The sequence below is a fragment of the Bos mutus genome, chromosome 8, assembly GCF_027580195.1.
Source record: "Bos mutus isolate GX-2022 chromosome 8, NWIPB_WYAK_1.1, whole genome shotgun sequence".
In the NCBI taxonomy this organism is placed as follows: domain Eukaryota; kingdom Metazoa; phylum Chordata; class Mammalia; order Artiodactyla; family Bovidae; genus Bos; species Bos mutus.
In genome coordinates, this window is record NC_091624.1 from 15,649,055 (window position 1) to 15,793,233 (window position 144,179).

The window sequence follows — 144,179 nt, forward strand, 5'->3', positions numbered from 1 at the left end:
CTGCAATAAAGAATCCTCCTGCAATGCTGGTTTGATCCTTAGGTCAGGAAGATGCCTTGGAGGAAGGCATGGCCACCCATTCCAGTATTCCTGCCTGGAGAATCCCATGAACAGAGGAGCCTGATGGGCTACCGTCCATGGGTTTCAAAGAGTTGGACGTGACTGAAGCGACTGAGCACATAGGCATGGTTGATTTCCAGTGTTGTGTTAGCTTCAGGTGTACAGCAGAGTGAATCAGTTATACAGAAACACGTATCCATTCTTTTTCAGATTCTTTTCCCACATAGGTCACTGCAGAGTGTTGGGTAGAGTTCGCTGTGCTACACGTGTAGGTTCCCCACCTACACATGTAGGTCCTTATTAGTTATCTATTCCATGAGGCTCATTTTAATGTGCATCCTTCCCAGCCCTTGTCTATTTATTTACTGGGTCTTCATTGCTGCGTGGGCTTTTTCTCTAGTTGCGGCAAGAGGGGGCTACTCTATGTTGCAGTGTGAGGCATCTCACTGACATGGCTTATCTTGTTGCTGCTTAAGGACTGGCGAGCACAGGCTCAATAGTTGTGGCTCACAGGCTTAGTTGCTCTGCAGCATATGGGAATCTTCCCAGATCAAGGATTGAACTCAAGTCTTTTGCATCGGCAGGCCAATTCTTTACCACTGAGCCACCAGAAATGCCCCATCTGTGAGTTTATACCCATATATGTTCATGGGGAAATATGCGACTGTGTGTGCAGTTTTGTATTCATGAAATCAACCTTACACACTATCCTGAATCTCACTATTTGCACTGAGATCACTGTGCACACACGCATGTGCACACACACACACACATACACGGCAGAGCCATCACATTCCTTGTAAACCACCACATGTATCCGCACAGTCTGGAGGAGTGTCAAAATTATCTGCTCCAACCCCCCCGTTAATGCACACATTAGACTGTTCCTAGTTTCCATTATTGAGCAACGTGCTAATGAACATCCTTTCACAAGCTTGTCACCAGGAAGCAAAGGAAATTGCATTTCACATATAGTATTTTTTATTTCATATTTTCTATTGCATATAATCAGATATATAAGGGTAAAACTTATTTTCAGTGCTGAGTGAGAAAATATGCACCTCAACCCACCCATCCCCCTCCCCCCCACACACACACACACTCCCTGATTTTAAATCATTCTAGATGAATAAGTCAAAAAGCTCCTCCACCATCAGGAGCTGTGGCTGCGTGAACCCAAGACAGCACCGAGAATCATAATAAGTCGTTTCCGTCTCCACTTGCAAGGGCTCTGTACATTTTGTGTCCCCTTAGTCATCATTTGGGTGAGTTCTACATATTTATGCCTGTTCTTTTTTTCATCTGTCCTCATAAATCAATCCCTGCAGTCTCCTAATGAAAGCCAGCTTTTCAAACGAAACCATAGCCGGGTGTTTAACTAACTAAATATTGTTTTTCCCCCAGCACTGACAGAGAGGGGTGGGATGCGGCCTTGATAATTGTCCTCCCTTCCTCCAGCGACTCCAGGAAGCCACGTGCCGCCCCGGCACTGACTGATGGGGGCCCCAGGTGGGCGGCAGCCGTGGGTTTGGAGGGAGCGGCCATTGGGAGGTTTTCCCTTGCTCGCTGGACTTCGCCCTCTGCATCCCTGGGGATCCCCAGGATGTCCGTAAGTCACCCTTCCCTGGGCTACCCTTAATAAAAGAAGAAAAAGTGTGAAGCTGCCCGGAGTGGCACCTAGCTGGCCACACACCCTCGAGGCAGCCTGCTCAGCTCTCCTTCCCTGGAGCCTGTCAACCTCCAGGCCCAGCTGTCACTGGAGAACAGAGGATGTCAGCTCTTGCCACTCTGCTTCCAGCAGCCTCCCACGGTGCCCTCAGGTGGCTACCCGTGTGGCCTCAAGGTAACAAGACTGACCTTGAACCTCATCTTGAACTGCCCTCAATCCTTCAACTGCCCTCACCATCTGCAGCGGGGCTTCTCAAAGTGTGGTCCCTGGAAACTTGTCAGAATTTGCAAATTCGCAGCCCCCACCTCAGAATAAAGATCAGAATAAATAGATCAGCCTCTCTGGGGGTGGGGCCCAGCCCCTAAGTGTTTGGAGGAATCCTCCAGACGATTCTGATGAACACTCAGGTTTGAGAAGCGCTGACCTGCATGATGATTTCCAAGCTCCTAACTCAGACTCCCCAGCCCTCCATGCCCTGGCCCTGCCAGCGTCCCCAGCCCCCATCACTTTCTACTTTCCAGACAGAACTCAACGTTGTACGGGACAAACACACCCAGGTGGGTCTCTTCGTATCCCTGGGCTTGCTGTTCCTTCCACCTTCCATGCTCTCGCCCATCTGCCTCCACAAAGCAAATCCCAACACTAATTCTTTACATCCCAGTTCTGTGCTCTAGAAAGCCTTCCTTGACCTCTCCAAGAAGAGAGGAAAACACCTAACATTTACAGGGTGCTCATTATATACTGGGTACTGGTCCAAGAACTTGACTTTCATTTTTTTTTATTTTTTAGAACTTGACTTTCAAAAAAAGTTAAGTTTCTGGACTTCCCTGGTTGTCCACTGGTTAAGAATCCTCCCACCATTGCAGGGGACACAGGTTCAACCCCTGGTCTGGGAAGATGCTACACGCCATGGGGCAACTAAGCCTGAGAGAGGCAACTACTGAAGCCCAAGGCTAGAGACCGTGCTCCGCAACGAGCAGCCACTGCAGTGAGCAAGCCCCTGCTCCCCGCAACTAGAGAGCGCCTGTGAGCAGCAATGAAGACCCAGCACAGCGGAAAAAAAAGAAAAGAGTTAAGCATCTCAACAAATCTACCAGGAAGATATTATGACTCCCATTTTACAGATGAAGAAACAGAGGCCCAGAAAGCTTAAATAATTGGCTCAAGTTAGTTAAGTGGTGAAATAGGCATTTGAACCCTCAGCCCTGTGGCTTTGAACCTTTTGCTCTAGTGCCTCCTGTGATATACCTAGCCTGGTAGTTTCCATGGGTCACCCCAGGCCCCCCAGAACACACCTGTCACCCTGCCTCAAAACAGCCCTTCAGGTGTATGGAGAAAACTCTCAGGTCCCACCCAGAACTGCTCTTCCCCAGGCCAACACCCGCCGTTCCCTCCACTGGCCTCCACGTGACTGGGCTCTGTAATCACAGCTGCCAGTCAGATCGCACAGCTGGCTCCGGGACCGAGGAAGCTTCCACACTCTCCTCTCACTGGCTGCCTTTGATTTCTCTGATTTCCTGTTTCAAATCACAGGACCCAAGCCTTTGCATCAAGAATGATGACATGACATGCATGCTTTCTGAAAAATCTCATTTTCTAAAGGCATTTCCTATTGATTTCCTTCCTTATTGAGGTCCCTCCCAGCCTGACTCGTGTTTAAAAAGGAAAAAAAAAAAAGGAAGAAAGAGGGGAAAAAAAAAGAAATCTATGTTTTTCCAAGCTCAGAACTGGCTGCCTGGGTCACCCTATGGATGAGCTGCTCAACCAGTGTTTCCCAAAACCACACGCCTTGGAACCATCTTTGCAAATCCCACTACCAAAACTCCCTTTAAAAACTCCTCCCTTCACCATCTGAGTGGGCTTTGTGGCAGTCATGTCTCTTGGGGAATTCTCTGGATTGAAAGATCAGCCTTGGAACCGAAAGGACCAATTCTCACCTTTCCTCCACCTAGGAAGCCTAGTTTTCTCATCTTAGGGACCCATTGCCACATCTTTCAAACACCCCCATGTTTCACTTGAAGGGAGTCTTGGCTTTGGGGTCTGATAAGCCTGAGCTTGAACAGCAGTTCCTTGTTATCTGGGCAGCTTGGAAGAAGGCATGCAACCTCTCTGATCCAGTTTTATCATTTGTAAAATGGGGGTAAAGATAATGTTGTAATAGTGTCCTAAAGTGAAGTGAAGTGAAAGTTGCTCAGTCATGTCTGACTCTGCGACCCCATGGACTAGTCCATGGCATTCTCCAGGCCAGCATACTGGATGGAGTAGGTAGCCTTTCCCTTTTCCAGGGGATCTTCCCAACCCAGGGATCGAACCCAGGTCTCCCACATTGCAGGCAGATTCTTTACCCACTGAGCTACAAGCGAAGCCTAATAATGTCCTGCTGCTGCTAAGTCACTTCAGTTGTGTGACCTCATAGATGGCAGCCCACCAGGCTCCCCCATCCCTGGGATTCTCCAGGCAAGAACATTGGAATGGGTTGCCATTTCCTTCTCCAATGCATGAAAGTGAAAAGTGAAAGTGAAGTCGCTAAGCCGTGTCCGATTCTTAGCAACCCCATGGACTGCAGCCTACTAGGCTCCTCTGTCCATGGGATTTTCCAGGCAAGAGTACTGCAGTGGGGTGCCATTGCCTTCTCCGAATAATGTCCTAGGGCTGTGGTAATAAATGAGCACAGACGGGGTGGCTGAAAACAACAGAAATGTACTCTCACGGTTCTGGAGGCCAAGAGTCCAAAAGCAAGGCGTTAGCAGGGCTGCAGTCCCTCTGAAGTCCCCCGGAGGAGGACCCTTGCTTGCCTCTTCCAGCTTCTGGTGATCCAGGTGTTCCCTGGTTTATAGTGGCATCACCCCAACCTCTGCCTCCATCTTCACGTGGTCTTCTCCTTCCCTTCTCCTCTGACTTTATCCCACCTACCCACTCCCTCTCCTGGGAAGCTGGTCTCCTGAGCTGACTGCTTGCAGCTGGCCCAAGGCCACTAACAGTCATATTAACAAACTATATGTAGTCATGCTCCAGGAAGCCCTCTTAACATAGACAGACCCATTCAACTCACATCAATAGTCTGGTTGGTATTTCAAGGCAGGTACTCCATTTATCCCCACATTACAGATGGGTCCATGGAGGCTGGGAGAGGTTATATCACTTGCTAGGCCCACTCAGCTGCTGTTAGTGTGTTAGTTGCTTAGTTGTGTCCGCCCTCTTTGTGACCTCATGGACTGTAGCCCACCAGGCTCCTCTGTCCATGGGATTTCCCAGGCAAGAATACTGGAGAGTGTTGCCATTTCCTCCTCCAGGGGATCTTCCCAACCCAGTGATCGAACTCAGGTCTCCTACATGGCAGGCAGATTACCGTCTGAGCCACTCAGCTGGTAACCGATACCAAGTGAAGCTCTCAAATTTCCCTGAACTCTAATGTATAAGCAAAGGGTGATGCTGAGAATGATGCCCAGCTCTGAGTTGTCTGGAGGTGCCAAGAATGCAGGGAGATGACTGCCCAAGAGATGCCATCCCTGCCAAAGGTCAATATCAGCTTCTGCCTTTGCTGCTTGCCAGAACTTAAGTGTTGACAATGCAGCCATCCGCCCAGGCTGCATTAAGGCACCAGGCCACCTGAACCTTCCATTCATATCTGAATAACTTCATAGTTGAAGTTCTTGTTTCAGAGTCTTGCCATGGTCTAAGGAGTCAGGTGGGAAATAATCTCAAAACCACAAGTGCCTGGCCTAGGATAGGTGTCCTGATAAAGTTTTGCAGGAGGAAAGGAAGAAGGAAGGTCTGCCTGGGTGGTACGCAGTCCAGTTCAGATGCTCATTCACAAGCTGTGTGGTATTAGGCATGTACCAAGCCCTCTCTGTGCCTCAACCTGGCAACATGTGGGCAGAGTAGGGTTTGGATAAGATGATTGCTCAGCCTTTCAATCTCATCCATTCTAGGAATCCCAGATTCTAACTCCTCTGTACCATCTGGCTTGTCTGAAGAAGACAAATGGACATGAAATAAAGCTGAGTCATGGAGTCTCAAACCTCTTGGTTTCTTCTGCTTTCTAAGCTGAGTTTTGTTGCTTTGGGCTTCCCAGGTGACTCAGTGGTAAAGAATCTGCCTGCCAAGCAGGAGACATGGGTTCTATCCCTGGGTCAGGAAGATTCCCCTGGGGAAAGAAATGACAACCCACTCCTGTATTCTTGCCTGGGAAATCCCATGGACAGAGGAGCCTGGCAGGCTACAGTCCATGGGGTTGCAAAGTGTCAGACTTAACTAAGTAACTAAACAACAACAACAACAACAGTATGTTGCTTCCCATATCCATAAGATGGAAGTAAGGATGTGTATTTCCTAGTTAGCTTTCCCTGCTTAGCTGCGTGATCTTGATCAAGTTATCTAACCTCTTCAAGCCTCAGTTTCCTCATCTACACATGGGAAAAACAGCAATATTTATGTTATTGGGTTCAGCTTCCCAGGTGGATCAGTGGTAAAGAATCCACCTGCCAATGCAGAAGATTCAGGAGATGCAAGTTCAATCCCTGGGTCAGGAAGATCCCCTAGAGGAGGAAATGGCAACCCATTCCAGTGTTCTTTCCAGGATAATCCCATGAACAGAGGAGCCTGGCAGGAGGGTTACTGTCCATGGGGTCGCAGAGTCAGACACAACTGAACGACTGAGCATGCACACAGGTTATTGTGTTACTGTGAGTGTTACATATGCAGAGTCATTGATACAGCGTCAGGTACATGGGAAACACCCAAACCATATCATATCACGGGGCCACATAGATTGCAACTCAAATGTAGTTCAGCCACGAAATCTTTCTGCAGACCATGTTGGTCGATTTGATCCCCTTCCTCAGTCTCTAAAGCTGGCCTGGGAGCATCCCTCCTGCTACCTTCCTGGGCCTCCCAGTTTGCAGCTGAGGCCAGGAAGATTCTCGAGGAGCTCGAAGCCCAGAGAAGGAGGTGGACAGGGAGGGCCCTGCACGAACCGACTGCCACAGGGGATATGCCAGCAAGTTCCTTCTAGAAGTGGCTTTGGGCGTTAACCTCGATAATGAGGTAATCGCTAGATCACTTGTGTGTGCATCCACGGGTGCATGTGTGTGTACGTGTGTGCATGTGTGTGTTGTGTGGAATTTGTGGGGAGCTGCGTGTCCAAGTTGACCCGAGCCTGGCGCTTCCTCTTCTGGGCTACATAACCTCTGCTAGTCACTTCCTCTCCCACAGCCTCAACCATCCTCTCATAAGCAGGGAAATGTTAGGATGATTCAGTGATATAAAGGGAAAGGGAGCTTAGAGTTCCATGAATAAGTGCTTTCTGTCCTTAAATCTGGAGAAGGCAATGGCACCCCACTCCAGTACTCTTGCCTGGAAAATCCCATGGATGGAGGAGCCTGGTAGGCTGCAGACCATGGGGTCGCTAAGAGTCAGACATGACTGAGCGACTTCACTTTCACTTTTCTCTTTCATGCACTGGAGAAGGAAATGGCAACCCACTCCAGTGTTCTTGCCTGGAGAATCCCAGGGACGGGGGAGCCTGGTGGGCTGCCGTCTATGGGGTCACACAGAGTCGGACACGACTGAAATGACTTAGCAGTAGCTCCTTAAATCAGGGCAGACTGCGAATCTTTCAGATTGGGGCTGTGGTGGGGGGCGGGGGCGGGGGGCGTGTCCCAAGCTCCAGAGCACCCCCACAATCCTATCAGCTAGGCCGATTTCCCTAGAGGGTACGCTTGCTGGTTCATTCATTCTCTTATTCATTCAACAGTTACCGAATCCCTCCTTGAACTGGAGGCTCTACATACCGTTGTGATTCAGAGACAAACAAGACCTGACCCTCCCTGGAGGAGCCCACTGGCCAGTGGGGAGACGGGCCCATCCATAGATAATGGTTTGGCATCCAGTGACAACCGCCATGGAATCTGAGTGGAGGGCAAAGCATGCAGGAGGGAGAGGCTGGCTCTTGCGGTTGGGGGGAGTAGGAAAGCCTTTGGAGAAGAGGAAGCCTTGCATCTGGGCCTCCAGGTTGGGGGAGCTCACAAAGCAGTGGAGGGAGGGAGAGGATATTCCCAGCAGAGAGGCAGCTCTACCAGCATGGCAGCCTGGAGGGCTGTGGGGTGTCAACTGAGTGATGGGGAATATTAGCAAGCAAGTGAGGTGAGTTGGGTCAGGAGCAAAAGGGGCCACATGGCCATTGCCAAGGAATCTGGACAAAGAAAATCAGAGGCATAGAAGATCTGACTTTGTCCACAGTGCCGTCTGCAGACCTACAGATCAGCATCACCAGGAGCTAGTTAGAAATGCACCTCCGTCAAATCCTCAGGTCGTATACCTGAAACTTCCACAGTGCTGCGTGTCAATTATATCAGTGGACTGAATCAGGAGCTATGGGGGGTAGTACCAAGGAGTCTGGATTTTACCAAGGCCTCCAGGTGATCCTGAGGCAAAGTATAGCCTAAGAACACTAATATCGAGCGTAATAAAGATCTGCCTCTGTTTACAGAGCCCCTACTTCGTGGTAGACACTAGGCTAAGTCCTTTATGTGTTTATCTGATTTAATCCTCGCAACAAGCCTATGAGGTGGGTCTATCATTATCCCCATTTTATAGGAGATAAAACTGAGGCTCACAGAAGTAACTTGCTTGAGGTCATGAAGCCACTAAGTAGCGAATCTGGGATTTTTAACTCAAACTGTGAAGATTCTTAGGCACCACCCAGAAAAAGGTGGTTCACCTTAGGGGTTTCTGATGCTAGGAGGTGAGAAGGAGCATCAGAGAACCTGAGATTTTGGGGGACTAAACAACAGGATCCATTGACCTTGATAGATATGGGGAGAGAGCAAGAATAGACAAGGAAGACCCTTAGCTCCCTAGGCTGAGAAATTGAGGGAGGGGAGATACAGGAGCATCAGGGAAGAGAGGAGGCGTACCACTGATTGTGCAGAGCATAAAGGGAACATCAAAGATGCAAAATGTTCCCATGAAAACTGGAAAACAGGGTTGCTATCTACCTCTTGGTGGGTGGTATCACCATAGGTATATTGGATCAGACTGAGAAGAATACTCGGCTCAACTTACTACAGTTTAGGAGTGTCAAATTTTAGGGGGGCTAAGTTACCGCAAGATTTATGAGTGTATAGGGAAGGGATAGGGACATTGTTCCCACCATGAGCAGCAGTGAGGGAACCCCCCAAGTCTTTGAGACTCGTCCAGTTCCCCAAGGACATACGGACCTCGATGTGACCTTTCACTGGGTCTTGAAAAGAGAGGGTGAAAAGCCTACGCTGCCAGGAGAGGGTGACAGAGCAATTAATAAGGCAGATTCTAAAGCTTCTGAAATGCGAGGATCCAGGTGCTAAATTCATCTGTTCTAAAGATGAGAAAACAGAAACCCCTCTTTTGGTTCCTATTTGGGTAAAGCTGGACATAAATCATTCTTTGAAAAGGTGTCGTTGGTGCCTTTGGTCGGAGGGGCTCAGGCCCTTTCCAAACAGCGCCTCATTAATCCTGGCAAACACCAGGAGAGAAAGTCCGACCGGCGGCATCTTTTGTGTAACTGAACAGATGAGACCTGGCCTCCAACTTAAAGACCCGGCCAGGTTCCAGGTGGATCTGGCACAAGACCTTCCTCAACGATGTTAGTTTAGCTACCCTGCCCTGTGGGGTTGGGGGAGGGGGAGCTGTCAAGGAGTGAATGTATGTTGTGTGTGTGTGTGTGTGTGTGCGCGTGTACTCTCTGTGTGCTTTTAGCCTTCTTAATTATCTCAGTCCAGGAAAAGTAAGTGAGGCCACAGCAGCTGAAGGCTGGGTGACATGTTACTGGGAAGTTCATATTCTCTTTTGAAAATGCCGGATTTTTACCCAAAAATATATATACATATATAATCCCATTTTCTTGGGGAGCTTGTCCTTGATAAATGCCTCTTGTTTATTTTCAGGCCTTCCACATGTGTGGGCTTTATTGCAACGTGTAGTTCTAACCCCTGAAAAGGGGGGAGAGGGAGACAGGGACAGGGAATGAGAGGAAAAGTGCAAGCCCCAACGACAGACACCCAAGGGCAGAGTGTGCGCCGCGGGGTCTGTGTGGGGGCAGAGTACGGTTTGTTGTTTCAAAGTCAGAGAAAATCTAAAAGTACCAGGTGTCTTAGAAACGGAAAACATTTGATGTGATCTGTCCTTTTCTTTTTAATGCAGAAGGAAAAGGAAATAAAAGAGAAAGAGAATGCAAATAAAGAGAAAGGGAGAAACAGAAAGCGAGAAGGAAGGGAAAAAGAAAAAAGAAAAAGAGAGAAAGAGAAAACAGGAGAGAGGAAAGGCCGGCAGAGAGGCGATGGCGAGCGAGCGCCAGCCGCGCGGCGATCCAGGGCTCCCTACCCGGGATCGCCGAGCGCTTTCCGCCGCGGCCGCGGGCTCGGAGCTTTTAAGGGTTTCTAATCCTGGAAGGCTGTCTGACATCACCCCGTTTCTTGTCGGCTGATGTTTCGTACAAGCCTCTCATTTCCTCAGTGTTTTCAGAGCACCAATTACTGCAACAATCTCGTGTTTATGTTTGCCCTCTCTCCTGCCTCGCTGGCCCTCCGCCTGGAGCCTCGGCTGCTCTCCGACGCGGGGAGCCCAAGGGGGCTGAGGGTGGGGGGAGCGGGTGAGGGGGGAGACCTGGATCGGGCATTGCAGAAAAAGGGAGGGGTCCCCCTTAATTTTTTTTCATTGACTTCAGCACCATGTGATCAGGAAGTCTGGCCTCCCTCCATTTCCCCTCCCGACTAAAGGGAAACATTGTGTAGCAGCCGCCGCGGCCACTGGTGGGATGGCCTTCGCCGCCTGACGTAGGGAGATAAAAATAACCGGCATATTTAAGGCAGGAGCAGGAATCCCGGCGCTCACACGCGGCCTGGTCAGTTCCCGAGGCCGGCCGGGCGCAGGGCCTGCGGGGAGGTCCGCGCGCGCTCCTCGCGCAGGGGAGCCACCGCGAGTGCCATCGCCGGTGACCTGCGGGCCCGGGCCCGTCACCCGGGCCTGCCGAGCCTCGCAGGGTCCCCGAGAGAGGCCGGCAAGGCTGGCTGGTCGCCGGCAGCCTGGCTCGGGCCGCTGGCCTGGCTTCTGTGTCCTGTGGCCTGCTTTCCTGCAGATGGGAAGATGCTGTGGCAGACGGAGGGGGACGCGGAGCCTGACGCTGAGCCGGAAGGCACAGACTGAGCTGCCACTAAAACAGCCCCAGTCATACACCCATGGTCCACACACCCGCGAGGCCTCCTCTGCAGTCTCTTAAACGCTGGAACTGCTTGTTGCAAAGCAGGACTGGAAACAAACAAGAACCAGCTCAGCAAAGAAAATGGGGCGGATCCTTGCAGAGTTCAGCAATTTCAGAGGAGAATACAGGCTTCCCAGGAGAGTGCTACCTAACCACCCACCCACCTGAGGCCCCTACAGGTTTCCCCAGAACTCCTCACCACTGCCCTCGTTCTGACCTGTCCAGGGACCTAGAAAATGAAAAAGGAGGAAGTGTTGCTGCCCCCAGATGAGTCCACATCCTGGGTCTCCCCAGGAAAAGCCGCGGGGAACAGGGCTCTACCCTGTATGGCACCTACCACAAACGACCCCGTATGGGAGGTTCCATTATCCCTATTTTACATGAAAGGAAACTGAGACTCGGAGGTGAAATGATTGTCCATGTCCGCTCGTGGGGAACACGCCACCTCAGTCACCTCCCTCAACTGCATGTACATGGCCACATCGATGTATCATTCTGGAAACCACCTTCCATCTTCCTCCTACTCCCTAAAGAAAATTAATACCAAGCAAAACAGTGTTGCTGAGTTTTCCACTGACCTGTGAAATCACAGTTTTGCCCTTGTGCTGGGCCACAAAGAAGTTTTTATTTCTAATTAATAATGGGAAATCTCCCAGCCTTCTGATGTCTAAAGGAGCAAGATATTTCAAAATTTCTGGCAGCTTTTCACCTAACCAAAGATTCTGATGAAAAATGAAATGATACTCACCCTTATTTTTTTTTTTTTTTTTTTGGCATTACAGAGATAACAAATAGCTATTTTCTGGAAGAGGCAAACAAGTTTCATTTAGGGAACTTGAGGAATTTGGCCACCCATGAGGCAAGAAACCCCACCGTCTGCATGGTCATTGCCAGACCGAATGCCCAGCACACTCCCTGACAAAGTATTCAACCAGAATCCTTGGGCCAAGTGAAAAGTGGGTTGTGCAGAAGTGAGGGGAAGCTCCCAGAGACATGTTCGGGTGATATGTGTTGGTCTTACTTGTGGCGACTGTAGAAGCGTGACCACATTTAGTCCTTGCAGTAAACCTAGGAGGAAGACAGGGTTATTTATCCTTGCTTGGCTGTAGAGAAACTAGCACAGAGAGAAATTACCCAAAGTAACACCGTTAGAAAGTACCAGTGCTGAAATTCGAACCTAAGGAGTCTGACTGCAGAAGCCAAGCCCTTAACCACAAGGCTAAAGCCAAAGAGGTGCCATGAGACGTCGGAGAAAGGGGCCCACCAGTTACTAAACAACCCTCTGGCTCAAGTTCCATGCTTGCTCCTGGGTTTATGGGGCTCATACCACATGTTCCAGGCCCTCAGACAGGTGAGTCCGGAAGCAAGGCTTCCATGTAGACAGTCCTACTTCTCATTGTCTCTACATTTCCAGCCTCAACTCTCACAAATGCCTGTTCAACTGTCCCTCCTGAGCGAAGCCTTCTTGGGCCACTGCCAATGCAGCTTGTCAACTTCCCTTCCCATCCTCCACTGGACATTGCTGATGACTGCATTAAATTACCTGTCACCTGTCACAGCTCCTTGCTCACTGGCCAGCTTTCCCACTGGTTGGAGAGCGCTGGGAGAACAGAATTAAGGTCTGGTTCAGCTCTGTATTCAGACTTGTATCCCAACAGAAGTTCAGGGCATGGTGGCCACTCACTAAATGTTGGCTAACTAGTGAATGAGTATGCATTACGCCCCCACTAGTCTTCTAACAATACAGGCTGCCATCATCACCGCTCCCAGTTTTCTCTACCTCAGCAGCCCTCTCTGTTGCACCACGGAATTTGTCACAGTCTGTAATTCAGTCTGTGTCCTTCCCCTCCCCCCAGTAATCCATACATTCAGGAGCCACTTCTGTTTTCCCACCAAGGTACTCCCTACATCTATTAAGAGGCCACACACATGTGGGCACTCAGTAAACACTTGTGAATAAGTGAATGAATCTACACTCTTTAGAGCAATCCTTACCTTTCCAGTATAATAAGTTTATTCCAGTGTCAATCATAATTGAGCAAAGCCACTTGAAATAATGTCACTGCCAGATTGTATTCATAAAGTAAGTGCTTTTTGTTCAGTGACCACTTCAAATCCAAGTCTCATCCATATTGATGATAAGACTTAAAAGGGGGGGTTGTTGAATGAGGTCCTTCTTCTCACACAATGTGGGCTCCAGTGACCACTATAGTTGCAACTACACACAGACTCCTTTTATGCCCCTCTGTTTTCATTAGCTCGGGTAACTTGCCAAAGAGTGATCCTTTTGGGCTGAAATTTTCCATGCTGGGTCTTGGCACAAGGTGAATTTTGGGGGAAAGTTTGAATAAAATCCCTTCAGCCATTTTTTAGTTTGATGAGGATTTAAAAAAAAAAAAATGACATTTTTTTCTTGCCTTTAATTGGAGACATTTTTAGGACACAGGAAACTCCAAACCAGTTGAACTTTGAAAACTTGAAACTCATGTCTAAGCCCATCTAAGGAAACTGTGGGGTGATTTGGGATTCAAAAAAAATTTTTTAATAAAAAAAAAAAACTAAGAAGTAATTGAAAAATCTCTTTACAGCCTTAGAAATCAAGACATTTTTTCCCACTTGGGCTACATAAGTCTTTCTATGATTCTAGCAAATTGTAAAAGCTCAGAGCTGTTCAGAAGGGATCATAAAACTTGGATTTCAGTTCCTCTGCCATGACAGATGATATTAGGCCCCTTTTCTCTTTTGTCTCAAGAAGCTTCTCATAGTGTCATACCAGGAATATAGGATTTAAACAATAGTCTCAGAAAACAAAAAAACTGAGGTTCCTGGAATGAAAGGACCACTCCTTCGAAGCCAAATCTACAACTTGCTTTCCAAAGCTTTCTTAGACAAATGCTAACCAAAATATTCTATCTTACATTGGACTTTCTCACTACTCACGTCAGTACCAGATTCTTGCTTTCTTATTCACTGGAAACTACCTTAGACTAGCCATCTGCTAGTTCTTACCACAGAATTATTTTCAAAGAACAGCAGTAGGCTGGCAAATCAGGAAGATCTGCGTTTGACTCTCTGCTCTGATATTTACCAAGCAAATACCTTAACCTCTTGAAAACTGAGTTTGCTCGCTTGTTGAACCGGGATAATATTTACTCAGTAGTTATCATAAGGATTAATTTAGGTCCAGTCTCCCCACAGTGCATAGTACATAATATGTGCTCAATAAATGGCACGCTTTCTGCCCCTCCCCCATCCGCTGTTGACTCACATTTATCTTGTCGTTATACCACCTAGTTGGCATCTCATGTCTCTGGTTCTCAGTTCATCCGGGTGTCTAGTGCAACCTGAGGCACACGGTCATTTCTTAGCAGAGACGTTGTTGTTGTTCAGTCTTCAGTCGTGTCCTACAGTTTGCAACCCCATAGACTGCAGCACGCCAGGCTTCCCTGTCTTTCACCATCTCCCGTGACTTGCTCCAACTCATGTCCATCAAGTCGGTGATGCCATCCAACCATCTCATCCTCTGTTGTCCCCTTTGCCTCCTGCCCTCAATCTTTCCCAGCATCAGGGTCTATTCTAATAAGTTGGCTCTTAGTGGTCAAAGTATCAGAGCTTCAGCACCAGTCCTTCCAATGAATAGTCAGGACTGATTTCCTTTCAGATTGACTGGTTTGATCTCCTTGCTGTCCAACCGACTCTCAAGAGTATTCTCCAACACTACAGTTCAAAAGCATCAATTCTTCAGCAGAGACACACAGGACGAAATCAGTGAAGTGCCGGCTGTTTCCATCAATGCTGTGTATTTCCAACAACACAAGCAAATTTTCTGTCTTTACCTATTTCCTTGTCTTTCTCTCTTACCAGAAGAATCTCATCCACCTTTGTAAACCCAGGATGTAGCTGGGTAAGTGACTGAGTGGATAAACACACCAGTCAAGGCCTCTTGTTCCTTTACAGGATCTGTATCCTGAATCTTGGCCTCAATTTTCAAGTAATTTTATTTTAGCTCAGGTATTGCCAGACAGCCCAGATTTGTTTGGCCTGCTCACTGACCTTGGTTGTGTATTCCGAATCAGCCGCATCTCAAACGATCCTCTCTCCTTGCAGTTTGATTTAGCAGTGAGCAGGCAGGGAACCTTCCACTGAAGTCCTTTGTTGGGGCTAAAACTGCCCCTGTTTGAATTTCCCTACTCCACAAACATAAAACCACTTCAAAAGAGGAAAGCACTGTAGGAACTCAAAAGGAAACAGGAGGGGGACTTCCCCGGTGGTCCAGTGGTTAAGAGTCCACCTGCCAATGCAGGGTCCATGGGTGTGATCCCTGGTCTGAGAACTAAGATTCCACATACCCTGGGGCAACTAAGCCCATGGGCCACAACTAGTGAGCCCGCGTAGCCTAGAGCCTGTGCCCGTAACAAGAGAAGCCACCCAGAGAGGAGTCCGTGTGACGCAACGAAGGCCCAGCACAGACATAAATAAATACATACGTTTAAAAGGAAGAAGGAGGGAAAGGCGGGGGAAGGGGGAGAACCCAGCTTAAGTCAGCACACCTCCACCACCACCCCTAAAATAATGTCTATCTGATCATTTGTTTATTTTCTTCTGCAAGATTGGGTAGCCTTCTTGCCTCTTCTTTAATAGTTAATTTTTTTTTAATTAAAGATAATTGCGTTCCAACCCTGTGCCATTTCTTTCGGCACATATTGTATTTCGTCCTCATCTCATTTTATAGGTGGGAAGCAAGCTCAGAGAGTTTAGGAACCTTGCCTCCAGTCAGACATCAAGATGCCCTGGTGCATTATAAAAGCCTTTCTGCTTTACAAGGTTTCTCCAGTATTATCCACCACTTCACGTCCTTCCCTTGTAACACCCAATCCTACACATGTGCTCGCACACTTGCACATACTCACAATTAATTGTGTTTCATAGAGTCGAAGAAGCCTTGAAATAAACAGGGGAGATGAGTACCATTAGGCAAAAGATAACCCCAAATCCACTACAGGATTAACTTTGAGGGTGGAGGGGAATGCAATCAGAAAAGAGTGCATAGAAAGCTTCAGCTGTTGTTTGGTCCAATTTTACCTCTTAAGCAGGGTGGTATTTATATGGGTGCTTCTTGTTGGAGTCTATAAATGTTCATTTGTCTTAAATATGTCACAATATGTTTTTTGAAGATTAAGCAGCATCGCCTGGTGCTTACTCTCAGTTCTGGCCATTCACACACACACACACACACACACACACACACACACACACACACAGAGTCATGCTCGGTACACACTCATCCACTGACAAGCACACTCAAGCACCAACACACACTACACATAAACATTCGCACGTTCACCTACACGTGTTCAGTCGTAAGAACCCATGCATTCAAGTAGACACACTCACACACGTACAGTGCCTGCCACCACTTCTCCACTCCCTGAGTCGGGGGCAGCAGGGTCCACACAGGGACCCTGAAACCTGGGCACAGAAATGACACCAGCTGAGGGATGGGCCCACGGGGCAGAGGGCAGGCTGAGGATGCACGAGGCTGCTTTTGGGGGCTGACTCAGCTGATGCGACCAGCGTGCAGTGTTCTCCCTCTGCAGCTCAGCTGGGAAGGGACAGAGTTAAGGAGCACGGGGAAGGCGCTGGTCTTTCGCAGTTCAGGGTGGGAAGCAGTGACTTGTGTGGGAAACAACCTCCTCAGAAACCATAGCAACACCCATTTGGCGGCTGGGATTGGACCCTGACCAGACGTTTATTAAGCAGCCTCATAAGCTGTGGTCTCCAGAAGAACAATACCAAACTGATCAAATGTTAATAGCTTCAATCTGTTCCTCCTCCCAGAACTCCCGCCCCACCCCCCTCTCTCTGGTCTTTGCCTTTCTGCTTCCCCGGCCTCAGCTGAAAACCACCTCTGCCGCTAGCCAGCCCAGAGCTCCAGTTCAAGTCCAGATCATGAGGTGCAGGTGACTTAGGCAGGTCAACCAGGGAGAGACCCTGAGGGTCCAAAGAGGTGAGCCGGCTCCAGGATCGTCTGATCCAGTCGTTCTCAAAGTGGCCGCCCTTGAGAATTACCTGGGGATCATGTTTCTGAAAAAAGGCAATGTGTGGATGCCACCCTAGTCCAGTTAAATCTGAATCTCTAGGGGGTGGTCATTTGGATTCTGTAAAACCCTCTAGAGAATTCTCATATGCAGTCAGGGTTCAGAGTCCCTGAATTACTCTGACCGCGCCCCCCCACCACTGTAGAGGTAGGAGTGGGGGAGCCCAGAGAGAGAGAGGGACTGGCCCAAGGCCCAGGGCTGGGGAGACACCAGTCTTAGAACAGAGCCCAGACATCCTCCTGCCAGCTTAGCTGTCTGTCCACTTGCCTGGGCCACAGCATTCCGTGTGAGTCTGAAAAATGTGTCTCTCCCCTTGACTCACCATGAATCCTGCTCTTTTCTGCCTGGAGCTGGAAAGTTGGGGGGTGGGGTACAGTACAGGGAGGGGAGGGATAAAATATATCCAAGGAGGATGCAAGGAAATGTAATTTTAACAAAAATATGGGGACTGGACATTCCCAACAACCACACTAATTGATTTCCAGTGTCTGCCACCGTCACACAGAATTTATCCACCAAGTGACCTTCACCCAGACACCCAAGTCCCAAGCCCAAACCCTAGGAGACAACTTCAACTCACTTAGTTCTGTCAGTTGGCCTCCTGCAGTTGGCCTCCAAGCCATGAAGAGTTGACCTTGAAAGGCTACAGCCCGCACAGTCCAATTCCCTGGCTGATGCCCAAGTTCATGCCACCTCCAAAGCCCAAAGGCCTCCTAAGCAGTCTCCCTAAATAGGTGTATGTTCTCCAAACCATCTTCACAGAGCCTTTTAAGTCCTGGAAGATGCTCTGTGTTTAACCTTTGGATTTCAGAAGAGTGACCAACCATCCCAGTCCCAGTATACCCAGGACCGAGGGGTTTCCCAGGATGCAGCATTTGCAGGGCTAAGATCTGGGGGATAATGAAGAGGAGTGGCTGAGGATGGTTTCCCAGGTCTCTGACCTGCTCTGCCCGTGTGCTTTGGAGCCACAACTTGGAGGGACTGGGATAGGAGGGAGGGTAACAAATTCAACTGTTGAGCTTGGGAAGTTAGGGCAGTATTCAAGTGGAGATGTTGATAACTAGGCTCCTGGTTCTACGGTCTGAAGCTAGAGGTCTTCACAGAAAGATGGAGATTTGGGAGCTATCAGCATAGAAATAGCCATTGAATTATGGGATTGGATAAGGTGCCCAAGGATAAAATTAAAGACAGCTCACAGGAGGACTGACATTCTAGCCTTGAGGAGTTCCAGTGTTTAAAAACCTGATAGGCATGAGTGAAACCCACCAGAAGAGACAGGAAGAGCAGCCACCATGGCAGGAGGAAAACCAAGAGCCTGTGATGTCTCAAAGCCTGAGAAGTACAGGAGTTCAGAAGGACAGAGTGGTCTGTTGTGGCCAGTGCTGCAGGAAAAGTCAAACCAAATGGCAGGGAAGTGCCTACTGACTCAGGAACATAGAGGAAATGATGATCTTCTCAGAAGTGTTGCAATGAGAGTAGAAGCATCAATAGATCAGGCGTGAGTGGAGGGAAGGAAATGGAGGCCATAGACATAGCATAGGAAACCGATGTGGGGAATTGGCTGGGAAGGAAATTGATGGGGCAGGAGCTAGAGGGAGACATGAGGTGGATGGAGAGTTTGCTCTAAGGTGAGCGATCTGATTGTGGCTAAACACTGATGGAGAGGATGCAGCAGAAGGGCTGTCACCACGTCTCACCTCCGGCTGCACCTGCCCCAGCAAGGACTCCCTGCTGTCGGTCTGTGGGGTACTTTTCTTTTGTCCATATCAAAGGGTGACCCCAAGAGGCCTTCCCCGCTCTGTGTTTACACAGCCCAGTGTGCACACCTCCACCTCTGCACTCAAAGCCGGGTGGTTTCCATGTCGTCGGTTCTCCAAAGACAAGACGCTCATCTCAATTCTTAGCCCACAGCATTGGCTGCCTAGAGGATGTACTCAGAAAACGTTTGTGGAATGAATAAACAAACGAGCGCTGTTAGGAATGAATAATGATGAACTTCAGGGCGCACATGGGTGACCCTGAGGACAGTCTGGGCTGGCACGCTGGGGGGTCTCTGTTCTCCAAGAAGTGCAGCCTTGAGAGAATCCAGTTCCCAAGGTCCCCACTAGGGGCGGGGAGGCTGGGTGGAGTGGACCCCTCACTGGGCCTGCCTTCCTCCCTTCCATTGTTCCTGACAGCTGCTCGTGGAAAGTACAGCATCCACCAGGGCCCATGTGTTCCCCCTCCTCCCCGCTCTCAGCAGGAAGGGAACAGATGGGCGTAATTTATGCCCGAGCCCTTCCCTTGGAGCCCTGGCACTGGGGAGAGGGGCTGCAGGGGCCGAGATCCACCCAGGTTCCACAAACTTCTCTCAGAATCTAGACAAGAGGACCTCAGCGGGGGCCAGATGGGGTGGGGTGCAGGAGAGGGCAGGCAGTGGACGAGGAGGGGAGAAAGAAAGGGGACCTTCATTGTGTGTGACCTTGGCATTCCTGCGCAGGAGCCACCAGGGTGCACGCGTCGCCTCAGAACAATTCTGCAACAAATGGACTCTTGCACCTGCTTCAAAGGTGAGGAAACTGAGGCTCATAGAGGAGCAGAAAGGGCTCCAAGTTCACCCAGCTGGAAACTGGCTTCATTGCCAGGATTCCAAAAAGGTCAGTCAGTTTGCAAACACTGTCCTTGCCACCAGACTCCATGTCTTCAGGCCTCCTTTCACCCTCCCTCTCGTGGGCCATCTGGGGTGACAGGCGAAAGGGACCTGAAGACAGAGGCTCCTGTACCAAGGGGATAACAGACACTGTAGAAATCACACAGATGAGCAGAAGACCAGCCTGGAAACATGAAGGGGCACCTAGAGGGTCAAGTAGCGAGCCCTTTTGGGATGGGCATTCCTTTGGCTGGCCTTTGAGGTCAGTCCGCTGCAGGGGGCTGTCCTGCAGCCAACCCTCATGGCTAGGTTGGGGTAGAGGTGAGACTCTGAGGGCTTTTGAGCTCTGAGTCCCCAAAACATACCTCCCAAGCCGCCCCCCTCTTGCCTCCTCACTCGATTCCACCCGAGTCGTCTGCCATAGAACCCTCAAGTGTGGGAATCAGTAAACATGGGTTCAGACCCCACATGCCAGCCATGTGCCTGGGGACAAACACGTCACGTCCCTGACTCTCAGTTTCTCTTTTCATAGCATTCACTTGTGAGGAGAGGACGGCAGAACCCAACCTCCAATTAGTCCATTTGGCTATTTTGGTGTTATTTGATTCCTTTTGCTCTACTGTATCAGTGGTTACTTGTAAAAAAATGAGAGACTGTCCCTCAAAGTACAAATTTCCAACCTCTTAAACTAATCAGAATGCCTGCAACTTGGGCCTGCATGGCCCATGGCCACAATTTAGAGGGACACGCACGCCTGAGTTTTCCACTGTGCCCACCATCCCATCTCAGGTGCCAGTGGGATGGGGCATTTACCACCCTTGCCGTCAAAACCATTTGCCAGAGCTCTGAAACTCTTAGCACCTGGACGGCTGAGTGTCCCGCCAATTATAGTTCATCCGTATCCCCTGGAGCCCAGCACAAGGCCAGCAGGTCACTCAGCCCTGCATTTGCTTAACAAATACCTATGTGTTGAGTTCCTGCTCTGTGCCAGCACCTCATGCAAGGCTGAACCTTGAGCAACACACAAGCCAGATACAAGTCGCATCTCACAAGAATCCATAAGACCAGCTCTGTCACCACCTCCTCCACACAGATGAGAGAGGGAAACTGAGGCACCGAGAAAGGTAGAAACTCACACAAGATTTCATGAAAAAAATGAGGCAGAGGGAGGATTCAAGCTCGGTTCAGTTGGTTCAGTTTCTGAACCAGGTCTCTGCAAACTACAGCTTCTGAGCGAAATCTTGCACATCACCTGTTTTTTGTTGTTGTGGCCATTATTCTGGTTTATTTTCTGGCTGTGCTGGCAAGTCTTTGCTGTGTGGGGGCTTCCTCTGGTTGCGGTAAGTGGGGGTGACCCTTCCTTGCAGCGTGCGGGCTTCTCACTGCTGCGGCTTCTCTCTTTGCAGAGCCCTGGCTCTGGCACACACGGCTTCAGCAGTTGTGGTGCACGGCTGTAGTTGCCCCGAAGCATGTGAAGTCCTCCTGGACCAGCGATCTAACCCGTGCCCCCTGCACTGGCGGAAGGATTCTTATCCACTGGACCACCAGGGAAGTCCCCACCTGTTTTTATAAACAAAGTTTTGCTGGAGCACAACCAGGCCCTTTGGATTACCTTGTCTGTAGCTGCTTTCCCGGGATAATGGCAGAGTCAAGCAGGGTGATACGGCTCCTCAAAGTCTAAGATATTCACTATCTTTGTTCAGTCACTCAGTCATGTCTGACTCTTTGCAACTCCATGGACTGCAGCACTCCAGGCTTCCCTGTCCTTCACAATCTCCCAGAGTTCACTATCTAGCCCTTCACAAAACAAGTTTGCCAGCCCCTGCTCTGAGACACTATTCTAAGCATCCTGACTTCGTAAGAGGGTTGTTGTTCTCATGAAATCATACTGGGGACGGGAGTGGGGGTGTCAGATAATTTTTTAAAAATATATTTAAACGGCACATGCTCAACAACAAGGTCCTACTGTACAGCACAGGAACTATATTCAATATCCTGGGATAAACCCTAATGCAAAAGAATAGACTAAAGAATGCAGATATATGTACAACTGAGTCATTTGCTGTACGGCAGAAATTAACACGACAGTATAAATCAACTCAACTTGGATAAAAATAAGTAAATAAATGGAAAGGCATGGGCTGTGGTTGAGCAGGGCTCGGCAGCGCCTGTATCGAGTACCCAGGGAAGGCCTTTGAATAAAGGTCGTGGGGCTGGGATCTGAGTGATGGGGAGCCCGTCACACAGAGAAAGGGGAGAAGAGCCTTTCAGGCAGGGATAAGAGCCAAGCAGAGGCTCCAGGGCCTGAACAAGCGTGGAAGGCTCCAGGAACACCAGGAAAGCCAGCACGCCAGAGCCCAGAGGGTGAGGAAGAGGGCACATGGGTAGAAAAGGGTCTGGCCCAAAGGACGTCCTAAAAGTGCGTGAACACATGAGCTAAGCAGGGCCTGGAGGAGCCCAGAAAGCCCCATCTGACATGCGCTGGCTTTTTGCTTCCAGATCCTCCCTTTAAACTGGCAGGACCTCCTCTCCCCGGGCTGTAAAATGAGTTCTCACTCTGAGCCGCCCTTCTGGGACTGGTGTGGGCCAGAGGCAATAAAGACATGACGGAAAAGCCCTCGGCAACCACGCAGGGCTGCCCTGAGACCTGACGGCCGCCCCTGCCCCTGACGTGTGTGCTGAAGCGTGCTGGGACACCCTCTGGACCCCCGAGAGCTGCAGACCCGGAGACCCAGCCTTGTCCCTTCCCAGCCAGGCTGACTCGCAGTATAGCCTTGGCCGACCACCTCCCCTTGACCCCGCCCTCAGCTAAAGAGGAAGGTTTGTAAAAAAGAGAGAGGGCCATTGGAGGGGGCCAAAATGGGGGTGCATGATAATATGTGACCAGAGCAAACCGAGATCTCTGTCATTTACCTAGCTCCTGGGTTTTTGCTGGAAAAGGTACTGCTAAGCACCCATTTCAATGACTGACTTGACAAATCTATGAGTAATTAAACATTGATGAATAACATGAATGATGTCCTGTTAAAGCCAGTTTGCCACTTCTTAGCTGTGTGACTTGCAGAAAAATCACATCCCATAATTATAGCCTCAGTCTCCTCACCTGTCAAATGGGAATACCACCTTCTTAAAAGGGTTGTTTTGAGGGTTAAGTGGAATTGGAGTGATTGTGTGAAGCAGCTGGCACAACGCTGGCTTCACCATAGCTCTCCAAAATGTCAGCAACTGTCCTTCGCCTCTTGGACGCCAGGATCTGGCCACACACCTGGCACAGCTGGGTGGGGAGATCCTGAAGAGTCTGAGACAAGGACTGGGCTTCTGAAGCCCCTGTGTGTCTGATAAACGCAGAATGGGCTGGTTCTCTGGGACACATGGATGAGAGTCCTGAGAAAGTCCAGGGTAACAAATGGCCCTGTGATGTAGCTTCATTCATTCATTCACTCAATAGTAACAATAAAAAAAATTGTATTAAAGTATAGCTGATTTACAGTGCTTACCTGGCAGGGGTGATATCATGATTTGAAGGTGATTTTCCCAAGGCAAGGCTTATCAATTTCACTCAACAAAAATTGACAGGGCATGCCCTATGTGCCCGACCCTGTAGGAAGACCGGGCATACAGAAGAGGAAGAGAAGAGGTGTCAAGAAGCTATTAGACCTCCAAGCTGAAGAAGGATAAATGGCACACAGTGGGCACACGAGTTGAAAGCAATGAGTCATGGCCATTCCCTGTGTTTTCTGGGTGCTGATGTAGCTCAAACAGACAGATTGGTCTTTCCTGCTCGTGGGAAAACATCTCGTCAATCAAAAAGCAGGATAAGGGAACGACTCAGCTTTTATCCTCCAGACAGGTCTAGATTCAAATGCCAGCTCCTCTAACATCCAACTCTGTGACCTGGGCAAGCCATTCACTCTCTGAACCTCTGATTCCTTAAGGAACTCAACTTTAAATAAGACCTTCTCTGGCCCAGAGGCTGGGAAGGGTGGAACAGGAGGAAGGGAAGCTTGCACTTGTGCATCTGACTCTAGGTATCTTCCACTATCGACTCCCTTCTCCTCTCTCAATAACAGAACCCCTTGACGCTGGCTGAGGACATGGATACCCAGAATAAATTTCAGCCTCTCTTGCTGCTATATTTGGCCAACTGACTAAGCTCTGATCAGTGGAATATAATTGGAAATGTTTTCTGCACTTCCAGGAAGTATGCTGTCCTAATCTCTATCTTTCTTCCTCCCTGCTTTCTAGAATGCAGGTATAATGGCTGGAGCTACAGCTGGCATCTGGGATCAGGAGGTGATCTTGAGAACAGCAACGAGACGAGGAGCCTAAGCCCCTAACAGTGTCACTTTGTGAGGGCTTTGGAGGAAGGGCAATGTTTCAAACCTTCCAACTGAATCCAGTTCTTACTAACGAATCACATTCAGGGGGTCAATGCACCCATGTTTTCATGACTAGTGAGCTCTCAAAGGGTCAGTGCTACTCTGTAGGTGGTGGTCTCCATTTCCTCCTGGCTGAGGATCCATCGGCCCTGGCACTTAAGCGCCTGCCATGAGCCCCTCCCTTGCCCCCAGTTCTCCTTCAGTGAGATCATAGGCCTCACAGGATGCCCTTCCCAGCTAACAATGGCTCTACTGCAGAGGTCAAGTGGTTGCAAGATTAAAAATACGGGCACATGTTTATAAATGCACCCAGATGAGAGTATTTCCAAAAGTGGGGTCCAAATTCCTACACAGACCAAGGCCAGCCGGGTGATTCAGCATCAGCAGCCTACAAAGCACTTGTTCAGTGTGTACCAGGGAATGCCTTCTCCAGCCGAGGCACCATGCCAGGCCCTGCAGGCAGAGGGAAGGAGAGGCCCCATCCCCAAGAACCAGGAGCCAATGGCCAAATGAGGACCTAACATGTTCACACAACACAGTTCATTCATCCCATTCAGTCACTCATTTATTCAGGGATTGTTTCTTGAGCACTTACTATGTACCAGGAAAGGGGCCAAGGAGAAAATAGATACAGAAGGGAATCAGGAATCCAGCCTGGGGCTGCCCATTGAACATGAAAACATCCATCCTCACTATCTCTGTCCCACAGAAGCCACATATGCCCCTACACTCCCTCATTTTTGAAGTTCAAATATTTCTAACAATGAAAAGGGCCATGGAGCTTAACAAACAGACTTGAGTTTTCAGGAGCTGACCATGGATAGGCAGGGGTCAGAAGTGCTGGGAAAGGACCAGTGATTTTCCACAAGGCCAGAGTTGATCTGCATCGTGGATCAGCTGCTGCCTCAGGCGGTAAGACCCTCCCTCACCAGCCTCAGTGTGCTCATCTGTAAAATGGGATGGTAATAAAGAGACAGCCCTGTCACTGGGCACAACCAAGATGGAATCTTGGTTTAGCCACCACCCAGCCAGCTAAGCTGTGTCACCCTGGTGGATTTGTTCAGTGTTTCTCGGGACTTCCCTGGCAGTCCAGTAGGTAGGCCTCTGAGCTTCCACTGCAGGAGTCAGAGGTTTGATCCCTGGTTTGGGAACTAAGATCCCACAAGCTGTGAGGCATGATCAAAAAAACCAAAAAAAAAGTTAATGTTTCTATAAAATGGGAACAATATGCTACCCACCTCATTTGGTACTAAGAGGATAAACTGCTCTCTGTTTATGGAAAAAAATGAAGGATCAGGAGCAGGCAGGAGTAGGGAGGGGGTTGGGGGATGGGAAGAGTCTAAGAGCTCCCACCCAGCATAAAGCTGTGTCCTACGTGTTATCTATTCATGTTTTAAATCTTTTTAAAAATTACTTTTGTAAAGTATGTGTCATATGCAAGCTCCCTCCTCTCTGGGCCTCAGTCTCCCCATTCAGAAAGTGAAGGGGCTAGCCTAGAAGGATTCTGCTGTCTGGCCTCTGTTCAGGAGAAGCCGCCTGCAACATTAAACTGTAGGGTTTTCTGGACTTTCCCCTAGTGTAACTTCACAGCAGAGTTTTATATTTGCAGGGCATTTAACAGTCAGTCATCTCGAAGCAACGTCAGGTAAACATTTCAGCAGGAAGTAAAGGGAGGGGTGGGCAGGGGGCACGTGACCCAGCCGGGATGTGACAGGCATGGAGCGCAGTGTGGCAAGCACGCTGGAGGCTGCATTCCAGCCCTGCTCCCCAGACCAGCCAATTGGAGGGCTCCCACTCTATCCAGAAGTCTCGTTAAGTCCATTTTATAAGTCTTTTTTGACAAGTGAGGCCTTTAAAACATGTTCCTCATTGTGCAGAGGGTGAAGTTCAGTCTAAACATTTGTCTGCAGGAGACACTGGGAGGACCCAACTGCCTGGGGACCATCATAAACTCTGCTCACACTCTGGGGCCCCAGGAAGGAGGAGCTTCTTCAAGACATCCTGTCAGGGGCTCTGCAAAGAAGAATTAAATACAAAGAATAAAAAAATTGGTGCCCAAACACCTCCCAGCTAGCTATACTTTCTACGATCTTTAACCTTTAACAGGTATTTTTATCCTAGTTTATCATCCATAGTCACACAGCTGGAGACAGGCTAAGCCAGCATCCAAATTCTGGTACCCTTGGTACCAAAGTCTTCACTCTGTGTTTCCCAGCATCCACTTGCCAGGACACAAGGGCGACACACTGCATGCTGGGAGTGGATTCCCTAACAGCCCAGTCTTTCATAAAGAGTCCTGCGGGAGCCTAAATCATTACACTTTGTGTCGGGCCCCAAAGGAAGACCACTCCCCAACGTGGCCAGTCTGTTGCATATGGAGAGCAAAGCTGAGTCAAAGTCAAATTCAGCATCCATAGGATGGGGCAGCCCTGCTGGAAGGAGATGCACCTTGTAGCAATTGGGAACCAGATTTCAAAGGTCTTGCCTGGGAAGTTTCTTGGGGCAGATCAGGTGAGACGGGCCCCTCGGTGACTCCTGAAAACCGCTAGAGTCACAAACACGCACTTGTTAAGAGAAGGTCAAGGTGGGGAAGTTCGACCCTGAGGGAACCAGGGGACGGGACAGTGGAGGGAAAGCCCACTCTCCAAGAGCCAAGAACTGCCTGGAGAGAGACTTCTCACACCCACCAGGGCAAGTCCCCAGTGCCTGCTTTAGAGGTCAAAGTCCAGCTGCCTAGAGCAAGACACACAAGTCCTTCATGGACTGGCCTCTCCTCCCAGGCAGCTGCCTTCTGCTCACTCCCTGCCATCTGTACAGGGCCATTGCTCAGCCCATTGCTCAGAAAGGTCGAGCACCTCTGATGCTTCAGGCTCTCCTCAGCTTCACACTGAATGTTTCCAAAGTCGACTCCACCCTTGATCGACCTCTGCTCATCCCTTGAGGCCAATCCAACTGGCATCTCCAAGGGAGGTCTTTCTAAGTCCCTGGTTGCTCCTGTTACCCAGTGCTGTCTGCTCCTGTGTAAACTCTTAGGCAAGTTGATGGCTCAGTTCCCACCTTTGTAAATCAGGAATAACAAAATAATAATAACAATGTATCCTTGGGTTGATGTGAAGATTCATGACATGAAATTCATGACATGAAATAAACCCAATGATGAGACACGGCCTGGCCAGCCTCAGTGCTAATCCATCTGGCACTGCCACTCTGGTACCAAGGGAACTGGTAGGGAACTTTCTAACAGGAGCTGCAACCTCAAAAGCAACCCCCTCAGCCTTTGCCTTTGGTGAGGACTCCTTGTTTCTATCAGAGCTCAAATTAAGCTTCTGGACTGCAAAGGCATCCTTAGCCATCCTAGCAGAGAAGCCCTCACCTGTCTGAGGTTCCCGTTCAGCTTGTTTATGCCACTGTGAAGCCCCCAGGCCCCTGTACAGCAACATCTGTTTTCATGCTTCTCTCGCATTACACTGAGATGGGGACCATTTTCCAAATGCTCACTGTCTCCATGATGAAAGAATGCCAACAGGAGGACTGTTTTTTTCACACGCCCCTGGAGAAATTCCCTATAGGCGGAACACAAGTCCAGTTAGAGAGGAGCAGCAGCAGGTAAACATTTTCTCAGGAAGGAAAAGGAGGGATGGGCAGGGGGCACAAATAAAATCTGCAATTTTTGCCATAAGCTGTTGTCTGTGGAAGCGGGAAAGAGGCAAGGATTTTGTACACACATTTACTTCACTTTGATCCCAGACTTTCAGAGATTTGCAGCATCATATTTTAGCAAAAAACTGAAAGACTCCCATTGGAGGTTTAAATACCATTCAAAGAGCATACCTCCAGTGACCGGGTACTCGCTACCTATCAAAATAATCCATTCCACATTTGATATCTCTGACTACTGTAGTTTCCTTTAATGTTGATCTACAGTTTTTTCCATTAGTCATCCATCTGCCCCTTGAGCCCCGTAGAATCCGTCTGCTTCCTCTTCCCAGGACAGACCTTTCAAGGCAGGGCTCTTATACCCCCAGCCCCATCCTTCCTCCAAAGCAACACCCCAGTTTCCTCTGCCAAGGCTTCAGAGCCCTCCCCAACCTGGTCATCTACTTCCACTTCAATGGATCGCTGCCAATTGGTCCCACTCACAATGCAGAACCCAGAGCTGAGGGCAGAACTTGTGGTTGACTCCAAACAGCTCAAAACAACAATTTTGACTCTCAGAACCAGAAGGCCTTAAAGATCATCCCAGAAAGTCCAGCTCCCCTACCTTACAGATGAGACCAAAGGCTATAGACATGCAGGAATTTACCCCAGGGTGCTGATATCCCAGGAGAACAACGGAATCACCTCTGTCAACAATAAACAGTATCATCATTGTTGTTGTTTTCATTGGCAGCCACATCACAGGATGAACTCATATTGGACTTCAGTCTCAGAATTGTGATGTTTTCTTCAATGATGTCAACATTAATCTTGCAATTCCTTCTAGTAAACAAATCAGTAAAAATAATAATAATAATAATAAATAAATCATAGATAGGTAGACAGACAGAGAAAATCCTTAGAAACAGGAAGTAGATTAGTGGTTGCTGGAGAGCTGCAAGGAGAGGATGGGGAGGGATTGCTAATTGGTACAAACTCTCTTTGGGGGGTGATTAAAACGTTCTGAAATCTGATAGGAGACGGTTACACAACTCAGTGAACATACCGAAAGTCTCTGAATTATGCACTTAGAAAGGGCGAATCTTACAATATGTGACTTTTTTCTCACAAAAGCTGTGATCATCTGGGAAAATATAGGAATAGTTGATGTCGACTTTCTTCAGCCTTTCCGTAGAGCCCTTAGTCAACAGATCCTCAAAGGATCCCAGAGATTCAGATGACTGATATCACCAGTCAGAACAAACCTTGGAAATTCCTTCTTGGATGTTTTTTAAACTTCTGGTTCCAAGTCAGCATTCCAAGAAATGGTCTTGATCACAGTCTGTTTGGGTCTCAGATGTGAACTGCCAGCGTTCAAGTTACGAACACTCCCTGTGTGTTAAAAGCCTTAAATAATCATCTTGCTTAGTCTTCCCAGAAGTCTCTATAGGCAGTGGTTCTCAGACTTGCGAGTGCATCAGAAATGCCCAGAGGGCCTGTTGAAATACAGACTGTTGGTCTCCACCTCAGAGTTTCTGATTCAGTAGGTCCAGGGTGGGACTCAAGTTTCCAGGTGATGCCGTTGCTTCTGGTGTGGGAATCACACACGACACTTAATTCTCCTGTTTTACAAATGAGGAAATGGAAGCTCAGGGAGAGTCAGTAAGGTGCCCAGAATCACAGGATGTGGCAGAGACTACGGTGAGCTGCCCCAAGAACGTTTCTCACATCTCTCCCCTCTTGCTGTTCTCAAGAAACAGTTTGAGGACGTCCCTGGTGGTCCAGGGGTCGAGACTCTGCACTCTCAATGCGGCAGACACAGGTTCTGATGCCTGGTTGGAGAACTAAGATCCCACATGCTATAGGGCATGGCCTAAAAAGTAATTAATCCATTAATTTTAAAAAAGAATAGAGGTTGAAAGTGTTCATTATCCTTGTCCAACATTTCTTGCAGCTGGAGTTGACTAGGTGACATGATTCCAACCAGGGTCCCTCCTTCCTGTACCAAATCCTAGCAGGATGCTGGGAGATTTGTTTTCATGTCATGCTAGAGACATTGAGCAGGAGGACAAAATATCCCCAGGTCCTTGAATATTGGCAGCTGGCCCAACAATCCCAACACTACTGTACACTTTTTGCTACGTATGAAAAATAAACCCCAATTGGTTTAAGCCACTATTAGTCATACATTCCATTATTTATAGCTATCATCCCTAAAGATACACGAGAATGATCAATATGGGGCCGAGGATGTAAGCCCATCGAACCGCTGACTTATTCATTCCATTCTCCATTCTGCCACTAGAAATGGAATTTTTTGGCTCTGAAGTACTCAACACACCTAAGAAATATCTTCACTCCCATCTAATAATGTTCATCAAAGGGAAGTGGCTTGAGGAATTTGCCTCAATTCTCAAGCAAAGGAATTGGATGTGGTTTGAATCTAACCAATGTCCCATAACTGACCCGAGTAAGGGTGCCTTTAGAACCTTATACTCAAAGTGTGGTCCACCCACCACCAGCAGCAGCATCACCTTGGTGACAGAAGCCGAATTTCTGCCCCAATCCCAGTCATGGGAATCAGAATCTGTATGTTATCAAGATCCCCAGGAGCTTCATGTGCTTCACTGAAGACTGAGAAGTAGAGTACTGGCTCAATGGTTCCCAAGACTGAGGGTTAGAATCACCCGGAAATCTACAACCAAATATATAAAGCAAAAAAACTGAGTCCCAGACCTCACCCCAGACCTGCTGAATCAAAATTCCACTTCGGTAGGAACCAGAAGCCACATGACTAGTTCTTGATACTATTTTGTTCAGGGACCTTTTTGAGAAATTCATTAAAGCTGTACTCTTTCTTGCAGAGAACTGAACGACTACATATATGCATTCTACTTCCAATTTCAGGAATTCAGTGAAGTCCACCCAGAGTCTTCCTAGGACATGTGAACTGCAAAAAAAAAAAAAAAAAAAAAGGAGCTCTCTTTACATGTCTAGGCAGTTACAGAAGTGCATTCAGGATCCTAATAAGAAGAGGCAGCCTTGCTCCTGTCAGCTGGACCAGCCCGGTTAGTTCTCACCTGAAGATGGTTTATGTAACCAGCGAGAGCCCAAGGTCACCATTCAGTTAGCAGCTTCTGCCGCGAGCACAGCTTTGTGCTGCCCGGGCTTTCCCATCACCACAGATTACAGAGCTTTTCATTTCATTTTCACCCAATTAACCTAATTCACATGGAGGATGACTTCCTGCTCAACCCCGGCCCATGAGGATGCCATAGAGGCAGGTGCCTTGTTCAATTAAGAGGAGATTTTGAAAAACACATGCACAACACACTCTTCAAAACAAGGTCTTCAACAGGCAGGGGCAGAGCGCCTCAGCCTCCCCCAGCCGACTGGCAGCGCCATCTCCCTCCACCCACACATTTCTACTGCCACCCTTATTTCCGCATTTTCTCATGTAATTGATTACTGGTTTTTTCAGACCTCAGGCTCCTGGAGGCAAATGATGACTTTTCATCACTCATCATTTATATAGTATATAGTAGTATAAATCTAGACCGGGTAAAAGTAGGCACTGAAAAGATGATGATTGGGTGGATGGGTAAATAGAGAGATGGAAAGATGGAGGTGCTGATCTTTAAGTATAGTAAAATCAAAAGAACAGGAAGAGTCTGGAAAACTCAAAGACAGGCTGTCCTTTGCTCCAGATAGCCATGAAGTCTCAGTCAATGCATTTAGCCTTGAGTCTTGGTTTAATCGCCCACTTCATGGATCACTGCCTTGTCATGGCAAAGGAGCTTGCTATGAACCATGCAGTGCAGGACCGGATGGGTCATAGTGGAGAGTTCTGACAAAACGTGGCCCACTGGAGGAGGCAATGGCAAACCACTCCAATATTCTTGCCACGAGAACCCCATGAACAGTATACAAAGGCAGAAAGATATGACTCCAGAAGATGAGCTCTCCAGGTCGGAAGGTGTACAGCATGCTACTGGGGAAGAGAGGAGGGCTATTACTAATGGCTCCAGGCTTGGGTGAACTCCGGGAGATGGTGAGGGACAGGGAGGCCTGGGGTACTGCCATCCATGGGGTCGCAAACAGTTGGACACAATAAGCAACTGAACAACAACATCTTGGTTTACCCTCTACAAGATGGATGGCGTCACTAAGAACACACAACTGGATTTCTGTTTACTGTGACAACTGAGTTAGAGAATATATGTAAACACGTTTTTGGAGAGAGCAGCCCTCAGACTAGGATGTAGAAAGGGATGGGTCCCAAACTCTAGCAGAGCTGGGCTCCAGGTCTGGCTTTACCATTGCCGGGTATTTGACCTTGGGCAAGCAGTCTTAAACTCTCTGCGCTTGCTTCCTGTTTTGAGTAATGAGGATGGCAGTGATGCCCTCCCTGGGGCTCTGAAGGAGGCACTAAGACGTGGGCAGAGTGGGCTGCTGGCCAAACACACATCCCCATCACTTAAGCCCCATCACTTTATGCCACGTTGCTGGATGGCATCTATGATCTTGGAGTTGCCAATGAGATGCCAGTGGGATGTGGTTGGATAAGAAAAATTGCCATTTCAATAAATGTGATCAAATTGTGCGGGAAAGCATAATCCAAAAAGCAGATCTTTAATTAGAGGTGGGGAGGGAACAGGCTGTGCTAGAAGAATTCTCACCATGCAGGATTCACAGCTCAGCACTCTACAGAACATAAAGCTTTCAAAGCCAAGTTTCACAATTTTCCACCACATGAGCAAACTTCATTTGCCTCGATGAGGCAATAACTTCACGCTTTTATGTATTTCCCTTTTCGCCCCTTTTCCGGGCCTCCTCACTCACCCACTGCTTTCTTCACAGCCCCCTGCTTCATTCTGTTTCCCTCCCAGCCCCCGAGGTGGCCAAACTGCTCAGCGATTTGGGGCCGGAGTCCTGGGTTCAAATCCACGTGCATGACCTCCCATTTCAGTTCACCTCCCCGGACCTCAGTTCCCTTCATATCCAGGATCATCCACTCAGTCTCAGGGGCGGGAGCTGCTGTCAGCGGTTAGCAAAATATCACAGCTGCTATGGTGGGTGCTGGCAGATCATAGTTTCTCTCCTCTGTGTGTGTGTGTGTGTGTGTGTGTACAGGGGGATCCAGCTAGAAGAAGCTCCAGTGGATCTGATTCATTTGCTCACGAAGAAGGGGAAGTGAGAAATCCCCAGACTCAAACCAGTCTTGGATGGAAGCCCTTTGCTGCAAAAGCCTATAGAAACATCCTGGTATTTTACAAGCCTCTGGCGCCTTCCACCAGGGCTGGGAGGCTGATTCGGCTGGAAGGGCTAGCAGATCTCCTCTTGACTGCCCTGGGGTTCTGCCTCTCTCTCTGCCCAGCTGCTGTCTGTCCACAGGCAGTTAGGCATCAGCCCAGGAAGGGATATTCTTGGCTCAGAATGATCCTTCCCAAACACCCAACTCAAGAACCCAGACCATGGGCAAGCTTGTGTTTAGGAAGAGCTCTCACAGCAGAAGAGCAGCAAGGAGGCTTGTGAAGGGGCAAGCCTCCGAAGCCCTATTCTGTGGGACAGTGGTCAACTGCCCATCCACATTGCCTGAGTGCCCCATCATCCCGGTGTGGCGCACGTCAAGCCCAGGCTCACACACATGTGGCTCTGGGCAGTGCCTGCTATCGTCTCCAGCCCCATCAGTTCTCGCAACAGGGAGAGGAGGAGAAACTGCTAAGTAGCCCTGGGAACCTGAGCTCAGTTCTCTGCCTACTACACGCTGGGTTCTTTCGTAGGCACCTCAAGTCACCTGCAGTGTCCTTTCCACTCCTCAGGACATGTCAGACACCCGCATCCTATTATTTTTCAGACTTTCCACCCAAGTTTCTGGTGGCTTCAAGGCCCAGCTTGAAGGGCAAGCGGAAGAAGGCACAAGGTGCCACATAGCAGAATACACACGCTGGGGGGTGAATCGGGGCTTTCCTTCTGCACAGTCACGGGGCAGGAAGACCCAGCCTTCGCCTGTAGTAGCACTGACCACGGCTCCGGAAGTCACCCCTGAGCAGAATGGGGCACAGAAACCATCTGATCAGTGCCTGGAATACCCCAAAGTTCCGGAGTTCACAAGCTGCCAAAGTCTGTAGCCTCCGGCCTACAAAATACTCTTCACACAGCCAACTTGGGCCAAACTAGCACCTCTCAAAGGCTGCACTTATAGCAGGGCAAAATGACGGATTGAGCAAATGTGGTTTGGGCCTATAGGCTAAGACTCCAGTGGTAAATAACAAGCTGGGGGGGGAGAAAACAATTTATCAGTAGAATGATAGGAAGCCCATGGGTAAAACCAGAACTGCACTTTCTCACCGTGCAGAGTGGATGTGAAATTTCCCCCCATTTCTCTGTAAATAAGGGGCTGGCGCTATCGGTGAAATAATTTATGACCCAGTGTGTTCCACTGTAAATGGCTGCTCTGTTTACGGGCTGTAAAAACATCTCTGAACACACTGACCTTCAGCAGGTGAGCCTTGGAGTTTATAGTGCTGAGGAATTGTTTTACTGCTCTCGCACCGGCCATGGTCATGCTGGACACCTGTTGGGGGTCAGAGGTGGGGGACACGGGCCTCCAGAATTTCAGGAAGACAAAACCCACAGAGGAGTAAGATGCCCTCATGCGAACCAACCCGATAAAACAAACCACCGGTACCCGGCCAGAGCCTGGCCAGGGGCAGACATCCAAGCCCAGCACGAGCCGGTTAAACTGACCCAAGCGGGAATTCCCTGGCGATCCACGGGTTAGGACATGGCATGTTCACTGCCGAGGGCCCAGGTTCAATCCCTGGTCGGGAAACTGAGATCCCGCAGGGCACGTGGCATGGCCAAATAAACAAGTAAATAAATAGACAGACCTAGGCTAAGGAGTGTGGCCTGGTGGGCACGGCTAGAGTTGGAAGATCCTGTCAGAGGTTTCCCAGGTGGTGCTGGTGGTTAAGAACCCACCTACCAATTCAGGAAACGCAAAAGAGATGTGGGTTCAATCCCTGGGTCGCAAAGATCCCCTGGAGGAGAGCATGACCACCCACTCTAGTATTCTTGCTTGGAGGATCCCATGGAAAGAGGAACCTGGTGGGCTGCAGTCCATAGGGTTGCAAAGAATCTGACAGAACTGAAGCAACGTAGCATGCAGGCACGTCAGAGGTCAAGAGAATGGAATCCTAGACAGGTCCTGAGGGAATGCCATGGGATAATCTAAGTAAATTGATAATTATGAGGAGCAGGAGCAAGAGAAAGCTTAAAGGTGGTGTATTAGGATTTCCAGAGAAATAGAGCCAATAGGATGTGAGTGTGTATGTGTGTGTGTGTGTGTGTACACGACCAGGCTCCTCTGTCCATGGGATTTCCTATCGCAGGGGATCTTCCTGACCCAGGGATTGAAGCCACATCTCTTGTGTGTCCTGTATTAGCAGGTGGATTCTTTACCACTGAGCCACTTCAGAAGCCCATATATGTATATAATGATATTTATACAAGGAGATTTATCCTAGGAATTGGGTCATGAAGTTATGGAGGCCGAAAGTTCCACAATCTGCCGCCAGCAAACCAGATAATCTCCGTCAGAGGTGCTGAATGCCTGACACCCGGGAACACTGAGGTCCAAGGGCAGAAGATGGATGCTTTAGCTTAAGTAGAGAAAGAACTTGTCCCTCCCCCTGCCCCCGCCATGGTGTTCTGTTCAGGCCCCAGGGGATTAGGTGATGCTCACCAGCATTGATGAGGATGACCTTTACTCAGGTTACCCATTCAAATGCTCAGCTCTCCTGAAGACACCCTCACAGATACACCCAGAAATCAGGCATTACCAGGCATCTGGGCATCCCTTAGCCTAGTCAAGTTGACACATCAAATTAACCATCACAGATAGGGCAATTCCCTGGTGGTCCAGTGGTTAGGATGCTGCCCTTCCACTGCAGGGGGCACAGGTTCGATCCCTAGTTGGAGGACTAAGATCTCACAAGATGCATGGTGCAGTCAAAAAAAATATAAAAACCATCACAGATGGGAGCTACAGCCTGACAGCGAACAAATCTAGATTAGAGGCCAACTGAGAAATGTTTTAGAAAGTATTCATGAGTCAAAGAAGCAGAAATGATGCATGGGTGAACTGAATTGACAGAAAAGAGCAGGTTCAGGGCAAAGAAAAATACGTTTTCTTCTTGACCTTTCGACTTGCTCTCAGAAGGTTTCCTTTTTGCCTATCAATGCCTCCATATGGAGATTTCAGAGGGGCCTCAATGTGGAGCTCACATCCCCAGAGCCAATCGCCAGACTCTCCGGGAGGGTGACAAGTACCAGCCTCAGCTGGGCGGATATTCTTTAAGTCTTCACCAGAAAGCTAAGGCAACATTTGGCCAAATCTCTAGAGTTTCACACCATGTTGTCAGGCACAGACCCTTTGAGAACAGATAGATTATACCAGAGACTGAAGACGGCCCAGCTAAAAGCACATTGGAGGGTTCCGAGCCCTTAAAGGCGGTGATGCAACCGAGGACTGTGTACGGTTTGTTCACATGAAGAGTCCTGGAAGATGTCTTCCCACTCCACAAGCATCCTGGCCAAATGAGGAAGAGTTGAAAGGGTTGGCTTGCAGTTGCCCAATACTCCAGGCCTCTGGGGAGAAAGAAGGCGGAAGCGGGCCATTGTGTCCAGACCAAGTTACAAAGCTAGTGGCTCCCATTCCTGGTGTTTTTAATACTGTGCCTTTGAAGGGAATTTTCATTTTTTAATTGAAAAACAAAAATTACGGTTGATGACCTGCCAGTTCTTCACACATACAATTATCATCGAAAGCCAGGGGCCTCCAGCTTTCTGTAAATAAACAGGTAGAACAATGTCTGAGAAGACTTGCAGCTTGGGGTTGGTGGGGTTGAGGGGGAGTCCTTCATTCCTGCTCTCCCGGTGTGCATATCACATGTGCACTCATGTGCATGAGCATACACAGACACACACACATGCACACACTTACACACATGTGACTCCTCAAGCAAGGCTTCTGCACCATCATAACCCACACTGGGCACTGGGGCTGGGCTAGTATGGCGACATAACTAATTGGCAAATAAATTATTTAATAAATAAGGGTATAAATGAAAGCTAGAAAACAGACTGTGAGGAAGAGAGAGAGGAGAGGAGACCAAGCAGATGTAGGTTGAAATCTTCCACCCAGAGTGCTCGGCAGTCTATTGGCAAGAGCAAAATTGCATAACACTTTCAAGACTACAAAGCCCCTCCACAGCCTGCATCTCTCGATTCTCATCCCCCTGCAAGAGGTAAGGTCTTTGTGCTGATGTTGTAGAAGAGGAAGCTAAAGTCCAGGAAGGTCTGCCGGTTTGTCCGAGGTGGAAAAGAACAGAGCAAGGAACTGAAACTTCTGAAGTCAAAGCTCTGGTGGCTCCTGGTCTTCAGGCTTGGAACCCCTGGATTAAATCTACACAGTGTTAAGCCTGTGACTCCATCACAGTCTAGGAAGACAGGAGAAACTAACAATGTCCATCTATTCATTCATTCCTTTGCTCAATGCTTTTGTAACCGGCACTTGATATATTCCAGGTTGTTTGAGGAGCTAGAGTCACAATAAATAGGATGGTCCCTGTCCTCCCCAAAGACCAAAGAGTGATAAAGATAAACAAGATAATTAGAGACTGGGAGGAGTGCCATTAAAGACAGAAACAAGGTGATGGAATATAAAGTAATTGTGGGACTTCCCTGGTGGTCCAGTGGTTAAGAATCTGCCTTGCAATGAGGGGACACAGGTTCAATTCCTGGTCAGGGAACTAAGATCACACATGCCAAGGGCCGGCCAAGCCCCTGCATCACAACTACCGAGCCCACACACTCGGTAAGATCCCACATGTCACAACTAAGACCCCGCAGAGCCAAAATAAATAATAAATAAATAATATTTTAAAGCTAAAGAAGGTATATTCTATTTTTTTTTTAAAGAAAAGAAAAAAGTAATTGTAGGAGTCCATTTGGATGGGTAGCTCTAGAAGCTTCGGAGAAATGTTCATATGAACCAAGAGCTAAAGGATGAGAATGAGCCAGTCTTGCTGAGAGCATTCCCGGCAGAGGGAGGGAGCATGTGTCAAGGGCTGGAGGCAGTAAAGAGTCCGTAGAGTCCTAGATGAGGAAGGAGGCCAATGTGACAGGAATATGACTCAGGGAAAAGAGTCTTCCATGGATGTAAATGTCAGTATAGACCTGGATATTGATGGAGACCATTTGGTTTTGCCTGCCCAACTTCCCACTCCCTTATTTTGGCTTCAGAATATCATTTTCCTTTGAATAATTATTCTTCTACTATTCTCATGCCATGAGGTTGTGTGGGTTGACCCTGCTCCCAGCACCAGAAGTGAGCAGGAAAAGCATGCTTGGATCATGATTCCCTGCCTCTATCTACCCCCCATCATCCCACCAACTATCCCACCCATCCACCCCACCAGCCTGGACACCACGTTACTCAACTAGGCCAATAAACAAGACTTCCACCAGAACTTCTGGTAAAGATGTAAGCATGAGTTGTGACTGGGGACCATCACACCACAACAGGAGGACACGCCTTAGAATAAGCCACCCCAGAGCAGAGCAGAGCTGAGAACGAGTCCTGCAGCTATTGTCTGAGCCCCAGGATCCAGCTGTACCTAAATTTTTCGCCTATGTGAGTCATTAGATCCATTTTTTTTCTCAACCAAGTTTGAGACAGAGTTTCTCCAACTTACAATTCATGCACGATCCACCCTTACGCAGCCATACTGACTCCCAGGTGGCAAACTGGCTGAGAAGGGACAGAGTAGACCCCTCGGGAGGCCATCTGGGCGTCAGGAGAGCAGGATCCAAACTTCCACCCAACAGCATCCAGGTTTTTGGAGCAATTGATTACACTGAAACGTTTGGCCATCTGTATACTGCATCCCTCTCACAGGTCAGGTTCACCTGATAGATAGAGGCACCCACACTTCGCGTGTGTTCCCTCCACCAGCCTGGATCACTCCCATATTCTAGGTCTCAGTTCAAAGGACCCTTTCTCAGACTGGCATCTACCCAAGTGGACTCTACCACGTCCTTTTTAAAAAAATAAATATTTATTTATTTATTTTGGCTGTACCAGGTCTTAGTTGTAGCACGGAAACTCTTAGTTTCAGCATGTGGGAGCTAGTTCCCTGACCAGGGATCGAACCTGGGTCCCCTGCATTGGGAGCACAGAGTCTTAGCTGCTGGACCACCCGGGAAGTCCCCTCACTGGTTCTTTTCCATCCCATCAATTGGCTCATGGGTTCACAGCATATCGCCGTGGTCCATAATTATCTTGCTTACTTATTTGTTTGTCCCTTTGGTCTGTCTCTCCCAGGGGAATGAAGGCAAGCTTGAGGAAGACAGGGACATATCTCTTCTATTCAGCTCCCCTAGCTATTGCGTCTCTTGCGCCTAAACACAGTCGGAATACAGCAGGTGCTCAATAAATACAGTCTGTCCACCCTTTGACCCCAGACCTACTCTCCTGACAATTATTCCAAAAAGGCTACTCAAAAGAAAACCATTTAATAGAAACACAGATAGTCCTTGCAAACAAAACTGTTTCAAAATCAAGGTCCTTAGGTGAATAATGCCATCGCCACAAAGTGGTTACTGCAGTCTGAGAGAATTAAAAAGATTAGAAAAATGTCCTCAAATGATATCAAGTGATAAAGGAAGGACTAAAACATTATCTGGATTGTGCTTGTATTTAAAGACAAACACCTACCTGTAATCAAAATCTAAACACATGTGGATAAGTACAGGAAGGGAGGGGAGGCACAAAAATAAACAGGTGATGTGGAGGGTGTGTGGATCCAGGTCTTTTTTTTTTTTAACAGTACTGCTTATCTCCTTCCAAGTGGATTTAACAGTAAATGGGCAACATGGAATTGTGCAAAACGATCAGATTCAGAATAAAATTAGGAATAGTGTCGACCACAGAACTCTTGTGAAGTTTACATGGGATCCTGGATTTAGAAGTAGGTCTGGTATAAATGTTTGTTCCATAAAATTTAGTAATAAAAGAACTAAATAAAAGCATAATGCTGATAAGCATCATTATCTGAAGGTAGGAGGATGGGCTCCACTCCTACCTGTGTGACCTTGGGGAAAATATTTAACATCTAGAAGCCTCCATGTCCCCATGTGTAAAAGGAGATGATGACAGTATCTACCTTGTCCAGTTCTTTTGAAGCTTCCTTGGATCTGGCAAGAACTCAGGAGAGATCACCGTCAGCACTGAGCAGTAAGAGTCGTGGGGAACGAAGTTTCAATCAGGCCTCTATTATTCTGTTCCTTGATCTAGCCGAGGCCCGCAATCCCTTTACTGTTGTTAACTGGGTGCAGAGAAAAAGGCTTCAATGGACACAGATGTGTAGAAAGAAATGAATCACTGACCCTTCAAGAGAGGGGATTTTTTTTTATATTATTCCTATGTCACATCAAAAGGGTACTTGACTCTTGTAAAGTGCTTTGCAATCACTTATTCGCTGCTTGCTGGGAGTCGAGTGGGGGAAGCCTAAGTCATCTGCCCTCTCTTCTGCAGGCCTTCTTTACTCCTGAGCTCTGAGATCAGGCGAAGAAGCAGATGCTGTCCATGCCCAAGAGGAGCTGTCTCCCAAGATACAGAGACGCATCAGGAACCACTAAAGGGGCAGGACCGCTTTGCACACGGTCCATCACTCTCCTGAGAAGCAGACAGAGATCTAATCCATCCCGTGTGCCAACGATTCGTCCTCTTAGCGTTGCTCCTAGCTGTCTCTGGCTTTCCCTGACCTCACCGCAAGCACCTTACAGCAGTCCCTGGGCCTCCCTGACCTCTTTGGAAGAACAGGTTTACAGTCAAACTGCATCTCTATCTAAATTCTTGCTCCACCTCTTCCTAGCTGTGACTCTGGGCAAGTTATTTCAACTCCCCAAGGCCATTCTCTGCTGAGGCTATTACGAGGATTAAATAAGATTTGGGGATGATGCCTAGCACAAGTTCTGGACATAGTATGTGTTCAAAAAGCGACAGTTATTAGTAGCAGCAGTAGCAGTAGTACAAAGACTCGAGAGAGGATATCAGAAGCCAGTTAGGAAGTTATTTAAAATGAGAGGACAAAAGAAAGGAAGGGAGAGAAGGGCGGGGGAGGGGGGAACGTGACCACAAGCTTCCCCAGCATAAATCCTGCTGGTCAACCCCCTTCATTTGCAGGATGAAGTCCATCCTCTTGACACGCCCCACGTGAGGGGCTCCAGGGTCCAACCTGAGCGTCCCTCCCAGGATCCCCTCTTGCTGCTCTCAGCACTTGGACACTCTGCTCCAGCTGCACTGAGCCCCTGGATGCTCTTCCAAAGCATCATGATCTCTCATGGCTGGGCTAGGGGGTCTCATCTCTTGCTCCCTCAGAGCTTGTGTATTGCGCTCAGGAGACACTTAGACACTAAGCTTTCGGGGGATGCCTAGCTGTCAGTCTACCCCATGAGTTCCTTGAGTCCCCTCTTGCAGACTCTGATCTGATTGATTTCCCTCTCCCATGTATCTCTCACTGAGCTCAGCCTGCCTTGGATTGAATGGATATATGAAAAACCGCGCACTGTGCAGCAGAAACAATTCTGGTGGCTTCCCTGGTGGCTCAGAGGTAAAGAATCCATCTCCTGCAATGCAGAAGACACCAGAGATGCAGGTTCAATCTCTGGGTTGGGAAGATCCCTAGAGGAGGAAATGGCAACCCACTCCAGTATTCTTGCCTGGGAAATCCCATGGACAGAGGAGCCTGGCGGGCTACAGTCCATGAGGTCGCAAAGAGTTGGACGTGACTGAGCGACTGAACACACACACAAGGAGAGAGTGAACAATTGTCAAGGAGACCCCGATTCAACTGCTGGGTCAGGAAGACCCCCGGAGGAGGGATAGGCTACCCACTCCAGTATTCTTGGGCTTCCCTGGTGGCTCAGCTGGTAAAGAATCCACCTGCAATGCGGGAAATCTGGGTTCAATCCCTGGGTTGGGAAGATCCTCTGGAGAAGGGAAAGGCTACCCACTCCAGTATTCTGGCCTGGAGAATTCCATGGACTGTATAGTCCCTATGGTAGCAAAGAGTGGGACACGACCGATCGACTTTCACTCACTCACTCGAGCAAAGGCTCTGCATTTACCAAGGAGCCTTGTTCCTTCCAATCGGCCCCAGCTCTGCCCAACAGGGTGAATCAGGTCGTCTGCCTTCCACCCTCGTGGGTGCCCACAAGGAGCCTCAAGCCACCGCTCTACCCTGCTGATTTTCTTCACCCGAGCTTAGAGGAAAGCAGAATGAACAGCATGTCTGCACATGCTAAAGGTCAGAATCACCACTCCCCATGCGCCAGAGGTCCTTCAACCACTTTTTCTTTTTCCCAGCCACTCTTTCTGGGGCTCAGGGATGGAGGAAGAGGATGAAAAAGAAGGAAAGTGAAAGTGAAAGTTGCTCAGTTGTGTCCAACTCTTTGCAACCCAATGGACTATACAGTCCTTGGAATTCTCTAGGCCAGAATAATGGAGTGAGTAGCCTTTCCCTTCTCCAGGGGATCTTCCCAACCCAGGTATCGAACCCAGGTCTCCCGCATTGCAGGTGGATTCTTTACCAGCTGAGCCACCAGGAAAGCCCAAGAATACTGGAGTGGGTAGCCTATCCCTTCTCCAGCGGATCTTCCCGACCCAGGAATCGAACTGGGGTCTCCAGCATTGAAGGCGGATTCTTTACCAACTGAGCTATCAGAGAAAGAAGGACCAGATATTAAAGGGGCACTCCTCTGAGAAGCAAAAACACAAGTTCCAGAGAGTTGGAATCAGAGACCCGTGTCCTGAGAATTACACTATCACAAGAATGCTATTCGCTAGCTCATGAAATAAAAGCAGAGTTATTCCCCCAATTCACATCTTCATTTCTCCCCAGAAATTGATCACAAGCTCAAATCCTTCAGGGCTGGATATGATTATCCCTATCCACCTGCAAAGAAAGATATTTTCCTGAAGATTAGATTTATTGTTATCTTCTATAAATACAGTGCTTTGCAGATAATGAGGTAGGAGCCAGTTAAAGTTCACTAGAACATGTACAGGAGAACTGAAGATTATCACCACTGTTCCTGGGCTGGGTCATAAAGCTGAACAGATGCCCAAATGAACGCCAATAATCACTATGCATAAATGATCATATATGCCTATTTTATACCTCAATGTAAATGTTTGTTTTTTTTTAACTATGTAAAGGACAAGATGTGGCCGTTAACATTTCCCACTGTGACCGACTCAGTGGACATATCTATTGAAAGCAATGCCATATAAACCTAGATTTTCTAATGACAGTTGGAATAAATCTCTCCTTCCCTGACATATCTCAGAAGACTTGAAGATACTGATGTGACACATGTGCGGTTGCTGAGGTATTGAGATTCCCATAAGGGAGTTTGTGCATATACAGCAGCCACAGTGTTTGTCAATTAGAACATGACTCCTCAGAGTCATGCCTCAGAGGCAGCCTCCCCACCACCCATTGTGTTCCCAGGGGCTGGCATATGGGAGGGAGGTGACAGGTTCGGATGAATGAATGAATGAATGAATGAGTAGGTGGAGTAGACCATTTCAAACATGAGCCTGCTTATCTCTAGGATTCACTGTGAAAACGTAAAGTTGAATTTTAAAAACATATCCTTTCCTGTCCCTAATCCTAGGGTTGCCCCTACACCCATTGGTCAAGCATTCACAGTTTAAAGAACATATATTAATTAGGGTGTTTTCAACAGCAAACGATAAGCCACCCAATCTAAAGTGGCTTAAGGAATTGGAACAAGAATGGGCATCCCTGGTGGCTCAGTGGTAAAGAATCCACCCACAGTGCAAGCCACATGGGTTCATTCCCTGGGTTGGGAAGATGCCCTGGAGAAAGAAATGGCAACCCGCTCCAGTACTCTTGCCCGGGAAATCTCATGGATAGAGGAGCCTGGTGGGCTAAAGTCCATAGGATCACAAAGAGTTGGACAAGACTTACTGACTAAACAACAAATGGTCTCAAATACACCAACTACTGGGGCTTCAAAGGTTGTTACAGAAGAGGCCTTTCCCACCCCCACACACTATTAAGCATGAGTGCCCATTAAAGTAAGTTTTCAGTTTCATTATCCAAAGGTAGAGAATCTTATTGAACTCAGAGTAACCACAGTTACTCACAGTAACCACACAAGGCAGGTGTAGATCAGAGCATGTGTCTTAGTGAGGCTCCCCTGAACTTACACGGCTGTGTCACTGACTTTTCTTATTCATGGCTTGTGTCTCTAGACTAGAGGAATTTACATCTACAGCTTCTGTTCCAAGGGCGTATTCAAACCAATCACGAGTGAGTCCATTTCCTCACCTGCAGAAGAAAGCAGAGTGTGCTCAGGAATCCTCAAACATCACTCTGCCTTCAGTATCACAGGACACCAGAAAACCCATTTTCTCATATTTTATTTGGGAATTTTGATACAGAATGCTAGCCCACTGATGACAAACCCATTTTTTCCAATTCAGATAACATGAAGATGAAAGAGGTAGGGTGAGTTTGAGGTTGATTTGACAACTTCATGAAGGATCCAGAATTTTTCCATGTCGAATACATCAACTTTGTTCCCAGACTGACTCCCTTCATGGTCACAAAATGGATGCCAGGCACCACAGGAACAGAGAAATATCCAGAGACAGAACAGAGACTTAATCTTCTAGTTTCCCCTTTTGATGAGTTGAAGAAACCTTTCCAGGGAGCCTCCCAGCAGCTCCCCCTTTATTCTGTCTCTTAGGCCATACTAGATGATACACCTGCCCTAAAATCCATTGCTGAAGAAGCAAAGGGTGATTATGGTAACTAAGTAAATGAATGACAATTCACGTGAGGTAGATGCCTTTCACTACCAAACTGAGATTCTGTTAGAAAGGGGGAGTAGGCAAAGTCCAGGCAAGCAATAGGACCTGTACAAAAGGTTCCCCATGAACTGGGGCCTTTCCGATTTGAAGCTGCCTGGGTTCTAGGCATCTCTTCAGGCAGGGAGGCTATGGCAGGGAAGGGCTTAGGCACTTGGGTCACCCATGTTGTCTGCTTCTGGCTCCTCTAAGGGCCTCAGCCAAGTCTGTGGTGGAGGAGTGGAGGGGAGAGCTGGTGTGACGATTTCTGGCAGTGCGGCCACTACCAGTTGTTCACCTGTTTACACCACTTCTCCAGGCTTCTGCATCTCACATGATATGTTAGGAAAAAATACAGTCAGGGTACAAGAGCAAAAGGAGCCACTTTATTGGTACCTCGGGGACACACGGCACTTTTTTACACACCAAATCATTTAATTCTCACAGTAACTGCCAGCTAAGTTGTCACCAGCACTCTGTCATAAATGAGGAAGCTGAGGCATGATTAAACAGCTGCCAACATCCCACAGCTAGAAAGTGGCAGAGCCAGGCCTCAAGCCGCCTGACTCTAAAACCTGCAGCCTCTGAGTGCAGACGTGTTACCCTCCAGTGGGGGACGGAGTACGAAGCCGCCAGTGATGAGAAAGAGACACACACAGAAATTGTGAAGTCAGTGTAGGAACATTGCCTGAAAAGCTGAAGAAAGAGTTAACAATGTTCAGGAACCCAGAGTTGGCATCACATTATGACCCCATAAACAGATCATACACACACAAGGGCCAAACAAGGCACCCTCCACTCCCAAAGCCGCATCCATGGGTCATCACAAGTGGATTTCATAAGACCCCCTAAACCAGTGTCACTCAAAGAATGGTCCATGGACCCACGATGGGCCATAAACTGTTTGTTTCCAACTCAAGATAAATACAGAAAGGAAAGCGAGTAGAAACCTTTATAATGCTTTGACACAGCTGTGATAATGAAGCCTATAATTAGCAGACTCTCATGGAACAGGGTCTGTTTGAGTATTGAACGCAGGTTGCATCTCCCACAGGCTATGTTCTAGCACTGGCGTGTGATGAATTTTTTAAGTGTTTACCGAAAGTAAATCAATAAATTTTTTTAAACCCCACTTCTTTACCACAGAGCACTGGAAAAGCACCACCCTAATGTTCTCTGCGTAGACATAATTACTCCCATTTTACAGGCAAAAATAATGAGACTCAAAGAGACTGAGTCACTTGCCCAAGGTCAACACCAAGAAGCAGGAAAGACAAACTCTCTCATTCAACCAACAAATGAGAACCGTGAGATCTCTCAGCTCCTAACAACAGAAAGAGTGTTGGCAAGAGGAGCGGTTAAAAGGTAAAAAGGTGGAGGCTTATTTAAAAAAAAAAAAAAATTTCCTCTACCTCTTCCTTTGCCAAAAGTCCAGCTAAGATGCCTCAGGGAAGAACTGTCTATAGAACAAAAGGGAAATGAATGGCTTCATTCCTGACAAAGACCAGTCTTTTGCATCCTGATGTACAGATGGGCTTACTAATTGTTACTGCAATTGCACTTCCACAAATCAGGAAGGACTCCTGAAAATCCTCCCAAGCTGGCTCTAGAACTCACCAGCCCCATCACTGACCCTAGGACCAATCCGACTGACCCACCCAGCTCCCCAGAACTTGGCCCTTCTTGCCTGGAGAATCCCAGGGACGGCGGGGCCTGGTGGCGACCCCTGCCATCTATGGGGTCGCACAGAGTCGGACACGACTGAAGTGACTTAGCAGCAGCAGAATGTTCTACCATGACCTCTTCCTGGTCCCTAATTGGAAAAACTCTGCTCTGCCTGAAAGCATTTTTAGAATAGATTATTGTTAGAGCAACACTCTGGGTTTCAAGAACTAAGAAGCCTTCATTTTCCTTTTTTATATCTTTTAACTATTAATCTTTAGGGATACTATATTTATTAAAAAAAAATTCACGCATCAGGTAAACTTGTGTAGTTCAAACCTGTGTTGTTCAAGGATCAAATGTATTTGTGTGTATATATAACATATATATAATATACTTTTATTTATAGATCAATAAGATAAAATCTCTATTTTTATATATATTTGCTCTTGTTAAAAACTCTCAATTCCTATTTTCTTGAGTATTTTTATCTTCCATGAATGTTGTTTTTATTGAAGGCCTTTTCAGCATCTATCAAATTCTCTTAGATTTTTAAATATTTTTTCTCATGGATTTTTTTATTAAAGTATAGTTGATGTACAGTGTTTCAGGCATACAGCAAAGTGATTCCATACTCCCTGATAGCTCAGTAGGTAAAGATCCGCCTGTAATGCAGGAGACCCTGGTTCGATCCCTGGGTTGGGAAGATCCACTGGAGAAGGGATAGGCTACCGACTCAGTGTTTTGGGGCTTCCCTTGTGGTTCAGCTGGTAAAGAATCCACCTGCAATGCAGGAGACCTGGGTTCTATCCCTGGGTTGGGAAGATCCCCTGGAGAAGGGAAAGGCTACCCACTCCAGTAATCTGGCCAGGAGAATTCCATGGACTGTATATCCCATGGGGTCGCAAAGAGTCAAACATGATTGAGCAACTTTCACTTCATTTCACTTCATAACATATATATATATATCAGGTTGTTTTTCATTATTCAAGTTCATTTTAAAAGAGGGTATATATAGTGGGGCTGCTCAGAGGTCTCCTAAAGATACCCCAAGACAGGGGCAAAAGTAGAGGACCACACTGGGGACTGGAAAACTGCTGCCACCCAGGTACTTCTTGCTCCCTCTCTCGTGGAAACCACCAAGAGAAGGCAGAGTCCCAGGCTTCTCTCCACCTGTCTGCCCCAGTCTCCTTTTTCTCCCATGATCTCTGCTTATCTATTATTTTCCTGCCAATCAGAGTCATCTCCCAATCTCAACTCTACCCTGTAACTTCGTAAATGCAGTACCAGTGCCAACCAGATTCATCTCTATTCCCAAGTCAAACTTCCTGGAGAAGGCAATGGCACCCCACTCCAGTACTCTTGCCTGGAAAATCCCATGGACGGAGGAGACTGGTAGGCTGCAGTCCATGGGGTCACGAAGAGTCAGACATGACTGTGCAACTTCACTTTCACTTTTCACTTTCATGCATTGGAGAAGGAAATGGCAACCCACTCCAGTGTTCTTGCCTGGAGAATCCCAGGGACGGGGGAGCCTGGTGGGCTGCCGTCTATGGGGTCGCACAGAGTCGGACACGACTGAAGCGACTTAGCAGCAGCAGCAGCAGCAACTTCCTGGAAAAGGACTCTGGTTGGCTGAGCACATCTTTGTAAGCTAGGTTGCTAATCAGTGGTCACCGGCCTACCTGAGAATCAGCTGTCCTGGGGTCCAAGGTCAATTTCTGATCTCAACGGCCATTGACAGTAAAGGCCAGGTGTGTGATATGGAGAATGTCTGCTTCTGTGAAGGAAGCTTTAAGAAGGCAAGCCAGCACTGCTAACATGGTCTATGTAGGAATAAATGAGAAACAAATGCATTCCTATTCATCCTTCACTTCCCAACTCTGGTGACACTTTCTCTGGGAGGTCTTCCATGATTTCTCCAGGTTGGCTTTTACTCCTTACATTCTAGCAATTCAGTGTGAATCCCTCTATAGGAACACTCTCCTTGTTAACTAGAAACTGCTTTCCTGGGGCTCTGCCTTCTCCACCAGACAATGAGGACTCTAAAAATTTGGACCATAACCTGTGTTTCCTCAGTGTGTGGCATGGCGTCTGGTGCTGGGTGAAGAAGGAGCTCAATAAATGAGCCGGGAGTAAATGAATAAATGAACACCTGAGTCAGCACCTCACTGAAAGACTGGACAGCAAATCATGATACTCAACTTGACAAATTTAAGTCCCTCTGCATCTACTCTAGATAAGGGGGTGAAGGAAGGTGAGGAGGAATTAAGAGGTCAGAGGATTCTACTAGGACAGGTAAAAAGAAAAGAAGTGATTAAGAAGTAGGTAAACTGCTGGCTGTGTTGCACCATCTTATTTCCAGGCACTTCATTTCAGGGTTGTTAGATTCCTTGAAATAGCACTTGAGAGTAAAGGATTAAGGCTTGGATTCAGCTTTCCCATCTATAAAATGGAGTTAATAGTAGCTGCTTTGATGGGTGGCTGAGAGGGTAAAAATGAGGTAACTGGTGAAAAGTGCCCAGCAGATCACCTGGGGGCAGGTATAAAGTGCTCCTGGGTTCTGGGAAGGGTTTTAGACCTGCTGGGACCATCCGGGCAGTCTCTTAATGGCAGATGCTAGCTTGTACGGGGACTTCCACATGGAAGCACTGAATCCTGATGAAATTGTTCTTCACCACAGGGCTTAGGGCACCAGGGAGCTGACAGCAGGGTGTGCTGCCCAATGACAGCAGGAGGCTGGCGCAGGCCAATAACAGTGTTACGATGTTAATCATTAAAATGCTCTGTCTGTTTTTGTCTGGGGACCAGTCATGTCGATCTTTGTTCTCCCTCTATTAAGATGAAAGGTGAGGTGCTACCAAAGCTGGTGACTCCAAGCTGAGCCAAGAGGGTGGCAGGCCTGCCTGGCCACCTGCAGGGCAAGGCTCTGTCTCCCTCAGTCCCCAGCATTCTTGGGGTCCTTGGGAAGGACAGCTGAGTAGGGAGGAAAGGGAGGGAAGGCAGGTTAGTTCCTCCTCCCAAGAGGCCCGGATCCACTCAATCAAATAAGAGTCCTCCTTGGCTGGCTGGCAGAAGACAGTTAAAAAGCAAGAATCAAAAAATTTTAAATAATGTTAAAAATTAAAATAAATTTTACAATTTTTAATTTTAAAAACAAAAATAAAATTTTTATTAAAAAAAAAATTGAAAGCAGGGTGAAGATCTATACCCAAGAGAAGTGAACCATATCTTCACGCAGAAACTTGTACACAAACTTTCACAGCAACATTATTCACAAGAGCCAAAATGTGGAAACAAGCCAAATGCCCATCAACCAATGCGTGGATGATCAAAATATAGCATACACACATGGTGAATTATTATTCAACAATGAAAGGAATGGAATACTGACACTACAAGGGTGAAGTTTGAAAATATAGTGCCAAGTGCAAGAAGTCAGTCCCCTCTCCCCCCAGAAAACCCCACATATGCCATGATTCCATTTATATGAAATGCCCAGAATCAGCCAATCTATAGAGAAAGAATGGAGATTAGAGTTGCCAGGGCTAGGAGACAGGGGACTGGGGAGCAGACCCTAATGGGTACATTAGGGCCCTTGTCAGGCACCTGTTGACTGATACTCCCTAGAGGCTCTGCTGCAGCCTTCTCCTCTCTTTAAGGGCCTTCCAGCTGGCTCTGAGCTCTGTTTGGCACTGATCTGAGTCAGAAGCTTGGTGAAGGAAGAAAACATGAGCAGAGGCTTTAGACTCAAGCATATCTGGATTCCAGGCAAACTTCTACTTCTTCCTGGCTAAGTGCCCTGGGGATGGGGCTTCTCACCTCTAAACTCCATTGTTACCCTTTCACAGAAGAGTAATCTGAAGCTCAGACAATTAACGTCAAGTGCCCATACTGCTAGTTGATGAAAGAACCACGGGAAGACTTGGCTTCCACTGCGGGGGACACAGGTTCATTTCCTGCTTGGGGAACTAAGATCCCACATCACACAGAATGCAGCCCCAAAATATAAATAAATAAACCCAATAAATCTGGCTTCCAGAGCTTATGATCTTTACCACCACACACTACAACATCTCAAAACTCTGAAATTGGACAATAATGTCTGTGTAGTGCATGTTTTGGGAGAGAACTGACAGAGCCAGTGTACATAAAGCATCTTGGTGCTTGAAATACAGTGTCCAACAAACGGCACCAAGCCTGCCACACTTACTGGCACCCCTGGCATTCAAAGCACGTTCTGCTGTTGGAAGGGGTTTTTTTTTTTTTCAGACTTCCAGGTGAGGTGTGTCTGGGGAGAGATGGACAACACTAACTGTCCGGTATTCCCTGAAGTTCCCGTGGGGTCCTGGGACTCCCCCTACAGAACAGACCCAAGAGAGTTGACTCATGCTTTCAAGGGAAACTGCTGGCATCAACTTCAAGGGACCTGGACCTGACAAGAGCTCTGAGCTAGATGGGGCTTCGTTGGCTAAGAGGAGGAGTGGGGAGGGCTCCCAGGAGGTAAGCTGAGGGTCCAGTCCACTTGGCCCTATCAGCAACAATGGTTCTCAAAGTCAACCTGGAGGCAGAAGGAAACTTTCAGTGAGAAACTTTCAAAGGAGCCTAGAACCCCAGCTTGGAAGTGGATGAGAGAGTATGGCACTTAGTCAAAGGAGAGCTGCATTTCCCCCTTTGGGGAGCAGGAGTCAGGAAAGCAGCAGAGAGACACGGAAGGAGCCTAAAATCATTTCTAGCACTTAGAAGGAAGGAACTTCTAACTGTTCCCAGACTCCATTTCTCCATTTCTGACATGAAGCAAATAACACTAACCTTACAGAGATCAGAGCACCAGATACATACAGCAAGTATCCAGCACGGGGCAGGCACATAATAATAGTAAAATTTATTTGATAATTTATTTACTGTGCTAAACTTTACAGGTACATTTGATATTCTCATTGAATCCCCACAACCACTCTATGAGGGAGATCTCATTATTAGCCCCATCTCACAGACGACGAAACTGATGTTTAAAGAGTTACAAGATTGCATGTTCAAGATCATACAACTAGGGAGCTGTCAAGCTGGGATTTGAAACTGGGCAGTGAGATCTCCGAGCCTCCATCTGAACTGGTTCCACTCTCCCTGCCTCTTCTCAAGCGATCACACAATCAACCCAACGCCAGTTCACAATGACGAGGTCATTCATAGTAACTTAGACAGTGTGGAGGAATGGCCGAGACCATTTATTGACTTCAGACAAGACCAGCTCCTCCTTTATGGAGGTGACGTAGTATTATCTCATCAAATCCTTGCAACAGTTCTGTGCAGTTGTTGTTTGGTTGCTAAGTCATGTCCAACTCTGTGACGCCATGGACTGCAGCACATGAGGCTTCCCTTGTCCTTCCCTATCTCCCAGAGTTTGTTCAAACGCATGTCCATTGCCTTGGTGATACCAGCTCTGTGAGAGATGTAATATATTAACTTCACTGTGCAGATGAGGAAACAGAGGCAGAGCAGTGAAGTGAATCATTCAAGGTTATGGTCAGGCAGTAAGAAGAGAAACGAGAGCCCATCTCAGCCTTAGGTTGGGTTTCAGGGAAAGAGTTGCTAGATAATAAGTTATCTCACCTCTGGGAGGCCAGGCAGCCTTGTGTCTACACAGGAAAACAAAAGTAGATAAATGCAGGAATTCACAGCCCTATAAAAAATGAATTAAGATAAAATACATGTACCCTTACTACTTAATGAGGGAGGTTTATGAACACAAATGCATGACAATGACTCAGAGGAGCATAATTATCTTATCATAAGTTAAAGGCAATCAATTTTCATTTCTAAGTAAACATCATATTTCCTTGATCCTAAAACACACCTTTTTTTTTTTTTTGGTCATTTCTGAAGTTCAGGGATAGGCACGTTGAATTTGTGTCTTTCTTCCATCCCTTAAAAGCTGGTATTGAATGGAGCCTGGGTCCGAGAATGGATGTTGCCTTAGAATTGAAGTTCCTGCTTCTTGCTTCTGTCCTAGGTAAAGACCCCCCTCCCCCGCCTCTCCTCCTGTCTTCCTTTCCTTCTCTCAAGTCCAAAAAGGAAAAGTGGGCATCCTTGTTAGGAATAAGAGGTAGCTAGAGGGATCATGGAAGAATTAAGTGGTTGGGGATAGCATAAATAGAAGTCTTCTCTCCCCCAGCCCGGGACTCCCCCTATACCCTGATCCATAATGCAAAGACATGGGAATAGTTGACTGAGCCTGGTTCCACCCATCCTAGGTCCGAGGAGTGTGGTCAGTGGAGAGAGGGTCTTTGTGAATCCAGATGCTGCAGACCCCTCAGCAATGCCACAGTAGAACTTGGTCATCAACCTGAGGTTCTGGGTTCCCAGAATGGATGCTTCTCATTCTCCTGCTTCTGATTGGTTCTCTCGACATCCCTGTGGGGAAGGACCCTCCCGCTGGCCCAGGAGAGGTGGTGCTGTCCTCCCCGAGGCAGAACAGGCTGTGTGCTCCCTGGGCAAGTCAATTATCTCCTCCCAAATGCCCCCAGCCTCACCCTGCCCCAGGTTCTCTCTCTCTCTGGATTAACAAGGGGCCTCCTTCAAGGGCCTTCAGTCTCAAATGTGGGGTTGACCGTGATCATGGACTCTCAAGGTTCTCCTCTCTCCTGAACTCTTAAAATAAAAGAAAGAAAAGACTCAAAGAAAGTACCCAGTCAGGAATCAGAAGTGCCAAGTTCAGTCCTGACCTTCACCCTTTCTTGTCTGTGAAATGGGCACAGCCCTGGCCTATCTCTGAACCTGATTTCCTACTTCCTTTCCAGCCTGGCATCCAAGGCCTACAGGCTGTGACCCCAGAGCTGCCGGCAGCCTCTGCCTGGGCAGGGACTTCCGATAAAGCCCCTGGGCTGTAAGCTTTGTGGAAGCAGCCTCTGGCCTGCCTTGTTAATGTGTGTTGATGAATCGCTCAGAAGCCACACTCTGGCCTCCTTTTAAATAGCAGACCCCAAAGACAGGCAGATACAACCTCAGTGTAGGCCTCTTAACAAAACTCTGGCCCAAGGAGCTTTGCCTCCACCCTTGGGTGCAGAGCCAAGTCTCAGCCCAAGCTGTGGGGGATGGTGTGGGGGGAGGGCAGGAAAGGGAGAGCAAGGGGGTGGGTGAAGTCCCCAAGAGCCCAAGGATAAGTCTCATCAAGGCGAATGGCTGGTGGCACCCAAATCAGCTAGAAGCCACTGAACCCAGCCAGCGCTCAACAAGCACACAGCTCCCCGGGGCAGTGTGTGCTGGGTGAGAGCCAGGCTACTGGATTCACTCTGCCGCCTACAACCTGTCTGACCTTGGGCCACAACTTCACCTACCTGTAAAATGGGAGTAAGTAGTACCTGCCTTCTAGAACTGTGGAACGATCAAAACAATGCTAGCACAGAGCTAATTCTATGGTATTGTTCGCTGCTATTACCTGCCCGGAGGCTCACATACACTATTATCTCATAGAATCTTCAGGACAAGCCTGGGAAGAAATAATTGTTTTCTAGATGAAAAACCTGAGGCTCAAGTCACACTCCAGCTTTGTAGCAAGGCTGGGATTGAATGGTTCCCTGTTCTTGCTCATTTCAAGTTCCACGGTCCCAGGTCCCCTCCCAGGAGGAGGGAAGAGTAAAGTACAATGTCATGGGAAAAGGGAAAGAAAAATAATGAAGGGAAATTGATGCCACTGAGAAAGGCTCAGGGTGGGAGAAACTGGCTGGTGGGCAGGCAGATGGAGCATCTTTTCCCATCGTAAGCACTGCCTCCCATGGAGGATGCTGGCTGCAGGCTGAGGGTCTCTCAAGAGCTACAGGTCTTTCCCAGCAAGGCTGTAGTCTCTGAGGCTCAGGAAAAATCCTGCTGCCGATGATACCACAGATCAGCATCCACAAGGGAGGAAGGAGAACAGGAGGAATGAGGGCCTGTCCTCAGCCCCTTGGTCTCCAAGGAGATCCAACCAGTCCATCCTAAAGGAAATCAGTCCTGAATATTCATTGGAAGGACTGGTGCTTTGAAGCTGAAGCTCCAATACTTTGGCCACCTGATGCGAAGAGCCAACTCTTTGGGAAAGACCCTAATGCTGGGAAAGGTTGAGGGCAGGAGGAGAAGGGGATGACAAACGACGAGATGGAATCACTGATTCAATGGACATGAATTTGAGCAAACTCTGGGAGATGGTGAAGGACAGGGAAATCTGGCGTGTTGCAGTCCACGGGGTCACAAAGAGTTGGACACAACTGAATAATAGCAACAACAGCAAAAGGACGGGCCCCAGGATGGCCCCAGGCTCCTCGGGCCCCAGACATTTCACTCTGGAGAGGGGAATGGGGTGGGGGTGGCCACATGGGCGGGTGGACAGGCGGCACCCCTTCCCATCCCAGCCAGCAGCAGGCAGGCCTGTGGGGAGGCGAGCCAGAGTCCAGAGGGCGGGCAGCTGTGACCACAAGCCAGGCATCTTTCTGGCCACAAGGTCTGGCAAAGGGCAACCAGACTGCCTTCTCAGACTGCAAAGAGAAGGCGTCTCTTCATCTCAGAGGAATTCCTGCCTAGTGCCACTGGTCTATTCCCAGACTCGCCAAACATTGGAGCAGGAAGGGGTTTCCTGAGGTCAGCCAACGGGACCTTCCATGTGTGGGGAGGAGAGGAAGGTCACCCAAGTCGGGAAGGTGTAAATGAGACCAGAACCTGGGTGCTCCCACACCAACGCCTAGTCCCATGGCCTTTGGGGGAAGTAGCAGAGACTCAGGTCAGGTCTCCATGACTCTGGCTCTGTTCCCAGCTAGCAGTTCTCTAGAAGCGTCCTTCAGCTTGTAGATTCTATAGTTCTGAGACAGAGGGTGACCGGCACGCACCTGGGTGTGCATGTGTATCTATTCATTCAACAGTAAATATTTATCGAGGGCCTTGGGCCAGGCTCCACTTCAGGCCCTGGAGATAAAGCTGTCCACAAAAGAGATGAAGCGCCTCCTCTTGGGGGGCTGACATTCCAGAGAAGAGACTTACAGTCTTCGGGGGTCTATGTAGAAGGACCCTCGTGTATCGCTGGTGCCCAGAGGCTGGTAGTTCGGAAACGTCCCATCCGTACCATTAAGAGCCACACCCTTCTCCCGGCTTCCTTGTGCATCTCAGCAAACTTGGACAAATCTTGTGAAAGCATTTCCTGGGCCCTCACCCCACACCCTGAGCCCCTGCTCCCACAGCACCCCAGACTGCTTCGTCTGACAAGCCTTGCAATCATCAATTCTGTTTGCTGACTGTGTGAACAACCTGAAAAGAGCCTGCATCACTGTCTCCTCTGGTCCCCAGTGCCTGGGAGACAGGAGTTCCCTAGAACCTCTTGTTGAATACAAGTCTGATTGAATGAAATCATTGATTCTGAGCTCTGATCGCTCATCTGGAAAAAAACAGGCGATCACTATCTGGATGACTCCTGACTGTCCCACAGATCAGATGAGACAGGAGATGAAAGGACCTTGGAACTAGCAGGCTGTTCTGCCAGCAACAGTTCTTATTATCCCCCATAAAAACGGCACCAGTTAAGTGCCTCTCTCTGGGAAAGGACTGAGAAGTGGTGCTCCTGGCACTGGCGGGGAGCGTATGCTGGTGCAGGAGCGGCACATGTGCACACAAGGCCCAGGGATGCTATGAGGAGGACAGGCCGCCTGGGCCAGCAGGGCCCTGCGGAGTCAGCCCATGTCAGAGGGCAAAGGGGAGGAAGGGAAAGAGAGCAGGCACCAAGTCCCCATGGCCACCCATCCATCTGTCTGCTGCAGCCAGTAACCTCCAGCAGGACGGAAGCACTGCCCGGCCGTAAATGACTGCTGGCTCCAGGCTGGCCACCCGCCCTGGCTGCCCGCACGGAAGGGCCGGACTTTACCCAGCAAATCGGGAAGGAACTGGAACCTCTGAACTTGGGACTTGGGCTCCGTCGATAAGGCCAGTGGACAAACAGAGGGCAGGGGCTGAGGTTCCCCTTTATACACACAGAAGCCCGGCTCCAGGCTGATACTGCCGAGATCTTTGCCCTTTAGTTCAAACAGGAAATCTTAAAATGGAAAATGAGCTGCGTAAGGAAGGGGCGCGGCCACCAGCTCACAGGGAAGACGGAGCAGGTTGTTCCCAATAGAGCTTTGAAAGGGAAGGGATTCAGCCAGCCAGGGGTGTCTGGGGGACAGAGAAAGTGGCGCTAGGCAGGTGAGAGCAGCCTCAGACTGTCTTCCTTGTGGCATACGAGGCCGCTGGAGGGCCAGGGAGAAGCAGAAGGCTCATTTGAGCCACAGTATACCACCTCTTCCACGTGGGGCTTGTGGGGCTTGAGTTCACCCATAGGAACCTCAGTTTCTCCATCCATAAATTGGGCTAGTAATGCCATCCCCATCAGAGAGCAAACAAAAGGATCCAAATGAAGGCATGAGTGTGTGCTGCAAACTGCAATGGGCTTGACTGGCATCCTGGCAGAGCCCCCCCGGAGCCCAACCACCACCAACACACACACACCCCTGCATCCCACCAGCCCCCAAAGGTATTTCACAATTGAGAGGGGAAATCCCAAATAATATCTCCTGCTCCCCAAGCCACCCCCATCCACCCCCGTGGTAGCAGTTCAAAGAAGAGAAAATTGAGAGAAGATAAATAATTAGAGAACCCCAGCAGTCTCCCTGCTGAAGTTTCCAAGTAATTATTCATCTGTAAATTACCCCCTCTCGCCTTAATTCTATCTCCAGATCCTTTTGACAAGGTAAATTCATTTATTTACATCTCTAACTATCCTGCTTTGGTAAACATTCCAACAAGCTTGGATGGCCCATTAAAGAAACAAAAAGTTGGAAGAAGTAAGGCCGACAGGAGAGAGAGAGAGAAATTAACTCGCGGTCATTACTGGCACTTACAGAATTAACCTTGGAGGGTAATTAATGAAGACTCCAAGCCAAGGCAAACCTCATCCCCTGCCAAAAGGGAGCCCGTCACAGCGGGGTGGGAGCTGCCGGAGGCCCCTGTTCTACTTGGCCCATACCTCCCACCAGCAGTAGGGCTGGAGGGGAGATGACTGGAAGGTTCCAGGCACGGGGGTGGGCTGCACTTTCATTTTCAGGAAGAACACTCCTTATCTGGTGAAGTCACTTCCTTCTCATTCACCGACCCCCAACCCTGCCAGACCACCCCCTGCCAAGGCCTGGCCACTTCCGGACCTGGCACATTTTAGCTGCTGAATGCATGGGTCAATGTACTGTTCATTCTGGTGTCTGAAGGCATGTCAGATGTGTTCAGTTCCACAGCTGCCCCTCTGATGAAGGCCACCATCCTCCTTTGCCTAGACCAGTCCTCTCAGCCTCCACACAGAATTACCTCCTAAAAAGCAAACCAAAAAAAATCCAGCAGGGTAGTACACTTCAGTTCTGATCACCAAGGAGAAAGTCATGGTTAAGACAGGGATCTATCTCTGGGTGATTCTCTAGTGCTTAGGTGGTTAGGGTTTTGCAGGAGGTCCAGTGGTAAAGAATCTGCCTGACACAAGAGACGTGGGTTTGATCTCTGGGTAGGGAAGATCCTCTGGAGAAGGATATGGTGACCCACGCCAGTATTCTTGCCTGGAAAATTCCATGGACAGAGGAGTTTGGTGAGCTACAGTCCATGGGGTCACAAAGAATCGGACACGACTGAGCACGCATGAACCATATCCAGTGCTTAGGGCTCAGAGCTTTCACTGCTGGGGCCCAGGTTCAATCCCTAGACAAGGAAGTAAGATCCCGCAAGCTCTACTGCCAAAAAACAGACAAAGATCCCTGGGCTTGAAGTCTCAGCCTTAACAGACCATCTGTGAGGCCTCGGGTAAGTTACTTGACATCTCTGAACCTTAGCTTCCTCTTCTAAGAAGAAAATAGCAATAGTATCTATTTCTTGTTGTTGTTGTTTGTGTTATAAGTTAGTGAAGGGATGCTGAGCACTTAATAAATATTAGCTATCAGCAGCAGCACGATTATTATTGTCATCAACATCACTGCTTAAAATGCCTTCACTGTTTTCCCATTGTCTTTGGATTAAAAGTCAAGCTCTTTAGCTCAGCACCTGGACCTGCTGGCCTCCCAGCCTCAGTTCTCACTCCTTCCCCATTCTTTCTAGTCCAGCCACAGAAATCCTTGTTGTTCAGTCGCTAAGTCGTGTCTGACTCTTTGTGACCCCTTGAATTGCAGCACGCCAGGCCTCCTTGTCCTTCAAGAAGTCTTTGCAATTTCCCAAATTCTCCTTTCTCTCTCCACCTCAGCTCTCTGCCTTGGCTGCTTTCTCTACCTCCCAGGACCCAGACACGCACACATAACAAACCTAGAGAAAGTAAAAGGCTCCATCCCATAAAGAGGATCCATCCTCAGAGACTTACCCAGATTTGGGCAGAGAGTATGTGCGAAGCGGAGTTGGACCTTGAAACCAGCCTTTACATTTGTTGTCTTCTAAACAGAGCTTTCCAGTTGCTTTGCAATATCCAACAATTCTATGAAAAGAGAAGGTAGATATGACCACCTCCACCTGAAAATGAAGGGACTATGGTCCACAGAAAGCCAGTGCCTTGCCCGCGCTCACTGCTTAGCAGCTGTAGGAATAGTATTTTCAGTCATCCCAAACAGCAGAATGGAGAGAAAGAACACCCACCTGAAGGTAGACCTGAGTTTGCATCCCCAAGAAGACCATGGACAAACTTTCAGCTTCAAGTTTCTTCATCTACAAAGCAGAGATAAGAATGATTTTTTTGCAAGATGCTTTGGAAAGATGATTGAGATACCTGCTGTAAGAGAAAAGGGCTCAGCCTCTTGGAAACAAGAGCAGAGGCATGAGAGGAGAGGGGGGCTGCACGGAGGGATGTGGAAGTGGCCAGAGGAAAACAGGAGAAGCAGCCTCTGCCTTCATCCCTGGGCTCAACGACCTTCACTGTCTTCAGTTCACTCTCAAAGGTCAAGGGTAAATGGCATCCTTGGCAGAGAGGCAGGGGGCAGTTAAGACCAGAAGTAGAGGCAAGATTGGGGTTGGGGACACCAGTCTGGGGGAGCCAGCATCCATGAGGAAGCCACAGTGATGGGACTGGGTGCAACTTCCTAGGAGAATGCTAAAGACGGAGGCCGCAGGCACACCTGGGGCCAGGAGGCAGGAGAGACTTGGAAAGGGCAGGGGCCTAAGACACAGCAATGATTTTGGAATTGTTACCATGACCACCAGCCCAGAAGTAGCAGTTCTATTTAATCCACATTTTCTTTCTTCCAAGTGTTTTCTAAGAGAGTTTTGCTTAAAAGAACAAATGATCCCACCAATGCTATGATTCATGTTAGGGGAAAGTAAGACAAGTTCACTTCACCGTCCAACTAGGACATGGATTTCTCAGAACAAGGTTTAGATCCAGAGCCTGGCCCAATTATCTGGCCCCAGCCTCAATATAGTGAATGAATGAAGAAATTAAAGAAGAGTGAACACTAGGATTAAAAGGGGAAATACCTAGAGAGCCCTTAAGTTCATATTTTCTTCGTATGAATATTATTGTAGTTATATAATAACAATAATAATCTGATTATTATTATTATTTTACCTTATTTTCCAAATTACAGAGTAAGCTATTACATGAATAGAAAAACAGTTTTGAGTTAAACTAACCTGAATTAACTCTTGCCTTTTCTGCTTACTTCCCTGAGCCTCAATTTTCTTGTCTGTTCAATAAATATTCTTTTTTATTTGGAGTCAGAATTGGGAAGATTCAAGATTATGTATATAAAGGGCCAGCCATATGTTTTTCACTTAAAACATGAAAACTTGTCTTCCAAACCATCAACCAAGTCCAACAAAATCCACAAGCACAGCACATATGCTGCATTCTCTGACCACAGAGCAATTCAGTTGAAAATAAATAATGAAAAGATAACAAAGAATCTTATGGTTTTGGAAATTTATGAGCATACTTCTACAGAAGTCAAAGATCAAGGAAAGAATTAAAGTAGAAATTAGAACATAGATAGAACTGGTTGTCAATGAAAACGTTATGTATCAAAATGGATTGAACACAGCTAAATCAACACTCAGTGAGGATACGTAACCTTAAATGATTAGTTGAGCAAAGAAGAAAGGTTGAAATGCCATGAGCTAAATACTTAATTTAAGGATTAAAAAAACAACCACAGGATAAACCCAAGGAGAGCAGACATAGGAAAGAAATGAAAATAAGAGCAGAAATTAATGAAGTAAAAGATAAAAATAAGATAGCCCCAACAGAAATTGGTTTTTTATGAAGTCTAATAAAACTGATAAACTTTCAGTGAGAATGGTCAAGAAAAAAAATGACAAGGCTTAAATAAATAAGATTAAGAATAATAAAAGGGGGAAATCATGGATAGGTAGAAATTAAAAAGATGAGTCATGTGGATGTGAGAGTTGGACTATAAAGAAAGCTGAGCGCCGAAGAATTGATGCTTTTGAACTGTGGTGTTGGAGAAGACTCTTGAGAGTCCATTGGACTGCAAGGACATCCAACCAGTCCATCCTAAAGGAAATCAGTCCTGAATATTCATTGGAAGGACTGATGCTGAAGCTGAAACTCCAATACTTTGGCCACCTGATGTGAAGAACTAACTCATTGGCAAAGACCCTTGGAAAGATTGAAGGCAGAGAGATGACAGAGGGTGAGGTGGTTGGATGGCATCACCAACTTGATGAACATGAGTTTGAGCAAGCTCCGGGAGTTGGTGATGGACAGGGAATCCTAGCGTGCTGCAGTCCATGAGTTTGCAAAGAGTGGGAAACGACTGAGGGACTGAACTGAATGGAAGAAGACGAGAAATACTCTGAAAAACTTTCTGCCAATAAATGTAAAAACAGACAAGCTAGAAAAGCATAATCAGGGAATTCCAAAGCAGTCCAGGGGTTAGGACTCTGCATGGGTTCCATCCTGGTTGAAGAACTAAGATCCCTCATGCTGCACGGTGTAGCCAAAAAAAAAAGTGTAATCAACCAAAATTGTCTGAAAAATTAGAAAACCTGGCTTTTCCTTTAACCATTGAAGATATTAAATCTATAATTGAAAACCAACCCATAAAGAACTGACAGGCCCACTGGTCGCAAAAACAAGCTCTAACTTAATACTGAGAACAGGTAATTACAGGAAATTCTCTGGTGGTCCAGTGGTTAGGAGTCTGTGCTTCCACTGCAGGGGCAAGAATTCCATCCCTGGTCAGGGAACTAAGACCCCTGAACAACATATTAGCAAGTAAACTCCAGAAATTATAAAGAAAGATCATATACATGACCAAATGTGGTTTATCTAAGAAATGCTATGTTGGCTTAAAGCAGATATTTATTATGCTGCTGCTACTGCTGCTAAGTCGCGTCAATCGTGTCCGACTCTGTGAGACCCCATAGACGGCAGCCCACCAGGCTCTGCCGTCCCTGGGATTCTCCAGGCAAGAACACTGGAGTGGGTTGCCATTTCCTTCTCCAATGCATGAAAGTGAAAAGTGAAAGTGAAGTTGCTCAGTCATGTCCTACTCTAGCGACCCCATGGACTGCAGCCTACCAGGCTCCTCCGTCCATGGGATTTTCCAGGCAAGAGTACTGGAGTGGGGTGCTGTTGATTTATTATGCTACTCATCGTCATAATGTATTAAGTGAGAGAAATCACAATATCATATGAGGAGACATAGAAAACTCTCTAAAACTTCAACACTAGTAAGTGTTTGGGGAAAAAAAAAAAACTAGCAAACCAGAAATAGAAAGAAATTTCCTTAACTTGAAAAAAGGATATTTACAAAAATCCAAAATAAATATCATACTTGATGGTGAGTTATTAGAAGAATTTCCTTTACAGTCAGCAAAGAAGTAGCTATTTTGGTTTAAATTTGATTTCTTTTAGAGGTCCTACCTCATGCAATTAGACAATACAAATTTTTTTAAAGTATAAAAATTATCTTTATTCCCAAATTATATGAATATCTACAAAAAATCAATGAAAAACTATGAATTATTAGAAATAACAAGAAATTCAGAAAAATTGTTATCAAACAAAACTCAAAAAATTTCATTTAAAATAATTATACTTTTATAACCCAACACTTGTCAGTTGAAAATACAATTTAAAAAATACAATTTACCATGATAGCAAAAATGATTGTAACAAAAATTGTGCAAATCTTTATGAATAAAGCTATAAAACTTATTAGATGACATTTTAAAATATTTAAATGGAAAGAGAGAGTTCATAGATAAGAGACTATGTTCACAGATAGAAAGTTTCCATAGATTGATGTCAAACATCCCCAAACTTATCTACAGATTCAATACAATTGAAATCAAAATACCAGCAGAGTTCTCAAGGGACCTTGAACATCTCATTCGAAATGTATGACCACAAGCAAAAGGCCAATAGTAATTGAGACAATTCTGAAGAATAACAAATAATAAAACTTGCCTTTCCAAATATCAGAGCTTATTATAAAATTATGAAAGTATGGAGGGGACACATCTATACCTATGGCCAATTCATACTGATGTATGGCAAAAACCACCACAATATTGTAAAGTAATTATCCTCCAATTAAAATAAATAAATAAAATTATGAAAGTTAAGATAGGACACTATCCACATGTGGAGAGACATATATGCCAATTGGGAGATAACAGAGCCTAGAAACACACCTATGTAGAGTGAAAAAGTTGGCTTAAAGCTCAACATTCAGAAAACGAAGATCATGGCATCTGGTCCCATCACTTCATGGGAAATAGATGGGGAAACAGTGGAAACAGTGTCAGACTTTATTTTTGGGGGCTCCAAAATCACTGCAGATGGTGACTGCAGCCATGAAATTAAAAGACACTTACTCCTTGGAAGGAAAGTTATGACCAACCTAGATAGCATATTCAAAAGCAGAGACATCACTTTGCCAACAAAGGTCCGTCTAGTCAAGGCTATGGTTTTTCCTGTGGTCATGTATGGATGTGAGAGTTGGACTGTGAAGAAGGCTGAGCGCTGAAGAATTGATGCTTTTGAACTGTGGTGTTGGAGAAGACTCTTGAGAGTCCCTTGGACTGCAAGGAGATCCAGCCAGTCCATTCTAAAGGAGATCAGCCCTGGGATTTCTTTGGAAGGAATGATGCTAAAGCTGAAATTCCAGTACTTTGGCCACCTCATGAGAAGAGTTGACTCATTGAAAAAGACCCTGATGCTGGGAGGATTTGGGGCAAGACGAGAAGGGGACGACAGAGGATGAGATGGCTGGATGGCATCACTGACTCGATGGACATGAGTCTGGGTGAACGCCGGGAGTTGGTGATGGACAGGGAGGCCTGGCGTGCTGCGACTCATGGGGTCGAAAAGAATCGGACACGACTGAGCGACTGAACTGAACTGAACTGAACTGAAAATAGCAAAGACTTTCATGGCAGGCCAGCAGGTAGACATGGACTATTCGATAAACGGTCATGGGACGATCAGTTGTGCACACAGAAGGTGTAACAAAAGTCTTGATATCTAAGTCACCCTTACCAAAAAACCAGTTTTGGGTATTTTAGTGACTAAAATGAAAAGCAAAACTTTACAATGTTTTACCAAAAAAATATAGAATGTATTATTGATGGTTTCAGGGTAGAGAGGGAATTCTTAGATCGGAGACACTAAAAAAGCATTAGCCTTTATCAAATTGATATGTTCAACAACTTCTGTCCCTCAAAATACAATATAGAAACGTGAAAAAGCAAAAACTGGGAGAAAATATTTACAACGCTAGCCAAGGAATGGTAGTTGGAGCATATACAGTACCATTATATGGTACTTTGTGTATCAAAGTTATACAACCATGCTTGTCTTTAAATGGCAGATGTCTCTTTCTCTCTTTTTGTTTTTGGTAGTTTCTAATTTTCTACAATGAACATGTATGTCTTTTATAATCAAGGAAAGAAAGAATAAATACTTTATTTAACAAGACAGACCCCCTAATTGTGAGGGTAAATACCAGGCAGCTGAAAGGAGAAAGAAAAAACAAAACAAAACCCACGAGGTATAAAAATAACTTTCCCTGGGTTTGATCTTCCAGCAACAAGCTACAATCTCAGGAACTCTTTCTCCCCTGAGCTTTTCTGAGTCCCATGCAACAAAATAAGGCAAAATGTGCCCGTGGAATTATATTGTTCTCAGGTAGAAAAGAGAAACCTTTTGTGCATTTAAAGGAAAAAAGCATACTGGTCCTCCCAAGTCTTATTTTTAGTTTTACTATAATTCGGTCTCCCAAAGGCTCTGCAGCCAAGTGAACTCGGAAAGTTTGTTTTTCATTCTTGAAGCGTCATTTGTTGCTCTGCTTCGTGTGGTGGTGAGTGCCATGCAGCCTCACTGCAGGCAGGGACTTCCCTGGAGATTAGTGTGTTCCCTGGCATTCCTCTGATTTGGCCCCAGCCCCTAGCTGGCCTCCACAATTGCTACATTATTTCCTGGGAGGAGATTCAGAACTTGGAGCAGTAAGGGGATGAGAGCAGCGGAGAAGCTCAGCTGGGACTGTGGTCCCCCTGATACAGCCCTCAAAACCCAGACACCAAGAGGTGAGTGGTCTGCCTTTTGTCGCCCACGGGGAACCCGGTATGGAACCAGATGCCACAGGCTGTGACCAGCTTGGCCTCAAGCCTTGCCCTGACATGCCCAGATGCTGTCTTTTAGCCCCTTGGTGACATCCCGCCTACCCAGATGCCAAGAGGCCTTAAAAATCTTCTCGTGGGCAATGTATGGAGAGAGGAGGACGAGTTGGAGAAGGAAAGGAGAAAGGAGACAAGAAGAGACTTATCTCCGTAATAACAGCCAGCGCCTTCTGCGTGCCAGACTTTATCCCAGACAATTTACTCTACAGTATATCATTTAATCCTCAAAGCAACACAATGGATTCGGTAGCTGGTTTTGTTTGGTTGGTTTTGCCTGTTTTTCAGAGAACAAAACTGAACTTCACAATGTTTATGCGTCTTGCCCATGTCGTTCAGTCACTCAGTCGTGTCTAACTTTTGTGACCCCACAGACTGCAGCACACCAGGCTTCCCTGTCCTTCACTGTCTCCCGTAGCTTGCTCAAACTCATGTCCGATGTGTCGATGATGCCATCCATCTTGCCCGTAGTCATGTGCTATTAAGAGCAGGAAGTAGCACTTGACCCTGACATTATGTGTTTGGGCTTAAATCTGAGCTATGATTCCTTCTACTGACCCCTCCCCAAGCACCCATCACAGGTGCCTGGAGAGCTGAGGTTTTTCCTCCAAAACAGAAAAATAAAAATAAAAAGGTGTATGTGTGGCCAGTTGTGTCTGACTGCGACACCATGGACTATAGCCCAGCAGGCTCCTCTGTCCATGGGATTTCCCAAAAGAATACTGGAGTGAGTTTGCATTTCCTTCTCCAGGGGATTTTCCCAACACAGGGATCAAACCTACATCTCTGGTGTCTCCTGCATTGGCAGGGGGAATCCTTACCACTGAGCCACCAGGAAAGCCCACATGTGGCTTGGCTGCCCCCAAATATTCAGGGGCTCCCTGTTTCCTGAACTTATTTGTCAGGATTCCATATCTACCTCTACAGTCTCTCCCCAAGATGACCCCTGCCCATCTACCCAAATCCCAGGTCTGTGCAGGATGGCTGGTCCCCACCTTGGGCCTCCACCCTTCCAAGTTCAAGGCTGTCTCTGGTTTTAATTGCCAGGTAGCTTCTCTCCTTTCTCCAGTTTCCTGGAATGACTTCTTTTCAGCCCAATAAGTCAAGAAGCCAATCATGGATTCCATTAAGTGCATTAACTCCTTCATTCAACCAGCAAATTTTCTTAAGCAGCCACAATGTGACAGACCCTGTGATTTAAATCCTGAATAAATACTCCAGTGAAACTCATAGGGAAGTCGAGAAAGACTGTTCTGAAGATCTGGTGGTTGATCGGGGATCTTAAAGTTGAGCAAGAAAAGTTAACTAGAACAATTGGAGGAGGGGGTGTTACTAAGAGGATCAGACCAAAGGAACCACCATGAAACAACAGACAGACCAGAGACAAAATGTAAACTCGCTGTGGGAATGGGGCCAAGTTGTTCTACCAAGCTTTATGAACCTCAGTTACGAAATGATGTGTGTGTGTGAGTCGCTCGGTTGTGTCTTGTGACCCCATGGGATGTAGCCCACCAGGCCCCTCTGTCCATGGAATTCTCCAGGCAAGAATACTGGAGTGGGTTGCCATTCCCTTCTCCAGGGGATCTTCCTGACCCAGGGATGGAACCCGGGCCTCCTGCATTGCAAGCAGATCCTTTGCCATCTGAGCCACCAGGGAAGCCCTACTAGATAATAGAGTGTCATTATCCAGTCAACTCCAGATCCCTGATGTCACCACTATCTGTTATCCCTGCCCAAACCTCCACTGAAGAAAGGGACTTCACTTGTCTTGCTCACTACTCTATCTGTAGCACTGAAAAAAGTGCTAAATTGGGAGTGTTTGTGGAATGAATATCTAATGGCTTTACTCATCTGCTAGACCAATGGTTCTCAAAGTCTGATTTTCTAAGTAGTGGTGGCCTGGATCTTGCTAGAAACACAAATTCTCAGGCCACATCCTAAGCCTACTAAATCAGGAACTCTAGAGTGGGGGCCAAGGAATTTATATTTTTCACAAGACCTCTCCCCACCGCCACCCCCACCCCCACCGTGACTCTGGTGCCCACTTGACTTTGAGAAAACACTGATCTAGAGATGAGCTCCTAGAGTGCAAAGGCTGGCTTATTGAGTTCTAAGCACACAGTGCTGAGCAAGCGTATCAGCTCTAAAAATTGGTTGTCCTTCCCAGAACTCACATTCCAAGCAAAATTCAAGCCAACCTGAAGAATGTCAGAACCATACCCACTCAGGGAACAGGGCCTCCTCCCTTCACCAGCCCCCAGAAAGATGCTCCTACCTTTGCCAAGGATGCCCTTCCCTTCTAGGTGCAATCAAAAGAAAGAAAGAAAGTCAAGTCACTCAGTCATGCCCAATTCTTTGCAGCCCCATGGACTATAGCCTACCAGGATCCTCCATCCATGGGATTTTCCAGGCAAGAATACTGGAGTGGGTTGCCATTTCCTTCTCCAGGGGATCTTCCTGACCCAGGGATTGAACCCAGGTCTCCCACATCGTAGGCAGATGCTTTACCGTCTGGGCCACCAGGGAAGTCTCCTTCTGGGTTTCCCAATGATCTAGTGGTTAAGAATCTGCCTGCCAATGAAGGGGATCCAGGTTCAATCCCTGTTCCAGGAAGACTCCACATGCCTCAGGGAAGCTAAGCCCATATCCCACAACTACTGAGTCCTAGCACCCTAGAAACAAGACACGCCACTGCAATGAGAAACCCACGCACCACAACGAAGAGTAGCCCCTGCTCACCGCAACTAGAGAAAGCCCAAGTACAGCAACGAAGACCCAGCAGAGTCAAAAAATTAAAATATTTTTATTTTTAAAAGTCTCCTCTGGAAAGACTTTGAAAGCAATTCCTAGAAATGATCTCTTGATGTGTTAGAGTAGACCCTTCATTATGGGCAGCATCCCATGGAGGCACATAAATTAATTTAGAAGCATGTCCCTTTAGACATGCACCGTCCAACATGGAAGCCACACATGTGGGTATTGAGCACTGCCAATGGGATTAGCACAAATCAAGATGTGCTATGGGTGTAAAATCCACACCTGATTTGAAAAAAGAAAATTGTAGTAGGAATAAAAGAGCGTAAATTATCTCATCAACAATTTTTATAGTGACTACATGTTGAAATGATAATTTTGGGATATATTGGGTTAAATAAATGTATTCTCAAATTAATTTCACCTGTTTCAGCTTTCAGATGACGTTATCCTATATGGCTCACTTTTTTTTTTTTTTTGGCTGCTCTGGGTCTTGGATCTACATTGCTGCCTGCGGGCTTTTCTCTAGTTGCAGAGAGAGGCAGCTACTTGCTAGTTGTGGAGCATAGGCTTCTCATTGCAATGGCTTCTCTTGTTACGGACTATAGACTCTAGGATGTGCGGTCTCAGTAGTTGAGGCACATGGTCTTACTTGCCCTGCAGCATGTGGGATCTTCCTGGAGCAGGGATACAACTCATGTCCCCTGCATTGGCAGGCAGATTCTTAACCACTGGACCACCAAGGAAGTCCTGGCTCGCTTTTCTAGCTCTATTGGGCAGTACTCTCTGCTGCTGCTGCTGCTAAGTCACTCCAGTCGTGTCCAACTCTGTGTGACCCCATAGACGGCAGCCCACCAGGCTCCGCCGTCCCTGGGGTTCTCCAGGCAAGAACACTGGAGTGGGTTGCCATTTCCTTCTCCAATGCATGAAAGTGAAAAGTGAAAAGTGAAAGTGAAGTCGCTCAGTCATGTCCTACTCTTCGAGACCCCATGGACTGCAGCCTACTAGGCTCCTCTGTCCATGGGATTTTCCAGGCAAGAGTGCTAGAGTGGGGTGTCATTGCCTTCTCCGGCAGCACTCTCTAGACATTCAGAATTCCACTGTGGTGAAGGCCAGGGCTCACTCACCTTTGGATCTCGACAACCATCCCCTCTGTGGCATGATTCCCCTCTGATCCTTAAGAAATGAGTGTAGAAAAGTGAAAGAATTCAAAACACCTCAAGGCTTAGAAACAACTGTTGATCTTCTTAAACATCGATGCATTGCTATCAACATCTGGGACCAATTCAGCTTGTTCCAACTCAAAGTCAAAGAAGGAGGACAAGCTTGGGAGTTTAAAGGCCCTGGTTCTGGGCTGACCCCCTAAGCAGCCAGATGATCTCATGAGCAACTCAGTCTCCTTCTGAACTCCAATAATTGCTGCTTTGCCCATTCCATGAGCTTTATGGGAGCTGAATGAGAAAACGAATGGGAGCCTACTGCAGAGCCTCTCAGCATTGGAGGCGTGTAAGACATTCCCCTCCATGCCTCCAGTTGTTGTCTGGCTTAGATTTTCTAGAAAGCTACAAAGTGTGCAGACATCGTGTTCCTAGGATTTATGGCTCGGTTTACAATGTTTTGGGTGAGGCCAGGAGCTTTACATGCACTATTTTTCTTTGTTTTAAAACTAAATTTGCTTTCTCTCAAAGAGAAGAATTCAAGAAGGAGGAGGAGACTACCAAGGTGGGAAAATCTCTGGCTCCCTTCCACTTGACCCAGACAGCGTATTTTGGTCTATGCCTAGGAAACGGGAAAGAAACTTGTCTTCTTCAAGTAGCAGGCTTTAGCCTCGCGAGTATCAGGAAATCCAACAGTCTAGGAACTTCTCTGCTGGTCCAATGGCCAAGAACCCGCCTTGGAATGTAGGGGTCGTGGATTCAATCCCTGGTTAGGGAACTAAGATGCCATATGCCGAGGAGCAATTAACCGCTAGCGTGACAACTCCTGAACCTGTGGACCACAACCAGTCTGTGTGCCACAGTGAAAGATCCCACATGATACAACTAAGACCAGTGCAGCAAAATAAATAAATATTTTTAAAAATTCAACAGTCTAATTCTATAGTTGTGGTTGGTACAATTGCCATCAACCTTCATGATTCTCAAATTATTCCTCCTTATTTATGAATTCACCTAGCTACTAAAATTGATCTAGAACCCCCAAATCAAGGCTCACACGGCTATAGAGCTCATTCACAGATAATTGCAGAGCAGCAAAAAATTTGAGTTCCCTGATATATATGGTTGTGGGTTATCCTGGGTCCCCCCAGATTCATAAATCGAAGCCCTAATCTGAGAATGTGACTCATTTTGTGACTGTTATTTGCAGATTAGGCCTGTAAAGAGGTAGTTAAGTTAAAATGAGGTTGTTAGGGTGGATCCTAATTCAATCTGACTGGTGTCCTCATATGAACGGATTTGGGACACACAGACAGACACAGAGATCATGTGAGGTTGCAGCAAGAAGGTGACCGTCTACAAACCAAGGACAGTGGCCTTAGGAGAAACCAAGCCTGCCAACACCTTGATCCCAGACTTCCAGCTCCAGGACCGTGAGAAAATGAAACTCTGTTGTTTAGCCGCCTAGTTTTTACTTGTTGTTGTTATGGCGGCCCTAGCAAACTGTTACACAAACATTCCCAGCTGGGGTCGTGTGTCAGCTCTTAGACTGTAAACAAGTGTCCTTTTCATGGTCTGTTTAGCCACGTTTTTTTCACATTTTTTTTGTGCTTTCGGTTATGATTTTGTGCTTATGATTTCACTGTTTAAAATGAGCCCGAAGAGCAGTGCTAAAGTGCTATCTGATGTTCCAAACCACAGAAAGCTGTGATGATGTGCCTTACAGAGAAAATACAAGTTAGATAAGCTTCATCCAGGCGTGATTTATGGTGCTTTTGGCTGTGAGTTCGATGTTAATGAATCAGCACTATATATTAAGTAAGATGTTTCTGAACAGAAACACATTACAACAAGGTTGTATATTGATCGATTGATGAAAATGTTGTGACCAGAGGCTTGAAAGAACCTAACCCTGTATTTCTCATAGGAGCAACAGCACAGTTCAGTTCAGTTGCTCAGTCATGTCTGACTCTTTGCAACCCCATAAATCGCAGCACGCCAGGCCTCCCTGTCCATCACCAACTCCCAGAGTTCACTAAAACTCATGTGCATTGAGTCGGTGATGCCATCCAGCCATCTCATCCTCTGCCATCCCCTTCTCCTCCTGCCCCTAATCCCTCCCAGCATTAGAGTCTTTTCCAATGAGTCAACTCTTCGCATGAGGTGGCCAAATATTGGAGTTTCAGCCTCAGCATCAATCCTTCCAATGAAAACCCAGGACTGATCTCCTTTAGGATGGACTGGTTGGATCTCCTTGCAGTCCAAGGGACTCTCAAGAGTCTTCTCCAACACCACAGTTCAAAAGCATCAATTCATTGGCGCTCAGCCTTCATCACAGTCCAACTCTCACATCCATACATGACCACTGGAAAAACCATAGCCTTGACTAAACAGACCTTTGTTGGCAAAGTAATATCTCTGCTTTTGAATATGCTATCTAGATTAGTCATAACTTTCCTTCCAAGGAGTAAGTGTCTTCTAATTTCATGACTGCAATCACCATCTGCAGTGATTTTGGAGGCCAAAAAAATAAAGTCTGACATTGTTTCCACTGTTTCCCCATCTATTTCCCATGAAGCGATGGGACCAGATGCCATGATCTTCGTTTTCTGAATGTACAACAATCACTAATTCAGTTTTCATGGTGACTTTATAGACCATTAACAGAGCAAATAATGAAAATCAACTGGATCCAGCAATTCTACTTCTGGGCATTTGTGAAAAGGAAATAAAATCACTATCTCAAGAATATATTTTCATCCCTATGTTCATTGCAGCATTATTTACAAGAGCCAAGATATGAAAACAACATGTCCATCAATAGATTAATGGATTAAAAAGATGTGAGATATATATGTAACGGAATATTATTCAGCCGTATAAAAGAAGGAAGTCCTTCCATGTCCTACAACATGAATGGACTTTGAGGGCATTGTGCTAAGTGAAATAAGTCAGATAGAGAAAGATAAATAAATACCATATGATCTCACTTATATGCTAAATCTTAAAAAGACCAAATTCATTGAAACAGAGAACAGATTGGTGGTTACCAGAGGCAGAGGAAGGGAATGGGAAAAACAAATGAAGGTGGTCAAAGGTACAAACTTCCAGTTATATGATGTTATATACCACAAGACAATTACAGTTAACAATAGTATATTGCATATTTGAAAACTGCAAACAAAATAAATATTTTTTAACATTTTTTATCTATTTATTTTGGCTGTGCTTCGTGGCTTGTGAGATCTTAGTTCCCAACCAGGGATCGAATCCAGGCCCTTGGCAATGAGAGCACAGAGTAATAATTACTAGACCACCAGGAAATTCCCAAGAGTAGATCTTAAAAGTTCTTATCATAAGAAAAAAAAATTATAACTGTGTGGTGATGAATGTTAGCTAAACTTATTGTGGTAATCATTTCACAATATGTACATATATCAAATCTTCATGTTATACACCTAAAACTAATACAAGGCTATATATGTCAATTATACTCAATAATTTAAAAAAATGTTTTAATCAGCTATACATGTCTTTAAGTAAGTGATTTCTGAATTCTGCATTTTTCTGTGTATCGACCTCTCTGGTCTCATCTCTTTTGAACTGACAATCACCAGCTTATAACTCAGTGAAGTTCAGCAGATGTGCTCAGAAAGAGAAGGAATAGCTGATCATTTCTCACTGTTGTGAGTAGGAAATTACCCTGATTTGTTTCATATTGTTTGAGGAGGGCTTATGTTGGTCAGACATAGGCATCAGTCATGTGGACTGAAGAATGGAAATTAGACCCTTATTGGGCAAATCGGCTCTAAATGTCCTGTTATTAAAACGAAATAAAATGCTGCGTCTTTACATTCTACTGGCACATGGAATCCAACACAAGATATCCAGACAATAATAAATGAGACGGCCTAGCTCATTTACTAGCTACTTGGTATGAAAGGACACTTGCCTTGAAAGAGGGGAACCTTTGATCCTACTTCCTGAGTCACTCATCTGGCATCTCTCCTGCCCAATGGAGAGGTCAGGGGTTATGGAGTCAGACAGACACAGGTTAGAATCTTGTCTGCCCCACTCCCTGGCTGTGCAAACTTTAGCCTCAGGATCTTCATCTGTTCAGTTCAGTTCAGTTCAGTTTTCAGTCACTCAGTTGTGTCCAACTCTTTGTGACCCCATGGACTGCAGCACGCCAGGCCTCCCTGTCTATCACCAACTCCCAGAGTCTACCCAAACTCATGTCCATTGAGTCGGTGATGCCATACAACCATCTCATCCTCTGTTGTCCCCTTCTCCTCCTGCCCTCAATCTTTCCCAGCATCAGGTCTTTTCAAATGAGTCAGCTCTTCGCATCAGGTGGCCAAAGTATTGGAATTTCAGCTTCTACATCAGTCCTTCCAGTGAACACTCAGGACTGATCTTTAGGATGGACTGGTTGGATCTTGTTGCAGTTCAAGGGACTCTCAAGAGTATTCTCCAACACCACATCTCCTCATCTGTAAACTGTAGCTAATACAGTAAGTCCCACATAGGAACAAATTCCATTCTGAGAGCTCATTTGTTCAGTCCAATTTATTCGTAAGTCCAACAAAGTTAGGCCAGGTACTCAACTAATACAATCGGCTCTATAGTACTGTACTGTAATAGGTTTATAATATTTTTCACACAAATAATACATTAAAAACAAACACAGAAAATAAAACATTCTTAATCTTACAGTACAGTACCCTGAAAACAGTAATAGTATGGCACAATGGCTGGCATACAACGGCTGGTATGGCGTTAACAGGCAAGAAGAGTTACTGACTGGAAGAGGGAGGGGGGTGGGAGATGGTAGAACTAAAGGATCATCAGCAATAAGAGACAAAGGGCAAGCTACAGTTCCACTCATTCCTGACGCTGGTGGAACGCATATTCAAATCTGTTCACATGCAGAGGACTTAAGATCCCCAGGAGAAAGGAATGGCAACCCACCCCAGTATTCTTGCCTGGACAATTCCACGGCCAAGAGAAGCCTTGAGGGCTACAGTCCAGGGGATCACAAGGAGTCAGACACAATTGAGCAGCTAACACTTTCACTTTACTGTAATACCTATTCCAGGGGTTATTGAATGGATTGAGGAAAGTTAAATATATATTGCAATCCCTAGCACATACTGGTTTATTCTGTAAGTGAGGATCATTTTGTGAGTTCACGTTTATTTGTGAATATCATCTCTTAGCAACCCTTTCTCCCTGGGAAGGAAGGACTTTGTGTCAAACTTTCAGTCCTTTAGCAAAGTTCTACTGTGTATCTACTGCTTACCAAGCCCTGTATGATATAAAGAAGCAAAAATGTAAAGTTCATGCAATCTGGTTCTGAAGGAACTCTCTCTAGTGTCCATGATAATTACCTTCATATCTTAAATAATAATGTCTTAATATCTAATATAACCCTGACGACACAAACAGCATGATAAGATAGTCAAGGAATCAGGTCTAGGGCCGTAAACATTCCACAGAAGATATTACTTGCATGGTGGTGGGGCTGGGGAAATCTGAGAAGACTTCCTGGAGGAAGGAATGCTTCATATAAGCCTTTAATAAGAGAAGTACAGCTGAGATGAGAAAGAGGGCAGATAAGAGAAAAAGTGAGTCGCTTGATTTTCATAGGAATGTGTATCAGAGCCATGAGTGGAAAACCACACAGTGAAAATACATTGGGTTAATTTCTTTCTATTGCAAGAAATTCAGCTCAATTCAATTCCTTATCTGCCATGCCAAAGCCAGTCTTACTTCTTCCCTCTTTCTTTTATTGAAGTGGGAGGAATTTTTAAAATTTATTTTCTAAATTATATAAATATTGAATGTTCAATTAGCATATTTAGACAATTCAAACAAACAAAAATAAAATTATGATCATCCATGTTCCTCCTCCATGAAGATACCCACTGTTAGAGATAAACCTCTTCCTAAAATATTATGTGTCTATTTGTGTGAGAGGGAGAGAAAGAGAGAGATACAGAATGATATTTACAAATTAAGATCTTAGTGTGTGCCTATTTCAGAGATTAATTTTTATCACTTGATTAACATGTTGAATATGTTTTCAGTGTCAGTAAAAACAGAATTCTTATCTTTAACAACTATGCAGCATTCCATTGAATGTATATACCATCATCTATTTAACTCATCCTTTCTTGAAGAATTCATTATGCACCTGTGGCTTTTTTTTTTTTTGGCCACACCGTGCAGCATGTAGAATCTTATTTCCCCAATCAGGGATCAAATTTGTGTCCTCTGCATTAGGGAGCTCAGAGTCGTAACCGCTGCTATTAACTTTCTTATAAAAAATAATTTTCAGTCAATATAAATTATCTAGAAATAACAAGGACCTAATCAATAAACTGATTTTACTTCACATCTAAGGCATCCAAGAAATTCAGACCTTGACAGTAATGCCTATCTGATAATGTGCACAGCAGTGCTAAGCTTTCCTAGTAGCTGACTTCATCCTCCTTTCTTTTCTTTTTTTGAAAGTATTTATTTATTTGGCAGTGTCAGGTCGTCATTGGGATACACAGACTCTAGAGCACGCAGGGGCTTAGTTGCTCCATGCCATGTGGGATCTTAGTTCCCTGACCAGGGATTGAACCCAGTCCCCTGCATTGGAAAGTGGATTCTTAATCTCTGGACCACCAGGGAAGTCCTCATCCCCCTTTTTAATTAAAAAAAAAAAAAAAAAAAACAGATACTTTAATGCAGACTACCCTAAAATTGCATTATGTAGAAATCAAGTTGTCTTAGAATACACGTGGGCTTCTCTGGTGGCTCAGATGGTAAAGAACCTGCCTGCAGTGCAGAAGACCTGGATTCAATCCCTGGGTCAGGAAGATCTCCTGGAGAAGGGAATGGCAATCCACTCCAGTATTCTTCCTGGAGAATTCCATGGACAGAGGAGCCTGGTGGGGTATAGTCCATGGGGTCACAAAGAGCCGGATACAACTGAGTGACTAACACTTTCACAGGACTTTCTCCATCACCTATTGCTTTAATGCTTGCAATTTTATTCAATAAATGTGTGTTAAATTTATACCCGAAGAAAGTAAAAAATTTTTAAGACATGGGAAGTTGCAAGAAAAATAAAATCCCTAATCTTCCCACCCACTGTTAATATTTTGATGGATTTCTCTCTAATCTTTTTCTATGCCTACTTGGGAAACTAATTTTACACAGCTGGGATCATAGTATCAATATAATCTTATATCCCACTTATTTCAATCATAACATCAGCATTTTCCATTTATGAGCTCTTCATAAACAGTTTTAATGACTGCATAATATTCCATGGAGCTGCTATGTAATAATTTACATAATGCTTCCCCTATGTTTGAATATTTAGTTGTTTCAAGCTTTCCTCTATGATACATAAAGTTTCCATCTTGATGCATAAATCCGGGTCTGCACTTTAGATTATTTCCTTATGAGAAATTCCCAGAAGAGAAATGACTAGCTCTAAGGCAATGAACATTTTTCAGGCCTGTGATACACATTGCCAAATTGCTTTCCCAAAAGGACTGTACCACTTCACACTCCCACTGACGCTGTTGCTCATTCCGTTTATAACAGCATCATGTGACTGAAATGGCCAATAGCAAGGTTTAAATAAATGATCATATATCTCACCAGTGAATTATACAGCCCATGAACTTGATTATGAGGCCTGCATAACAACATGGAAAAATAGTTATGTTGCAGCGTCAAGCAGGAAAAGCAGAAAACAGAATTTATGTAATTGCTACTGCATTAAAAATAAAAAAAAATAACTCTGCATAATGATGAGAACTGGAAGGACAAAACAAAACAGGAAAATTGACATGTAAGGATCAACGTGGCAGGGTGATGACTTCAAGATTTATTACTGCTCCTCCAGTTTTAATTATTCTCATTTTCTGTGTTAATTTCACCCTATGTTGCTATAGCACTACTTAATATTTCAAAAACTTAGCACACAGGCAAAATATTCAGGCTACAAGATGGCACAGGGCAGGACTTCTCAAAAGCAAGCTGTGCCTGCCGACGAATCCTAGCAGTTTCCAAGGCCAGCCCCAGCATTTTCACAGTTAAAGGATCATGGTGGTCTTTTCTGAATTCCCAGAAATAATGAAGTCAATGAATGGAATTTTCTCGAATGTAAATTCTCCCATGATCTTTTCCTCCAACCTCTGGCAACTGCCACCACTCTTCTGCTGGCAGATGACAAGAATGAAGACTTCACAAATAGTAACAGAAAACCACCAAAACAGCTGGTCACATTCTATGGATCCTGCCCTTGTGGTTGGACCATTTTGCTCTAGTAGGGAAGAGAGTCATATTTTCTGCTAGCAAAACTGTCCCAAATCTTGTGCTGGTGCGAATATCAATATGTTATGATGATCATTCAAGAGCACTGTGATGTCAGTGGCCAGGCCTCACCATCTGAAAGACTTGGGCAAAGCTGGGTTCTGACCTTTTCTCCGCCCTGTTCTGAGTGGGAGAAATACGGAAGATGACTTAACCCAAAGCTGATAGGGTCTGAATCCCAAAGTTGACTGGAGAAGCAACAGCCTTCTTAAAAACCAACTCCCGGTTTCCCAGTGTCTGCTTGAACATTTGCCCGCCTCCAGTCTGTCTCTGGGCTTCCCTGATAGCTCAGTTGGTAAAGAATCTGCCTGCAATGCAGGAGACCCCAGTTCGATTCCTGGGTTGGGAAGATACCCTGGAGAAGGGATAGGCTACCCACTCCAGTATTCTTGGGCTTCCCTTGTGGCTCAGCTGGTAAAGAATCCACCCGCAATTAGGGAGACCTGGGTTCGATCCCTGGGCTGGAAGATCCCCTGAAGAAGGGAAAGGCTACCCACTCCGAATTCGCAGAGTCAGACACAACTAAGCGACTTTCACTTTCAGTCTCTCTCTGCATTGGCCTACAGTGACTTGAAGAAGAGCTACTTAACATCTTTCTACTTTAAGGGTGTTCCATGGACCAGTAGCATCAGCATATCCTTGGAACTTGTTAGAAATACAGAATGACAGGCCCCGCCTCAGACCTATGGAGTGGGAATCTGCATTTTAACAAGAAACCTAGGTGATTCACAGACACAGTACATTTGAGAACCACTGGGCTAAACCACAGGACTGATGTCATTTCTTCTGCCCAGACACTTTTAGTGGCTCCTTGTGGCCTGAAGGAAACCATCCAAGCTCAACAATTTCATCCCAGCCTACCTACTCAGCCTCTTCTCAATTAATTAATTCCCCATATTCAATACTCTCTGAGTACATAAGGCTTTCTCAAGCCCAACACAGCACAACTCTGTATGTGTAGTGTTCGCTGCAAGAATGCCCTTTTCATAAATGGTGAAATCACCCTCAGTCTTCAAAGCCCAGCTCAAAACCTCTTCCAGGAAGCCTTCTGGGACCCTCCTCCCAAGACACTCCCTACTCATCCTTCCTCTAATCTCTGAGGCCCTCAAGCATGTGCTTAGTCACTCAGTTGTATCCGACTATTTGCAACTCCATGGACTAAAGCCCTCCAGGCTCCTGTCCATGGGATTCTCCAGACAAGAATACTGGAGTGGGTTGCCATGCCCTCATCCAGGAAATCTTCCCAACCCAGGGACTGAACCCAGGTCTCCCACATTGCAGGCAGATTTGTTACCATCTTAGCCACCAGGGAAGTCCAAAGCCCTCATAAGCTCAGTAATCTGTGTGCATACATGTGTGTGGCAATTTCCTCAGTAAAGACCCTGATGCTGGGAAAGACTGAAGGTAAGAGAAGGGGGCAACAGAGGATGAGATGGCTGGATGGCATCATCGACTTGATGAACAGAAGTTTGAGCAAACTCCACGAGATAGTGATGGACAGGGAAGCCTGGCGTGCTGCAGTCCATGGGGTCTCAAAGAGTTGGACACGACTTAGCGACTGAACGACATCATCTCAGTAGATGTCTAATCCATGTTCCCAAAATGAAAATGGATGAATGAGTGAATGAATGAATGAATGAATGGTGCTACCTCTGGTTCCACCACAGAAGCGCTGACGTGACTTTTCCCTTTGGAAAGTGCCCTATCTCACAGGGACATTGTGAAAATCAAATAAGCTTTGTTCTAAACCCAGCACTTCCCAAGGGCTCTGCCTGGAGCTACAGCCCCATCAGCATGACCCAAAGGGATATTAATACAAACAGATTCCAAGGCCCCACCCACAGAGATTCTGATTTGGGAGGAATTCTGCCTTTTAGCAGGCTTCCCAGGTATGTCTGTTGGTAAAGAATCTGCCTGCCAATGCAGGAGACACAAGAGACACGGGTTCAGTCCCTGGGTTGGGAAGATCTCCTGGAGTAGGAAGTGACAATCTGCTCCAGTATTCTTGCCTGGAGAATCCCCATGGACAGAGGAGCCTGGAGGGCTACAGTCCATGAGGGCACAGAGAGTCAGACATAACGGGGCACTTGTGCGCTGTATTTTAACAAACTTTTCTGGTGGTTTCAGTAGAAAGTCCCATCTGGAAACAGCAGGCCCGTGAGGCTTGTGAAGTTCAGCTCACAACCCTTGACCCAGGTCAGGAATAGGGTGAAGTAAGAGTGTATGGATCAAGGAGGCCCTCACATTCAAGGTCAGGGAAGTGCAGGGTCTGAGCCTGAGAGGGAGAGCCTGTGAACCTTAAAACTATGCCCTGTGCCTCTCTGGCTGCACCCAAGTGCCAGTCCTGCCCTGACCACCCAGAAAAGCAGGCCCAGGTCCAACGTGTACCCTTGCCTGTACCCAGCCCTCAGGAGAACCCAGCCGCATGGGGAGCTCGGCCACTGGCCACAGGCAGACCCAGGGAAGCCGAGGACAAAGTGTTCTCACAGCTTTGGAATTCCAGGCCCGACCACTGCAGCCCCATTGACAGTCTGTTTTCCCTGAAGTGAGGAAGAGGCAGGCTGATGCCAGCCTCATGCCCCATGAAGTCTGACCACCTCGGGGCACCAGGGTCCTTTGAAGAAGCTGGGGCTTGGCACCTCAAGTAAGATTCCTCGGTTCTTCAGACCTGAAGCCCAGCCTTGAGGTGGGAATGTCCCCAGGGTAGCCGCACATGGGGCAGGTGAAGGCTAACTTTCCAGGCTGCTCACTTTCCCTTCGACTCCCCAGAGCACGTAAAGCTTGCCCCCTGATCTCCTTCTTTGTTTCTCACGGGCTGTGTGAGGACTCTGTGTCAAGCTCCATGGAAGGCACATCACACGTATATTTCTTTAATACCATCACTATGAACCCGCTATGCTGCTGCAGCTGAAGCGCCAATACTTTGGCCACCTGTTGCAAAGAGCCAACTCATTGGGAAAAACCCTGATGCTAAAAAAGATTGAAGGCAAAAGGAGAAGAGGGCAGCACAAGATGAGATGGTTAGATCACATCATGGACTCAGTGGACATGAATTTGAGCAAACCCCAGGAAATGGTGAAGGACAGGGAAGCCTGGTATGCTGCAGTCCATGGTATCGTGAAGAGTCAGACATGACTTTGCAACTGAACCCACCAGGTAGAAACTATTTCACAGATGGGGACACTGAGGCTCAGAAAGGTGAGGGAAGTTGTCCAAGATCACAGAGCGAGTCCATTTGTAGGGGTGAGATTTAAGCCCAGGAGCTCTCCCTGCTCCTCCCCCTGCCTCTCTGAATTTACTTTTTCATCTTTTACGCCCCTGCTTTGTATTTCCGAGCTCCTTCCTCTGTTTTCCTGGATCTGTAGATAACAGCAATCAGTGGCCTTGAGGTTTGGCAGTTTCCCTGGAGGGTATTTCCTGGAGTCTAAAGCTGGATTCTTAGGAATTCCCTGGCTGTCCCTGGATTAGGACTTGGTGCTTTGCTTTCAGTGTAAGGGCCCTGGTTCAATCCCTGGTCAGCAAACTAAGATCTTGCCAACTGTGTGGCACGACTAGATTCTTTAGAAGTTGTGCTGGGTGTGTGTATGTGTGTGTGCAGGTGTGTGAATGGGTGCACTGTGGTCTCTGGATATCTTCTCAAAATAATGTCCTGCCATTGAAGGAGACATAAGAGATGTGGTGTGGATTCGATCCCTGAGTCAGAAAGATCATCCCCTGGAGAAGGAAATGGCAACCCACTCCAGTATTCTTGCCTAGAGAATCCCATGGGCAGAGGAACCTAGGGGACTTAAGTTCATGGGGTTGCAGAGAGTCAGACACGCCTGAAGTGACCTAAAACGCATGTGGTAAATTACCTTTGATTACAATGGAAAGCAATTGTGCAATACCTCAATTATCAAAATATTAAAGCGCAAATTTGTGATGTAATAATACAGATTTCTTTATTATTGCATTAAATATAAGCTGTAATGTGAATCTAATTTCTAAGTAGTGACACCATAAATGATTTGGAGAAATCTGCAATAATTATCATTTGAAATTAAAAATACCTCTTATATCCAGATATAGCACATATACACACTTGTACACAACTACCACACATCCGCAGAGGCCAAACAGAATGAAATCAACTACCTTCCAGGAGGCTAATAGGAATACAAAAGGGGCTGCCTTGAGTTCCAGCCCAAAATTCTCCCTCTGATATCACCTTAATGCTTTTTCATTTAAAGTGCTTACACGCAAATTGTCACACGGTCTCCAGGATTGCCCAGAAGGAGGGGAGTGTGACCCTCTTCTTGAAAAGGTGGGAAATGAAGGATCTCATTCAAGGTCACAGCTAGTGAAAGAAGGAACCAATGATTTTGCAGACTTCTCCTGCCCTTTCCAGCATCCCTGCACCTTGTCAGCCCAGAGCCAGTAACACAGCATCACGTTTGAGCGGGGAGACGAGAAAGTATACGTAAATTTCCCAGGTTATGCAGAACTGTGCAGAGGCTGACACTCACCCAAGCAACCTATTTCACAGGCATCACCGAGAAAAACTAGCTTCCAAAAGCAAACTGAATGGGAGTGAATCACATACCAATCCAAGACATGGTAAGAGAAGACATGAATCCCCTGAGTAGCAGGCTGGCTGGCACGGGTGCCAGGGATCAAACAGGTTAGCTGAGTGTGAGCTCAGCTAGTGGATAGACAGTGGAACATTTCAGATAGCAGAGAAAGAGGTTGGCAATTTCTCTGATTCACAAAAAACGGGGAGCAACTGAAGGCTTTGTGGGAAGGAGAAATCCCTTGAGCACTGTATTTCAAGTTCACAAAGCTCAGCTCAAGGCAGTCAGCACCTACGGTCCTTCACGGGGCACTGGTCAGGGTTCGAGGCAGGGAGCTGGGCGTGGACGGCTGGGGAGTGATAGAGAAAGGAAGAAGACAGAGCCCCCATCACCAGAGAGCAAACAATCCCCACAATACCTCCAGTCTAAGGACAGAAAGGAGCTCCAGGAAGGCTTATTGGGAAAGTCGAGGTCTGAATAAAGGCTGCTGCTGCTGCTGCTGCTAAGTCGCTTCAGTCGTGTCCAACTCTGTGGGACCCCATAGACGGCAGCCCACCAGGCTCCCCGTCCCTGGGATTCTCCAGGCAAGAACACTGGAGTGGGTTGCCATTTCCTTCTCCAATGCATGAAAGTGAAGTGAAAGTGAAGTCGCTCAGTCGTGTCCGACTCGTAGCGACCCCAAGGACTGCAGCCCACCAGGCTCCTCCGTCCATGGGATTTTCCAGGCACGAGGACTGGAGTGGGGTGCCATTGCCGTCTCCATTGGTATTCTCTATGAAGAGCTACATATACACAGCATGCCACAAGATAACCAATTACTAGCCTCCTTCGTTTTTCCAGTTCAGCCTGCAGTGCTTGCTTTGCTGTCTCAACTGCTATGAGCTGTTGCCTCAGTTTCTCATTCTCATCTTCCACTGTTGTTTGCTTTTCTCCCACATTTTCCAATTCATGGTGCAGTCTCACAGACGCATCCTTCGCAACCTTGAGGTCTTGCTGAATAAAAGACTAGATGATAAGTTGGCATCACCGATTCAATGGACACAAGTTTGAGCAAGCTCAGGGAGATGGTGAAGGACAGGGAAGCCTGGCCTGCTGCAAGCCTTGGGATCGTAAACAGTTGGACACAACTGAGCAACAGACAACAGAGGGTGGGGGCAGGGCATTGAGAGCAATGGGGGTCTCTTTGGAGGAGAGAGACCACCAAGCTGCGTAGGGCTGTGGTACCACCAGCCCCACTCTGCATACTTCTTCACCTTACTCTGTGCCCACGAGGCTGACCTTTACAGACTACACCAATAATAACATTGACTCTGACTGCTGTTTGGGTTCAGCCTATAGAAGACACTGGCAGGAGGCCGGAGAGGATGGGGAGAGAGCCTAGTAAAGTGCCTTCCTCCTCTTGACCCTTCAGGTCTGGGGGAGTAGGCAAGACGCCCCCTGCTATTAGACATAAAGTACTGCCCTAATAGCTGCTGGGTTTCCCAAACCCCATCCAACTCTTTGTAAAAGTCATTTTTTAAAAATACCCTCCCTGGACTTCCCTGGTGGTCCAGTGATTAAGAATCCGTCTTCCAACGCAGCAGACACAGGTTCGATCCCTAGTCAGGGAAGAGCCAACCTGCCCAGGAGCAACTAAGCCCTTGAGTCGCAACTTCTTAGCCTGTGTGCTACAGCTACTGAATCCCGCATGCCTAGAGCCCACGCACTGCACTGAAGAGCAGCCTCTGCTTGTCACAACTAGAGAAAACCTACTTGCAGCAATGAAGACCCAGATCAGATCAGTCGCTCAGTCGTGTCCAACTCTTTGCGACCCCATGAATTGCAGCACGCCAGGCCTCCCTGTCCATCACCAACTCCCGGAGTTCACTCGGACTCACGTCCATCGAGTCAGCGATGCCATCCAGCCATCTCATCCTCTGTCGTCCCCTTCTCCTCCTGCCCTCAATCCCTCCCAGCATCAGAGTCTTTTCCAATGAGTCAACTCTTCGCATGAGGTGGCCAAAGTACTTGAGTTTCAGCCTCAGCATCATTCCTTCCAAAGAAATCCCAGGGCTGATCTCCTTCAGAATGGACTGGTTGGATCTCCTTGCAGTCAGGGATCAAGACCATTCCCATAGAAAAGAAATGCAAAAAAGCAAAATGGCTGTCTGGGGAGGCCTTACAAATAGCTGTGAAAAGAAGAGAAGCGAAAAGCAAAGGAGAAAAGGAAAGATATAAACATCTGAATGCAGAGTTCCAAAGAATAGCAAGAAGAGATAAGAAAGCCTTCTTCAGCGATCAATGCAAAGAAATAGAGGAAAACAACAGAATGGGAAAGACTAGGGATCTCTTCAAGAAAATCAGAGATACCAAAGGAACATTTCATGCAAAGATGAGCTCGATAAAGGACAGAAATGAAGACCCAGCACAGTTGTAAATAAATAAATATTAAAAATATGTATGTGTGTATAAAAAGTAATACTCCCAAATTCATTATGTCCTGCGAGGACCATGCGAGATACAGCAGACCTGGAGGAGGCCCATTATCTAGAGGCCTTGTGATGAGAGCCTAAGCCAGGGGAGAAGCAAGGTTGTTACTGTATGAATGCTCAGTATTCTAGAGTTAGCAAAGTCCTTTCCCAGTCATGGATTTCGTGGTTCACAACCACCCGGTAAGCAACAGACAAGTTTGAGCAACCAACTCCACCTCACAGAGGCAGGAACGAGGCCCAGGAGTATGTGGAGACTTGACCAAGAGACTCAGCTAGTCAGGAGAGAGCCAGAGCCTCGGCTTGATTTTTGAATTGCTAAGTCAGTCCATTTTCTACCAAGGCAATTTAAAGCAGGCCTGGGATGGAGGAAGAAATTCAGGAGACCTTATATACACGTACACATTCACCAAGAATTAGTGATTCATTCAACAAACATTTATTGACTGAGTTTCCAGACTTGTATTGGAAACTGACAGATAAAAAAGATTAGATACAGGGAGAAGGAGGATGAGTCAGAGCAGAAGGGGTGGCCATGTGGAGCGGTGGACAGACAGCAGTGGCCCTGGGGTCAGAAGACCTGGCCTCCAGGCAAGTCTATGAGGTGTGGCCCTGACATTGTCCACTGCTGGACTCTCAGGGAGTTTGCAGGGGGCAACAACGGCTCCTGGTTTTAGACAAAATAGTCAAATCAATTTCAGATGGCAACTGCAAGGTTGAAATCCCTTCAACAGCTCCAAATGTCTTAGTATGATACCCATGACCTGTGCTGTTGTGCTCAGTCGCTGAGTCATGTCCAACTCTTTGCGACCCCATGGACTGTAGACCGTCAGGCTCCTCTGTCCATGGAATCTTCCATGCAAGAATATTGGAGTTGCCATTCCCTTTTCCAGGGGATCTTCCCGACTCAGAGATCGAACCTGCATTTCTTGCATTGGCAGGCAGATTCTTTACCACTGTGCCACCTAGTTCTTGCTTATCTCTCCAGTCTTGGCTGCTGGAGGCTCTGGGATTCTTGCTACCGTGACACTAGGAGCCCCACACAGTTCCCCATAATTGCACTTCCTCTCTTACCCACAAGACTTTGCACTAGATGTTCTCTCTGCCTAACAAGCTTTCCCCTATCATCATTCCACTTTCCTCACCTGGAAAATGCTCACTCAAACTTCATGACTCAATTCAGGCAGTTACCATATCCTCAGGAGTAACCAGTACATACCAGGTACCGAGAAAGTCTCAATTTTTTTTTTTTGACGGGGGGAGTTAATGATTTGATTGATTAATAAAAATAAAATAGCTAGCATATTGTGAGTATATTCTGTCTCCATGGCATAATAATAGAAATATCATACAAACTTTGTGGAACTAGAATCTTGAAAGTGGTTGAAAAGTAAGTGGCCGCACGTTCGGATGGATGAGTGTGTAGATGGATGGATAGGTGAGCTGAGGATGGGTGAGCAGATGGATGGTGAATTAAATGAATGGCTTCATGGATGGATAGCTGGGTGAATGAAATAACTTGCTTGAACCTGATCAAGTTCAGTCATCTTAAGGCAATGAGAAAAGGCAGAAGTTGAACTGGGAAGACTGGGACTGTAGACCTTGGTATTAAAAGCACATTTGGAACCTTGCTAGCCAACATAAAATGTTCTCATGGGCAAGGAACCATTTGTGCAAAGGCCTTAGGAAATTCAAATCTGCTGTTCCAGGTGAATCCCTAAGGATGATGCCCGTCTTCAAAGAATGACTGACTGACGGGACTTTACTTAATGGAAGCACAGCAAGGTTAGGTCAAGGAATAGAAATCTGACTTTGAGACTTCCAGGAGCTGACAAAGACATTTCTATGACTCCTGCGACAAGACAACAATGAACAAAGAGATGGAAGTACAGGGAGCATGTATGAGGGGATGTTAAACCAAGGTGGATCAGCACTTTACTATACACCTGAAATTAACACAACATTGTAAAAAAAAAAAAAAAAATTGTAAAAAACGTTGTAAAAAAAACACTGAAAAAAAATTAAAAAAAAAAACTGTAAAAAAAAATTGCATAAAAATTTTTTAAAAAAGCAAAAACCCCAAGGTGGCAATTCCTCGCCTAGTGTCAGAGTTTCAAGATGAAATTTGTGCCCACAGCATCAGGTCCTAAGCCAGCCTGCCTCCTCCTCAATCCCTCAACAGGCTCCCTCTACCATGGGCTTGCCTGAATCCCAGAGGCTTCTGACAGCTGAGTCCCACATTCCGCAGCTCCTTGGAAACCCGCAATTCACATTACTCCCCTCCCCCAACCTTTAAGTCATCTCCTTTTCCTTCCCCCGGTAAAGGGTAATCAGTAGCTTGTCAAATTCGTGCCTCTAGACCTTGCCGTGGGCTGGAGAGAGCTCCCTGGAGACCCATCCAATGCACTTGGCCCAGGATTACTAGGGTGGGGCTGGATTTCCTTTGGAGCCAAAGATGAAGCATCAGCAAGAGTCTGCTTTCTATGACGGCCTGCGTGCTGAAAGAGGAATCTTTTTTTTTTTTTTTAAGTATAAGAATGACTTTCCTTTTAAAGTTAAAGGGAGTGAGAATTCAGACTTAGCATGGAAAGCCAGTGAGAAGGTTTCTTTCCAAGGTTACTTCCACCTTGATCAGGTCCTTTCCCATGGTTTTTGTTTTGATCTCTACAGGAGCCTTCTGAGTAGGCTCTCCCCTTTGACTGTATGATAGGGTTACCTGGAGAGTTGTTGTTGTTGTTTTAACCTGGAGTGTTTTTTAAAACCCTGATGCTCTGATCAGACCCAAGAACAATTTACACAGGAATCTGGGGGATGGAATAGGTCCAGGCTCCAGCTAATTCCAACTGGGCCTCCCTGGTGGCTCAAATGGTAAAGAATCTGCCTGCAATGCAGGAGACCCAGGTTTGATCCCTGAGTCAGAAAGATGGCTTGGAGAAGGGAATGGCAACCGACTCTAATATTCTTGCCTGGAGAATTCCATGGACAGAGGAGCCCAGCAGGCTACAGTCCATGGGACTGCAAAGAATCAGACACAACTGAGCGTCTAACACAACACAATTCCGATATCAGCCCAGGTAAGGACAGGTACTCTGGGTGTCAGCAGCATTTTGCCAAGGCTTGGGAAACTCCACAGGACCAAGATAAGCTGGTCTGAGATATCACCACCAGTTGGGGGAGGTTCAAAGCCAGAACCTCTGTTCACTCACAGACCATCAGTCACTCTGTGTTCTTCGAGGAGTGGCTCTCAGGGGCACGGGAGACAAGTAGTTACTGACAAACACAGCTGACCCCTGAACACCACCAGTTTGAACTGCGCAGATCCACTTATATATAGTTTTTTCAGTAAACACATACTAGAGGACCATGACACCCATAGTTGGTTGAATCTGCAGATGTGGAACCACAGAAGTCTAAGAGCCACTGAAATGATACATTCCACACAATGAACCATAAAAATAATTATAACAAAAATAGGCTGTGTGAAAGTCTTTAAATCTTTGGTTGTTATCAAATCCCATTAAAGTCATACAGCAAGGAAGATGAAGGGTTTCTTCCATCAACAAAGTGATTGGTAGGCTGTTTCTTTGTTTTTGAGTATTCTATTCTACCAAGTTTTGCCTGTTTCCGCAACATTATTATATCTGATAGGTAACTGAATGTATGATTTTCTGCTTGTCAGCCCTTGCCAAAAACCCAGCTGAGACAATTAATACTTGAAACAATCTAAGACAATGCAAACACTTCTTTTCCCTGGGGTCTCTTGAAGCTATTCCTACATCAAACAGAATACCAGAAAGCCGCACAGCTTAACTCTGACGCTTTAATTCATCATGTAGGGACTTTCCTGGTGGGCCAGTGACTAAGACTCTGTGCTCACAATTCAGGTGGCCCAGAATCGATCCCTAGTCAGGGAACTAGATCCCACACTCTGCAACTAAGGGTCCGAATGCTGCAACTAAAGGTCCCTAAATAAACATGGATTTTTTAAATTCATTGTTTAAGTCCATCAGAGTCTGTCATTTCTCGGTGCTGGAGAAAGCCACAAAAGAACACTCCTATTTCTTTGGTAACAGTTTTTTCCAGGGGGGTACTTTTATTTCAATGCTCCTTAAAGTTTTATCTTATAACTTCTCAGAGTTTACATTGAAGGAAAAGAAAATGAGCTGGTTCACTCTTATTTATTGTCCAATGTGACCTATAATTCATCCTTTTGCATTTCCCCTTGATTGCTAGGGATCTTGGTTCTAACTTGTATGTAATAACACAACAGATACTTTTACACTATGGATCTGGACCAACTTCCTTCCCCACTACAGTTTCATTACTTTTGATCTGCCTTCCTTATTTTGACAGCTCTAGTTTATGCCACCTCAAATCTCTTTTAGAAAAAAAGTAATAAAGCAGAGCATAATAATTGAGTAATGGATAAAGGAGGATACCAGTACCCAGACTTAAATGTAACCGCATCTGCTTTCTGAATTAAATAGAGGATTCAAAACTAATTGCTAATTTTGAGTGCCTGAAACTTAACAAAAGGCTATTGAAAGCAGATTAATGGCTTTACTCACATTAGAGATAATTATCTTCAAAAAATACTTTCTCATTCAAAAATTTATAGACTTTAGCACAGTACCTGACATACTGTCAGAACTCAGTAAATATTTGGTGAATAAATGAAGGCAAGGACAACAGCCTTCAAGGTCATCAAAGAAAGCTCAGTTGACAGAAAATTTGAAACAATAAAAATCTTTCAAAAAGATGATGATTATGATCATTAGTTGTTGGTGTATATTGTAGGCTTCCCAGCACCAGTTCTATACAAAGCACTGAACAAAGCAGCATATTAGAGCTTCCCTGGTGGTCCAGTGGTTAAGACTCCATGCTTCTACTGCAGGGGGTTCGATCCTGATCAGGGACCTTCCCACATGCTATGAAGGGCGGCCAAAAAAAAAAGTTAACAAAAATCCAGCATAATTGGGACTTCCCTGGCGGTCTGGTGGTTCAGACTTCACCTTCCAGCGCGCAGGTTTGATCCCTGGTCAGGAAGCTGAGATCCCACATGCCTCATGGAAAAAAAAAAAAACAAAAAAAAAAAAAAACACAAAAAAATGTAAAACATAAGCAATACTGTAATAAATCCAATAAAGACTTCTTTAAAAAAAATAGCATATTAGTACTCCGCAAAGCCTGTATCATTATACCCCTTTCATGATTCAGAAGCCAAGGCTTAGAGTAGCTAAGCACAGCTAGGCAATGTTGGTGTTTGGATTCTGGTCTGTCTGATGCCACAGTCCACATTCTTTATCACCATGCTGTACTTCAAATATTTTTGAATATTTTTTACCACCTCTGTAACTTGGTCATGCGTCAGGACACGAGATTGTAAACAAAACTAAATGCGGCTTTTTTTCACCTTGCTGATTTTTTTAGACAGTTTCTTGCATCTGCATCCACAAAACAGGAGAGGGAGTAATAGAGGGGAGGATATATATGTACATATATGATATATATATGTATGATATGATATATATGTATATGATATCACTATATATACGAATATGTATGTTGCATAAAGCTCGGAAGTCTTCATTCAGTCATAAGTTCCTCCTCCCTTCAAGTGTACCAAGTGATTTTTCACATCCATTATTTGAAGAAGGGAATAGTAAATCACTTCAGTATTCTTGCCTCTAGAGCCTCATGAGCAGTATGAAAAGGGAAAAAGATACACCAAAGATGAGCTCCCCTGCCCCAGCTCAGTAGGTGTCCAATATGCTACTGGGAAAGAGTGGAGAAATAATTCCAAAAAGAATAAAGAGGCTTCACCAAAGCAGAAATGATGTTCAGTTGTGTGTGTGTTTGGTGATAAAAGTAAAGTCCAAAGCTGTGAAGAGCAATATTACATAGGAACCTGGAATGTTAGGTCCATGAATCAAGGAAAATTGGAAGTGGCCAAACAAGAGATGGCCAAGAGTGAACATCAACATTTTAGGAATCAGTGAATTTAACTCAGTGAACTAAAATGGACCATTATATCTATTACTGTGGGCACGAATCCCTTAGAAGAAATGGAGTGGCCCTCACAGTCAGCAAGAGTCCAAAACGCAACACTTGGGTGCAATCTCAAACACAAAAGAATGATCTCGGTTAATTTCCAAGGCAAGCCATTCAACATCACAGTAATCCAAGGCTATGCCCCAACCACTAATGCCAAAGACGCTGCAGTTGAACAGTTCTATGATGACCTACAAGACATTCTAGAACTAAAACCAAAAAAAGATGTCCTTTTCATCAAAGGGACTGGAATGCAAAAGTAGGAAGTCAAGAGATACCTGGAGTAACAGGCAAGTTTGGCCTTGGAGTACAAATGAAGCAGGGCAGAGGCTAACAGAGTTTTGCCAAGAGAACACACTGGTCACAGCAAACACCCTCTTCCAACAACATGAGAGACAGCTCTATACATGGACATCACCAGATGGTCAATACCAAAATCAGATTGATTAGTCTCTGCAGCTGAATATGGACAAGCTCTATACAGTCAGCAAAACAAGACCGGGAGCTGACTGTGGCTCAGACCATGAACTTCTTATTGCAAAATTCAGGCTAAAATTGAAGAAAGTAAGGAAAACCACTAGACTATGGTATGACCTAAATCAAATCTCTTACAATTGTACAGTAGAGGTGAAAAATAGATTCAAGGGATTAGATTTGGTAGACAGAGTGCCTGAAGAACTATGGATGGATGTTTGTAATATTGTAGAGGAGGTGGTGACCGAAACCATGCCAAAGAAAAAGAAATGCAAAGAGGTAAAATGGCTGTCTGAGGAGGCCTTACAAATAGCCAAGAAAAGAAGAGAAGTGAAAGGCAATGGAGAAAAGGATAGATATATCCATATGAATGCAGAGTTCCAGAGAATAGCAAGGAGAGATAAGAAATTTTTTTAAGTGAACGATGCAAAGAAATAGAGAAAAACAATAGAATGGAAAAACGATAGAGCTCTTCAAAAAATTGGAGATACCAAGGGAATATTTCACGCAAGGATGGGCAAAATAAAGGATAGAAATGATAAGAAAATAACAGAAGCAGAAGAGCTGAAAAGAGATGTCAATAATATACAAAAGAACTATACCAAAAAAAAAGTCTTAATGACCCAGATAGCCACGATGATGTGGTCACTCACCTAGAGTCAGACATCCTGGAGTATGAAGTCAAGTGGGCCTTAAGAAGCATCACTACAAACAAAGCTAGTGAAGGTGATGGAATTCCAACTGAGCTATTTCAGATTTTAAAAGATGATGTTGTTAAAGTGCAGCACTCAATATGCCAGCAAATTTGGAAAACTCAGCAATGGCCACAGAACTGGAAAAGATCAGTTTTCATTAGGGTACTCAAAGCTGGTGCACTGGGACAACCCAGAGGGACGGGATGGGGAAGAAGGTGGGAGCGGGGCTCGGGATGGGGGACACATGTATACCTGTGGCTGATTCATGTCAATGTATGGAAAAAACCACCACAATATTGTAAAGTAATTAGCCTCCAATTAAATGCATTACGTTTTAAGAAATCAGTTTTCATTCCAATCTCAAAGAAATGCAATGCCAAAGAATGTTTAAATTCCCATACAATTATGCTCATCTCACATGCTAGCAAGGTAATGCCCAAAATCCTTCAAGCTAGACTTCAACAGTATGTGAACCAAGAACTTCCAGATGTACAAGCTAATTCAGAAAAGGCAGAGGAACAAGAGATGAAATTGCCAACATCCGTTGGATCATAGAAAAAGCACGAACATCTACTTCTGCTTCATTGACTATGCTAAAGGCTTTAGCTGTGTGACTCACAACAAACTATGGAAAATACTTAAAGAGATGGGAATACCAGACGACCTTACCTGCCGCCTGCAAAACCTGTATGCACGTCAAGAAGCAACAGTTAGAATGGGACATGGAACAATGGACTGGTTTAAAATTGGGAAAAGAGTACATTAAGGCTGTATATCATCAATCTGCTTATTTAACTTCCATGCAGAGTACATCATGCAAGATGCCGGGCCAGATGAAACACAGGCTGGAATCAAGATTGCCAGGAGAAATAACAACAACCTCAGATATGCAGATGATACCATTCTAATGGCAGAACGTGAAGAGGAACTAAAGAGCCTCTTGATGAGGGTGAAAGAGGAGAGTGAAAAAGCTGCCTTAAAACACAGTGTTTAAAAAACTAACATCATGGAATCTGGTCTCATCATTTCATGGCAAATAAATCGGGGGAAAGTGGAAACAGTGGCAGATTTTATTTTTTTGGTCTCCAAAATCACCGTGGACAGTGACTGCAGCCATGAAATTAAAGGACGATTGCTCCTTGGAATAAAAGCTATGACACACCTAGACAGTGTATGAAAAAGCAGAGATATCACGTTGCTGACAAAGGTCCATATAGTCAAAGCTATGTAGCTATGTTTTCTCTAGTGGTCATGTACAGATGTGAGAGTTGGACCATAAAGAAAGCTGAGCACTGAAGAATTGATGCTTTCGAATTGTGGTGCTGGAGAACAGTCTTGATAATCCCTTGGACAGAAAGAAGATCAAACCAGTAAATCAACCCTGATCAAACCCTGCCCCAATCAAACCAGTCAATCAACCTTGAATATTCATTGAAAAGACTGATGCTGAAGCTGAAACTCCAATACTTTGGCCACCTGATGCGAAGAGCTGACTCATTGGAAAAAACCCTGATTCTGGGAAAGATTGAGGGCAAAAGAAGGGGGCAGCAGAGGATGAGATGGTTAGACAGCATCATCAATTCAGTGGACTTGAATTTGAGCAAACTCTGGGAGATAGTGAAGTACAGGGGAGCCTGGTGTGCTGCAGTCAACGGAGTCACGGACACAGCTTAGCAACTGAACAACAAAATGTCATTTAACTCTGAAAACCTATAGGGTTGGTTCCATCATTTCTGCCTTCCAGGCGAGGAACCCAGTCCATGGAGATGGAATGATCATGATGGTGCCTGGACAGTCCCAAGCCAACCTGGTTCCAGAGCGCAGGTGCTAATGCTTTCTCACAGCTTCTTCATGCTCTCAGCCTGGTGCCATAAGGACTCACAAGATGGCATGTGTGCTGTGCTTAGTCACTCAGTTATGTTCGACGTTTTGCGAAACATGGACTGTAGCCCACCAGGCTCTTCTGTCCATAGGGATTCTCCAGGCAAGAAAACTGGAGTGAGTTGCCATGCCCTCCTCCAGGGGATCTTCTCAACCCAGGAATCAAACCCAGGTCTCCTGCATTGCAGGCAGATTCTTTACCACCTGAGCTACCAGGGAAGCCCAGATGGCTTGTAAACCATGAGAAATATATATGCAACCCAAATGTACAATCATAGACACATTTTGGGCAGAAGTGGAGGCTTTAGGTATGCAGAGGTCAGGAATATTTTGGAACAGAGATGAGCCAAAAGGAGCTGGGCCTCTTACACTGACCTGGGCTGAGCTGAGGATATGCAGATGTAAGGAAGGAAGGGCCTACATTGAAAAAGCAACTGTGTTTGGATTCAAGCGGAAGGACTATTTTTATACGATATTAACCTGTTAGCTGTTTTTGTTAACTAAAACCACCAAACTTTGGGACCTCCTTGGCAATCCAGCTATTAGGACTCCACATCTCCACCGCAAGGGGTCCAGGGTTCGATCCCTAGTTGGGGAACCAGACCCCACATGCTGCAACCAAGACCTGGCACCCGCCAAATTAATTAATTAATTGAAAAAAAAAAAAATACCACCAAGCTTTTACTTGCAGCTCACACAGCAGAGCACACCCACCCCACCTTCAGATTTCCGGCCTTAAGCAGTTGAGTTTAAGATCTGCTGCACACATGTAAAGCCCTCCCATCCTTCCCAAGCTCCTGAGTCTCTCTTTCAACACCTTAAATTCCTCATCTCCCCTTCTCCTCTTAATCACCACCCCAGGGAGGCCTTGAAAAGAGTGAAAAGGGGCAGTCCAGGGCTCAGCTTCCCTCACACTTCAGGGGGGCCAGCTGATGAATTAGGCCATTCCTCTAGATTTTCTGGCAAGTTCCCCAGGGAGCCTGCTGGTCCAAGCCCCGATGCCGCTCTCTCTGCCTTGAAAGCCTTTCTTCCCTCCTCAGCCTGTAATTCACTCTCTCAGAAGTCAGCTCAGTCACCAAACCAGAGTCCATCTTCCTCCTCTTGCGCCCACAGCGCTGACCACATTCAAGTGAAATCACTGCTTCTCACCTCTCCTGCTAGCTGGGTATGTTTCAGGTTCTGAGGTTTACACCTTACTGTTTTTGCCTCCCTAGCCTGGGGCCTTGCGCACAGTGGGCAGATTAAACAACCGGGGTCCACAGCTCAGTTCTTAAATGTGTGTCTATACATAGCAGTAGTCCTCACTGATGAGAATTCATGTTGGCAATGGGTATCTTAATGTGCACATGACTTCACATGACACCACCTGCCCCGATGCTCAGCGCGGCCTTAGGATCTGGGTATCACCAAGAATGTTTTCAGGTGAGGAAACGGAGGCTCAGAGAATGATGGTGGCCCCAGGTCACACAGTGAGAAGACGTAGGACTGGGATCCTGGCCTCCTGGCCTTTCCTGGCCCCCACCCCTGCCCCCACACACCACTGGCCCTCCAGGGACGTTCGCAAGTCTGTGCTATGCGCTGTTTCTCACACGTTGCCATGGACATCACTAGTCCCGTCTAGGTAACATATACAGCTCACTCTTACGAGAACAGCCTCGCCCTCTGTCTGCTGTTTCTAACTTGATGTCACCAATAGACTCTGTTCCTGGGCTGAGCTCATCTCTTTTCATAAAGCAGGACTGTCTGGACAACTGCTCTCTCCTTCTACCCAAGCCCGAAGCAAGTCCTGGGGAGTGAAGGATACAGATCTCCTGCTAGAGAAGGGAGATTCCAGTTCAGAAAAAAATAAAATAAAATAAACCCTCCCAGGAATTCCCTGGCAGTCCAGGGGTTAGGATTCCGAGCATTCACTGACGAGGGTACGGATTCAATCCCTGGCCCCATAATCCCGGGTTTTTTTGTGTGTGGCATGGCCAAAAAGGAAAGAAAACCACCTTCCTGCACACATCTGAGCCTAAGACCTCACTCTAATCTGCCACCCGAGGGAAGTGAACTGTCAGAGGGGTCCCTGCTTGCTTGTCATGCCCAAGAAGTATCCCTGGAACTGGCATGCAGACTTTAAAATCCTAACTCAAATGCACGAGGAAGCTTGGTATTTAAAGGAGGTCTGCTGGTACTGATTAAGCAAGTGGAAGATTCCTGCTATAAGCAGAATCGCTGGCCCAGAATAGTTCATTTATACCTAACGGGTTTGCTTCAAAAGGGCCCACCAGCTCCCACTTCCATGCTTGGGGTACTAGGACATGTGATCTTCCTCAGGTCCCCACTGCCTGGAATCAGAGCTTCATCTCCTCACCCTGCTTCCTTTTGCTCCCCAAACGTCCGTGCAGATCTGAGGTCCTGGCCTTGGAGTTGAGGAGGGGCCTTGGTGTGGTACCCCTTTGGGAAAAATAAAAACATACGGCTGGCAAAGCCTGTAGTGGATGATACATAGGGAAAGAAAGACGTGTCTACATTTCATCATGGCTCCGTCTCTAAGATCAATTTCATTTTTACATCAGGGACAGAATCCGGTGGCTCTTACTCATGGTTGCGTCACTGAGGGCAGTGACCATGTTCCCTACACTGAGTGGCCCTCACACGTGTGTTGGACGGGGGAGGGTGGTGACGGCTCTGAAACATCATTCAGGACAGTCTCTTCCCCATCCCTGGTTGAGGAAGCCCCCACCCCTATTTCTCTTAGCAGCTGGTTCTAAATCTCTACCCCATCCTCAAACTCACAGCTGCATCCATCCCAAAAGGCTCCCTCATCCTCAGCAAAGAAGACATCCGGTCCTGGATTCTCAGGGTTCCTCAGCCACCCTTCCAGTCCTGTCTCTCTTCTTCCACCTGAGCCTGCCACCGCCCCAACCATCCCCTCGGTGAGTTTTATCCTCTCCCTGAAGTGTCTGGAATGGATTCCTTTCCACCAGCTCTTCCCATCAATAGTCAACCAAGCTCACATCTCTCACACGACAAAAGTAAATATCCCTTCATCCCAATTCCCCTCCAGCTAGTTCCTCAGCTCCTGCTGCAGTTGGTTCAACTCTCCCACAACCCACAAGCTGGCGTCAGACCCATTCTGCTACCGAAACAGTTCTTACGAATGTCACCGTCATCTTCTGTTGGCCAAAGCTAGTGGTCAGTCTAAGTACCAACCTCCTCCCCACTCACAGCCACTACTCCTTCCATCGTATTCCCTAACACTTCATCCTCAAATTCCTAATTGCTCCCACAGATGCCTGGCCTCAGCGGCTCCTTGAGCAAGACCAGCAGATGTTCTGCCTATAGACACACCTGCCCCTGGGAAGGCATAGTAGAATCTTGGAGAGTCCCAGACACAGTCATGTGACCAGAAAGTTTAGCAGAGTTGAGTCACCGTGTCTTAGAGCATCCATCTTCAGTTTAGTTCAGTTCAGTTTAGTTGCTCAGTCGTGTCTGACTCTTTGCGACCCCATGAATCGCAGCACACCAGGCCTCCCTGTCTGTCCATCACCAACTCCCGGAGTTCACTCAGACTCCTGTCTATCGAGTCAGTGATGCCATCCAGCCATCTCATCCTCTATTGTCCCCTTATCCTCTTGCCCCCAATCCCTCCCAGCATCAGAGTCTTTTCCAATGAGTCGACTCTTCGCATGAGGTGACCAAAGTACTGGAGTTTCAGCCTCAGCATCATTCCTTCCAAAGAAATCCCAGGGCTGATCTCCTTCAGAATGGACTGGTTGGATCTCCTTGCAGTCCAAGGGACTCTCAAGAATCTTCTCCAACACCACAGTTCAAAAGCATCAATTCTTCGGCGCTCAGCCTTCTTCACAGTCCAACTCTCACATCCATACATGACCACAGGAAAATCCATAGCCTTGACTAGACAGACACTTGTTGGCAAAGTAATGTCTCTGCTTTTCAATATGCTATCTAGGTTGGTCATAACTTTCCTTCCAAGGAGTAAGCGTCTTTTAATTTCATGGCATCCATCTTCACATACCCCTAATAGAGCAAGCTGCCAACTCTGATGTTGAGATCCTGGGAGTCTCTGCAGTTCCCACTTTCCAAGATTCCAGGAATGACACAATCCTCCTTTAGATATGTTAAAATTCCAGAAAGCCTTGCCCTGGTCAGCAGCTTTATCTCTTTTTTGATTTGCATATCTCTGGTCCCATTCCTACTTTGCTAGTTTATGTTCTCCTGTTAGAATGTGACTTCATTTACAAGTGCCCATAACACTGGCATGCTGGTGTTCTGGGTATCACCAGCAAGGGATCTGTGACTGGTATGAGGTCATCCACCTGCGGTTAGTGATGTTTTCACCTACTGACTCTCAAACTGTCCCTTGATCCCTGCTCCATCTCCCTCCTGCAGTTCTTCTCAAAAGCCTCCTCAGCTCTTTTCCCATCCTATTAATACAAGGCCCCAGCCTCAGTTCAAGCAGAAAAAAATGGGTCACCCTCTGGGTTCCCTCCCATAACTATAAACTTTATCACACTTGAGTATTGATTACTCTTGACATTCTATTAGGGCCATTTAGGGCTTATTGTCACATTTATTTTCATTTTAAAACAGAGTGTTAAAAAGCAATCTATGACTGACTGATACCTACACAAACATCCAGAGTCATTATGTCAATAACCTGGTAAATGTTTCACTCACTGGTTTCCAGCTGCTATGGGGAGAGCTCTTACCATTTGCCAGATGCTCAGATGCTGCCTGAGAAACAGATCTATTAGATGCATTTAACAGGACAGAAGGGTGCAGTTAATCAACAATTTTAGGGCTGTTGAATGTTTCATATTTATTTTTCTAGAAAATAAGAAAAGTATGCTGGATAAAGGGTGAATTAAACTTGGATTCATCTTGGACAAACTGGACTCTAGTCATGACAGTACCACTGCCTGGCACTGTGCAGTCTGTGGGACTCAGTTTACTCATCTTTACAATGGGCACAAATAACAAGACTGCCTGTCTCACTGGGGATTGTTGGGCTAATAGATGCGAAAGGCTCTCATGAGCTATAAACTCAGACTGAGAATCAAACACCTTTGCCTTCACCCAACTGGGTCACTTTAGACACAAGATGCCTGCATTATGTCACAGAATTCCTTGGGGTACAGTGATACAGGAAATGACAAATGACTTTGAAAAGGCAGGAATCTGGGGCAAGTCTTGGGGCACTCAATAGCAGTAACCCTTTATACAGAAGCAAATTGAGAACACATATTCCTACCTCCCCTCCCCAGGAAGATTCACAAACAAGCAAGAAAAAAACTTCACTATCTACTTTGAGCCGAGGACCATCCAGGCCCACCCTCAACCTCCTGGCCTGGCAGCGCAAGTCTCCTGAAGTGTGGATGACCTAGGGGTGGTTACTTAAGCCCTCCGCCTCATCTCATCTGTCAACTGGATATACTGAGAGAGCCCTTGCCACATGTCAGAGCATTAAGTGAGATCATATATTTGAAAAAATGCTGGTAAACATTTAACTATCTACAGAGCTGTCTGCATGTTAACGATCAGCATATTTACAGTAAGTGTGTGGCATGAATATGAAGGAAACTCCACTAGGCAGAAGCAGAAGTTCTTTTCAAAAAACCTGATTTGGAGTAAATCTCCCTATAATGGATGGAGCTGCAGGGAAGGAACATGGATAAGGGTCAAGAAAACAGTGGCTTTGAGATTTTAGGCTTGAATCCTATCTGTCACTAGTGGTGACAATTTGCATAATCTTAGGCAATTTATTTAATCTTTCTGAGCTTTGGGTTTCTCCTCTGTAAAATGAGAATAATAATAGTACTTACCTCACAGGATTGTCGTGGTGATTATTCAAGATTATGCGCTTTAAACAATTCACACAATGTCTGGTTCCCTGTAATAGATAGTTTCAGTCAGTAGGTGGGTTGGAGAAAGGAAGACAGACTATTAACTGGTAAATTATTTATATCTTGTTCCATACTGTGGCTCACTCTCACCTATTGAAATATATAAACAGTATACATATTGGCAAGAATTAAGCAATCATACTGGTCTTCCCTGGTAGAGCAGATGGTAAGGAATCTGCCTGCAATGTGGGAGATCCAGGTTCGATCCCCGGGTCAGGAAGATCCCCTGGAAAAGGAAATGGTAACCCACTCCAGTATTCTTGCCTGGAGAATCCCATGGATCAAGGAGCCTGGCGGGTTACAGTCCATGGGGTCGCAAAGAGTCAGACATGACTGAGCAACTAACCCTTACCCCCTAAAGAAATAGTCTTGCTTGTAATGATGGAGAGATGTGGAGTGATTTTTTTTTCCTTTCTTCAGTTCTTGTCATAATGTTGTTTACAAAAGAACACAGTTTTGACATATATACACATATATGTATATATGCTGTGCTCAGTCGCTCAGTTATGTCCTACTCTTTGTGACTCCATGGGCTGTAGCCCGCCAGGCTTCTCTGTCCTTGGGACTTTTTAGGCAAGAATACTGGAGTGGGTTGCCGTTTCCTCCCCCAGGGGATCTTCTTGACCTAGGGATCAAACTCGTGTCTCCTGTGTCTCCTGAATTGGCAGGTGGATTCTTTACCACTGCGCTACCTGGGAAGTCCATATATATACATATATATATTTAATAATTGTATTTATTTATTTTTGGCTGTGCTGGGTCTTCGTTGCTGCATGGGCTTTTCCCTGATTGCAGTGAGTGGAGGCTACTCTTGGGTGGTGGTGCACAGGCTTCTTGTTGTGGCTCCCAGGCTCAAGAGCACAGGCTCCAGAGTTGCAGAGTACGGGCTTAGTTGTTCCTTAGCATGTGAGATCTTCCTGGATCAAGGATCGAACCCTTGTCTCCTGCATCAGCAGGTGGATTCTTTACCACTGAGCTACCAGGGAAGACCCTATATATATATTCTTTTTTTTTTTTAATTTAAAAAGAAAAAACAAACCTTACCCTGAAATGTTGTGGCAGTTGGCTCTGAAGATGCCTTCAAGACCATAAGTCTTAAGTAGGTGGAGACAGAAATCTACAACTTGCAGGGAGAAAAGTTAGAAAGTGTTAAAGTAGTCGAGTCCCAGTGCATTTGGGAAAGCATCCATAGGGGTCTAAGAGCACCTTCTTGAACACAGAAGGTACTCAAGGACTGGGCTGTCTCCTTTCTCCCCCATGAGCACCTCCACCAGCATCACAAGCTAATCATCAGCTGACTCTCCCGCAGCCTCCTTTAATCCAGGGCAGATCTTAGTCTGTTTGCAGTTCAGGTCTCTGATCAACATTATCTCCCTCCAGAGCCCAGCCCGGATCATTCTATCTCATTATCCCTTTTTCTTTTATTCATAACACTTATACACTATCTAGAATTATCTCATTTGTTTACATGTTTATTATGTACCTTTCTTTCTCTAGAATATAAACACCATCAGATCAAGGACCTTATCTGTCTCACTTGGCCACTGTATCTCCAGCAATGGAACACTGGCAAGGCACTCACTCAGTATGAGGGGATGAGTAGGGGACAGATAAGCAATGCCCCACCTCCCACCTGACTGACATGCACACATACCTGGGCACAAATCCAGGCATTTTAGCCAAAGAGCAGATGGGAGCCAAGGCCAAGGTATAGGTAGCAATTGGCACAAGAGGCTCCGGTCATAGAAACCTGTAAGTTTCAGCAACATCAGCTTTGTGTAACTTTGGACAGAAATCTGCTGGTTAGACACAGCCACATAGACCTGGTGTCTGGGCTTTGGTGCAGGCGTGGATACGAGGCCAAAAGTCCATGTCCTTCCTTGAATTAAAAAAAAAAAAACAAAAAGACAAAATCTGGCTCAAGGGAAACAAATTCTTGGGAAATAGCACAAGCTTACTTTGATTCAACCCACATTTACTGGGCCAAGTTCTGTAGCAGGAAGAACAAGATTCAGAGTGTATGTCTCATAGGGTGATAGGCCTAGAATGGGAATAACTAACAAAGCAGAATAAGGAGAGAGTACTAAAACAGCCCTTACTTCTCCTGGAACACCGACAAAGGATTCAGAAGCTCCATTTAAAGCTAAGTCCAGGCTCCCCATTCTTGTAGAGGTGTGAGTGCCATCAGTAGGCAAACCCACAACAAAAACAGCCCTTGAGAACCTCGGTCGTCCTTGCTGTCATTGCAGACTGTCCCACAAGTTCTGACATCCTTCTCCAGCTCTGCAAACAGTGGCAGGCCTGGGGGGCAGATTGACAAACCGCTTCCCGCTATTGGCACAAAGCAGGACAAGATCTTGAACCACGCAGTTCCTCGGAAAGAACGGCCAGTTCTTCTGACCACAGCCTGGGCGGTTCTAGGGGCTGCTGCTTAGCCCTGGCAGGTGAAGGCAGGGCTCTGTGCTCCAGGAGAAAAATACCCCGGCATCTCCTTTAGCAACAGGCCTGCTTCCGAAAGGTTGTACCTAGGGGCCTTTGTGGATCTTTTTTTAAACATTAAACAAAAAAAGAGAGAAAGAAAGAGAGAAAAAGTCCCTCCCAGCCCATCGTCTTGCGAGCACACACCTGTTGCAAAGATTTTTGGAAAGAGCTTTGGGGTCTATACATCTGACTTCAGTTCTGTTTCACCCACCACTTTTCTTAAGCAACTACCCTTCCCCTCTCTGTACCTCAGTTTCCTCATTTGTAATTAGTGGGACCAGTGGTGTTTTTCAAACTACAAGTTTTAATCCAATGATAAGCAATAAATTCAGTAGAGTGGGTTACAACCAACATGTTTTTTTTGAAAGGGAAATAGAAGAGTTTAGAATATAAAATATCTGAATGCATTGCAATTAATAGGTAAGTATTATCTTGTAGAACTTTTATTTCATCTATCGACATGCTTACCCTGAGATCAAAACAAAATGTGTTTCACACTGTGGGTTACTGTTTTGTTTTGTTTTTTTAAAGTTCAAAACATACTATTTGAGTTTTCAAGGCTAGGACCAGTAGGTTCAATTCTACTCCTGGCCTAATTGCCAATTTCCCATTGTTTGCCTGCAGACCGAGCCCAGCTCCAAGTGAACCTGTGATTTGGCTCATGAATAGATATACCTAATCTCCAAAGTGAATGAGGGTGCGCTCTTAAAAGGCCTGCACCATGACCCATCCTCCGCAAATGACAGGACTTTTGTGACTTCTCACAGTGCACGTTAGCTGGGTTTGTTTTTCGAACTTCATATAAATGGAATCACAGTATGAACCCTAACTGTGGACACAGTGACCTAGAAAGGAGATGCTCAATGCTGTGTTTATTGTCCAGCATGACATCAGCCAGAAAGCATTGCGAAAATAATAATATTGTGATTATTGACTGAAGGCCTGTTGGGTGCCAGACTCTGTGCTAAGGGACTTAAAAACATTCAAGTTCATTCTCACAAGGTCTATGGGATTTGAGGTGTCTGCTATGACCCTCGTGTTTCAGAAAGAGAAACTGAGGCACAGGGAAGTTGTAATGTGATGTCCTCAAGGTCATGCAAATTGCGGAGCAGGGCTGGAGCCCTTATCTGTCTACCCTTAGACCCCTTTCCATTACGCACTTTCCCAAGGGGCTGGGGTACTTCGCAACAAAGTATATTGGAGACCGCTTGGAATCAGCCCTGTGGAGTCCTCTCCTACCTAGCTCTCACCCTCATTTGGTGGAATCCAGTTGGTTTACACTGCTGAGGAGGCAAGCAAACTACCCTTCACGAAGCCAGGGGGTTCCAGAAGGCCTGAATTAGCCAAGAGGTTTAATTTGGGGATATTCTTACTACACGAAATTTCTTTCAGAACATTTGGTCCTTTGGGACTTCCTCAAATTGCCAACGATTCGACAGAAAATTCCATCTCCTTCTCCTTGGTTGCTTCATAGTATCCAGCAGTTCCCCTACCTTAACCTACAAGTGATTGCCTTCTTTGGCAGCTCCTTACTAACCAGAGAAATTTGACTGTTTTTTTGGGTGGGGGTGGGGGTGGGGAGGGGGGAGGGGTGGGGAGTGCTTTTGCTTCCTTAACAAATACAATTACATTTCACTATTTCATTGGTGAAGCCACATCTAACCAATGAGATTGGTTGGTAACTTGTTCAGTCTACTCAAGAATAGAGGATAAAAGGATCCATGTATCAATTTTCTTCATATTAGAGATTTTTAAGAGTCATTTTTTTGGTTGTTGTTTTTTTTAGTATTAGCCATCCCGATTACAACATACCTACTATTCCAGAGTTCCAAGGAAATTAGTCAGTCCTTAAAATTAAACTTTAACCTTGATTCAAATTAAAAATACAATTTGCCACATTAGTTTCATATGTTTGTATTTCCTGGCCTCAAAAACACTACTGGCCCTGACTACAGTAGTTGAAATCCTACTTAGCACTCAATAACCAACAAAACTTCCTGCACCCCCAGGCAAAGCTCAAAGAGTGGTCCTTTCGCTTCCATAATGTTCTGTAAAATAGAGGCGTGCACCTCCAGCTCCTAATCACCATCACCACCCCCAAACCCTGAACTCCCCTCAGGGCAGTAACCACACTGTATTTATATTTGTCCTGATATTTACCCCCAGCGCTGGCAGGATCAGGTTTCCCGCACATAGCAAGACTTCAGAATACATTGTCCTTGAATCGAATCAATTTCTGAGGAAACTTTTTATTGAAATATAAGATGCCCACGATCGTAAGTGTTTCAATATTCACAAAGAGAAAGAACATATATCAGGCGCTCCCAACCCCCACAACCCCATCCCCCACCACCTCCCCCACCCACCCCAGAAGGTCTGCACCATGGCCCTTCCTCCAGCAAAGATAAGACTTTCCGGAGGTAACTTTGCTTGCTTGTTGTTGTTGTTGTTTGGAACTTTGTATAAATAGAATCACAGTGTGAGCTCCCTCGGTTTGGGCTTTTTATACTAAACATCATGCTTGTGAGATTTAACCTCACTGTTTTGTAGCGTGCTGGTTAATTTATTCCCATTTGCTGGCCAGCATTCCACTGTGGCTGTGCAGTTATATATTTATCCATTCTACTGCAGATGGACACTTCGCTTTTTTCTAATTTGGAGCTCTTCTGAATAGAGTTACTATGAACATTCTTGGGTATTTCTTTCTGTTAATCATTTACCCAGGAGTCCTATTGTTCGGCTTTGGTGGATGCTGCCAGTTTTTAAGGGTTTTGAGGTGGTTGTGGAAACTGAAAAGCTGTTTCCAAAATTTACATGGAAATACAAAAGGCCAAAAATATTCAAGACAATCTCGGACAAAGCTGGAGGTCTTACACTACGACATATTATAAAACTACAGGAATTAAGACAGGGTGGTTTAGGCACAAATAGGCCAGTGGCTTGGAAGAGAGAATTCAGATACAGATGCAAGCATAAATATTACTTGATTTATGATACAGGTAACATAGCCATGTAGAAAAGACATAGTGATGTTTTCAATAAATGGTGCCAGATCAATTGGATAAACACATGAAAAAAAAGCTTAACCACACGTAAAAATCAATTCCAGATGGATTATAGATCTAAACGTTAAAAGGAAAACAATAAGGTTTTGTAAAAAAAAAAAATGTATAAAATTCACTAGAATATGAATATGACTGGAATACTTGAAGTAGGTAAAAAATTCTTATAAATAGGACATAAAAAACTCTCATCATAAAGGAAAAATTTTGATACACTGAACTACTTCAAAAATAAGAATGATTCCTCAAAAGATACCATTAGGAATTGAAAACACAGCACTGATTAAGAAAAGATGTTTGCAAACATAGACCCAACAAAGGACTTGTAAACAGAATGTATACTGAACTCCTACATGTCAGTCATAAAAGAGAACCAATAAAAAAGTGTGCAGAAGGGGAAAGAGGAAAAGGAAAAACTTGAATGGGCACTTAAACACATACACACACTATGGCCAAATGGCTAATAGACATATGAAAAGGTGCATCACGTAAATGCAAATTAAAACCCTCAAGCGACATCCCTGGACTCAGGAAAACTGCTAAAATTGAAAGTCACGTGATACCCGGTGTTGGCGAGAATGTGCAGTAACCAAGCTCTCCTACACCGCTGAGGTTAAGGAGCAAATACTGGTCTGTTCACTGAACTTTTATCAGGATCTGCCCCAATTTTTCCCTCTCCCCAGGTCCCAGGAGAGTGGGCTGGAGTGAGCGGGTGGTGGTTGGAAAGCGTGTACAAACCTCCACGTCTTCTCTTCGTTCTCTGCGTTGACCCAGGCTTCACACACTCCCTGAACCGTATTTTCCGCTAGATCCTTTGCTAGAGCCCACGCAGACGTTAGAAGTAAGATGCACTTCGGACCAGGGTGGCCTCCCTCAAGAGCTCCTGAAACAAAAAGGCACATACTACAAAAAACATGTAATTCTTATCTCATCCAAAGACCCAAAGCTTTCTGATGCCTCTTAAATATGTCCCCAAAATGAATTCCTAGAATTCAAAGTTATGCTCATTTTTATTTCCCTACAGGTTCAAGTTGCAAAATTACCCTCCTGAAAGGTTGGATCAACTTTCACTCCCACAAGAGGCAGACACATGCCCCATTTATCAACATGCTAGGTGAAAAACAGTATTTTGTTTCATTTAGCTCTTTGATCACTAAAAAAGCTGAACTTTTAAAAGCTGTTTATGGGTCATTTTAATTTCTTCTTTTGTAACTAGAAGTTCACATATTTTGTCCATGTTGTCAGTAATTTTGTCTTATAATTCTGAAAGAGGGCTCTATGTAGCAAGGATATGAACTTCTCACTTATTACATACTGTACATATACTGTGGATATTTTCCCCAATATTTGGTGTTTCCTCCTTTAATTTTATTTATAGCGTTTGTTCTTATACAAATGAATTTTAAATATTTATATAGTTAAAAAAAAAAAGAAAAATCTGTTATAACCTTTGTATTTTTGCAAAGTATTTAGGAAATCTCTTTCCATTTCAAAATTATAAAAATGGTTATACATTTTTCTAATATGCTTACATTTGTTATCTTTAAATATTTGAATCACTTGGAGTTCATTTTGCATAAGTTAAGGCTCCAGTCATGTGTGTATGTACTTTTTTTTTTTTTCCAGAATGGCAGCCAGTAGTTCCAGCACCATTTATTGAAAGATGTATACTTGACCAGGTCATTTGTCTGTTTTTTGGGTAATACAGTTGAATAGTAAGGTTCACTATCAGAAAGATCTCCCTGGCCTTCCAGCTGGCAGATTGACCCCAAGCCACCAGAGTGGAGATGTGGACCAGTAAGAGGTTCAGTTGCAGCAAACAGTGGGGAACAGGAGAGTGCTGGAATTACAGCAAGCACGGGGCGAGGTGAGGAGTGAGGACTGACTGCCCTCGTTCCCTCCCTCTGGTCCCCGATATTCACTTCATCTAGCTGTCTTTCCACATCTGGAAGCTTCAGCAACTGTCAGGGGAGGGAATAATTAATCCCAGTAGCTAATCCTGGAGAATCTGGAATCAGATTACTGTATTTAAATCCTGACTTCGCCACTTACACCAACCTTGTGATCCCCACTTACACCAACCTTGTGATCTCAAGCAAGTGTCTTTATATTTCTGGTATTCAGTTTACCCCTGAGAAGTGGGGATCATAGTAACACCTACTGCAGAGCACATGGAGGAGGGTTTTAAGGAACTAAATCATACGCAGCTCTTAGGTTGGTGACTGGCACAGAATAAACTCACAGAGTCAACATTGTTATCAGTTAACTTTTAAAGAAATTCGTGACTGTCTAGTAGAACAAGACATTAGTCCTCCCTTGGGCTGGGTCTGAGCCTGAGCAGAGCAGTTAGAGGAGTAGGTGGAATTTCAAGCCGATGGGAAGGTTTTCAGGTCAAATGGTTGAAGGCACTGGTCTAGAAGATGTTTTCTTTAGGGAGCCTCTATTCTTTAAGGCATACTTATGCAATAAAGCTTACAAACGAAGGACTAGCATACTAATTAATGTTGCCATGTCTTGGGGCTTCCCTGGCTCTGACGGTAAAGAATCCACCTGCAGGGAGAATGGCATTGAAACATGCATATTATCATACATGAAACGGATGGCCAGTCCAGGTTCAATGCATGATACAGGAGGCTCGGGGCTGGTGCCCTGGGATGACCCAGAGGGATGGTATGGGGAGGGAGGTGGGAGGGGGGTTCAGGATGGGGAACACGTGTGCACCAGTGGCAGATTCATGTTGATGTATGGCAAAACCAATACAATATTGTAAAGTAATTAGCCTCCAATTAAAATAAATAAATTTATATTTTTTAAAAAAAGAATCCACCTGCAATGCAAGAGGTCTGGGTTTGATCCCTGGGTTGAGAAGATCCCCTGGAGAAGGAAATGGCAACCCACTCCAATATTCTTGCCTGGAGAATTCCATGGACAGAGGAGCCTGGTGGGCTACAGTCCATGGGGTCTCAAAGAGTTGGACACGGCTGAGGGACTAACACTAATAGTGTATTCCGCCACCCTCACCCCACTTTTAAACATAACTGCTAATTAGTTTAGGTAAAGTTTTGGTCAGAAGTGGAGCCACTGGTGTTTGTCTTTCCTTCTCATATTTTTCAGAGAATGAGATAATAGCTACAGTTGATTGATTTCATCATAGGCAGACCTTTAACAATTATTTCATATAATACTCTGTAATATATCCAAGGTTGTCATTATCATCCCCAAGGTCAAGAAGAGGAAAGGGAGCTTCCTCGAAGTGAGGAGGTAACTTGCATGCAGTTTGCCATAACTAAGAACCAAGATTCAACCCAGGTCTCTCTAACCCCAGGACTCAAGCTCTAAACTCAATGAAGAACACATGGATATTGAGCTGGAATTTTGGAAGCTGGGAAGTCCAGCTTGGCAGATGGGAGAAATTACTTTCTGAAGGATTTAGTGCCTTCTATTTATTTACAAAATGGTCATGCCTGGAAGGACTTCGGAAGGAATCTGTCCAGAGTCTTCATCGTACAGATGGAAAACCTGGAGCCCACAACAGGATGTGTCTGAGCCGATTACACAGGGAGCTCTCCGCTGAGGCTTGGTCTCCTCACTCTGTACAGTAACCTCCATGTACCCTTCATGTGGCCTCAAGATAGAAGGGGAAACATGCTCAGTGCTACACAGACTGTATATCGTCCTGGCCCAAAGAAGCTTGCAAATCATCAAGGGAGAAAATTCATGCCAACAAATAAGAGTCAAAAAACGAAGATCATGCCATCTAGTCCCATCACTTTATGGCAAATAGATGGAGAAAAAGTGGAAACGGTGAAAGGTATTGTTTTCTTGGGCTTCAAAGTCACTGCAGATGGTGACTGCAGCCATGAAATTAAAAGATGCTTACTCTTTGGAAGAAAAGCTATGACCAACCTAGACAGCATATTAAAAGGCAGAGAGGTCACTTTGCTGACAAAGGTCTGTGTTGTCAAGGCTATGTTTTTTCCAATAGTCATGTATGGTTGTTAGAATTGGACCATAAAGAAGGCTGAGCACTGAAGAATTGATGCTTTTGAACTGTGGTATTGTAGAAGACTCTTGAGAGTCCCTTGAACGCAAGAAGATCAAACCCAACAATCCTAAAGGAAATCAGTTATGAATATTCATTGGATGGACTGATGCTGAAGCTCCAATACTTTGGCCATCTGATGTAAAGAACTGACTCATTGGAAAAGACCCTGATGCTGGTAAAGATTGAAGGCAGAAGGAAAAGGGGAAGACAGAGGATGAGATGGTTGAATGGCATCACCGGCTCAATGGACATGAGTTTAAGCAAGCTCCGGGAGATGGTGAAGGACAGGGAAGCCTGGCATTCTGCAGATCTTGGGGTGGTAAACAGTTGGACACAGCTTAGCGAATGAGCAACAAGTAGAAGGGTGAAAAGCACTTTGGGGTCTTTGGAGCACTTTATCCCTCTGACCAGAATCAGGAAAGACTTCTTGGAGGAGTTTGCATAAGAGTTGGGTCTGCAGTAGAAATGACAGGAAGGGCACTCCAGATGGAGAAGGGGCTGCTGGTAATGAAAACTAACATTTATTGAGCTACAGCATGCAGACTCCATTATAAACACTTTACTTATTAATTCCTTTAAATCCCACAGGACACTATAAGGTGGGTACCGTAATTATCCCGATTTTAGAGAAGGGGAAATTAAGACACGTAAAGGATAGATAGCTTGTCCATGAACATATGGCTAGGAATTGGCAGGTTCCAGGATGAGAATACCAGCCGGAATGACTCCTCATTTCTTGATGCCTGAGGGGAGGACCCAGGGAGGAGCACTGGGAAGAGGACACAGGATGAAGGAGTAGGATATAGGTTCTTTTTCCAGGACAAGTCAACTTCTAATTGACCCTTGGATTTTCCTACCATCTAGGGACTTCCTGAGATAGGCAAGGCGTACTCAGTTAATGAGAATCAGGAACCCAGACCCACTGGCCTCTCTGGACCTTCCAGAAGCTACCAAGGCTGAGCTCAGAGACTCTGGTCAAAGGGCCACAGAAGCCATCTGGCTCACTCTAGGGCCACAGTGTCCAAGAAACCATCCTGACTGATGTTATACCAGCTCCAGGGGTTTTCCTAATGCCAACCATAGCTGTGGCTCAGACCTGGAGACAGCAAGGTTTGGAGATAAGAGGACAAAATACAGCAACAGCCCAAGTCCAGCACTGAGAGCTGTGTGACCTTGGGCCAGTTCTGACCCTGGTTGGATTTCCTGGAGCATCTGGCAGCGGGGATCAGCCTGACTTCTAGGCTTCTTGGGAGGAATCTGTGGAAAAAAACTAATGAGGGCGTGCACAATGCCTGGCTCCCAAAAGTGCTCAGTCAATGCTAACTTCTTGCCCTTGACCTTGAAGCTCGTCATCTTCTTGGAGAAGGCTAAAAATTGGATAGACTCACCCCATTCCTCAGTTTCTTGTTGTCCCTTAAAACAGATCCACAGGCCCTTGGAATGTTGACAATGTGACTGCTAGTCACTAGAAGCAGGAGACAACAGACACCGACATGGGAGGCACCAAAGGCCTCAGCACCCATGTACATTCCCCTGTCAGCATCTCCTGCTCCAACGTGACAGCAGCCTTTCTTGGGCAGCACCCACTTCTTCAAGGCAGGAGTGGCTTTCTTCAACTCTCTTCCACCCCAGAGCTTCTCAAGTTACCATTCGAGTTCCATTCATCATTAACTGCTCATGAACACCTATCCAATATTTTTGACATGAGCTAACTCAGAGGCAAATGGGAAACCCAGAGCAGTGTCCATAGACAGATGACGGATAAACAAAATATGCTATATGCATACAATGGACTGCTAGCCTTAAAAAAAAAGAATGAAATTCTGACACATGCTGTAATACAGATCGACCTTTATGAAGATAGCAGGCTCCATGGAATAACCCTAATGCAAGAGGACAAATACTATATGATTTCACTTACGTGTGGCACCTAGAGTAGTCAAATTCATAGAGGTAGAAAGAAGTTACCAAGGGCTGAGAAGAAGGGAGGATGGGTAGTTAGTGTTTAATGCGTACAAAGTTTCAGTCTGAGAAGATGAGAAAGACCTGGAGATGGAAGGTGATGGTTTCACAACAAGGTGGATGCACTTAATGCTCTTGAACTGCTCACTTAGAAATGGTTAACATAGTTTGACATCAATAAATGAACACCCACAACATCCTTTAAAAAGTGGTTAAAATGGAAGCTCTATGTTATATATATATGCTGTGCTGTGCTTAGTTGCTCGGTCATGTCCAACTCTGCAATCCCATGGACTGTAGCCCACCAGACTCCTCTGTCCATGGGGATTCTCCAGGCAGAATACTGGAGTGGGTTGCCATGGCTTCCTCCAGGGGATCTTCCCAACCCAGGGATCAAACCCAGGTCTCCTGCATTGCAGGCAGATCCTTTACCATCTGAGCCACCAGGGAAAAGTGAAAGTGAAGTTGCTCAGTCGTGTCTAACTCTTTGCAACCCCATGGATTGTAGCCCACGGAATTTTCCAGGTAAAAGTACTGGAGTGGGTTGCCATTTCCTTCTCCATGGGATCCTCCTGATCCAGGGATCAAGCCCAGGTCTCCCACGTTGCAGGCAGAGGCTTTATCTCTGAGCCACAGGGTTACTATCTGAGCCACCAGGGAAGTCCATTATATACATATTTTACTACAATTTTAAAAATATGTGAGCAGATTAACAATGGGTTAAACAACTGTGGCACATCCAAACAATGGAGTGCTGGAAATTATTATTACTATTATTAAAATTAATATTCAGTGCTGAAAATTAATAAGCTATCAAGCCATGGAAAAGCATGGAGAAAACCTAAATGCATATTACTACGAGAAAGAAGCCAATCCGAAATCTACATACATGACTCCAACTATATGACATTCTGGAAAAGGCAAAACTGTGGAGATACAGAAAAGGCAGCAGGGGTCACCAGGAGTTGGGGAGGGGTGGAGGGATGAACAGGTGGAGCACAGAGGATTTTCAGGGCAGGGAAAACACTCTGTATGATATCATAACGATGGACACATGTCATTATGTATGTCATTCTACATATATTCAAACCCACAGAACGTGCAATTCCAAGGGTGAACTCTAATGTCAACTAGGGACTTCGGGTGATTATGATGGGTGAATACTGGTTCATCCATTGTAACAAATGTACCCCTAGATGTTGACAATGAAGCAGGCTATGCATATAGGAAGTATACAGGAAATCTCTGTACCTTACCCTCAGTTTTGCTGTGGCTTCCCTGGTGGCTCAGCGGTAAAGAATCTGCCCGCCAATCCGGGAAATGCAGGTTTGATCCCTGGGTCTTGAAGATCCCCTGGAGGAGGAAATGGCAACCCACTCCAGCATTCTTGCCTGGGATATTCCATGGACAGAGGAATTGTGGGCTACAGTCCATGGGGTTGCAAAGAGTTGGACATAACTTAGCATCTAGAAAACAACAACAAAATTGCTCTGGAAAAAAGTCTTTACAAAAATAGGGGGCAGAATACAAACGGAAGTTTCCTGTCCCCAGAGGTCTCCTTGTCTGGCTGAGACACAAAGAGATAAGCCATGTGTTAAGAGATCTCGATGATGCGGGCAGCCTCAGATATCTTAGACTGGCCCTTCTGCTGCTCAGAGTATAGAAAGTTCTCTGGAGGCAGTGAGTCCCTTCTATATGGGGAGGCCTGGAGCCTGGGTGTAGCCATCTCAGTGGGTCCCCTAACCCTTCCTGGAGAAGTGCCTTCAAGTTGGGGCACAGGGCCCAAGCAGTCCTGCCGTCAAACCACACCAGCTTCAGTGCTCTATGGGAATTCATTCTGCTAAGTGGGCTTGGCCTTCACAGAAATGGATGTTGTGGACTCGACACTCCCCAAATGACACCCCCTTCTGCTCCTGAATTTTTCACCCAGCCCAGCTCCATATTATTCAGCTCTCCTCTTTCTACCCCATCTCCCCCACCTTCTTTGAAGAACTCATAGCCATCCTGACCTCTCAATACCCACTTCCAGAGCCCTAGGTGGGAAGGGCTGTGTGGGTGCCAGAGGGCAGCTATCCACTCACTCGAGCCAATCCCAGGACTGGAGTTAGAGCTGACAGTGAGGTGTCCTAAAGCACTGGGACAAAGACGTGCAAAGCTGAACAGAGACAGGATGGCTCTTCCAGACCAAAGTTGAACTGGATTTAGGATAAAGGAAGGAAACTGCCCTTCAGAAGAGGCTGGAGGCAGGAAAGGAAGGCATGTCAGCCTCAAAGTCAAACTGTTAATCGCCCAGTCATCTCTGACTCTTTGGGACCCCAAGGTCTCTAGCCCGTCAGGCTCCTCTATCCATGGGATTTCCGGGCAAGAATTCTGGAGTGTGCTGCCGTTCACTTCTCCAGGGGATCTTTCCAACTCAGGGATCAAACCCTGGTCTCCTGCATTGCAGGCAGATTTTTTACCATCTGAGCCACCAAGGAAGTGTCAGCCTGCAGGTGCAGGAAAAGTAGAGTCATTCATTCATTCATTCATTCAACAAATAACTTCTAAGCCCTTATCAGGCGCCAAATGCTGAGAGGTATGGGTATAGATATGAGAACACAGACAGAGTGAAGGAAGCAGCCTGGAGTCCTGCTCTTGTGTAGCTGACAGCTGTGACATTCTAGGGAGACCATAAGAAAGATAACCAAGACAAAGAAAGGATATGTCAGACGGTGACAAGGCCACGAGCTCGGCAAGGGGAATAGAGATTTCCAGGTGCGGGAAGGGAAGATCGTAGTATTTTAAAGGCCAGTTATGCTGAGAAGTTGGTACCTGAGCAATGACTTAAATTGAGAAACTGCTATTTGGGTGCCTGGAAGAGCATTCTGGAGACAGGATAGTGCAGATACAGAAGACCCGAGCAGGGAGGATGCCAGGACTGTTGGAGGAGCTCCTAGGAAGCCAGGGTTGGAAGGGAGTTTTTTTCAAGTGGGGAGCAGGAGATGAGGTCAAGAAGGAAACAGGGAGCTGGGTTGTCTCAGGCCTGGTAGAGGATGGCAAAGACTTAGTGAGACATAACGGTTGATCCCAGCACTGTTCAGTGGGGAGGGGGGCCTCACCAGTGCATTTTTAGCCTTCCTCTCACAATGGCAGGATGCTTTTTTTTATTATTACTATAGTCCTTTAATCTGTAAGTGAGCAAGTGAGTGAAGTCGCTCAGTCATGTCCGACTGTGCAACCCCATGGACTGTAGCCTACCAGGCTCCTCCGTCCATGGGATTTTCCAGGCAAGAGTACTGGAGTGGGGTGCCATTTCCTTCTCCAGAAGATCTTCCCGACCCAGGGATTGAATCCAGGTCTCCTGCATTGTAGACAGACGCTTTACCATTTGAGACACCAGGGAAGTCCTATAATGGCAGGATGGATGCATGGGGTCATGAACCTGCTTGAGTTCCTTGCCCACAAGGTAACTTTCTGGTCATACCCTGGCTTCCCACAAACAGGTCCTCTAGGGCGAGAGCCTGCTGGCAGCCAGGGTGTTGTCCTCACTGTGACACCTCTACTCTTCATTGTAAACCGACATATAATATGGTGTGGTACGGATGGTATGATACAGTATGGTACAGTATGGTATGGTGTAAACCAATATGATACAATGCTGCAGCTGCTGCTGTTTTGTCGCTCAATCATGTCCAACTCTTTGCAACTGCATGGACTATAGCCCACCAGACTCCTCTGTCCATGGGGTTTCCCAGGCAGGAATACTGGAGTGGGTTTTATGATATAATACACAACCGTATCTCAGAGCTTGTATAACGTGACTCCAGCCCCCAGAGTTGAAGCCGCCCTGGTGGGTGGACTAATCCAGTCTCTAAACCAACCAGACTCCTGAACTAGGTCCCAGGGTCACAGTGTCCTCTCCACGACTGTGCCACTTGGTGAGGCCGCTCGACAGCCAGTCAGCTGCCCTTCTCTTGGCACTGTCCTGATCTCGCCACTCAACTTGTGAACCAAACCACTGAGCCTCAGTTTACTCAGTTGTAGAATGGGCATGATACTTTCAACCTCCAAGGGTGGCTGTAGGAACTGAACAAGATAAAAACCTCTGAGAGCCAGCAAGGCTCCTGGCTTCCCCTCTCACCCTCCCTTCCCTGACACTCACCCCTCTTTTGTTGGAGCACTCTCAGCAGGGTCTCTCCAGCCTCCTAGCTTTCATCCTCATGCCTGTCGGTGCATGGTAGACATGCAGGATGCTTCAGACTCCCTAAACATCTCCCTCTGGTTAGAATGCCCTTCCTGTTCTCTGCCTGATGAGCAGCCAGAGGTCCTTCAAGTTCTAGCTGCAATGCCACCTCTCCTTTAAAGCCTTCCCAGGCTCTTTCTGGGGCTTCTCAGGTGACGCTTGTGGTAAAGAACCCACCTGCCAAAGCAGGAGATGTAAGAGACGTGGGTTCAATCTCTGGGTCGGGAGGATCCCCTGGAGTAGAAAGTAGCAACCCATTCCAGTATTCTTGCCTAGAAAAATCCCATGGACAGGGAAGCCTGCTGGGCTGCAGTCCACAGCATCACAAAGAGTCAGACACAACTGAAGAGACTCAGCATGCAGGCCCCCAGGCTCTTTTTGTTCTTCCTGCCTGGTTGATTCTCCTGACTGCTTACAGCACCCAATGCTTTCCTCTATCACAGCTCTTACTGCTGCACTGGTCTAACTACCTGGGTTGTTAGTATTATTTTTTTAATCTAAACTAAAACTCGAGCTCCCTGTTGACAAAGAAGGATCATCTTCTCTTGTTTCATTAAGTTTTGCCTGCCAACAAATTTTTAGATTCACCATTATTTTTGTGTACCATTAAGAAAGAAAAATATGCACCACTTACATCCTGACACCTTGGCTTCTTGGGATTTGTATTTTATGCATCATGAAAGAATTCTTCTGAACTTACTTACAAATAGTGTAGATATCATTTATCACTTCTGTGCATATCATATGTATTTGTACATGAAATCAATTGGTTAAGGTATTACCACTTGCATTGTGACTAGTACCTGTCCAACAGCAACTGTAAGAGCCATTGATTGTAACACCTACCCCAGTTTTAAAGATGTTAATGAAAGGAAAAAACACATGCTACAGATGTGAGAGTTGGACCATAAAGAAGACTGAGCACTGAAGAATCGATGCCTTCAAACTGTGGTGCTGGAGAAGACTCTTGAGAGTCCCTTGGGCAGCAAGGGTATCAAACTAGTCAATCCTAAAGGAAAGCAACCCTGAATATTCATTGGAGGACTGATGCTGAAGCTGAAGCTCCAAGACTTTGGCCACGAGAAGCAAAGAGCCACCTCATTGGAAAAGACCCCGATGCTGGGAAAGACTGAGGGCAGGAGAAGGGGGCGACACAGGATGAGATGGTTGACTGGCATCACAGACTCAGTAGACATGAGTCTGAGCAAACTCTGGCAGATAATAAAGGACAAGGGAGGCCTGGCGTGCTGCAGTCCATGCAGTCGCAAAGAGTCAGACATGACTTAGCGACTGAAAGACAACAAAAAACGTGAGGAAATACAGATTATCCCTTTCTCCTAGACTAGTGTCTGGCACCCAGCCGATGTTCAGTCAATGTGTGTAGGCTTGCTATAGCTTTGTGACATGATTCAGGCCAATCTACAGCGACAGTGGTCATTTCTATACAGCCCTGAACCTCTCAAGTGTCCAAGGCTTCTGGAAGGACAGGTTTGCACCAAGGCATACCAGAGGTCATTTGAGGAGGAGCTGGAGGCAGCGGAACCTCTGAATAGTTCCTGGTTTCCCAGTGGACGATTGGACCAGGAATGGCGTGTTGCTGGGCAGAGAGGAGTCCTTCAAACCCCCAGAATTTCAACAGGGTCAGGCTGAGACTATGAACTTTGGAGCACAAAACCTTAGCTGTTAGAAATACATTTTTATCTATGTATAAAGTTTGGACCCCGTATCCAGAAACAACAATAAATCTTAGGCTCTTTCTATCTCCTGCTGCCCCACTCTCAGTGATATATACAAGCTGGAAAAGACTTTTTATTTTTGGATAGTGAGAGACAAGGCAACAGAAGGTTATAACTTAAGGAAAGTAATAACATGTTCTGGCCAGAAATGCCCCACTGTGTCTCCATGTGAATGTCATTGTGTTTGAACAAGTTGAACTGAATTTTTTCTGCTGATTTTGAATGTGCAATGCACAGGCATATACAGAAATTACATGAGGGAAGAACAGAAAGACCCCCATTGCTTGGCATCATATTCTAAGCTTACACAAACTTGGAAGGCTGTTCTCAAGCCTCTGACATTTGGCTACCCCGAGTCTCACTCTGTGCACAGAGGAGATTGTCAAAACTCAGGTGGGTGCAGTCAGTCCACATGGTTGACGTCACAGAGAACAGGAGAGCCAGGAGGAGGAGGTTTGACTGTGTCCTGGGAAGAGACCCGGAGGCATAGGCAGAGCCGTCCCATGCCTGCTGGGGGGCTGGGTTTCGAGTGTAAAATGGGGCCTGTGAAGCCTCCCGTCTGGGCAGAGTTCACCAGGCATTTAACAACCCATGTGGCCGGAGGACTGCAGAGGGTTCCAGGGGGCCCCCACGGCACCTGGAGTTAATCCTTTAGTTGCTGGATCACAGGAAGGACCAGGGGACAGTGTGGTGGGGGACACGAAGGACAGCTGCTGTTTATTTACAATATTGATGAAATATTGCAACAAGCAACTGGACTGTATCTGTGTGTGTCATATGAAGAGCACCCTATCAGTGAACTTTCTGCGAAGATGAAATCAGCAAATGAATGAATGAGTGAGTGAATGAATGAATGAGTGATTGGGTACCATGCACTGTGCTTGTGAGTCAAGAATGTTCTCTCATCCAGTAAATATTTATTGAATGTCCATAGTGTGCAGTTTTCATGTCAGATGCTGAGGATGAAAAGCTAATTCAGAAAAAACCCTTCTTTGGAAAGTCCTTCTTGAGGTAATAAGTGATGGGTAGGAAGGGCATCTCTTGTGGAGTGAACAGTATGAGCAAAGACACAGGGACAAATGCAAAAGAGAGCAAATCAAGCAAGCAAGCAAATAAAAAGCACCTTATCTTGTTCTGAAGCAACAATCTGTCATTGTGATCAGTATAAAGTTTGAGAAGCTGCAGGAGATAGGGCTCTTGGAAGCGTAAATAATGGCCAGTCTGCGAGGGCTGAACACTGTTGTGTGGGAGCGTCAGGGATGAGCGGCAACAGGTCACTTTCACACTGAAATAGTCACTGCACAGCAGGGTGGGGCCTGGCCTCCAAGGGCTAAGGCTGGAGGCAAGGAGGCCACTTACAAAGCCATTGCAACAATCCAGGTAAATGAAGGGGCAGAATAGAAATTGGGAGGATAAACTGAAAAGATTAAGTTTGGTTTATTTTTTTAAGTTGAAGAGTGAGAGAAAGAAATAGGGCCAAAACTTGATCAGCAAACCTAGGGTTAAAGAGAAAGTGACATATGACCAAAATATAGTCAATCCTTTATGATAACTTGGTATGGAGTGTGATCTATCAAAATATCCAATTATTATGTTGCACACCTAATATGGGTTATTCCTGGTGGCTCAACTGTAGAGAATCCATCAGCAATGGCAGGAGATGTGGGTTCCATCCCTGGGTGGGGAATATCCCCTGGAGGAGGAAATGGCAACCCACTCCAATATTCTTGCCCGGGAAATCCCATGGACAGAGGAGCCTGGTGGGCTACAGTTACAAAAGAGTAGGTCACGAATTAGGACTAAACCATCACCACCACACACACCTAATATACTATTATAATGTTGTATGTTATATAATAAACATTGTAACAAAATATAGGAGTAAAGTAATGCTCAAAATTCTCCAAGCCAGGCTTCAGCAATACGTGAACCGTGAACTTCCAGATGTTCAAGCTGGTTTTAGAAAAGGCAGAGGAACCAGAGATCAAATTGCCAACATCCACTGGATCATGGAAAAAGCAAGAGAGTTCCAGAAAAACATCTATTTCTGCTTTATTGGCTATGCCAAAGCCTTTGACTGTGTGGACTGAAAGAGATGGGAATACCAGACCACCTGACCTGCCTCTTGAGAAACCTATATGCAGGTCAGGAAGCAACAGTTAGAACTGGACATGGAACAACAGACTGGTTCCAAATAGGAAAGGAGTACGACAAGGCTGTATATTGTCACCCTGCTTATTTAACTTATATGCAGAGTACATCATGAGAAACGCTGGGCTGGAGGAAGCACAAGCTGGAATGAAGATTGCCGGGAGAAATCAGTAACCCCAGATACACAGATGACACCACCCTTATGGCAGAAAGTGAAGAGGAACTAAAAAGCCTCTTGATGAAGGTGAAAGAGGAGAGTGAAAAACTTGGCTTAAAGCTCAACATTCAGAAAACGAAGATCATGGCATCTGGTCCCATCACTTCATGGGAAATAGATGGGGAAACATGGAAACAGTGTCAGACTTTATTTTTCTGGGCTCCAAAATCACTGCAGATGGTGACTGCAGCCATGAAATAAAAAGACGCTTACTCCTTGGAAGGAAAGTTATGACCAACCTAGATAGCATATTCAAAAGCAGAGACATTACTTTGCCAACAAAGGTCCGTCTAGTCAAGGCTATGGTTTTTCCAGTAGTCATGTATGGATGTGAGAGTTGGACTGTGAAGAAAGCTGAGCGCCGAAGAATTGATGCTTTTGAACTGTGGTGTTGGAGAAGACTCTTGAGAGTCCCTTGGACTGCAAGGAGATCCAACCAGTCCATTCTATAGGAGATCAGCCCTGGGTGTTCTTTGGAAGGAATGATGCTAAAGCTGAAACTCCAGTACTTTGGCCACCTCATGAGAAGAGTTGACTCATTGGAAAAGACTCTGATGCTGGGAGGGATTGAGGGCAGGAGGAGAAGGGCACGACAGAGGATGAGATGGCTGGATGGCATCACTGACTCGATGGACGTGAGTCTGAGTGAACTCCGGGAGTTGGTGATGGACAGGGAGGCCTGGCAGGCTGCGATTCATGGGGTCTCAAAGAGTCGGACATGACTAAGCGACTGAACTGAACTGAACATAATATTATAAGTCAACTATACTTCAATTTTATTTTAATTTATTTTTTTTTTAGGTAGAGTCTTCATGAATTTATTTATTTATTTATTTATTTTTTCTAAATTTTTAAAAGAAAATCCATCCTGAACCCTCCTCCCTCCTCCCTCCCCATACCATCCCAAGTGCACCAGTCCCAAGCATCCAGCATCGTGCATTGAACCTGGACTGGCATCTCGTTTCATACATGACATTTCACATGTTTCAATGCCATTCTCCCAAATCTTGCCACCCTCTCCCTCTCCCACAGAGTCCATAAGCCTGTTCTATACATCAGTGTCTCTTTTGCTGTCTCGTATACAGGGTTATCGTTTCCATCTTTCTAAATTTCATATATATGCGTTAGTATACTGTATTGGTGTTTGTCCTTCTGGCTTACTTCACTCTGTATAATAGGCTCCAGTTTCATCCACCTCATTAGAACTGATTCAAATGTATTCTTTTTAATGGCTGAGTAATACTCCATTGTGTATATGTACCACAGCTTTCTTATCCATTCATCTGCTGATGGACATCTAGGTTGCTTCCATGTCCTGGCTATTATAAACAGTGCTGCGATGAACATTGGGGTACACGTGTCTCTTTCCCTTCTGGTTTCCTCAGTGTGTATGTCCAGCAGTGGGATTGCTGGATCATAAGGCAGTTCTATTTCCAGTTTTTTAAGGAATCTCCACACTGTTCTCCATAGTGGCTGTACTAGTTTGCATTCCCACCAACAGTGTAAGAGGGTTCCCTTTTCTCCACACCCTCTCCAGCATTTATTATTTGTAGACTTTTGGATCGCAGCCATTCTGACTGGTGTGAAATGATATCCCACTTTCACCATTACTATTCAACATAGTTTTGGAAGTTTTGGCCACAGCAATCAGAGCAGAAAAAGAAATAAAAGGAATCCAAATTGGAAAAGAAGAAGTAAAACTCTCACTATTTGCAGATGACATGATCCTCTACATAGAAAACCCTAAAGACTCCACCAGAAAATTACTAGAACTAATCAATGATTATAGTAAAGTTGCAGGATATAAAATCAACACACAGAAATCCCTTGCATTCCTATACACTAATAATGAGAAAACAGAAAGAGAAATTAAGGAAACAATTCCATTCACCATTGCAACAAAAAGAATAAAATACTTAGGAATATATCTACCTAAAGAAACTAAAGACCTATATATAGAAAACTATAAAACACTGGTGAAAGAAATCAAAGAGGACACTAATAGATGGATAAATATACCATGTTCATGGATTGGAAGAATCAATATAGTGAAAATGAGTATACTACCCAAAGCAATCTATAGATTCAATGCAATCCCTAGCAAGCTACCAACAGTATTCTTCACAGAGCTAGAACAAATAATTTCACAATTTGTATGGAAATACAAAAAAACCTCGAATAGCCAAAGCGATTTTGAGAAAGAAAAATGGAACAGGAGGAATCAACCTACCTGACTTCAGGCTCTACTACAAAGCCACAGTTATCAAGACAGTATGGTACTGGCACAAAGACAGAAACATAGATCAATGGAACAAAATAGAAAGCCCAGAGATAAATCCACGCACATATGGACACCTTATCTTTGACAAAGGAGGCAAGAATATACAATGGATTAAAGACAATCTCTTTAACAAGTGGTGCTGGGAAATCTGGTCAACCACTTGTAAAAGAATGAAACTAGAACACTTTCTAACACCATATACAAAAATAAACTCAAAATGGATTAAAGATCTAAATGTAAGACCAGAAACTATAAAACTCCTAGAGGAGAACATAGGCAAAACACTCCCTGACATACATCACAGCAGGATCCTCTATGACCCACCTCCCAGAATATTGGAAATAAAAGCAAAAATAAACAAATGGGACCTAATTAAACTTAAAAGCTTCTGCACATCAAAGGAAACTATTACCAAGGTGAAAAGACAGCCTTCAGAATGGGAGAAAATAATAGCAAATGAAGCAACTGACAAACAACTAATCTCAAAAATATACAAGCAACTCCTCCAGCTCAACTCCAGAAAAATAAATGACCCAATCAAAAAATGGGCCAAAGATCTAAATAGACATTTTTCCAAAGAAGACATACAGATGGCTAACAAACACATGAAAAGATGCTCAACATCACTCATTATTAGAGAAATGCAAATCAAAACCACTATGAGATATACTTCAATTTTAAAAAGGAAGAACAAAGAAAAGAAACACTTAGAGGGTACATAAAGTAAGACCGGGTTCACAGAGAAGGAGTAGCTAAGGGAATTCCCAGGTTCCTGGACTGAAGACCCAAAGATGATAGTGTCCCCAAGACCAGAGCCGAAGAACAGGTGGGTCTGAGGGGAAGACATGAGAGAGGGTTAAGGTGGAGGAATCTAGAAGGTCCAAGAGGAGGGCTTTGGTGAGCAGGTTTTCCTCAGGCTTTCCCACAGGTTTTCACAAGGTTTGCTTTGACTCACACTCTCTGAGCCTCAGCACGAGAAAGAGAAGTCTATGGATTCCAGTCACTTCACCATCATCCTCGAGCTGATATTTTGTATTTTAAAAAGTTGGCTAAGGATTCTGCCCAGCATGTCTTTTCTCCCCCTTGATTATTGAGGTGTAGCCTACATACAGAACAGTGCATGAATCAGGGGGATGGGGTGGGAGGGAAGTTCAAGAGAGAGGGGACATATGTCTGATTCACGCAGATACATGGCAGAAACACACACAATACTGTAAAGCAATTGTCCTCCAACTAAAAATAAATAATTTTTTAAAGCTAAAAAAAAGTATACATCGCAACAAGTATGTCATTTGGATTGTATTAAAGACCTTAAAAATACTCACAAGTGCACACACACAGAGACATATATGAAAATAGAAGCCAGTTTCCTAAGAATTTTCCTTCCAGAGGGAAGGACTCTGAGCAGTCAATGGGCATGCAAACACCATTAAGCCCAAACACCCTACTTCACATGGAATGCAAGACTCTCCGGCATCTGACCCCTGCCCACTTCCCCTCCCTCACTTGCCAACACCACCACCATTCCCTCCCTAAATTAAGCTCTGGCCTCACTAAGCCTCAGTGTCCCGGATCCCAACCGCTCATTCATCCGTCCACACCCACCATGCTTCCCCTGCCTTTTCCCACTTACTCAAGATCCAGCCAGCAAATTCTCTCTTGGGCTTTCGGGCCCTTCCAATGCTTGCTCTTCTCTGAAGGCCTCCTCCACTAGTCTCCTATTTCCGTCCCAGTTGCAGTTCATTTCCATTGCTAGTTTTTTTTTTTTTCCTAAATTCTATCAGTACAATTCCAAGGCTGTATCTCCAGACTGACGTTGAACACACCTTAACTCTGTTTGGATGTTGTTACCATCACTGAGCTCTCAAAAGAAAAAAGGAAAAAGTCTGTTTTGAAACAGACTCACAGACTTAGAGAATGAATTTATGGTTACCCGGGATGGTTGGGGAGAAGAATAGAGAGAGAGTTTGGGACTGACATGTACACACTGCTAGATTTAAAATAGATAACCAGCAAGGACCTACAATAGAGCAGAGGGAACTCTTCTGAATATTCTATAATAACCTAAATGGGAAAAGAATTTGAAAAAGAATAGATACATGTATATGTGTAACTGAATCACGTTGCTGTATACTTAAAACTAACACAACATTGTTAATGCTGATTAACATAACTGATTGTTAATGCTGATTAACATACAGTCCAACATAAAATAAAAACTTTTTTAAAAAAGTCTGTTTTGACTTGTGGTTGCCAAGGAAAGAGGAATGGGGAGAGAAGGATTGGGGGTTGGGGATTAGCAGATGCAAAGTGTATTATGTATAGGATGGATAAAAAAGGTCCTAATGTATATCACAGGGAACTATATTTAGTATCCTGTGATAAACCATGACGGAAAAAAATACAAAAAAAGAATGTATACGTAAGTATAACTGAATCACTTTGCTGAACAGCAGAAATTAACATGACATTGTAAGTCAACTATAGATTAATAAAATAATTTTTTTAAATGTCTCTTTTGAAGAAAGCAAGAAAGGAAAGAAGACAAGGATGGAGGGGAGAAGGAGGAAGGGAAGAAAGAGAGAAAGAAAGGAAACAAAGGAATGAGGAAGGAAAGACTATACAAGAGAATTCACTTTTATTCTCAGTTCCGAGCCTGGCAAAAATGTGTTGGCTATGAAAGCCCAGGAATCAGAGGCCCAGGCTGGAGTTTGAACTTTACAACTGACCAACTGTGGACGATGCACAAGTCAGTTCACCCCTCTTCCTGATTCCTTCCACTTTGCAAATGTCCGTGATCCTCAAGCCAGGAATTTAAAATCATAATAAACAGTGTGTTTAGTGATCTCATTTCTCTGCTTCCACCATTCCTCATTCAGTCTCCACTCGTGTGAACAGAGACTGATGCAAAACATATTTCTTTTCATTTTTACCCTCTGAAATATAAAACTGGGACAGAGAGGGAGAGAAACAAGAGATGCTGAATTCTTTCTACACGCAACACAATAAAGTCAAATAATACATGTTTTAGTCATCCTACAAGGGAGCCAGATCAATAGCTTGGTTGGCGACACCGCGCTGGCCCCTCTCTCTTCACAAGGGCAGGAAATGTGTACATTCTCAAGGGCCAACTGGCCAACCACCCCCGCATCAGCCATTCTCTTTAATGACGCTCTTCCATCAGACCCCTTTCTCTTGAAGACAATTCATTTTATGAAACGGCCGCAGCTGCCATTAGAAGTGGGCGAATCCAGGCATGTGTTTGGGTTCGAGATCTGTCTTGTGTGATGTTTCAAATACTTTAGGTTTGGCAGAAGCCAAGACACATTCTGTCAAGTTCTTTTTCCCCTTCGTTTTTTAAGCCCGTGTGGATTCGAGAGAAATGTGGCCATCTGATTCTCATTCGTTTTTGCCTAACTCAACAACAAAAATTGTCTCAGAAGAACTAGAAAATGTCCAAGTGGCAAATATAACCTCTTTCACAGAAGCCTTCTTAGGATCTCTGTCGGTCCACCCGGACCGATTGACATTCTCCAAACAGGCCAAGCATTTTCACTTCTTTGTGCCAGCTGCACTTGCTCCCTGAGCCTGGAATATTCTTCCCTTTCACCCTCTCCTCTGCTCATCGACTCCTGCTCCCCAAGTCCCATGCAAAGACGACCTCCTTCGTGAAGGTTTTCCCCACCGTCCAACTTGTAGACGCTCCCACGGTCCCCTGAAGTCCTGCAGGACTTCACTTGGAGCCCTAACGACCCTCTGTTCTGTGCTGCTTCGTGTTATAGTGGTTGTTGAACCACATGAATCAAGCCCTCACTGATGTTGTCCTGGATGTGAAGCTCTCAACCTTAATTAAAGGCCTTCACGAGAAAAGGCAGACAAGGACTGGCATTTGTGGGAAAGCTGTTGCCAAAAACATTAATTATTGTGTCTATCAATGTCCATAGGTGGGCTTCCAGGTAAGAAGTGAACTTGAGGCTTCAGGACCAGAAATAACAATGGGCTTCTTCCTCTATGATAGTGAGAGCTATGTTCCCTTTTTCTCCTGGCTGCCAGGAAGCTAAGAAGCAGCTCCAATGTTTGTTCATAGCAACTGTATCTCATGCCAACTTCCTTTTTTTTTTTTTTTTTTGTGGACCTGTTTTCAATTTCCACATTATTAACGTATAAAGGAAAAGAAAATCTATCGTCCACCATCCGTCACTTCAAAGTCTCCGCAGAGTAGCCAAGTGAAAATAATAAAGAGCTATTTGTGATGGTTTCATCTAGAAAATAGCTCTAGTACTTAGAAAAGGTTTTGCTTTCAGTTTTAGGTTGGGCCCTTTTTACCAGGTGCAGTCAGTCAGACAGTTCAGTAGCTCAGTCGTGTCTGACTCTTTCTGACCCCATGAATCACAGCACTCCAGGCCTCCCTGTCCATCACCAACTCCCGGAGTTCACTCAAACTCACGTCTATCAAGTCCATGATGCCATCCAGCCATCTCATCCTCTGTCGTCCCCTTTTCCTCCTGCCCCCAATCCCTCTCAGAGTCAGGGTCTTTTCCGATGAGTCAGCTCTTCGCATGAGATGGCCTAAGTACTGGAGTTTCAGCTTTAGCATCAGTCCTTCCAATGAACACTCAGGACTGATTTCCTTTAGAATGGACTGGGTGGCCCTCCTTACAGTCCAAGGGACTCTCAAGAGTCTTCTCCAACACCACAGTTCAAAGGCATCAATTCTTCGGCGTTCAGCCTTCTTCACAGTCCAACTCTCACATCCATAACATGACCACAGGAAAAACCATAGCCTTGACTAGACGAACCTTTGTTGGCAAAGTAATGTCTGCTTTTCAATATGCTATCTAGGTTGGTCATAACTTTCCTTCCAAGGAGCAAGTGTCTTTTAATTTCATGGCTACAATCATCATCTGCAGTGATTTTGGAGCCCCCAAAAATAAAGTCAGCCACTGTTTCCATGTTTCCCCATCTATTTCCCATGAAGTGATGGGACCGGATGCCATGATCTTCGTTTTCTGAATGTTGAGCTTTAAGCCAACTTTTTCACTCTCCTCTTTCACTTTCATCAAGAGGCTTTTTAGTTCCTCTTCACTTTCTGCCATAAGGGTGGTGTCATCTGCATATCTGAGGTTATTGATAGTAGTTAATAAAAAAACAATTTTTAACTTAAAATTAATTGTTAAAAACATAATCATTTATAATTCTGACTCCCCCAGAGCACAGCCCATGTCATTCATCTCCTCTGAATTCTCCTTCATATCAGAGCACTCTGTATATAACTGGCATTCACCAAATACCTGTTAAGTGGACGAGGAACAAAGTTCTCCCAAGTGAATTTCTGAAGCCAAAGAGAAAGCTCTGGACTCAGTATCTCTAGACTCTCCTGGTTTCAAAGCCCAGCTCTGGCTGACCACAAAGCCTTGAGACAGACAGTTACTTGGATCCATCTGAGCCTGTTTTCTCATTTGTAAAATGAGGCTTTAACTACTTCTGTTTCAGGGTTGTTTTGAGCATTGATTGGGATGAGCGGCTTAATATTGCTAACTCCCTTTTATGTACAGGTGCTCCTGGGCAAGAAAAACAACATTGTATGTTTTAAACAGGAAACTGACCACTGGAAGTTGCACTGCTGGGAACACAAGAGGAGATTATGTGGGCAGTTGTCATTAGCTGGATAATGCATGCACTTCAGTTCAGTTCAGTTGCTCAGTCGTGTCTGACTCTTTGAGACCCCATGGACTGCAGCACACCAGGCCTCCCTGTCCATCACCAACTCCTGGAGTTTACTCACACTCATGTCCATTGAGTCAGTGATGCCATCCAACCATCTCATCCTCTGTCGTCCCCTTCTCCTCCTGCCCTCAATCTTTCCCAGCATCAGGATCTTTTCAAATGAGTCAATTCTTCACATCAGGTGGCCAAAGTATTGGAGTTTCAGCTTCAACATCAGTCCTTCCAATGAACACTCAGGACTGAGCTCCTTTAGGATGGACTGGTTGGATCTCCTTGCAGTTCAAGGGACTCTCAAGAGTCTTCTCCAACACCACTTCAGAAACACAGAAATGGGGAAAAAATGAGATACAAAAGAGAAGCCAAGCCCATGGGCTTCTTCCAAAGGAGGCAGTGGCCCTTACTTGCTAGTCATAGAAATCAACAGGTTAGACAGAAGAGATTCTGCTCAACCATTAAATGCGAGACACAAGTGACAGAAGAAAAAAATAATCTTTTGGTTTTTAACATCTAAAGTGCTCTGATAAATGTCAAGGGCCTACTGTCTAGCACAGGGAACTATACTCAATATCCTGCGACAAACCATAAGGAAAGAATATGGAAGAGAATGTAGGTATATGTATAACTGAATCACTTTGTTGTATAGCAGAAATTAACACAACATTATAAATCAACTAAACTTCAATAAAATAATTATTTTTAAAATACTAAGGAAAAAAAGAAAGAAAGAAATTGCTGTAGAGTTGTGGTACAATGGTTTTCATCAAAATGGAATACAAGTACCACTGATGGGATTCAAGATGATTTTATATGGCGTGCTGCTGCTGCTAAGTCGCTTCAGTCGTGTCTGACTCTGTGCGACCCCATAGACGGCAGCCCACCAGGCTCCACCGTCCCTGGGATTCTCCAGGCAAGAACACTGGAGTGGGTTGCCATTTCCTCCTCCAATGCATGAAAGTGAAAAATGAAAGTGAAGTCACTTAGTCGTGTCCGACTCTTAGCGACCCCATGGACTGCAGCCTACCAGGCTCCTCCGTCCATGGGATTTTCCAGGCAAGAGTACTGGAGTGGGGTGCCATTAGAGAAGTATTTATTCTTTTAATCATGTATTTATTGTATATTTTGTTATAGAACATCGAGCTAGTACAGCCAAACTTTGATATTATACAAATTATTATGGAGTGTATTTTAAAGTTTTACAATATTTTCTAAATAAGTGGATGTACAGAAAAATACTGAACGTGTCACAGCTGGCAGAACATATCTATGCTAAACAATTTTAACATAGTTCTAGAATTACTGGAAGTGTGGAAAATACAACTTTAACCTGTGGGTCTTCTTGAGCAGCTATTTGGGCCCCTCAGTTTTTGCCCCAAAAATGACTTTTCAAATATTACCAGTCTCATCTACCCTCTCCACGTTGACCCCACGGGACTTCACACCAGTCCATCTACAGACCCTGCAGTGTCCCACCTCCATGTCTTTCTTTGTCTCCGTGCCGCTTCTCTTCTCTCCCTGGCAGGCCAGCCTCAAGCAGAATCAGTCTCTGTCTCCTCTGGGCTTTCCTGCAATCTTGTGCACAACCCTTGCTATTGCAACACTCAGCACTTTGTTTTACAATTTCTTTCAGGGGTGGTCCTAGGCAGTGTCTTGGGGTTTTTTAATTACTTTTTCCTTTATTGCAACCTGGTTGATGTGCCATATTATGTCCGTTTCAGGTGATTTGACATTTGCATACCTTATGAAATGATCACAATAAGTCTGGTAACCATCTGTCTCCATACAAAGTTATTACAATATTATTGACCATATTCCTTATGCTGTATATTACATCCCTGTGGCTTATTTATTGATATAACTGGAGGTTTGTCCCTCTTAATATCCTTCACCTATTTTCCCCAACACGCCCCTCCGGCTTTCTATATCTATGAGTCTTTTCAGCTTGTTTTGCTTTGGGTTTTAGATTCCACATAGGCTATACCATTTGTCTCTGTGCCCTGAGACCCTGGCCTAGAACACTAAATAACTCAAAAAATTAATAACTTAGAAATATAATTGAGGCTATGCTAGGTGCAGAAATTCAAAGGCATAAATACTTGTAATTGTCAGGGATCATAGTCCACAGGAGGACATGACTTTCCTCTCCCCACTGTACTCCTTGTATACCCCAACTCGGCCAGTTTCCTTTTAAAAGCTTTCCTGTCCCATGCCTCCTCTTTCACAGCAGTGTTTGCACTTTGCTATTATTTTTCCTTGTTGCTGTTATTTGATTAACATCTTTTCCCAACAATAGACTATAACCTTCCTATGGGCAAGATCACATCTACCTTTGTTCACCATTGGCCTTTCTTCTTCTTCTTTTTTTAATATTTATTTATTTGGCTGTTCTGGGTCTTAGTTGCTGCATGTGGGACCTTTGTTTCATAGCGTGGGATCTATCACAGCAGCACATGAACTACAAGTGGGCTCAGCAATTGTGGCCTGTAGGCTCAGTTGCCCAAAGGCATGTGAGATCTTAGTTCCCTGACCACAGATCAGACCCATATCCTCTGCATCGCAAGGAGGATTCTGAACCACTGGACCACCAGGGAAGTCCTCCATTGGGCTTTCAGTCAATGCCCAGCACCGAGTCAGACACATAGCTGGTGCTCCCTAAACATCAACTGTATGAGTAAATGAATGAGCGTTTCTCCCTACACACACACACACACATACAGGTTTCTAGCACCCACATTGTTGCATAGATCACTGAGTAGGCAGATGGGCGACACAAAGACCAGTGTAAACTCTACTGTTTGTTTTTCAGACAGCTTACTGAGGAAACACAATGTTTGCCAACTAGATGGGGAGAAAGTCAAATGGTAAACGGAGCGTTCTCGTTCACAGGGCTCCACGAGGGCTTGACAAACAACACGAGCCAAAATAAACGTGTCGAAAGTATACTCCAGCAAAAGATTATTGACCGTGTCTTTTTAAGAATTTCCCCAGCCGGCAAGACGAAAAACCGTCAGGACTGGACTTTGAAGAGGACTCAGGCAACTAGGGAATATAGTCTCCATGCTGACGACTTCTCAGAAATGGGAGGACACTGGGGCCACAGGGAAAAAGCAGGAGAAAGAATTGATGTCCTATTCAAATGAAGAATTGCTTTTGTCCACACGGACAACAGATTTTCTAAAAGGATCAAAGTTACTTGACCAGAACAGTTTTCAGCAGAGTTGTGTGGAGGGTGAAGAAGAAATGTCTCAGCTTTGAGAGCCACCAGATTTACTGCTTTTTTTTCCTTCTTACTTGAGAATATCTCGGCTGAGACCATCGAGAAAAAGTCAAGAACGGACCCCACCATCCCAATTAATCCTGATGCTTCGGAGCCACGGGGGCCTTACTCTGCTCGCTCTCTCATGCGCAGCTGAAGAGCCCACACGCAGACAGAGCCAGTGACTGACCTCAGCCCACGTGCGTGCAGAGCAGGGCCTGGACTGGTGAGTGAGTGAGTGAGTGACAGCTGCTCAGTTGTGTCTGACCCTGTGACCCCATGGACTGTAGACCGCCAGGCTCTTCTGTCCATGGGATTTTCTAGGCAAGAATACTGGAGTGGGTTGCCATTCCCTTCTCCAGGGGATCTTCTCAACCCAGGGATCAAACACAGGTCTCCTTCATTTCAGGCAGATTCTTTACCCTCTGAGCCACCAGGGAAGCCTGTGGACTAGAAGCCAGCCCATCACTTTTGTGGTCAGGCTCAGGTCCCTCTCCATCCTGTTCTGTGACTACCTCAGACCAAACACCAAGCCTCCACCTGCCCCAACCCTCGTGACTGGCTGCGAAAATCTGCTTTAAGATCAGCCAGTTGAGGGCCAGGTGTTGGCTCATCTGTGGTCTTTGTTGCACTGCTTTTTCTGTCCCAGGACACCCCCACTCAGTGCCGCCAAGTAAACAAGCAGTGAGCCTCTTGGTAGTATCTTCTCTTAAATAACTACCAGTTTCAGGCAACCTAATCAGATCCCAGCTGTCTAGAACACAAGACAACATATGTTGACTGGTCCTGGAGCTCCTTGAGGGCAGGAACCATTTTTTACTTATCGGTGCAGCCCCAGTGCCCAGGCTAACATCTGGCTCATGGCAAGACAGCAAAATGGGAGAATGCCCCAAAATCGCACAGAATCTGAAATTGAAGCCAGAGAGAACCACATGAGAATCCTTGGCCAGAAGCTTACAAAGATGCCTAACCTCTGTGGACTTCAATTTTCTCATTCATAAACTAACACGTAAAGTGCCAACTACCTAACAGAATTGCTACAAGGCCAGAAGACGATGTGTGTAAGTGTGCAGAGCATCAAGCCACGGGATGCTCCGTCAGTAGTCCTTACAATGACGTCCTTCATCATTGTAGGTGCAAGGAAAGGATGAAGTAAGGCAAATTGTAATTGGTTCTTTTCTAGGAGACAAGCAAGTAATAAAGAAAAGGAACCAACAAATGAGTTACTCACCCTGTGAGTGGTCAGACTTTCCTCCGCTATTTATTGTCAGAGCCCAGGGCCCTGCTTTAAAGCCAGCCCTGCTTCATCCCAGCTTCTGCTTCATCTCCCACTGAAGTCATAACGCTGGGCTCACTCTCTGTCTATTGACACAGAGAGCCTGTGAGTCACAAATTCAACAGGATGACTTTGCTGCTGTGTGATTGACTGGAAAATGTTCCCTCATCTGAAAGACTTTTTTTTTTTCTTTCAAGCAAATGGACATGCTTATTTTTGCAACATGGAGTGCAAGCCCTGTATTTATTTGACATTGGTTTCTGTGACATTCCAGCCGGCCAAGGGAGGACTCAGGACGTTCACAACCTGCCTTGCAAAGTGACACATATTTTTCCCTCTCCCTCTCCTTCTCCCTTCCTGCCAACTAGTATATCTAAAGCAAACAGTCCCAGCACAATAGTTAGATTGCACTTCAATTTGCTGTTTACTTGACATTTATACATGGGGCATGCTGGACAGCTCAGTCATTCCAGAGGGGACCTGGCCAGCAAGCATTGGGTTCTACTTGTGCTCAACCCCTAGCAACACAACCCCTGAACCAGCTAGATGATGTCTTGAGAGGTGCTTGTGGTGCTGGGTTTTACTCTTACACGGGGATGCAGAAGATGTGGTTTCAATCCCTGGGTCAGGAAGATTCCCTGGAGGAGGAAATGGCAACCCACTCCCTCCTTCTTGCCTGGAAAATCCTATGGAGCCAGAAGCCTGGCAGGCTAGAGTCCATACAGTCACACACAGACACACACACACCCCTGGGGTGAGGTGTCAGAATGTCTTCAGTCATCCCAGGAAACATCTCCATGATCCATTTAGGGCAGATGGGTGTTGCTGATAACCACCCTTCCTCGCTTTAAACCCAGCGCACACTTTGCCTCCTCATTCACTCTAAGATAGATGTGATCTAGTTCCCCGTGCTAAATCTCCTTAGGACTGGGCACAGGTTACTCGTTTGATTAACTTCATCTCCCTTTTGTTCATTTCTTCCTCTATAGAGTGACATGAGTAATACCTACCTCACAGGATCACGGAGGGCCCAACACAGGCAGAGTAGCTGGGGTAGGTGGGAGTGCTTAGGAAGTGCACTGAGGCACTTCCCTGGTAGTCTGGTGGGTAAGAATCCGCCTGCCAACGCAGGGGACAAGAGTTCGATCCCCGGTCTGGGACGATTTCACAAGCCACGGAGGAACTAAGCCCATGCAGCACAACTACTGAACCCATGCTCTAGGGCCCGCAGCTGAAACCACTGAGCCCATGTGCCGCAACTGCCGAAGCCCATGCGCCTAGAGCCCGCGCTCCACAAGAGAAGCCATCTGCAACGAGAAGCCTGAGTACCGCAACAAGGACCCAGCACAGCCAAAAATTAAGTAAGTAAAACTTTTTAAAATTTAAAAAGAAAGCACACTGAAAATGTTGGTTCTCATCCCCTCCTGAGGTCCACACTTCTGGTTGCAGAAGGGAAAGGGGCTCAGGGAAAGGGCAGGTTTTAGGGGTTCCTGTCAGTGCGGTATGATGCAAGCAAGGAGCTGGGACTTGGCTGGGAGTCATGACACATGTTCTGCGGCCCCACCTCTGCCAGTGTGTGGCATGGGCATCACCTCTGCTCCCTAGGTCTCTGATTCAGTACGTGCAAAGTGGAAGCCTCTGACTGCATTCTAACATTGTCTGATTTCCACACCCTTAAAGTCTGGAAGCAATCCAAACCAACTGCCCTACAAGGTTGACTAGCCTCAAAGCTGACATATGTAGATGCCTGGATTTCAAAGGAGCAGCAGGGAACTGTACTCAATATTTTGTAATAACCTATAAGGAAAAGGATCTGAAAAAGAATATATACGTATATAACTGAATCACCCTGTTGTACACCTGAAACTAGCATAACATTGTAAATTAACTTTACTTCAATTAAAAATACATAAAAGCAAATGAACTTATTTTACAAGCAGAAACAAACTCATTGTCTTGGAAAACAAATTTATGATTACCAAAGGGGAAACGTGAAATGAGGGTAAGGATAAATTAGGAATCTGGGAATCACATATATACACACTACTGTAGGTAAAATAAATAATCAACAAGTACCTACTGTATAGCAGACGAAACTCTACTCAATATTTTGTAATAACCTATATGGGAAAGAATCTGAAAAAGAATGGACATACGTATATGCATGACTGAATTATTTTGCTGTACACCTGAGCCAAACACAACATTATAAATCAACTATACTCTAATATAAAATAAAAATTAAATTGTAAAAACAAAAACAAACAAAGAAGCATAATAATAAATCAAAGAGTAGCCAAAGAGTAAGATGCCAATACTCAGTGCTGGGCAGCAGGTAACACTGTCATGTAGCCCGCCCTTTCGTCATCCTTGTTTCTTTCTGTCCTCAGCTGTGCCAGACTTCCCTTCATCCGAGCTCTTTTAGATCAATTTCTCCAGCAAATAAAGTTCTAATCCTTGGTTCAAGTTGGGGGAAAAGCAGTCACACTGTTATATGGGGTAGGGGAGGAATCTTAGGGCTTGATTGGATGGATGGATGGATTAGTAGGTGGATGGATGTAATACACCTTGCTAATGGGAATGGAAATGCTGATGGGAATGTAAATTGATGGAAACATAACTTTTTGAGGAACTATTTAATAATGAGTAATAATATCAACCTAGTAAAGCAATTGCTATAATCGAACCTAATGAAATAAGCAAATTTGTGTAAGATTGCAAAAGGAAGTTCTGGAATAGTGAAAAATTGAAACAATCTACATGACCATCAAAAGGCAATTGATTAAATACCAAGATTAGGAACTACTATGATGTGTTTAAAAATAAGAGGTATATCTATGTATTAACATGTACAGCTATGGTAAATTACTAAGTGAAAATAAAAGCAAATTTGCAAAGCTGTGTGTAAATGGTAATTGGTATTTTAAAAATAAATTTTACTACTTTTATATATGCATAAAAATCTTGAAACTTTGTATACCTAACTGTTAACCACAGTCATATCTGGATAGGTACAATGTGAATTCATTTTTCTTGAATCTGCATTTATTGATTGATTTTGTGAGTAAGCAGGCATTAATTTTTAAAATCAGAAAAAAAAACCTTTAAAAAATGAAAAAAAAAGGAGCAAAGGGTTTTTTAAGAATCAAACATGGTGTATTCAACAAAAGTGTTTTCTTATGCTCCTTCTGACACCCCATTTAGGTGACAGTAAAGAATTAAAAGACAAAACCTACCAGGGCAAAGACAGTGGGAGCTGGGAAGCCAAACTTAGATCAGAGGAAGTAGAAAACCAGGCAGATTGATTTCAAGGTGCAGGACCCTTGGAGGGCTCAGGAAGTGGAGACACCAAGGTGTTACTCAGAAGTAGGGAGCATCTGGGGATGGAAATGGGATTACTGATTGAAAGCCTATATAAGCAGTTGCTGGGAAATCCATTCATCTATCCATCCATCCATTCACCTACTAATCCATCCATCCATCCAATCAATCATGTCCTAAGATTTCTCCCTTACCCCATACAACAGTGTGACTACTTTCCCCCCAACCTGAACCAAAGGTTAGAATTTTATTTGCTGGAGAAATTGATCTAAAAAAACTCTGGATGAAGGGAAGCCTGGCACAGCTGAGGTCAGAAAGAAACAAGGATGACAAAAGGGCAGGCCATATAAGGAGAAGGGATACCCCAGGCCTCTTTCCCCATGTGGACTCCAAGAACACTGGCTTCCTCACTCACTTAGCTGTACAAGCCTGAGCTAGTCACTTTGCCAACTCGACTTTGTAGTTTCTTAAACTGTAAAATGGAGTTCACTTATTAAACAAATGTGTGTTGAGCACCTGTTACAGGCCAGCAAACTGCATTACATTCTGGAATAATAGTAAGTCAGTCAGGGTCCTTATCTCTTGAAGCCTGCATTCTAGTGCATCAGTGGCAGTGCTAACCTCAGAAAGTTTATCAATGGGGATAACTATGTTAGTTTTCATTGCTAGAGTGGAGAAGCTAACCCCAGCGGTGCCTTTCACACCCGATGTCTTGGTGTTCATAACAGCTTTGGGAGGTGGGTGCACTCATAGCCCCATTTCACAGGCATGGAAAATAGAGGGCAGCTAGATAACATACCCAAAGTCAACCAACTGATAAGAGGCAGCACAAGGTCTAGGCATCCAAATTCTTGGGTGGAAGTCCCAGGTTTCTTCCCCAGCATGTTTGCACTCTCATCACAAGTCATTCTTTCATCTCCCATTAGACAAGGAATTCTGTCCAAGACCCCTCCTTCACTGAGTTGAAGCAAGAGGGGGCAAAGAATCAAACTTAGATAATGACACTCTAATCCACATTCACATAGACCAAAGAGTCTGACCTGTCTTTAAAGAAACTCAAATGAGTTTCTATTTTAATAGAAAACTGAGTGTGCTGAATGAAACACAGAACACCGAAATTCAACAGTTGGGTGTTTCCCATAAACACGTGACTCTGAGAACTCTGTTGGGTACGTGTAGCAACCCGAGGGCTTCCGGGATGGTGCAGCGGTAAAGAACCCACCTGCCGGTGCAGGATACACAGGTTCCATCCCTGGGTTGGGAATATCCTCCGGAGTAGGAAATGGCAACGCACTCTAGTATTCTTGCCTGGGAAATCCCATGGACAGAGGAGCCTGGCAGGCTACAGTCCACGGGGGTCGTAAAGAGTGAAGACATGACTGAGCGACTGCACACAAGAACAACAATCTGACAGCATAGACTGAGTGAGTCTCTGAATAGTTTAACTTGTTGAATCTCTATAATGCTGGGAATTCCTGTAAGATTAGGTAACTATTCTAGGGCTTTCTCTTTCAAGAAGCTTCTGATCATCCCTGGATCTAAGAAAAGCCCGTGTCTAGATTTGAGCTAGTGACTTTGAAAAACACACCAAGCACACTAAGAGATATGCAAGTGCTGCCAGAAATTTATTTTGACCTTTGTTAAAAAAAAAAATCCTGACACTGGCCATCCTCCCAGCACTCTTCGCACCAGCCAGGACATTAAAATTGATTAACTAACACAATGTCTGTGAGAAAGAGTCAGCTGCAGGATAATCAAATGTATTGTTATTATTATTTTTTTAATAATTTCTTTGGCCAGGAGTACATAATATCAAATTGGCAAAAATAACTTATCCTCTTGTCCAGCCCACAAACTGAGAAGAAAATTCAGCACAGAATTGTTTCTTGTTTGCATTTCTCAGGGTGTGAAGCATTTGTTTTCAAACCCTCAAAATCTCTACACTTTTCATAGTGCAAAAGATTGCCCTCCACCTCAAAAAAAAAAATGCCCTCCATTCTGATTTAAACCAGGGAATCTTGTTTTCCTCAGAAGGGCGATATTGTATTAGTCTAAGAATCTGAAGTAAAGAGACTTTTTTCCTCACAGTTGTATTGAGATACAATTGCCATACAGCCCACAAAGGCTTCTAAATTAAGGACACAGAATCTTCTAGAGTATAATAGGCTTCTCAGGTGGCGCTAGTGGTAAAGAACCCGACTGGCCATGCAGGAGATATGAGACTTGGGTTTGATCCCTGGCTCAGGAAGATCCCCTGGAGGAGGGCATGCCAACCCATTCCAGTATTCTTGCCTGGAGAATCCCAGGGACAGAGGAGCCTGGCAAGCTATAGTCCATGGGGTTGCAAATAAGGGGACACAACTGAAGCTACTTAGCATGCAGAGTATAATAATGTTCTGCTTCTCTTTTCAAGTCCAAGTTTCTCTTGGACTTCCCTGGTGGCTCAGACAGTAAAGCGGCTGTCTACAACACGGGAGACCTGGGTTCCGTCCCTGGGTCGGGAAGATCTGCTGGAGAAGGAAAAGGCAATCCACTCCAGTACTCTTGCCTGGAAAATCCCATGGACAGAGGAGCCTGGTAGGCTACAGTCCATGGGGTCACAAAGAGTCGGACATGACTGAGCGACTTCACTTCACTTCACTTTCTCTTTTCAACACAATTCTACGTGAGGAAATTGTTTATCAGGCCAGGAAAATTTGGTGAACCAAGTCAAGGAGAAAATTCCAGCAATGGTTTTCTCTGCTGATTTGCCTTTGTGGGTTCATTTAGCACCCCCCCCCCACTTTTTTTTTCCTTGGCTACAGCATGGGGCATGCGGGATCTTAATTCCCCAACCAGAGACTGAATCTGTGCCCTCCGCATTGGGATAACAGAGTCTTAACCACTGGACCAGCAGGGAAGTCCCTGATTCGTTTACTTTTAAATGCTAGATTTATTTTCAAAAGCACGTAGTAGCAGAAGATTCTTCTTGTGGCCTTAAAAACAATCATAGTTGATAAAAGATGGTAGATGTTAGATCCTAATTATTTGTTAAGAGAAATAGTACTACTATGCACCTTGCTTTTAAAAGATATTACTTGCTGTACTTAGGCGTTTAAAAATAACCTAAACAGAGATTTGGGTTTTTTGTTTGTTTGCATTCTCTTAATATATCAGAACAAGCTGAAGACACTGAAAGGCTGAATTTAACATATTGCTGTCAAAATAGCTCAAGTCTTTTAAGATAATCCCATTAAGTGCAGATTTCTTTTTAAATAGCTTAAACCCGGCCTCACATTTTTGGCCTAAGAATGTAGCTTAAGTGATCAAACCTAAAGGTTCATGAAAATGATTTTAATTAAATTTCTGAGAATTGATTTTTAAATGTCTGTGATTCATTTTCTGCTCTAAAAACTTCAAAACCCAATGTTTGGGTTTTGAAAGGCAATGGATTTGGCTCCAGAAGAGTGGCCGCGCTGTTTGGTTTTGGTTTGGCTTTTGGTTATTTGTTTTTGTGTTTTCTAGTTTGTTTTATTACAATGCCTTGGGCTGAGCTGTTCCCTCGCTTTTTGTCCAACTGCTTTGAGAGGACATAACTACGAAGGACTTTATTTTCTCTGTCCTTCATATAATTTTTCAAAGAAGAGAAGCGGGTGGAGGGAGAGAAGGGACTGGAAAGCAGAGGGCTGAGCCAGTGAACTCTCCACCAGAGACAAGTTATTGACAAGATAAGGGCAGGGCTCAAGGCAGGCTCCCAGATGAGTCCTTTCACCAGGGCAGTTTTGCTGGCTCTCTTCATGCTACAGAGAACACTCACTGGCCATTTGTCCTAAAGATGCCCCAGCAGAACAGGAGCCACAAACAAGTAACCAGATCATCGCAGTCCACTGGAAATGGCATGGCAGAGGCCACATGGCTTCATTAGAGCTCAGAGGAAAGAGGATGACTCTAGACAAGGACTAACAGACCAAGGGACAATTAAGAGGGACTAGGGAGTCTGAGCCAGATGAGAGCCTGAGGGGAGACAAGGCATTTCAGACAGGAAAAACGAGGAAAATACACATTGTGTATTCAGACTTGAGAGAACATCCAGTTAAAGTTGAGGGAGGGTGGAGTCAGTCTCTGGAGATGATCCTGTTAGCTTGTCTAGGGCCAGGATAAGTTTGCTACTTTAGGCTAAGGAGTTTGGTGTTGCTCTTTTAGGCCAAGGAGGGTGGTTGGGCAGAAGTGATTTGAACAAAATGGATTAGATCTAATTCCAGAGAGACTATGATTTTTTTTTTTTTTTTTTGGCGGCAAGGCATGTGGGATCTAAGCTCCCTGACTAGGGATTGAACCTCTGCCCCCTGAAATGGAAGCACGAAGTTTTAACTGCTGGACTGACTGGCAAGTCCCTCCAGGGAGGCTATGGAGGAGGTGGAAGAAGAGGACAGCAGTTTGGAGGCTTACAAAAACAATTTAAAGTGAGAGATGAGCCTACAGGCAACTAAGACCTCATGCAGCCAAATAAAAAAAAGAAAAATGTATACATATGTATAAATGAATCACTTTGCTGTACAGCAAAATACACTGCAAATTAACTATACTTCAACGGAGTAGAATAAAAAACCCTTTTTCTAAAATTAAAAAAAAAAAAAGTGATAGATGAGCAGGGCTTGAACCAAGGCAGCCCACCCTGACAGTAGGGAAAAAAATGACTGAGATATTTAGGAATAGAAAGGGCTGAACTCTGTGCAGAGGCCTGAATGCCCAGGTCAAAGAAAATGAGGCATGAGTTGAGGGAAATAAGAGCTTGGGAAGCTGGGGAAGAGTGATGAAATAAGGTGGGAAAAATGATAAGAGTCTGAGTGGATTAAGGTTCTTTACAATGAAGGGGATTAATGAGCATAAAGTTGAGACTTAAAGGGAAGACAGGCTCTCTGTTGATGGACTGCTGACAAAAGTACATTATTCGTTCAACAAACACTTAAAGAGTACTACAGTATCACTGTACTAGAACTTGGGAATATGGTAATGAAAAAACAGCTCCTGTCCTCATGCAGTTGAAGGTGCCCTGGAGAATCCTGGTGGTAGAAACACATACCTGTGTTGAGTGTTAAGTCCTACACTAAACACCTTACTTGGATGATCCCGTTTATAATCCTTATTATTTTCAGCAGTAGATACAATTGATATACCCATTTTGTAGAAGAAAAAAACAGGGAAAGTGAGGTCAAGGCGCTTGCCCAGCTAGAAAGCAGCAGAACCAGAACAGAAACCCAGGAAATCTAGTGTTACAGCTCACTTTCTTAACCTCTGCACAAGACTGAGGTGAAAAAGAGGCCGGGAGTTTACCAGGACACGAGAGTCACTCAGAGGCTGGGAAAAGATTTGCCACCCTGAGAAAGTTGCAAGACCCTTTCCCAGTCATTTATCTGTAGGGATTTCATTTCAAAGCGATGGGTACTTCAAAGCATCTCTTACTTTCACCTTCTGAAAAAAGCAGCTTTTCCTGAATCCCGTGGCATTTACATACAAGCTAGGGTGCTGTCAAACACCCAGATTCTGGTGCCCAGCTCTGGGTGCCAGGTCCTTCCCTTGAAACACTGATATAGCCTCTTCAATCTATCACACTCCTCTGTGGCTCCACATTAATCCCTTAACACTAGTGGTTTCCATCACATCTTCTGCCAACTAATGCAGTTTGTGCTGGAGGAAAAAAAAAAAATCTATTTTATAACTCCAAAGACATTAATAATTAACTTCCATACCACAAAACTTGTAATATCAGTTTGCTGAAATAAAGTCACCAGTAAGTATTTAATTCTTTTTTCAAGGGTGTCTTCCATTATTATTTCAGAGTGCAATTTAGTCATCAAACGTTTACTCAGCCTCATGTTTATAAATTATATAGGCCAGGGATTTAACTCTTCTGGACCTACCTGTTCTGAAAAGAGGCATGGTCATAACCCTGATGTCACACCAGGCACCTGCCTTGAAAGGAGATGACTTGTGAACTTGAAGTTCCTTACCTCTTTTAGAAATGCTGGAGCAAATCTAGAGAGTTCCCTTTATGATGCAATCAGAGGAATAACCAGAAAGCTGCCTGCCACAAAGAGGCACTGGCTTTCCGCCTCCAAAAGGCTGTTAGGAAAGTCTGCCTTTTTTAATTGAGTTTCAGAATCTTGTCTTGATTATATGACATAATAATAGTGGCTTTCCTATTCATCTGTGTAATATTGTTTTTTCACTGTGGTGGTGACTTTTGTTGAAGGCGAAGGCCTACTGCCTTAGATAAATAAGAGAAAAGCAGAAAGCTCCTCACGGCACCGGTTCCCTAACTAGAAAATGCTTAGTCCTGACTTACATATCAGGAGGGTGAGGGTTGCCAATCAAGGACTTATCCAAGTTCAATGCAGTTTAACAATCTTGGCTTTGACGGTAAAGTGGATTAACTTTTCCATGTTATCTTCAAGCCCCAGTATCCCAAGAAATGTTTGCCATCACAACGAAAGCAACAGGGGGAGGAGGTTGCAGGTATCTTTCTTTCTTGGTTCCTCCTTTTGAAAAAGGCAATATTTTCAGAGTTAAAATAAACTGGCTGGCTCCTATGGGGTGGGGTTGAAACTCTCCAGGCCGCGGGAGGAGGGTCGGGGGTTTCCCCACGAAAACCTGCCCTCCCCTCCGGTTACAGGCCCTGGCAGCCATTGGCCGAAGACCGGCTGCAGGATCCGCAAGGGCTTCCAAGTCTCCGAACCGAGCGGGATTCCTGGGCTTGGCATAAAGGGCTGAGTGGATTCATTCGGGGCGCGATGCATTCCAAGAATGCTTCTGTGGTTGGCAAGGAGTAGGAAAATCAAGGATAACAAATATTCTAAGGAAACCTAATAGGTACCAGGAGCGTAGGACTCAACAGGTGACTTAAAGTACGAGGTAACTGGATCTCAGTGAGGGTGAGTGCACACTGCCCAGGGCTGGGGCTTCGACCTTTCCGCATCTCCTTTTTCTCTCCTGGGCTGACTCCCGGCCGCCTTTACAGACAAGGGGGCTTGGTGCAGAGGGCGGGCGGAGCCCAAGGCGCGCCTGAATCCAAACAAAACACCTCGCAAGCCTACGTTTAGAACGCGATACCGAACACCACACTCACGTTTAAAAAAAAAAAAAAGGCACTGTTTGCAGAGAAGATGACGGCGAAAACATTTCCCGGCTGGAAAATTACTGATCACAAACTAAGGGGGAGTGGGGGTGGGGAGGCCGAGTTATAAGACTGAAATAACGATTGCCGTTTCCTCTTCTCTTCCTGGTGGGCAGGGACGCCTGCTGCGAGCTCCGTGGGCCTTTTTCCAGTACCTGGGTCCCATCGCTTAGTTCTACTTTCTGGCACGGGGCCACTTTCCAGCTGAGACCCTTTGGGTGGGTTTGACCGCTCTAGAGCCTGAGCCAAGGGAACCAGTTGCCGTTTGACCTTTACCTCGCCACTTCACCTCTTTATGACTCAGTTTTCTCATCCATAAAGTGGAGAGTTGCGTGCTTTGCAAAGTGCTTTGAGATTCCCGGTTGAAAGGTGTCCCCGCGCCTCACGCCCCTCCCTTCTCTTCCCACCTCACATAGCGAAATTTCTTTCAGTCCCTTCCTCGCTCCTTCAGCTATCAAAACCGTAGCTCCATTTCCCATCCCGGCCTCTTTCCGCCCCTTTAAGGAGAGCACCCCTCCCGCTTTCTCAGTCTCCGGGTCCTCCCCACGCAGTTGAGGGCGCCCACCTCCCTTCTACTCCCAACCCCCACCCGGGCAGACGAGCCCAAGAAGGACCATGCGAGGCCAGGCCAAATGCCCGCACTGGCGCTCGGGGACTAGAGCAGGACTCCTGCGTGCGTATGACGGACCCGAGCTGGATGAGTCACGCGGATAATCGCGCTCTTCTCCAGCGCGCAGACTGCGCGGCAAGCGCGCACAGGAGCGGGGGCGGGGTCGCGCTACCATCCCCCTCTCCCCTACCGACCCCTCCTGGCCGCGAGCTTCGAACTCAAGGAGCGGCCCGTGGCTACGCCGACTGTCCCGGTCGCCCGGCGACCGGACCTGCGCCCCGTACCCAAATCCCCGCGCCCGGCCCGCTGCCGCCACCGCCGCCGGCGTCAGCGCGGCTCCTGCCCGCCAGCTGCCGGGCTGGCGTCACGGCCCGCCGGGCCCCGCCTGCGCCCCTCCCTCCTCCCCGCCCCCACGTGCGCTGAGTTTGTTTATTTAGCTGCCATGGCAACGCGCGGGGGGGGCCGCTGGAGGGAGGGGAGAAGAAAGGGAGGGGCGGGGCCTGGCGGCGGGCCCCAGCGCGCAGCGGGTAGGAGGCGGGGGGAGGGCGGGAGCGGAGAAGTTATAAGTAAGGAGCGCGCAGCGGCCGCCGGCAGTTCCCCGGCCTGAGAGAGCGAGCGCGGCTGCGGGCGCGCGGGGAGCAGAGGCGGTGGCGGGCGGCGGCGGCACCGGGAGCCGCCAAGTGCCCCTCCCCGCCCCTCTGGCCCCCCACCCACCCAGCCACCCGCCCGCGGCCAGCGCCCATGGCCGCGCGCGCCCCGCGCAGCCCCCGGGACTCCGCGCCTCGCGCCGCCGCCCAGTCCGCAGATCCGCGCCACCGCATCCAGTCTCACCTGGCGGCGCCGCCCGCCTGCCACCCCGGCCACAGCCCCAGCGCTCACGGCGATAGCCGCGGCGACCGCGACAGCGGTGGGGGACGCTGCTGAGTCGAAGAGAGCGCAGCCTGGCCACCGGACCTACTTAATTCGCCTTGCTGATTGTCTATTTTTACGAGTTTACAACTTTTCTAAGAACTTTTGTATACAAAGGAACTTTTTTTTTAAAGGCATCTCCCTTTTATATTTAATCCAAAGAAGAAGGATCTCGGGCAATTTGGGGTTTTGGGTTTTGGCTTCGTTTCTAAGTTTTTTTCCTCTTCGTTGGCTTTGGGGTTCGGGTACCCCTACTGCTTCGGACTCCCGAGGACCTTTTGGGCCCCCACATTAATGAGGTAGGTGCGGCACGGGGCGCAGGGTGGGGTGAGGGCGGATGGGACGCGCCAGAGCGGCGGTCGAGAGTGGCCCCTGACTTCTGCCTCTGCTCCCTACCCGGTCCGAAGGCAGCCACCTGGCGAGTCTGACATGGCTGTCAGCGACGCGCTGCTCCCGTCCTTCTCCACGTTCGCGTCCGGCCC

At 45.8% G+C, this 144,179-nt stretch overlaps 1 protein-coding gene and 1 long non-coding RNA gene across 3 annotated transcripts in view; one reads left to right on the plus strand and one right to left on the minus strand.

Moving 5' to 3' along the window:
- Positions 1–56,999: 56,999 nt before the first annotated feature.
- LOC138988952 (uncharacterized) lies at positions 57,000–105,705 on the minus strand. Its single transcript, XR_011465221.1, has 7 exons — positions 105,573–105,705; positions 100,946–101,170; positions 100,336–100,414; positions 99,211–99,278; positions 58,971–59,039; positions 58,702–58,812; positions 57,000–57,674 (listed from the first exon to the last, which is right to left on the minus strand). It is a non-coding gene; the product is annotated as an uncharacterized lncRNA (long non-coding RNA).
- Positions 105,706–143,378: 37,673 nt separating this feature from the next.
- The window catches only part of KLF4 (KLF transcription factor 4), a 4,809-nt gene continuing 4,008 nt past the window's right edge, over positions 143,379–144,179 (plus strand). The window contains exons 1-2 of one of the 2 annotated variants that reach the window (XM_070375158.1): positions 143,379–143,996; positions 144,105–144,179. The exon at positions 144,105–144,179 is cut by the window's right edge and continues 46 nt beyond it. In XM_070375158.1, the coding sequence (XP_070231259.1) occupies positions 143,992–143,996; positions 144,105–144,179 (80 nt within the window). In that variant the 5' untranslated portion in view covers positions 143,379–143,991. The remainder of the gene's footprint in view (positions 143,997–144,104) is intronic. The other variant, XM_070375159.1, reaches the window with a different exon arrangement.